This window comes from Amborella trichopoda, chromosome 1 (genome assembly GCF_054954075.1).
Source record: "Amborella trichopoda isolate Santa Cruz 75 chromosome 1, AtrichopodaSantaCruz75HAP2 v2.0, whole genome shotgun sequence".
Taxonomy (NCBI): Eukaryota; Viridiplantae; Streptophyta; class Magnoliopsida; order Amborellales; family Amborellaceae; genus Amborella; species Amborella trichopoda.
The window spans coordinates 17289779-17433957 of NC_142336.1; the positions used below are offsets into that span (position 1 = coordinate 17289779).

General features: G+C 39.1%; 1 protein-coding gene and 1 pseudogene across 1 annotated transcript; one reads left to right on the plus strand and one right to left on the minus strand.

Annotated features, from left to right (window-relative positions):
- Positions 1-62634: 62634 nt before the first annotated feature.
- Positions 62635-121251, minus strand: LOC18425747 (Pectin lyase-like superfamily protein). The gene is made up of 5 exons (XM_088861850.1): positions 120785-121251; positions 116064-116235; positions 90933-91139; positions 65135-65394; positions 62635-62951 (listed from the first exon to the last, which is right to left on the minus strand). Exons 1-5 carry the CDS (start codon positions 121171-121173, stop codon positions 62795-62797), a joined length of 1185 nt encoding a protein of 394 aa, XP_088717976.1. The 5' UTR covers positions 121174-121251; the 3' UTR covers positions 62635-62794.
- A 3793-nt stretch (positions 121252-125044) lies between these two features.
- Positions 125045-144179, plus strand: part of LOC148783593 (uncharacterized) — a 21838-nt pseudogene continuing 2703 nt past the window's right edge.

Genomic DNA, 144179 nt, shown 5'->3' on the forward strand with positions numbered 1-144179 from the left:
TAGGAAGAGAGGAAAAAGAGCAAAGAGAAAGAAAGATTTGAGCAGAGAGAGGAAAGAAGATAGAGAGAAGAGAAGAGGAGAGAAGATATGAAGAGAGAGAAAGAGAGGAAGTGAGGCAGTAGACTCGGATGCCGCTTAGGGAAAGAAGAGGGCAAATAAAAGAGAGAGAGAAAAGAGAGAAAAGTGGCTTAAAAGGAGATGGAGGGCAAGACGGTGGTTGAGGTTGCCACTCGGGGAGGAGAGAGAAGATGGAAGAGAAAAAGTTGATAAAAGAAAGAGAGGGGGAGATGACAGTTAAGGTCATGGCTTAGGGAGGCGAGAGAAGATAAAAGAGAGAAAGAGAGAATAGTGAGAGAGAAGAAGATGTTAGAGGAAAGAGAGAGGCCGAGATGACGACTGAGGTCGTCGTTCAGGACAGAGAGAGAAGAGGGAAGAAAGAAGGAGAGAGAAGAAGAAGAATTTAGAAGAGAGATAGAGAAGGAGGAAGAGAAGGAGAAAGGGCGAGACGACGGCTAAGGTCATCGCTTATGAAGGAAAGCGAAAATAGAAGGGAGAAAGAGAGAAGAGTGAGAGAGAAGAAAGGGTTTAGAGGAAAGAGAGAGGTTGAGACGGTAGCTAAGGCCATCGCTCAAGGAGGAGAGAGAAAAAGAGAAAAAAGGAGAGAGAAAGAGGGAGAAAGAAGAGAGCGGAAGGAAGAGGAATATGGAGAGGAGAGAGAAAGAAGAAGAAAGATATAAAAGAGAGAAGAAGAGAGAAAAGGACAGAGAGGGAGAATATAGAGGAAGGAAGAGAGATAAAGAGAGAAGGAAGAGAGAGAAGAGGAGAGAGGAGAGAGATAATAAGAGAGAAAAATGATTTAAAAGAGTGAGAGAGAGGAAGAGAGAAGAAGAGAGAAAGAAGAGAGAGGAAGGAAGAGAGATAAAGAGAGGAGGGAGAAGAAGACAGAGAAACAGAGGGAGAAAAAGAGAGTGGAAGGATGAGAGAAAGGGAGAAGAGGAGGAATAAGAGAGATAAGAGGAGAGAAGAAGAAGAATCCAGAAGAGTGAGAGAGGAAGAGCGAGAAAGAAGATAGATGAAGGAAGAGATATAGGGAGAGAAGGAGAGAGAAGAAGAGAGAGAAGGAGAGGGAGAAAGAAGAGAGAGTAGGGAAGAGAGATCGGGAGAAGAGGGAGGAGAGAGAGAAAGGAAGGGAGAAGAGAGAAAGAAGAGAGAGAGTGGACTGCTGGCCTTGCTTCACATGTGGGACGAGTGGAGGTTTACTTAAGGTTCTCTGCTCGACAGTTGGATCTAGAGGTAGTGATAAATTGTCAAAAATATTCTCTCCTCTCTCTCTGAGAAAGGGGCAAGCAAAATTTGAATCAACAGCAAGAACTAAACATAAGTAAAAAGGGCTATTACGTGGGTAGTCAAAGGATTCCAAAAAGGAATGAAAGATTAAAGGAAAAAGATCCATCTGCTATTACATACTGGGTATATATAGGCAACTAATAAAACATGGGTGGATGCTAAAAAAATAACTTAATTGCTGAAAAATATACTTTTTTTGAATTAAATAAAAGCGAAAAATTAGCGGTAAAGTGTAGATTTTACCCCACGCTCACAATTCTGCTAATTTCAAAACAGTCTATCAATGGCCATGAACGTTCTTGTGATTTCACGTGGCTGGTATGGGGGCTTTCCGACCATATTTCAACCAAAATAACATTGGAAACTTGATGAGCTCGATGAGGTGCTTATTTTGGTATAGATTTCGAGCCATGGATTAAGGTTTTGAGCCATGAACTTGAAGTGGCAAAGATGTGAGAAACTTGTTATTTTAGATTCGAGATTTCACTCGTTTCTTAATACTTTTTCCTCCATATATTTGCTGTAAAATGATGAGCAAGTCTTCATTGTTTGAAGATATTTTTCAGTATCTTGGGTCCTCGATGCTGAATAAAGGAGAAGCTGGTCAATAAAGTCTTGATATAGGGTGGAATTTTCAACAGTCTCATAATTGCCTCAGAATAGGTTAGGCACTTCTTAAGGACTCCAAAAGGCCACCTACCAAGTTTGTCACATTTTGACATGTCTAAGGCATTGCAGACAAATAAACAGTTTCAAAAAAAGTAGCCTTTATCACCCAGAAACTGACCCTATTGGTAGAATCCAATTTTTGGTGCATCAAATGGCTCGGAGAACACTGCCATTGGATTCGACACAATTGAAAACCCCTATGGGTCAAGTTTCGGTTAAAACAGACGCTTTAGGAAATGTTATGGGTAAAAGACCGAAAAAGGGGTAGGCCGTACACTATTCTCATGTGGCCTATTTGCACCAAATCACCATTAATGGTGACTGTTTCACAATTTCAGGTAGTGACTTCTGGGAGCCATATCTCCCTCGTTCTGAGTCAGATCGTGCTCAAAATTTATGAGCCTGTTCGTCTCATCAATACGCATTTCGATATGTGGCATGCCCCATGATGACGCCCGAGCAAGGTGAAAAACTAGAGAGAAGTTGGCGCTTCGTGGTAAAAGTTACAGAAATTCTGCAGCGACATGCCTCGCTCGAGTGGCCATATCACGACACTCACACATCGGATCAACAGGAAACTAGTTCCATCACATGCTACCATTGGTCTGAACTCCATGCGTGATGAACGGTCAGATTTCACACGTGAAGTCGATAAACTTGCTGTAAATTTTGGCCGTCGGATATCAAGATCTAGCAAAAAGCCCAAGATGACAAAATCTTTGTTAGGGCAAGAAATAGAGCTGTGTTTGTTGCAACGCAATAGTGACAAAATGCTCAGTGTAAATCAAAAAATAAATCACAAAGAAACATCAAGAAACGAGCGTACTATCGATAAGAAGTTTCTAAGATTTATGCAAATTTCAAGCTACGTGATCTTGGCTTAAAAACACGATCTGTGGCTCGAAGTTGGTATCAAATCGATCATCATGCCGAGCCCAATGAGAAAGTAATCATCTTTTAGCCGAACAGGTAATGGAGCAACCCCAAATCAGCTATGAAAAATCACACATGTTCTGGGAAGCAGCAGAGACTGTTTTGGAATTTTATGTATTGTTGGGCAGGGGTAAAAACATCATTTTGTACCCACTTTTAGATTTTTCTTTAATTCAAATAAATTTTAATTTTCATCAATTAGGGTAGATTTTGGGCATCCACTAATGTTTTAGACCCAATAATATAAATACGTGTTAAACCTAATTGTAAAGGGCTTCCCTCAGGCTTCAATTTCATGAATAAACATTGAGAATTTTGCATTAAGATTATGGACACGTCTTGGAGAGATAGAGAGGATAGAGAAGAAAGAAGTCACTAACCCTGGGTGAAGGTAACTTTCTCTCTCCTCCTCTTTCTCTCTCCTCCTCTTTCTCTCTCATCTTCTTTCTCTCTCCTCACATCTCTATTTCATCTATATTTCTCTCTCCTCTCATCTCTATCTCTCTCTTTCTCTCCCCTCTTCTCTTCTTTCTCTTTCTCTCTCCTCTTTCTTTATTTCTCTCTCTTCTTCTCTATTTCTCTATCCTCTTTGTTTCTCTCTCCTTTAGCTATCTTTCCTTTCTCTCTTTAATATTTCCCTTCTCTCTTCTCCTTAATCATGCACGTTGGTACCCATTAATGTGCATAACATTCTCTTTCCTTTCTTGTCTCCTGAAACATGAACAGTGAGCCAGGTCTCAACCGGAGTGGTGGGTCGGGCCTTTGTCCAAGTCCCTCATCCTCTAGTCATGGATGGAGGAACCTATCACCGTCCATGTTCTATCCACATCCCTCTCCCTCTTGTCATGGACGGCGAAACCTATCGTCGTCCATGCTCTTTCCAAGTTCCTCTCTCTTGACACGGACGGCAGAACCCTATCATTGTCCATTTTCTTCTTCTCTTATCTCTCCTCTTAACACATACAGCGGAACCCTATCGCCGTCCATATTCTCCTCTTTCCCTCTCTCATATCATGAATGGTAATGGCCATCACCGTTCATGACTTGTCTCTCATCTCTCTCTCTCGCATGTCATGGATGGCGGAAGCCCATTCTGTTCATATTCTTTCTCTTTTCTCTCTCCGTTGTCATGGACGGCGGAAGCCCGTCGCTGTCCATGTTCTTTCTCTTTTCTCTCTCCCTTGTCATGGATGGTAGAAGGCCATCGTTGTCCATGTTTCTCTCTCTTTTCTCTCACTTGTCATGGATGGCAGAAGCCTATTGCTGGCCATGTTTCTCTTTCTTTTTTCTCCCTTGTCCTGGACCGTGGAAGCCCATCACTGTCTATATTTCTCTCCCTTTTCTCTCCCTTACCATGGACGGTGGAAGCCCATCGCCATCCATGTTTCTTTCTCTTTTCTTTCCTCTCTGTCATGAACGGAGGAAGTTCATCACCGTCCACATTTTTCTCTCTTTTCACTCTCTTTTGACATGAACGACAGAAGCCCATCGCCGTCCATGTTTCCCTTCTCCTCTCTCTCTTCTCTTCTCTTTCCTTTCTATCTTATCTTCTCTCTCTTCTCCTCTCTCATCGGTTCGTTACCTGTCGTTGTTTTTTAACAAGGTTCTTGAGAGAGCGATCTCAAGTCCAGGGTGCTTCTTGAAACCTGATACACGTGCCACCAGATCATCTAGATCAGGAGGGCGAGATCGAGGCACTTAACCAGCTAGGCGACTCCACTGGGGACTTACTACCCCTTTGTCGGATCGTCCTTATTTGGCTAGTCTCTCCTTTGTTTTTTGTTTTTCTACATTCACATGGCTGCTGGGTTCCTTAACCCATTCATCCGAATCGGGGATTTTCTCATCCCCCCATTCACGAGCTTCCTCAGGGAGCAAGTTCCTCGAACTTCATTCTCAACTTTCCTTTTGAGCAAAACCTAGTGTATAGCTTTTAATTCTTGACCTGGATAAGTGTGAGGAGCAACTTATAGGTCCCTAACTCCCCATCTCCTAGCTCTGGTGCAATCTCTACCAAAGCAGTCTGCATCGGCAGCACGTCTGCTGCCACTCACAGCACGTACCCTATCACGAGCAAATCACTTGCCGGTCGTTTTACTCGCTGCCCCATCTTATGGACATGGCTCTCTCATGCTCTAAGAAGGCGGGCCAACCTCGACCCCAGACTTAGTTCTCAAAAGAGGTCTATCGTAGTCTCAAGCTCAAGCAAGACAAAGGACTGCACTTCCTAACCGCCATAACGGTCTGACTGTCGAGCAGTATTGCCATCGTGCTGGTCCTAAGCACCATGCCTGTCTTGCTGTCACACCAGATTAAGATAGTCATATCGACCTCGGTTTCGAGCACTAATGTCATCGTGCTGATCCTGAATACCATGCCCGTCTTGCTACCACTCCGAGTCAGTCACCGTCCGGCTATCATGTTAGTCGTGTCCCTTCATTAAGTTATTTTCTCTTTTTGACCTTTATTCGAACCTTCCACTTCATCACCCTAATTTCTCCCCTTCTCAGCCATATGAAGGTGCATTGCCCTAAGACAAGGGTGGGTCCTTCAACCCACTTGTCTTGTAAATTAACCATAGTAGTGTTGTACAGAAAGCAAGGAGATTGCAGGTCAAGGGAGGTAATTCCGAACCAACTGAAGCAACTGGAGGGATTCCCGTTGTGATATAAGAGAGTGCCCACGCGAGTCAGCCCAAGTAAATCATAGACCCAGGTGAGGTTGGTCCCCACCTCACATGTAAAATTCCTCTCTCACTAGTTGGACACCTTCCCTTGTTCTGTAAACGAGGTTCTCGAGAGAGCTATCTCAAGTCCCAGGTATTTCGAACCCGAGACACATGTCACCCGATCACCTAGATCCAAGGAGGTGAGATCGAGACACTTAACCAGTATCCCCGACAGCATCACGGTTTTTGAGAGAGCAGTCTCAAGACCAGGGCCACTACACGTCTGGATCCCTGTATCTGTGGTCTTCACATCGAGACCCGAGGCGAGATCGAGGCACTCGACCGGGCGACTGTAGTGCTGCTCATGCAATTGGCATCAAGGAACTCTCCCTTAATGCCGAAAGAGTGCCCATGCCTCGAGATTTCCTAGGCCGAACTAGGATAGCAGGACCAGCCAGGCCACTTAAGTATGTCACGAGGGAGGCAAGACAAGATGGTCTCCTCACCCTTAGAGACGTCGCATATATGGGGACGTAGAAAAACCCAATCCGGATAAAGGAGGGACAGTGGGATCCCATAGCAACTTTAGAGAGAGAAGAAAGAGAGGTTGGTACTTTAAAACAGCCCGAGTCAACGACAGCGTGATGTGTCCCTAGTGGAGTCGCCAGTTGGTCGGACATAGTTCTTGGCGATCGCGAGGGCATCCTCTCTCGAACAACCGCAAGGTTAGTCATGCACGGGCATGGAGACATGCACCGGTGTGGGGTGCATGGGCACGAGGGCCTTTGTGGGCAGATAAGCACCAACAACGAGAAATATTTTTGATGGTGGGGGTGCTTTGGGATGCTAGCCTCACCCTTGGGTTCGGGGGACACATCTGAGCAGTCAACCCTCTTAGAATAGTCATGAAACCCTCCAGCTATGTACCAACACAGTTTGGACAAGAACACTCTTCGGGCTCACAACCTCTCAACTCTCTCTCTATCGCTTAGGGCCGGTATGGGATCTAGCCATACCTCTTTGTGACTATCCTCTCGAGGGGGCTGGCTGGCTGATGCAGGGGTGTGAGAGAACCCAAGGGTTCGCTCATGTCCATGCATCCGTTGAAGATGCGGGTTGCTGCGCGGGGCAGACGATGTGTCGCGCAAGGGGGAGAGAGAGAGATAGAGGTTTGGGCGTGACCCTATTTCGAAGAGAAGAAGGAGGGGTCCGTACACTCAAAGGAGTTTATAGACCCACGTGCTTAGGGGTATTTTCTCTTCCTCAAAGTTTTCTCTCTCCTCTCGATGGAATTAAGGACTCAGAAGCAAACCACGAGAGGTACAAACATAATGCCGATGTTTTATAATGGGTAAATACCCTACCCAAACGTTTATTGGCCTAGGTTCGAAAGGGCGTCCAAAAGTCATTTTACAAGTAAGCTAAGCTTGCTTAAACAGAGGTGAACACTAAAAAACAAAGCTTAATTACAATTTAAGAAATTATAAATAAATCCCAAAATTAGGCGTAATGCCTGATATTTTTTTCGCTTATGACAACCATCCCTGCATGGAGGTCATTCTGCCATGGCCAGATATTGGAATCGTTTTTTGCAACTTGTTGCAATGGTTCAAATGATTTGTCAGAATTTCTTCATTGTCCTTGCGATTCTAAGCATTTTGACACCCTTTAATCGTGTTGGGGTGACCTTTTTCCAACAGGGTGGAAGTTCGGTCAGATTCGTGAACTATGCTCGCCAATGCAGCTCGTCTTGTGATGTTCTAGCACTTGGCTTTGCATGGAAATGAGAGAGGAGACAATCACAGTCTTTTTACACCAAGTTTGGCTGATTTGGTTCTGGTTTGTGTTTTTGCCTAATTTGGGAGGTCACCAAAAAGAGGGATTCTGGCAACCAAGCGGAATTACTTCATCTGTGACCTGGGGACTTGCAGTCATTGGACCTTGGATTAAATGCAAGAGTTATACCAGTTTGTAGCTCTTTGTGAGGTGGTTACATTGAACTCATCCCTACGGTGATTCGATACTTGGATGTTGAGTTGTGCTTCATTCGATTCGAGGCTTCTTCTTCTTAAACCCTATTTTTTTTCTGCCTTTTCAGGCACCTTCTTTCCAGGAGAAAATTGACTCTCGGTTGCACCACAGTGCATGCCTTACGTCAAAATGATGAGGCTGACGTGATGTAGAACATATATGGATCTTGGCTTTTCCTAGTTTCAGCGAAGGCGAAATGGGTCCTTGAAGCTTCTCACGAAACACGATGTCACAGTATTCATGTTTGGGGACTGGTTTGGTGAAGTCGCACTGTGCTAGTGTGAAACCCGCCTATTGCGAGGCTGCATTGGCATAGACCCCTTTCGGGTGGTCCGATTGAGCCTAAATTTAGTCCCCAAGGGTTTTTCAACATTCTAAATGTTATGGCAGTGGTCTAGTATATTTTTGAAGGCGCTAGCATAGGGCAACAGTTGTAAGGTCCTTCCTTGGTGTGATGGCACCGAACCCAAGTCGTATGGTTTAAGGCTTTATTTTACGGCACAACTTTGGCCTGCCCGTGTCTTGTTTACCCGCATGGCTAAGCTGTTGTCGGCTCTCTCCTTCTTCACGTGAGTGGTGTAAGTATGCCAAAAATGACGTACAACACTCACACCTCCATCCACCCTCATCTCTCACTCACTCCATGCGCCCTTATACCTATACCTTTGTCTTCCCTTAACACCCTAAACCCATGTCTGCACCTATCTTCTCACCTCTCTCAGGCCCTTCACCCATCCACCCTATCATGCCCTAGTTCCCATCTGCCCCTAGATCTTCATTAACCTTCATCCACCCCTAGCATGCACTAACCCCTACATGCCCCTAGCGCGTACTTATCCCTGCACTCTCTATCTCATCACCTTCCCTAATTGCCCTTATTTTATACCATCTTGAACCGCTCTTATCTCTTGCACTTACCTCTTTCATTCTCTTCTCTCTAAATCATCATCTTTAATTCCTTCTTTACTTTATTTTATTTTTATTTTATAATCCTTCTATCTCTCTCCCTTTGTTCGTTGCTTCCTTCATTTCCTGAGCACTAGACTCGGGGTCATCCTGAGATAGTGTATTAGGGTCATAACTCTAAGTTTGCTACTCTAACCACCTTCTCTTACAATAAAGTAGGGTCATAAGAGATATTAATTCTCTTACACTTGGTCACTTGGGTTAGGGGCATCCAAAGTCAGCTTTCTTTAGAATTCTAGTCCTTTTACTACTCTAACCACCAAGTCACATAGTGCTTGGGTTGTGAGAAGCTTCCTTTCCTTCCACTTTCATCTTTCATTTGACCACTTTCAGGGGGCTCTTTGGTTTAGTGACATAGTTATAGGCTCAGTCCTGTAACTCCACTATCCAAATCCTCTGGGTACCAAGGCTTTGAGCCTAGTGATTTTTTTTCTCTGGAAATACCACTTAAGAGAGCTTACGCTGGGACGCTGCTTAATTTTCTTTGGGTCGTTTCATCACTCCATTCATTTTCTTCTCCATCTTCCCACCACCAAACTCTCATTCTCATTCTTTTCTTCTTACCCTCTTTTACTTCTCACCTCTGTAAACCTTCTGCTAGCAAAACGAGAGCCACTCACCCATACATAAAAGGTACATCATAAAGGAGAATATTCTATTTGGACTTCATCAGCAGTGTTTAAGAGAGATTTGAGGTGAAGTGTTGAGTCTCAAGAGGGGACCATATCCAAACCGTGCTACTGGACAGCCAGAGGTCTTTTGTTTATTGATCTAGGAGGGCAATAGCTTGGGCTTGTCCAACAAACTCAAACAGTGGTGAGGTAGGTGCTCGAGTCCATCACCTCATCACATAAAAATCCTGTCATGGTTTGACCTACCTATCCGCACCCGACACACAAGCCGCAGTGGGCTAGTGTAGGTCAAACAGTTGTTCAAGAGGGGGTCTATCAGACCCGGGTCCTAGAGGGAGCCTGGGTGAGGCAGATCTATAAGGACCAAATTTTTCCCGGCCTTGGTAACACAAACGGCAGTAGGAGTCAGTTGAGAAGGGGTAACATCGTGTGTGAAGTGTTTCCAAAGGGGGGAAGGCCATCTGTTAATGAGTAGCATCGCCGACTTTGGAGAGAGAGAAAAGGCCAGCGCCACAAGGGTAACACTATGCATGGAAAATCAGCGTCGTGCTTGAATTTGAGAAAGAACATCATTGTGAGAGAGATGGAGTAACACCATGTGTCTAGCACAGGCTGTGCAATGTCGTGTGTGTCACGGTCTTGCATGGACAGTGGACGCCACCTGCTGAGTGCATGCTTCCATCCATGCCACTTGTCCAGTTTCATGGCACCAGATTCCACTTGGACTGCCACCCAGCCATAGGTACTTAAGTCCTCTCCTCTCACTCTCACGCCACTTGACTTCTTCTTCATCTCTCTCTCTAAGACAATTTGGATAATTTGGAAGAAGCTCCCTTTAGCTCACCATTAGAACTGCCATTGTAAGAGTTGAAGAAGGCTGTGGAAGAAAGTTTTGGAGGCACCGACACTTAAGGTAATTGGATTACAACCTTGTAGGTCCTTAAGTGTGAATTGATCACGAATTAACATGTCAATGGTATGAATAGTAGCATAAGTGATGGAAGTTATGCCCACTGCTATTTTCCAGCAATATAACTGGCATTTGCATGACTATAATGAGCATCAAATATGCCTTGTTCTTCATGAAAAGTCTGTAATTTGGTGTTCTTAAGTACATACTTGAAAGTGGAAGGTTTATGTTAAGAATTAGTACAATTAGAGGCCATTTGGGTATCATATTAAGTAGAAATGTGATTGTGCTGTAAATTTCTATGAAGGATTTATGTTCTTGCAATCCACGTTTGACCCATCAAACGAGGTCCAATTGACCTTAAACCACCACTATTGGAAAGATATCTGAGTCTATTACCATGGTTATGTTCAAATATTTCTCAAATTCTGTATGCATATAGAGTTATGCTTCAAACAACTACAATAGGTCACCGTGGACAGTTTTACTAAAACATAAAACTAATGTATTTGATGTCAAGGGTTTTGAATGACCAAATGAGGTCTATTTTCTTCCAAATTACCAACATTTGAAATATTTATGAGTAATCTTGAAATCACATGCTACCACATTTCGAAATTCCTTCTTAATTGGGAGATATGGAATTAATTTTAAAGACATGTCACTACTTTTACTGTATAACAGATTTTTGATGGAATGCTTCCATTTCTTGAACCTTTGAGGGGCTAAACGAGGCTCAATTGCTTTCAAACTACCCCCATTTGAATGATAATTGTGTCTACTATAAAATTGGTTTTGAAATCATCTTTAAATTCCAAAAGAATTGAAAGTTATTACCCTATTTACGATCTGACGTCACTGCTTAAAATTGCATGAAATGTGACATTGATACTGACGTTCTGCAATACTGATAATGTTATAAGGTGATACTGATACTGTTATTTTGGGATACTGATACTGACATTCTATGATGCTGATAATGTTATCAGGTGATATTGATACTATTATTTTGGGATGCTGATACTAACATTCTAAAATACTGATAATGTTATCAGGTGATATTGATACTGTTATTTTGGGATATTAATACTAACATTCTGTGATACTGAAAATGTTAAAAGGTGATACTGAGACTATTATTTTGGGATGCTAATATTGGTATTCTGTGATACTAATAATGTTATCATGTGTTACTGATACTGTAACCATGTGAATATGACACGAGGATTCAGTTATATAAATAATGATTACTATGATATGTGTAATGAATACTACATAAGGGATCTTCCATTGGTAGTGTACTGTCCGATTCGGTTATAAGAATACTTTCATATGTGCAATGAGCATTACGCAATGGGACCTCCATTGGTAGTGTACTGTTGGATTATGTTATTTGAATATTGTGATATGTATAATGAACGCTAGGCAATGGGTCCACCACTGGTAGTGAATATTCTGATTCTGTTTTATGAACACGGATATCTGTGATATGACCACTACACAATGAGTCGTCCATTGGTAGTTGGGTACACTATATCTCGACTTTTATGATGGGGGTGGAGTCTAGAGGTGACTGTAAGTAATAGGGCACTATGCATTGGGTCCTCTAGTGGTAGTGTAACACCCTCTCACCTAAGGGCGTAAGGAGAGGGTCGTGTCTTGCAAGGCCACAGCTTATCGAAGACCCAAAAGCACGCTGAGGATGTGTGCGTGAGTGAGGATATTATGAAGTGGGACCTCCACTTGTCATTATCCTCCCTCCTTAATGAGGGTAGAAGTCCCAAGTTGCAGGATTGGTTTAGCTTGATCGATGCGGATTCTACTTCGAGAGTAAAGAAACTTCTCTGTCTGTCTAAATTAATTATTCTGTATGAACATCTGACTGTATCTGTGATATGCATAAATGTAAATGCCATCTTGAGAACAAGTAATGCACTATTAATTAAATCTTTTACTCTCTTTATAGCATTTATATGTACTCTGATGCATGACCTTGCTCTGTGAGGCCAGTGTGACTCGTGAAGAACCATAGGCCATGTTATTATGCACATGCATGTAAATGGGAATGCAAGAGTAGTGCTTTACTTATTGGGCTTATAACTCATTCCATCGTTTTTTTTTTTGTAGAGTGATAGTGCCTAGCTACGTGTGGCGAGTAGCAGATCGGTGATAACAGGCTCTTGGAGTCCAGATCTATCCAAGTTTTCCTTCCCCCATAGTAAGTGTTTTGTGGCAAGGCCACAATGTTTTGATGTAATGAGATGAATGTCAGGCTTATTAGCCTTAAACTTTATTGTAAAGAGTTGGAGTTGAATGAAAGATTTAATGGTTTTAAATTATTCAGTCTTTTGTGCTTGTTGGCTGAGTTTTATTTCTTTCTCGTGGTTTGCTTTGATTTTGCATTTATATCACATGTTGATGCCACTCCCACCTGAGTGACGTACACGACCTCCGATCGCCATCCCGCACTCAGTCGCCCTTCGGTGTAGGACGGCTGGGGTCATGGGGAAGGGTCGTGATAGTTATGGTATCAGAGAAGCTAGGATAGGAAGTTTAGAAGTGCTTTTAGAAAAGGTTTGGTTAGATTAGTAACTAAGTGCTTGTGTATTAAGCTGAAGATTTTGAGGACACGGGCCAATAATGCAAGCTCCAATATCGAAAACACCAAGGCCCTTGGTGAGTTTATCAAGACCTTTAGGGGCCATGACACAGATGATGAAGGAAGCTCTACCAGCCCCATCTACCCCTGCCCCTGACTCGAGAGATAATAGCCTGATAGAGAAGTTTAGGAGGCTGGCTACTCAGAACTTCATGAGGCTTGAGGGAGTAGAGAAATCTGAGAGATGGAGAAGATAAGTGGAGAAGAATTTGAAGTTTTGAATTCTACAGATGAGCAGAGAATAAGGCTAGGCATTTTCATTCTTGAAGGAGACACTGAGCATTGGTGGCTCGGTGAAGCAGTCTTGGGAGGAGTCAGGAACGGAAACAAGGTGGGGAAATTTTCTAGAAGATTTAATGAGAAGTACTTCCCTGATTCTGTGAGGGAAAGAAATGAAGTAGAGTTCATTGAGCTGCAGTAGCGGAATCTATCAGTGGAGCAGTATGCAGCCAAGTTTGCTGATTGTCGAGGCATGTGCCACATATCATTACTACTGAGGCACGAAAAGTGAACAAGTTTGAGAGAGGTATTAGGCCAAACATAAGGGGGACGGTGATATCAGCAAATCTTAAAACACTTCTTCCCATTGATAAACTTGGTCATGAAAACTGAGAGGGACTTTGAAGAGTCTCGAGCTAAAGGAAACTGGCGGATGAGACCAGCCCTGTTTGGAAGCTTGGGAAGAAAAGCTAGACCACCCCCATGGAGGAACTTTAAAGGAAGAGAAAATCAGAGGGGCAAGAAGAATCAGAGGACATTGCCAAGCGATGTAAGGGAGAATAGGCACCCGATGTGCCCACATTGAGGGAAAGACAATCATTCGACGGTTGAGTGTCGAAGGAAGATGAGGCCATGCTTTAGATGTGGCAAGTCGAGCCACAAGATTAGAGATTGTCCAGTAAGGGGACCAGAGAACCGACCAAAGACTCAAGGTCAGGTGTTTGCCCTTATCATGTATGAAGCTAAGGCATCAACTTTAGTTATCCGAGTTACGCTCTCTGTTTGTGGCATTAAAGCAAAAATTCTAGTTGATCCTAAATCTACATACTCTTGTGTGGCACCTCATTTTGCATGCCACATAAATGTTAAACCTTCCTTGTGTGACTGGACATTGGTAGTATGCACACTTATGGGGCAGTCTATAAAAACTGATAATGTTTATAAAGATTGTGGGGTTTTGCTTGAAGGCTGTGAGCTGCATATAGATTTGATATTTTTAGATATCCAAGACTTTGATGTTATTTTGGGAATGGACTGGAGGTCCACACACCATGGACTTTAACCCTTAGACGCCCAAACCCGCATGAGTTAAACTTTACAGACGTCAAGGATGTTTCCCCTCTGCATTTTATTTCGACTATTCAGGCTTACCGTTTACTGGCTAAAAGATGTGTTAGGTATCTAGCTTACGTAGTGGAAAGTCGGGATGACCAGTCTATGTCGGAAGAAATACCGGTAGTTAGGGAATATTCAGAGGTCTTTCCCAAAGAGTTAACCTCTCTGCCCTCAGTCAGAGAAATAGAATTTACGATAGATGCGATCTCGGGCACAACCCCCATCTCTAAAGCCCCTTATAGGATGGCCCAGGCGGACCTTAAGGAGTTAAAATAACAATTACAAGAGTTGTTGGAGAAGGGATTCATCCGACCTAGTGTGTCGCCCTAGGGTGCACCTGTCTTGTTTGTTAAAATGAAAGATGGGTCTTTGAGACTATGTATAGACTACCAGCAGCTGAACCAAGTCACTGTAAAGAATAAGTACCCCGTGCCTAGAATTGATGATCTTTTTTATCAACTCCAAGGGGCCTAAGTATTTTTCATTATTGACCTTCGGTCAAGTTATCATCAGCTGCGAGTCAAGGGAGAAGATGTCCCTAAAACCTCATTCAGGACTTGTTGTGGTCATTACGAGTTTTTGGTAATGTTGTTTGGATTAAATAATGTCGCAATTATCTTTATGGATCTGATGAACAGGGTTTTTAGACCCCTCCTGGATGATTTTGTAGTAGTCTTTATAGAAGGCATCCTGGTGCACTCAAGGAATCGAGAAGAACATGAAAAACATTTAAGAGTGATCCTCCAGGCTCTAAAGACAGAGAAGTTATATGCTAAGATGGGGAAAAGCAAGTTTTAGCTTCCAAGCGTGGCCTTCCTTGGGCACGTTATTTCTAAAGACGGGGTCACAGTTGACCCTTGTAAGATTGAAGCTGTACTGAAATGGGGAAGACCAACAAATGTGACAAAAATCCATAGTTTTCTAGGTTTGGAGGGATACTATAGGGGTTTTGCAGAAGGCTTTTCAAAGATAGTGCTTCCCCAGACTCGCCTAACCTAGAAGGAAGTAATATTTATATGGTCAGATAATTGTTTTCAAGAATTAAATAAGAGATTGACTACGACCCCAATATTAACCTTGCCCGAAGGAAACAAAGGCTTTGTAGTTTACACTGATGCTTCCTAAAAGGGACTATGATGTGTATTGATGCAACAAGGAAAAGTTATAGCCTACGCCTCCAAACAATTAAAGCCGCATGAGAAAAATTACCCAAATCATGACTTAGAGCTCATGGTTGTGGTCTTTGCCTTGAAGGTTTGGAGACATTATCTCTATGGGGCCCAGTTTAAGATATTTACAGACCAAAAAAGTCTCCAGTATTTATTTTCTTAGAAGGAGTTGAATATGAGGCAAAGGAGGTGGATGAACCTGCTAAACGATTATGACTGCACCATCAATTACCAATCGGGCAAAACCAATGTAGTGGTCGACGCTTTGAGTCGAAAACCCTTAATATCAGTTGCACATCTGATGGCTCGAGAAATGAAATTAATAGAAGAGGCAGTAGAGTGGCACCCGACACTACCCTATAGTAATGAGGTAGGAATAACTGCAGGTATAAAGGTGGAACCCCAACCCTTTCAGCAGATTTCGGTAGCAGAAAAGACAGACCCCCAGCTAATGAAAATTCTTGAAGACTTAAAGCGGGAAAGAAAGGACAAGTTTTTTGTCGGTAGTGATGACTTATTAAGATTTAGAGAACAGGTATGTGTCCTAAGTGATGAGAATATAAAAAGGAAAATTTTAGAAGAGGCACACCACTCTCGTTATACTGTATGCCCAGGAAGCACAAAAAGTATCAATATTTAAAGAAGACTTTCTGGTGGAATAACATAAAGAGGAGCACAATTTATTTCTAAATGTATGACCTGTCAACAAGTGAAGGCTGAACACCAAAGACCTGTCGGGCTGTTACAACCCTTGCCTATGCCTGAATGGAAGTGGGAACACATCACTATGGACTTTGTGTCCATTTTGCCAAGATCAGCCACTAGACACAATAGTGTTTGGGTTATCGTGGATCTATTTGCTAAGGCTGCCCATTTCTTACCGATCGACACTATCTATACCAGAGATAAATTGGCTCAGTTGTATGTCAAAGAGATAGTAAGACTGCATGGAGTAACTATTAGTATTGTGTCCGACAGGAACTCTATATTTACTTCAAGGTTTTGGAGCGGTCTGCAATCTGCCTTGAGGACAAGACCCACTTTTAATACTACTTTTCATACCCAAACTGGTGGACTGTCAGAAAGTACCATTCAAACCTTAGAAGATTTGTTGAGGGCTTGTGTTACAGATTTCAAAGGAAACTGGGATGATCACTTACCTTTAATAGAGTTTCCAGGCCGATGAATGACACCTTTTGAAGCCTTATATGGGAGGAAGTGCAGATCGTAAGTTTGTTGACACGAGGTCAGCGAAAGGAGACTATTAGGGCCAGAAATTTTTCAAGTGACATTAGAGAAGATCACCCTAATTTGAGAAAGTCTCAAAACGGCTCAGAGTCAGCAGAAGAGTTATGCACATAATCGCTGAAGGGACCTTGAATTTGAAGTAGGTGACCGGGTCTTTTTGAAAGTGTCGCCAACAAAGGGGATTATGAGGTCCGGCAAGAAAGGAAACCTAAGTCCTCGATTCATCGGACCTTTGAAATATTAGAGAGAATCGGAGTCGAAGCATATCAACTGGCCTCCCGAGTTGGCTAATATTCATAATGTCTTCCATGTTTCATTGTTAAGAAAGTATCAGCCCGATCCATCTCACGTCTTAAAGTACGATCCGATCCCAATAATGGACGACTTTAACTTATGTTGAATAGCCAATTAAGATATGGGACAGAAGAGTTCAAGTATTGCACAACAAAGAGATTCCCTTGGTTCAATTTTTATGGAAGTATCATTCGAGAGAAGAATCAACTTGGGAGAGAGAAGATGAGATCTTGGATAAATACCCTGATTTATTTAATTAGCTAAATTAACGATTTTGAGGACAAATCTTTTCTAGCAGGGGGGATGATGTACGAACCAAAGTTTTCCTAGACCTGGTAACACATACAGCAGTGGGAGACTGCTGAGAAGGGGTAATGCCGTGTGTGAAGTGTTTTGCAAAGGGGAGAACGTCGTCTGTGAATGAGGAGCATCGCCAGCTATGGAGAAAGAAAGAAGGGCAGTGTCGCGAGTGTAACACCGCACATGAAAAGTCAGATCCATGCTTGAAGTTGAGAAAGAACATCGCCGCCTGTGAAGAGAGAGATGGAGTAACATCGTGTGTGTAGTGTCGGTTGTGCAATGCTATGCATGTCACAGACATGCATGGACAATGAATGTCACCTGCTGAGTGCATGTTGCCGCACGTGCCACTTGTCCAGTTGCACACCACCTAGTTCCAATTGGACTGCCACCTAGCAATAGGGTACTTAAGTCCTCTCCTCTCACTCTCACGCCACTTTACTTCCTTTTCATCTCTCTCTCTAAGACAATTTGGATAATTTTGAAGAAGCTCCCATTAGCTCACTGTTAGAACTGCCATTGTAGGAATTGAATAAGGCTTTGGAAGAAGGTTTTAAAGGCACTGTACACTAAAGGTAACTGGATTACTACCTTGTAGGTCCTTAAGTGTGAATTGATCATGATATAGCATGTCAATGGTATGAATAGTAGCATAAGTGATGGACATTTATGCCCACTGTTATTTTTCAGCAACATAATTGGCATTTGCATGATTACAATGAGCATCAAATCTATCTTGTTCTTCATGAAAAGTTTGTAACTTGGTGTTCTTAAGTATATATTTGAAAGTGAAACGTTTATGTTAAGAATTAGCACAGTTAGAGGCCATTTGGGTATCATATTAAATAGAAATGTGACTATGCTGTAAATTTCTAGGAAGGCTTCATGTTCTTGCAATCCACTTTTGACCTATCAAACCGGGTCCAATTGACTTCATAAAACTGCCATTGGAAAATGTTTTTAGTCTATTACAATGTTTATGTTCAAATCTTGCTCAATTTATTTATGCATACAGAGTTATGTTTTAAAACATTCCAATAGGTCACTATGGACAGTTTTAGTAAAATATAGAACTGATGTTTCTGATGTCAATGGTTTTGATTAACCAAATGAGGTCCGTTATCTTCCAAATTACCGCCATTTGAAAGATTTATGAGTAAGCTTGAAATCACATGTTAACAACATTTTGAAATTCCTTCTTGATTGGGAGATATATAATTAATTTTAAAGACATATCACTACTTCAATTGTATAACAGATTTCTGATGGAATGCCCCCATTTCTTGAACCTTTGAGGGGCTAAACGAAGTTCAATTGCTTTCAAACAACCCCCATTTGAAAGATAGGTATGTCTAGTGTAAAATGCATTTTGGAACTATCTTAAATTCCAAACGAATTGAAAGTTAAGACCCTTTTGACGTCACTGCCTGAAATTGCAAGAAATGTGATCTTGATACTAACATTCTGTAATACTGATAATGTTATCAAGTGATACTGATACTATTATTTTTGGATATTGATACTGACATTCTGTGATACTATAATGTTAACAAGAGATACTGATATTGTTATTTTGGGATATGTGTATTGACATTCTATATTACTGATAATGTTATCAAGTGATAGTGATACTGTTATTTTGGGATACTGATACGGACATTCTATGATATTGATAATGTTATCAGGTGATACTGATACTATTATTTTGGGATATTGATACTGACATTTTGTGATGCTAATAATGTTATTATGTGATACTAATATTGTCATTCTAGGAATATGACGCTAGGATTCTGTTATATGAATAATGAATATTGTGATATGTGCAATGAACACTACACAATGGGTCCTCCATTGGTAGTGTACTATCTAATTCAATTATAAGAATACTGCCATATGTGCAATGAACACTACGCAATGGGTCCTCCATTGGTAGGATTCAGTTATTTGAATATCTGTGATATGTATAATGAACGCTATGTAATGGGTCCACCATTGGTAATGAATATTCTGATTCTGTTTTAAGAACACGGATATCTGTGATATGACCGCTATGTAATGGGTCCTCCATTGGTAGTTGGGTACACTAGAACTCGACTCTTATGATAGGAGTGGAGTCGAGAGGTGACTGTAAGTAATAGGGAGGGTCGTGTCCCCCATGTTGTCATGGGCACTACGCATTGATTCCTCCAATGATAGTGTAATGCCCTCTCGCCTAAGGGCAAAAGGAGAGGGTTGTGTCTTGCAAGGCCACAGCCTATCAAAAATCCTAAAGCGGGCTAGGGATGTGTGGGTGAGTGAGGATATTACTAAGTGGGACCTCCACATATCATTATCCTGCCTCTTGAATGAGGGTAGAAGTTCCAAGTTACAGGATTGGCTTAGCCTGATCGATGTGGCTTCTACTTCGGAAGTAAATAATCTGCTTTGTTTGTTTAAATTAAGTATTTTGTATAAACATCTGACTGTATCTGTGATAGGCATAAATGTAAATGCCATCTTGGGAACAAGTACTGCACTGTTAACTGAATCTTACACTCTCTATACAACATTTTTATATGTACTCTGATGCGTGACCTTGCTTTATGAGGCCAGTGTGACTCATGATGAACCATAGGCCATGTTATTATGAAGTTGCACATAGACAGGTATGCAAGAGTAGTGATTTACTTGTTGGGCTTATAGCTCCTTCCAATGTTTTTCCTGTGTAGAGTGATAGTGCTTGGCTACATGTGGCGAGCAGCAGATCGGTGATAGCAGGCGTTTAGAGTCCAGATTTGTCTGGGTTTTCCTTCCCCTGTAGTAGGTGTTTTGTGGCAAGGCCACGATGTTTTGATGTAATGCGATGAATGTCATGCTTATAAGCCTTAAACTTTATTGTAAAGACTTTGGAGTTGAATGAAATATTAAATGGTTTTAAATTATTCAGTCTTTTGTGCTTGTTGGCTGAGTTTTATTTATTTCTCGTGGTTTTCTTTGATTATGCATTTATATCACGTGTTGATGCCACTCCCACCTGAGTGGCATACGCGACCTCTGTTCGCGATCCCGCAGTCTGTCACCCTTCGGTATGGGACAACAAGGGTCAAGGTTCGGGATCGTGATAGGATCTAGGCCTGACCACACGTGAAAAAGTGTATCAGTCAATCAAAATACTGCCCAAACTGGGTAGCTTTTGAGGTCCTTACTCGTATCGGACTCAAAGAGGCTTTTAATGTCTTTACTCTCATTAGACGTAGTAGAGGATCTTTTTACTTCATAACCCTTGTTGAAGAATGTCTTATACTCATTATTGGCATTTCTCAAAAGCACCCCTCAACGGTCCTTTCAGGATAAAAAAAAAACCCTCAATGGTCCTTCTGAGATTGATGACATGACGTCCCTGTTCTTGGGTCATTCATTTTCTGGACCACCGGATGGCGAATTTGTGAGTGATGAGAAAGCGATTGAGTTGGCCAATGCTGCTCGTTTAGAGGATACAAATATGGCTGCGGTGCGAACTTATTTAACATTAGACATCAAGTCTTGATCAAAGCCCTATCCGACCATTGACACTGATCTTGCCATCATGGTATCCGAGCTAGCTAAGAGTATGGTGGTCACCCCATTAGAAGAGGCTAGCTCTGACCCAGACCCTTTGACATCAGATACCCCACCGAATGAGAGATCTGATATGGTGCTTGATTTTTGAGGTATTTTTTTTGTAAAAACATAAATTGAGATACTTTTTTAGAACAAAAAAAGTACTTTTCATAAGATGAGGTATGTTTTGGTAAAAAAATAAATTGCATTTTTAGCACTAAAAATAAATTGAGGTATTCTTTAGTATAAAAATCAATTTCAGCACTTTTTTGTAAGTAAAATAAATTGAAGTAACTTTTTGTTAGAAAAATAAATCCAAGTGTTTCTAATAATTTTACGAGAATCGTTTACCTATAACCATTCAATATCATTATGAAATATCAATCACATCAGAGCGTTTCTAGGGGCAAATGCACTTTGAGTTCGATAAACACATTGCTTGTGAAGTATGTGCTCGTGTATGCCTGATAGATCTCCCCATTGTTGATTGGAGATTCGAAACAGATATTACAAGAAAATGATTGCTTAATTATAGTATTGATTTTGGATTCTGTGTATTTTGCTGTATATGCATCAAATATTGCCCCACAAATTGTTAATCAATGGTTATGTGCCTCGATCTCGCCCTCCTGATCTAGCTGATTGGGCAGCACATGTCTTGGGTTTTAGGAGAATCCAAGACTTTGAGATTGCTCTCTCAAGAAGCTCGCTCAAGAGCTAGGGCAGGTATACCAACCGATGAGAGAGGAATTTAAGGAGGGTTCGGGACTGACTCGGGCTGGCTCTCTTGGGCGCCCTCATAGATCACGAAGAAAGTCCCCTCAGTTGTAGAATTGGTTCGGAATCGCCTCCCTTGGCCTGTATTTTCCTGTTTCTGCAATCATACACACATGGTTAATTTTACAAGACAAGTGAGCCGAAAGAGACCCCACCTTGTCTTTGAGCAAATGTACACGAGTGTGCACATCCAAAAGAAGAAAGGGTATGAGGATAAGTGAAAAAGAAGAAAGAGGTAGATCAGAGGAATTTTGACTAGGTGGAGAGACTAACAAAACAACTTGATCAGCAAGTGATTGACCCGGTGTGGTAGCAAGATGGGAACGGTAACTAGATTGACTCAACATAAATACTAATAGATGTCTGAACGATCATCGGCCAGCCTGGCACAATGGCTAAATTATTGTGGCAGTAAGGCGGGCACGATAACTAAGACCGGCCCAAAAGTAATACTGCTAGACGACAAGACTATCATGGCATTGTTTGTCTCAGCCTCTCTTAGTAAAAATGAGAGAGAGAAGAAAGAAGAGAGAGAAAGAGAGAATTCACAGTACTACCGATATCTCGCATGTGAGAAGAAGATAAGATGAGCAATGAGAGAGAAAATAAAAAGAGGGGGAGGAAAGAGAGAAGGAAAAGAATGAAGAAGAAGGAGAGAGAAGTGAGCAAAGGAACATAGACGGCGATAAGAGAGAAGAAAGGAAAGAACATGGACGACGATGAAAGAGAAGATAAGAAAGAACATGGACGGCGATGAGCTTCCGCCGTCCATGACTGAGGATAGAGGATAGAGACAACACGGATGGTGATGAGCTCCTGACGTCCATTACTGAAGGGTAATAAGAGAGAGAAAACATGAGTGGCGATGACTCCCATCGTCCATGATAGAGGCATAAGAAGAGAGAGAAAATAGGGGCAGCGATGAGCTTCTACCATCCATGATAGAGGAATGAAAGAAGAGAGAGAAGACATGGATGGTGATAGGCTTCCGCCATCCATGATAGATAAGAAGAGGGAGAAGACATGGATGGCAATGAGCTTCCGCCGTCCACGATAAATGAATGTGAGAAGAGAGAAGACATGGACAATGATGAGCTTCTATCGTCCATGACACACAATCAAGAAGAAGAGAGAGAAAGTACGGATGATAATGTGCTTCCATCATTCATAACAAATGATTAAGAAGAGAGAGAAAAAATGGATGGCGATGTGCTTCCACTGTCCATGATAGAGAGGAATACAAGAAAGAGAGAACATGCACGACGATGAGTATCTGCCGCCGTCCATGACAGGGGATTGAGAGGGGAGAGGAAACGTCAGCGGCGATGAGCATCCACCGCGCATGACAAAGGATTAAGAAAAGAGAGAAAACATAGACGGCAAGATCATCCACTGCTCATGACAGAAGGGAAGACAAGGACACTTTGACAAGGACCGGGGCTGCCGCTCAGGTTAAGGCCCGGCTCACAGCTCGTGTCCCTGAAGCAAGAAGACATAATGCTATGTAATAGACTTCGCCATGCACAAACAGAGAGGAAGGAGAGAGAACAGAGAAAGTATGAAAGAAAAGAAAGAGAAAGGAAAGATAAAAAAAAGGAAGGAAAGTGGACAAAGAAGATTAGAGAAGAAATAGGAAAGAAAGATATAGACGAGAAGAGAGAGAAAGAGAAAGATGAGAGGATGAGAGAGAAAGAGAGATGAGAGGATGAGAGAGAAGGAGAGAGATGAAAGAAGAGAGAAAGAGAGCTCAGAGGAGGAGAGAGATCAAAGGAGGAGAAAGAAAGAGAGATGAGAGGAGAGAGAAAGTTACCTTCATCAAAGGGTACCGAACCTTTTCTTCTCTCTCCTCTTTCTCCCTCCAATACGTGCTCACAATTACAATGTAAAAACTCTCAAAATTTATTGATGAGTATTAAAAAATCAAGGGTTCCATGACAATTGTGTTTAACATGTACTTATAGAATTGGGCCCAAACAAGGGCGTATACCCAAAAAACTACATAAATTGATGATAATTACAATTTAATTGAATGAAAATAAATTCTAAAATTGAGTGCAAAATGGTTGTTTGGCCTCTGCCCAACAATATATAAAATTCTAAAATAGTCCTTGTTGCTGCTCTAGAACCTGCGTGAACTTTCGTGGATGATTCGGGGTTACTTGGTTGCCCATTTGACTGAAAGATGATTGTTTTCTTATAGGGCTCAGCATGGCTATCGATTTGATACTAATTTCAAGGTACGGATCGTGTTTTTAAGCCACGATCATCGGACTTGAAATTTGAATGAATCCTGAAAACTTCGGATCGATAGTGTGCTCATTCCTTGATGTTTATTCATGGTTTCTTCACTGGATCACACAAATCATGAGGTCACAATCTCGTGGCAGCAAACGCTGCTTGATTTTGTGCCCGAATGAAGATTTCACAACTTTAAAGTTTTGGCTGGAATTTAGAATTCTAGTATCGAAATTTTTCGTCACTTTATTGGTTTCGTCTAAAAAATATGACCATTCATCATGCATGGGGTTTGGACCAGAGAGAGCCCTAGACCTTACGCACGCGATGGAACTAGTCTCATGTCAGTCTGAAGAGTGAGCGCCGTGATTTGGCCACCGGATCAAGGCGTCTAGCTGCAGATATTTATGCAACTTTCTTCAGAATCGAAAACTTCTCTCTAATGTTTCTCCCTGCTTGGACATTGTTATAGGGCGTGCCACATATTGAAACGCTCGTCTTGACGAGACAAACGCGCACACAAAATTTGAGCAAGCTCTGACTTGGGAGGAGTGAGATATGGGCCTCTGAATTCACTATCCAAAACTGAGAAAAAGGTCACCATTATGGTGATTTGGTGCAGAGAGGCCACACGAGAATAGTGTGTGGCCTACCCTTTTTTGGTATTTTACCCATAACTTTGTCCTGGAGTGCCCGATTAAGCCAAAACTTGACCCATAGGGGTTTTCAACTGTATAAGATCCAATAGCAGTGGTCCCACAACAATTTGAAGCACCAAAAATTTAGTTCTAGTTACAGGGTCTGTTTCAGGATGCTAAAGATTGATTTTTTCAAAATTGTTTATTTGTCTGCACTGCCTTAGACAAATCGAATTGCAACGAAACTTGGTAGGTGGCCTTTTTTAGTGCTTAGGAATATTGTAACCCATTTGGGGCAATTTTTAGACTATCAACAATTCCACTATATATTAAGCATTGTTGATCGGCTTCCTCTTTATTCCGCATCAAGGGACCAAGGAGCTGAAAAATATCTTCAAAGAGATTGCCCGGCTGAATGTTGTGCTTTGAAGGAAGCGAGAAGGACAACATTCAAAAAATTTCCTTCACCTTTATTACTTTTTTCTTCCTAGCCACAGGACCACGTGAATGTCGAGGAGATCCACGTAATGTTGTAACTAGGATGCTCAAATGTTTGGATGTAATGTACAGGTCCATCCATGGAGACATTACGGGGAGAAGAGACTGTTTTAAGGGCTCATATCAAAGTCCTCACCCTCGCATGGATTATTTGTGATTTGGACAGCTGAGGATTTTGTACGGACGTCGTTGGTCAGAATTAGGTCCATCTGATTGTCAAGTGCCATGTCCAAGGAAATTTTTTCCATTTAGTCTGGGTTTTTGTGTCCTCTGGTGTTGGTCCATGTTTTGAGGATTTTATTTTGTTTATTCTAGATGGTCTGCTAAAGGGCCTTCTGTCGGCATCGTCTGCATTGTGCATCAGATATTCCTTGGCAGGTAAGATACCTCAGTTTATCGAGGTGACCAGATTTGGGTATAACCCCTACCTACTGCTTTGCAGTTTCAACAATCAAGATACCTCTCTTCTTCTTTCGAGGTGACCCCTAAGGATTCAATCCTAAATGCTACATCACAGGTCAAAAGTCATGGCTGACTTATCCTTCTTTAGGAACCTTTAGCATTTTGAAGTGCGTTGGTGACCTCCTGGGAACAATGCTCTTCTTCATGAGATTTGCCTTACCTTCTGGGTGAGTTTTTTGTTCTTCGAGTCCTTTTTGCAAATGGACTCAAGCTATCAGAATCTTTTCCTTAAAGCTCGTATTTTTGAGGTCCTGGTATTGTGACACCATGGATTTTTCTCTTTAAGTTTGGGCTAAAGCCGCCTATTGAGGTGAACGCTACATCAACTTGTTTATAAGTCCAAGCATCCTTTACAGATTTTCACTTGAACTTGGGAATCACTGTCGTAGAGACGATTTTTACCAACTTCCTTTTATTTGTGGCTCCTTTACCTGTGACCTTTTGGCCATGTCCATCCTTATTTTCCACTTTTTACTCATGATGCCTTTTGGTATTTTCATCATGCCCGGGTTTTTATTCACTGAACTCTCTTACTCAGGGTTTCATGACCATGTCCGTCCATCATTTTTACCCATGACATTCCCTTATCCAGGTATACACGAAGCCCGTTATTTTTTTTCTTTTTTTCTTTTTTTTGTGAAATTGTGCTTAAGGTCATTCCTCCGGGATGTGTGCGAAGCCTTTTAACGTCATGCAGCCAAGAAGTGCACTACAATTTAAGGTCATATAACTGGACCATAGTGAAGATGGATGGCAGTCTACGGAGGCCATGGAGTGAGTATGGTAGTGGTTTTAGCTCACTTTGGGGAGATGACATGAGGCTACCTATGAAGGATGGATGATATATGAATGGAAGGTGAAAAAGTGGTGACCCACTATCTTATGACAAGTATGGATGTCGGGATGGCTTGCCGTTTTGTGAGTATGAGAGAGACTCATTGGGGAATGATGAATGGTAATGAAGGATATGGATTTACTGGGGAATTATAAAGATGGTGCGCGCACATGGACGGGTTGGTTTGGGAAGACATGTGTGAAGATACACGTAAAGGGTGTGTGCGCATGTGTGGGGGCGAGTTTAAGGTCATGCCTCCTGGACCTGTGCAAAGCAGTTTAACGTCATGCGGCCAGGACGTGCACTATGGTTTAAGGTCATATAGCTTGGACTATGGTTATGCAGTTTAGAGTCATGCAACTAGAACTATGCAGTTTTGAGGTCGTGCAGCTAAACCTCCACTACAATTTTAAGGTCATATAGTTTGGACCATGGTGCTACGACTTTTATCATCCCGCGGTAAGGACGTGAATTATGGTTTAAGGTCATATAGCTTGGACTGGAGCTGTGCAGTTTAAAGCCATGTAACTAGGACCACACAGTTTAAGGTCATGCAACTAGACCTCCGCTATAGTTTAAGGTCATATAGTTTGGACCATGCAATTTACGTGCATCTAAATCAAGGTTATGCAATTTAAGGTCATGCAACTAGACCTTCACTATAGTTTAAGGTCATATAGTTTGCACCATGAAATTTAGGGTCGTGCGCCTAGACCAAGGCTATGTAGTTTAAGGTCATTCAACACAAACCATGGCTGTGCAGTTTAGGGTCATGCAGCACGGACCATGGTTGTGCAGTTTAGGGTCATGCAACATAGACCATTGTGTGGGTTGCCTCGTAGGTGAGGCTCCATGGAGAATGGGTCTGTGGATAGTAATTTGACTCCCTAGGGATAAATGATTAAGGCGAGCATGGGTTTTAGATGAAAAAAAGACTTCACTAGGAACTAGAGGACAAGTATGACTCCCTAATGTGAAAGATGATACTTCATGGGGAATAAGCTTATGAAAGGATGGCCAGTCGTGGCCTGGGTGCAACTCCAATTGGTAACATGAGTCACAGTCTGGGTACAACTCCACTAGGGATAATGATAGGACACACATAGCGGTGACCAGATTTTGGCACGTGCAGCGCTAGCACATACACGGCGCTAGCATGAGAAGAGTAACACACACGACAATAGGCTTCATAAGTACAAGTATTGACACGTATGATGTTTAGCATGAGGGGAGGCAACACACCCGACATTAGCGTGCGCAGTGGCAACCCACTATTTGAACGTATTTTTCAGCATTCTTGAGCCCTAGTAGGAAGCAGGTCAATAAAGCCTATAAAACAGTGGAAATTCTCAAATGTCTCAGAATGGCCCCAGAATTGGTCAAGTTCTTCGTCAGCACTTCAAAAGACTACCTGCCAAGTTTCATCACGATCAGACATGTCTAAGGCTGTGAACACAAAAACAATTTCAATAAAGACGGTCTTTAACACCCTGAAATGGACCCTACAACTGGAAATACATTTTTGATATCTCAAATCACTGTGGGATCATTACAATTAGATCCGATACAGTCGAAAACCCTTATAGGTCAATTTTTTGGCTTAATTGGACACTCTTGAACAAAGATATGAGCAAAACATTGAAACAAGAGGGGTCGCGCACTATTCCTGTGTGGCCTCACTGCACCAAAACACCATTAAAGGTGGTTGTTTTTACAATCACGGGCAGTCACTTTCGGGGCCCATAACTCACTCGTTCTAAGTCGGATCGCTCCCAAATTTGGTGAGCATCTTCGTTTCATCAAGACGAATAATTCGACATGTGGCACTCCCCGAGATGATGTTCAAGCAGGAAAAAAGCTAGAGAGAAGTTGTCAATCTCATGATCGTGGTTCGAAACATGATCCATGGCTCGAAATTGGTATCAACTCGATCGTCATGCTGAGCCCTATAAGAAAATATTCATCTTTCTATCAAACAGGTATCATAACACCCTTGGGTCACCCTTGGAAGATCACACAAGATCTCGAGCAGCAGCAGGGACTGTTCTATAATTCTACACATTATTAGGCAGGGGCAAAATAGTCCTTTTGCACCCAGATTTTTAAAATTTAATTTTTAGCAATTAGGTTTAATTTTGATTAATCCACCCATGTTTAGGCACAATTCTATATAAGCAGGCGTTGCCTCATTGTAAAAAAGGGGGGGACGAGAAAAACAAAATAGTCGATTCATTCTTTGAGGATTCCATAAAATTTTCATTCTAGCTTGAGCCTGTGAATACGTATTGGAGAGAGAGAGAGGACTGAGAAGGAATCAGTACCCTTCAAGCAGGCAACTTTCTCTCTCCTCCCCTCTTTCTTCTCTCTCCTCTCTCTTCTCCCTCTTCTCACTCTTCTCTCTTTCTCTCTTCTCTCTCTTCTCTCTCTTCCTCTCTTCTCCCTTTCTCTCTCTTCTCTCGTTCTCTTCTCTCTCTTTCACTCTCTCTCTTATCTCTCTTTTTTTCTCTTGTCTCTTTCTCTCTCTTATCTCTCTCTCTTCTTTCTCTCCCTTTTCTCTCTCTTCTCAATCTTCTCTTTATCTCTTCTCTCTTTCTTTCTCTTCTCTCTCTTTTTCTCTTCTCTCTCTTTCTCTCTCTTCCCTCTCTCTTCTCTCTCTTTCTCTCTCATTGTCTTTATCTCTCTCTCTCATCAGTCGGAGAGGCCTGGTGTCGATTGGTCTTCTCCCTCTTCTTCTATCAATCGGTGAGACCTAGCCCTAGTTGGTCTTCTCTCTCTTCTTTTATCAGTCGACAAAAGCTGGTGCTAATTGGTCTTCTCTCTCTTATTCTATCAGTCGACGAGACTTAGTGCCGACTAGTTTTTCCTCTCCTCTTCTGTTAGTTGGTGACACATAGTGTCAGATGGTTCTCTTCCTCTCTTCTCATCTGACACAGTCAGCGAAGCGTAACGCCGACTGCTTCCTCTCGCCCATCTCTTGAAACAATCGGCAATGTCTAGCGCCCACTGCATTTCCTCTTCTTTCTTCTCCCTCCTCTCCTCCTTCTTCTCACTCCTTCGTATATTCCCTACTTCTCTTTAACCATTCCTCTACTACTCTTTCATTTGACCAAGAGGGGTTGAGGTTAGCATCTCATGACAGTTCTGTCATCTAGCCGTAATGTTGTTGCATTAGGTTCGATTGGCCCGCTTTACTGCCATGACAAACCAACCATCATGCTTAGCTAGTCGATATTGACAATAACATCTAATAGTGATCCCGTGAGTCGGCCTCAGTTACCGAGCCCGTTTCGCTACCATGTTACATCAATTATCCACCAGCCTAGGCACTACTTTGATCTTCTCACTTGGTCAAATTCTTCTCTCCCCCCGTCTTTCTTTCTTCCTTTTGAATACGCATGCTTGCGGATGTTCATCAAAGAGGAAAAGGGTGAGGCCTGACCCACCTGTCCCATAACCTTTGGCATATATGTGTGTGATTGCAGGAAAGCAAAAAATTAGAAGAATACTAGCCAAGTGAGGCGATTCCGAACTAGTTTCATTACTGGGGGGCTTTCTTCATGATCTAAGAGGGCGCCCACGTAGGTAAGCACGAGTTAGTCTCAAACCGACCTTTAAATTCCTCTCTCACAGTTGGTAACACCTGCCCCAATTTATGAACAATGCTTCCGAGAGAGCATTCTCAAAAACGTCCTAAGTCTTCCCTCGAAACCCGAGATGCGTGCCTCCCAATCCTCTAGATCCGGAGGGCGAGATCAAGGAACCTAACCAGCTTGATGACTCCACTGGGGACTTACTACCCCTTAATCTAATCGTTCTTGTTTGGCTAGTTTCTTCTATATCTGCTTTCATTCTCTTTTCACATTCACTTATGCCTGCTTGCTTTTGTAACCCATTTATCCGGGTTGGGGATTTTCTTATCCCCTTATTCGAGAGTGTCCCTAGGGAACAAGGTCCTTCGACTTCATTTCTGACCATCCTCTTGAGCAAAGACCCCTTGTCTAGCTCCAAGGTCTTAACTTGGACAGGTGTGTGGAGGGACTTGAAGGTCCATCACTCCCCATCTCTTCACTCTGGTGGAAACTCCACCAAGGTGCCTTGCAAGGGCGGCACTTATGTTGTCCCACACAGCATGCACCCAGCCATCGGTAAGTCACTTATCGGTCGTGTTCTTAAGGTATGCCGGAAGGTCGCTTGGTCCCTTTCTGTGAAAGGCAAGCAAGCTGCCATTTCTTCTACGGGTCGCCATAAGGCTACTGCTTGTATTCCTAAACCGATGGTCTCTATCCTGAGAGGGTCAACAGATTGAGGTGAAAACCCCACGGTCTTCACCCCTCACACATACCACAAGGCTCGTGGGTCACCTACTCGAGTCACACCTCGAGGCAACCCTTTTGTTTCCTCGAGACCATGTTCAAGATTGAACCTTCCAAGGCCAAATCGTGCGCACACCACTCATGTGCATCTCACTGCTCAAGGCAACACCATTATTGTGCCAACCCGAGTACACATGAGATGACCTTCTCGTCCTCCTCCTATGCACACACAAGCGCACCCTGTAAGGGGCAAGCCTGCACCTGTTCTCTTACAGACACTTGCTCGTAGTCCTCAGCCTCTTAAGGCAAGGTCCCCCGTGATTCTTTTTCAAGGAAAGCACACTCGTCGCCATCTCAGACCTCCCCTCATCCTTGACTCAGGCCTCCTCATGAGTCGACCCTGCTCCTCCTTCATCGAGGAAGTACCTTCAGCCTTGGTACTCAAAGGTATTCCCCAAGAGTACCATCCTAAACCAGCTCCAACACTTTAGTCAAGTCTCTGAAGCTCATAAGAGCGCTCGGGGCATAGACCTCACAGAAGATCGAGTCCTTCATCCTCCCTGGCCTAAGATGCCTCCAGTTCCTGGCCCTCATCCATTGCTGCACCTGATGGAAACAGCTCTCTCCAATGCAGGAAGAGTTGACCAGCAGCAACCTAGATCACAGTTTTGGTGCGAGGTCCATCAAAACCTCATGGCCAAACATGATAGAGTTCTGCGAATTTTGACTAGGGAGGTGACTAAGGAAGTCAAGATAGCTAATTTTAATGACCCGCTTCACCTGAATCCCTTCTACCCCCTTCAGACAATGAAGCCTGAAGAAGAGCTCAATGAGCCTTGTTTTGTGATTACTGTCGCAGAAGAAGACCCAGCCACTCAATAGCCATGCTCCCAACACCGTCGTGAACCGGCTCCTTAGCCATGGTTCCAAGACCATCGAGAACCGGTCCAAATGTGATCTGCATACAAAAGTCCAGTTTAGTCAAGGCATGCCCTTACTCACTGACCTACCATGTACGACCCATCAATCTCACAAACCCTCTATTGCCTCTAACGTCGACCCCCATAATGAAATGGTCAGTGTAATGGTGGTAAGCAAGCCCAACGATGCGCAGGAGGATCGCATGAAAAATTTTGAGGATATGGTGCATGCAATGATGGAAAAGATCGATCGTATTGACACTGCACGCCACTCGGCTAAGCATGAGGCCAATTACCATCACTCTGATGGCGTAACTCCACGGCAGCCTTCTCCATCTACCTCACAGGACAATTCTGTCCTCATCTGGTTTCTCAGTCAGATATTGTTGTTATGGTCACCCATAGACTAAAGAACAGACAAATTCTGAGCATATAGGGTGTGATGCCTTATCAAAGACCATATCCTTCCTATATTGATCAGGTCTCATTCCCCTCAAACTATAAGAAAGGGAAGTTTCCTCTATCAGTGAAACCATCTCTCCAAAACAGAATATTGCCCACTTCCAGGCAGCATGTCGGGAAACAGCAGTTGACAGGGGACTTCTTATCTACGAGTTCATTGAGACCCTTGATGGCCCAGCATTTCAATGGTATGTGCAACTTCGTTCAAACTCGGTGCATCCATGGGAGGAGATGGAGAAACTATTCTATCAACGCTTCTATGAGGTCGTGAGAGAAGTTCAAACCATCAAGCTTCTCATCTTGACTCAAGACCCTGATGAGCTCGTAGATCAGTTCATGTCAAGATGGAGAAACTTGGCTTCCCTCCATCCTAATCCCATGCCCGAGAAGGAAGCAGTCCATACTTGCGTGCGGAACATGCAACCTGAAATCACTCTACATGTAGAGGCCTCTAATCCAACCTCCATGTCAAAGTTGATCTCTAAATCAGTTTGCATAGAGAGTTTATCACGCCATCATCATGGTGGGACATGACAACCATTTGCAAGTTCAGCAAACAACCGGGCCAGTGGTAGCTCTAAGAATTACACACGGAGTAGCCAACAAAAAGGGGTAGTCAGTGCAGCCGTCATGGTCACTAATTCAAAGAAGGCTCCCTCCCAAACTTTGGACCTCTCTAAAGAGGTAAGCACAGCAAAGGTAACACCTCAGGCTGGCAAGCAACAACAGTCGTACAATCGGGTACCTCCACCAGCCAACTTTTATCGGAGTGATTATTTCACCAGGCATAGGAATAAGATCTATCCCTTCGTGAAGAAATGGGTCCCTGTGCTGTTTCAGTTATTATTGGAGTAGAATATGATCCAGCTTCCAAGAGCCAGGTTCCCTGTGAAATCTAGCCTTGACACTCTAGCAAATTATTGTGCCTACCATTAGAGGATCAATCATCCCATAGATGACTGCTACACACAGAAGGATATCATTGAGGCCCTAATTATAAAAGGTCAAATAAAGCTTAAAGATTTAAAGAAGGCCTTCAGGGTAGCTGAGGCCTCCCATGCCGTAACCATTCAAGAGGAGGATGAAATGCTAGGTATCCTCTATGCCCTTGTCCTTATAATGCTTCAAGAAGGCATGATCACACTAAAGCAGGCAAGGCAACCCCTTCATCTTGTTAAGGGGACTGAAGATAGTTGGTGTCCAGACCATCAGATAAGAGGTCATTACTTGTCAAAATGCATAGCTTTCCTTAATGCATTCGCAAAGAAGATACGAGAGTGTCAAGAATGCTACAACATCCCCATAATTTATCTCCAAATCACTTCCTCATCGGGGCAAGAAGATCTCACAAGGCAGGACCTTCTAATCAATGACTCAGACTTTGTAGAATCCTCAACTTCCTAGCCATGGATGATCTACCATGGCCTAAGCAGACTCAAGTCCTTCAGATGAGAAGCGGTTCACCAAGCTAGAGCAATTGGCCACCCCAGCGAGACGAATCAAACATCACTTCAGAAAACTAGAAAGAGATGGGCACCAAGGGTTGGTCGTCGAAGAAAAAGGACTGCTCAACCACAGTAGAGCAGGAATTTCTCAGGCCTTCCTCCGTTGCCAACTTTGTTGGACTTCATCCTCGGCACGATCCTTTTTCCTTCTTCATCCAATCAAGAAGACGTCCACGAGCCATCTTCTACTCAGCATTCATCCTGCTTCTCATTCTTCCTAATCTATGTCTCTTGCAGGTACGACCTTGATGTGCCCAGACTTCGAGGCTCTCGACCGGGAATTCAAAGGAATCAATATAAGCAGGACGAAGCAGAAGCGATTGAAAAAGACCCTAGCACAGGCAGCGGGATTCCCAACAATTGATGATTCCCTGGCAGCTAAAGCTAAGGCAAAGCCGCCTACCACAAAGAAGCGCAAGAAGACGAAGCCAAGGAAGCCCCAATGGCCCCCTGAGCCTGACTTCAAGTAGAGATTAAGAGAGGAGAGGGGGCAAAGCTTTTATTCTTAGGGAGCTTGCCATGTGGTGCAAATTTCAGGAGCAATACCCACTGCGGGGCTGATAAATCTCAGATCTGGGAGGACGCTGTAGCCTCCACCACAGAAACCGGGCACCTTGAACTTCCCCAGTCTGCCACTGCCCCTTAATCCAAAGACTAATCTGCCTACCCTACATCTCCCTAGATTCTTCCTAAGCCCAATACCTTAAGAAATTCCCCTACCCTCCAATTTCCTGGGACCCCTTTTATCTCATACACTCAGTCTTTTCTATAACCCCAAACTTCCATCACTCAAACCAAGCTCGCTATGCAATCAAGTTAGCCAACCAGCCAAAATAAACCCTCCTTATCCAAACCTGCTCCTCAACCCAATATACCAGCCAAATCAGTGGCAGGACCAGGAGCATAAGCCCTTGATCAAGAGAAGTTGAGATATGATGTGATAGGGCATCTACGGAAGCTTCCTTCCTTTCCCAGTGTCTACGATGCCCTCATATTTTCAAAGGATTACCGGATGGCTTTGGTTCAAGCTCTCTCTGACCCAAAAGTGTACGAGACCGAAGTCGAACCTATGAAGGTAGATCTGGCAATTCTACAAGGATGTATGCCCATCACCTTTTCAGAGGATGATCTGCAATAAGGGGAAAAGTTTCATGATCACCCTATCTTTGTTGCTGGCAATTTACATGCATGCCCCATCAACCGAATCATGTTAAATGGAGGGTAATCAACCTCATTCCAAAAAGGATCCTTACTCGATTAGGGTTGGGGTCCAAAGATCTTACCGCGACCCACATCATAGTTCAGGGGTTTAACCAATCAGGAGAGAAGTCGGCTGGCACAATACACCTTCGTTTTAAGATCGTTGAGCTGAACGATTACGCCCAATTTCATGTAATTGACACCAACACTTCTTACAATATTCTCCTCAGTCAGCCATGGCTCCATGATCAGGGGGTGGTTCCATCAACATTGCACCAATGTTTCAAGTATAGCCGAGACAGGAGCCATCATACGGTGTATGCTAACAAAAGACCATTCCCTGTAACCGAAACTCACTATGCATATGAAAAATATTATTTCACAGATCTGACGTCGCCTTAGAAGCTGAGTGATGAAGGTCACGAGGCTACAAGCAAGACTGTAGCTTTTTCTCATGAATATGTTGAGGATGTTGGGAGGACATTAGTCAATATGTTCAAGTAGGAAGAAAGGCGGGGCAAAATTTTACCCCTAACTACTCTTCATTCCAACATCCTAACAATCATCCCTCAAGAAACTCCTTCTTCATTTGAAAAAGAGTCCTCACCCTCTGGCCCCAGTTCTAAGCCACCTTAGCTGTAAAATGAATCAGAAGTCATTTCTGAGATCAAGCAAGCCATGGGGGGAGAATTCCCGGATCCAAGGATCACCTATACGCCAGACCATCAAAAAGCCTTGCATATCCCCATAGCGCTCTGAAAAGCTGAAGCAGCACGACAACCATCGCGAAAGGTTTTTCAAAATCTGGTTGCTATAAATATAAAGGATGCTCTCAGACTGGTGACCAGCTGAAAGTTTTACTTTTCCCCTACCTCTCAAGAGGAAAGAACAACTTTTTCCCCTCAGGGGCAGGATCCCCTAGCAAACCTAAGGACGGAAGTTCGCAATCACTAGAGTCAGCTGGAGGTCATGTGTATCACATCAAAACATCTCAAGGAGTTTGCGCCAAAGACTAAAAGCTATGATGAGCTTGAAGTAAACTCCCCACTAATGGAGGTCGAAGCCCCTCTTGACTGTACTATCTATAGTAACCAGGATCACCAAATCATGAGGAAAATGAACTATGAGCCCTTGCTCAATCAGACATTGAAAGGAGAAAAAGCAATGAATCCCTATTTTGAAGCTATCCAGGCTGCGGCAGCCCACCATGGGGCTAAACAAGGGTATTAGTCTCTTGAGACAATGAAAGTATCGAGAGGCATTCAAAAGAATCATAGGAAGAACAACAAAAGTAAAGAGAAAATGAAATCTTGCAGTAGAGTCAATCAAAAAGAGAAGCGCTTTATCCATCAGTCAAAACTTTTACAAGTACTGAAAAAAGGGGGAATGACATGCTCAGAAACAATCAATCATCTTATTGATCTCTGTGCTGCGTGCTTCAGGAGAAGTCTTGGTGCCTTGAACATGTGCCTTCATCTCTGTGACTGTTTGAGTCACCTATGTCATCACCACAGTTTCTGACTCAATTGTGCCATTGAGTTCGGAAAAATCTACAACCAAAGAGGTCTTCATGGCCTTCCTTTGAGCCATCTCCATCTCGAGGCCCGTGAATTCTTTTTTCAGTATTCACATTGCCTCTCTAACTTCGATCATTCTCTTCAAGCTCCCGTGTGCCTCTCTTTTTAGGTCCTACTGGTGCTCAGTTATCAAGAGTTTCTTCTCAATACAAGCACCTATCTTCTCGCGACTACATAAGATCGACTCTTCCAAGTAGGCTACCCTTCTAGTTTCTTCCTCATGATGCAGCACTCCCAATTGCCAGTGTTTAGAATTTCATCGAAATGGGATAGCACTTTTGGCACCATCCCGACCACATAAGTCGCAACAAACTCCCTCAGCCTGGCCAAACCTTCTCCCAGTTCATTGAAAGGCAGCTCCCTCAAGCCCTAAAGGCCTGCTCTAAACATGCCTTCAATTATGCTAGAAACATCACCAAAAACAGGTCTAAACGGTGCTACTGAGGACAGCACTGCTGAAGACACCTCAACCTCAGAGACAAGGCTTGTTGAAGAGATAGCCATCTGAGCCACTGGTTCCTCTGGAACAAGAGCAAAGCCTAGAGCTTCTTGCCCTTTAGGCTCATGGGCAGCCCCAGCCTCAATCGGCATGGGCTTTTCGATGTCAGCCCTGCTGTCTTGACCTTCTCTTATGGGGGACCTCTACTTCTATCCCAATAGGCTACAGAGGATCATGTTTTCCTTACTCCTCACACTTCTGGGTTGTCACCTCAGCATCATCAAGTTTAGGAATTACCCCTTCTCTTTGGCCTTCACCAACCGACTCAACCCTGATAGTGGCTTCCGCCACTTGGCCCTCTCCTTCAATAGCCAGAACCTTGATCACAAAGAACTCAATCCCCTCATCTTTATGACTCGGGGCCACGGGAGCAGCAACCTCTTGGTGCTCATGCACGTCATCAACTTTAGGCTCTTCTCCTCGAGCCATAGCCCCTGCCTCGAGGCCCTAAACTCCTTGTGCATGGAGGCCACATCGACATCTGAGTCCCTATCTAGAGTAGTTTCTTTAGGGCTTTCATCCACCTCAGTCTCCATCGAAGCCGCCTCAGACCCAGGAGTCTCGCTAAGATCTGGAGTCCCCTCTCAATTAGAAGCAATGCCAATAGGCTCAGAGCTGTTAGAGACGTCTTCCTCAGTTTCTGAAGAAAAGAAACATTTTAGCAGAAGCAGAAGATGGTTTAGAAAGCACAAAGTGTGATATTAGAAGAATTCTTAAAAGATCAGATGAGGAAAGGCTACTTCCTGATTCTGACACCACAGGAAGCTTGTCACTCTTCCGCCTTCGAATACGCCCACTATATGAAGACGTTGCATGAGTGTCCGCAGTAGTCGAGTGTTTTCTTTTCTTTCCCCCTGTTGGATTAAGAGCTACCGCCTCAGATCCACCTCCTTGAGAAGACCTTCTAGCCAATTTGTTGTTGGGACCGCTCCCGATTAGGGCATTCAGGTCATGTGGTGGATGCTTCTCATAACTAGGGACTTGTCGCCCCCCTCGAAGATCGAGCTAAGGTTGTCGAAGACACTCCCGGTCATCGTCTTCTATGTAAGGAACTCTGACGACGCCTCATCAGCTGCTATCTCGCATGGAAGCCCTAAGGCTCGCCAGTTGGAGGGATAATCCAAGGCGAACACTTGGTTGCGAGCAGGAACATCCACCAGCCTCCTTTTCCAGGGGTGATCCTTCTCCCAATAGCCCTTATTGGTGATTCTCCACCAGTTCACATATGCCTTGGTGGTTCGAACTCTCCTACCGAAGTGAGGTAGCACATACTTGATGATCTCTGTCATTTCAAGACGCATAGACTAATGGGTCCGTATATGCTCTGGCAGCCAACACTCTCAGAAAGTTTCAATCTCTTTCGACCTCCCCTTATACACCTTACTCCGACGCTTTTCGAAGAATACCAAGAAGGGGCACCTTTAGTCAAGCCCATTCTGACGGACGAAGCAGTGGGGGAAATACCATTCTAGCCGGGCATTGTGTGGAGTTTGATAAGGTAAGAGTCCCGCTCTGATGCTCAGCATGAACATGTGTTCCTTAATCGTTGTTGGGGCACCATCCAGTTCCTTCCCCAACTCATCAATAAAAGCATGGTCGGTGAATCTTCCGACCAAAAAGGGGACCCAATCTCATATTCAACGAATCATTTCCAAACAGACCCCAAGCTTCCCTTGGGGTACGGAAGATATCCCTCTGGTTTGCAATCCTCATCAAGAAGGGCCACAATTTATTTTCTGAGCACTGATGCTTGACATAGGTGTTAGGAAAATAAGTCCCTAGCCACCGGTACACGTAATGCACAGGGAACAGAGTTTTAAAGTCTCCAGGAAAAGCTTCTCCTCTTATGATGTCATTCCCTCCCTCTTTTCCCTTGTAGGCCTTTCCAAAGGAGATGGCCCCAAGCCATGGTATATATTGCATAGGACTGGCTCAGCGAGGACATACTCACGCCCTCTGGCCATGTCACAGGCCACGTATAATACCCTTGAACGAATGTCGTCCCCCAGCCAGGAGGCACAAACTTACAGAAGAACATGGCCAAGTAGGCAGCCAAGAAAACACAGTCATCACCAGTCTCGAGTTGATAAATGGGAGGCGTCCCTTTTGCAAGTGCCTTCCCTTTGCCCTTCGGAGTACCCTGACCAACCTCGGGATAATCCCCATTAAAGAATTTGACCCATTCTGTAAAGGTGACCTTGCGATTAGTAGAGCGGCCGATAATAGACTGGTAGGCCTCAAAAATCTTTGGAAGACTGGCCGGCTGCTCTTCACCCCCCAAGTTAACACTATCGAAGATGACTGAGTTTGAGGGCACAAACTCGTCATACATAGCCCCGAGCATCCGGAGACCTCCAATGAAGTGAAGATCAAGTAAAGAGATTCCCGCTTCACCATGACAAAGAAGCCAAGTATTGCTCACATGGCTCCATGTCTCCAGCAACACCTATATTGTATTAGAACAATGGTTGTAGTAGCTGCCCGAACACTGGATCGCTACTAATAGCGAAGCACGCTCAAGAACGCTTCCATACGAAGCCAATACCTTGACAGTCCGGGAAGTGTATCCCTTCAGGTATTGGTGCTCTCCCTAAATCCATAGTCCTTTTGCGGATCACCTTAGTAAACCCTTCGCCTGGACCATTCGCTTCCCCAAGGTGGGAAAGTTCTCCCTGGAAGCTATGTTCCGATGCATACAGTGAAGAAGTTCCATCCCTTCTATAATACAGACATTGCCATCATTACCCTCCCGCACTTCAAAGCATATGGGGTCAGTAATGAAAGTGACGCTAAGAGGCCACTCTGGCTCATACACTGACAGGGTTACCCAAATGGGTTCGCCCTTGATAAAACTTCACCCGTAAAATCACGGGCACCAATTTCCCCTTCCCTTTGGAGCCTCTTCACATCGGGGATTTGGTAAGAAGAACCAGTCATTACAAAAGGACTTAATGATTCGCTCCTAAAAAGTTGCTAAGGCACTGGAACAATTGTACACTTTCCAAGGACGACGGTTCACCTCCAGCAACCGTTTCCTCCACGACAGCTCACCTCCTGCAGTCGTATGGCCCACCTCTTACAACCGTTCGTCTTCAACTAGAATTGCTCCCACACGACAAGAAACTCACAGGAAAACTTTCTCGCCTATGTCTTTTGGCCTGGACCTCGTAGAGAAACCTCTGCGACACCACTAATAATGTCAAAAAGTGGAGATAACCCCGGTGAACCTCTTGAAAGTGCCCGAAAACTTCTGCAACACCATTAGTGGTGTCGAAAAACTACCACAACCGACGGAACACCCCTTAAAAATTCCCTACCATAAAGTAAAACTGCAGCCAAAATTCCTTCCCTTTTACAGAAAACTTCCCGGAGGACTTTCCTTTCCCTGCTACTCTTTCTGCAACTTCGCCAAATTCTGGGCAAAGTTTGCACGCCGAAGGTCGTCTCTACAAAACCCTTGCCAGAATCTTGTTGCCAGCCGAAGAACCTTCCCTGCAGAGACTGTTGTTGAAGTCCCACTGCTCGCTAGAAACTTCAATCGAGCGCTCTCTCCTCACTTTTAAAGAAAACTTGCATTTAAGTTTTTTTTGCCCTTGGTGAAAAATAAGGGAAAACAGGGTTTTAACCTCTTATATAGACTACACTGCCCTCAAAAGCCCAAGTAACTCTCATCGATCCATCCCCAGCGCCGATTGATGTAGCGCCCGGTGAATTTTCAAACAACCCTAGTGCTGGTCGACTTAACACCGGGTGTATTTCTAAATAAAACCTTAATGTTGATTGACTTAGCACCGGGTATGTCTCCAAAATGACCCCAGTGCTGATTAACTCAGCCCTGGCTGTCTTCAGATAATACCACAAGTCATTCACAACGCCAGTTGAACAGCGCCGGTTGTGTTGTGAGCACTCAGTGCCTATTGAAAATTCGCAATAAACCATCAATGCTACACATGGCGCCGACCGTATTTCAAGCAGTGCATGCCCTACCACTATCCCTGCTGGAGTTGTACCCAAGCTAGGATGTGTCATCCCTAGTGGACTTGCACCTAGGCTGTTGAACCTAACCTGTGACTTCCAGAGTGGAGTCAGGAGCTGTCCCTCATCCCCCATTAGGAGTCACACACATACTACAGCCCATCATCCCTAGTGAAGTCAGGTTCATTCTTACTTCCCCAATCCTCAGTGGGTCAGCTTCACACTAAGCTACCTTAACCCCGGGGAGTTGGATTAACTATTATAGAGTCTCATCTTTCACCCAGAGAGTACCCTTACCTCCTTTAAAACCACAACGAGCTCCACTTTTGTTGATCATCCTTCATCAGGCCACCATTTTCATTTGAGCCCTCAGTTTTTGAATGGTCTTAGCCATTTTATCCCTAGGGAGTTCAATTACCATCCACAGACATGTTCCCTATGAAGCTCCACCTACATGGCAACCTACACAATGGTCTAGATACACAACCCTAAACTGCATAGCAGTGGTCTAGATGCATGTCCCTAAACTGAATAGCCATGGTCTAGTACGACCCTAAACTGCTCAGCGTTGGTTTCAATGCATGACCCTAAATTGCTCAGCCCCGGTCCATACTGTGTGACCCTAAACTGCTCAGCCGACCCTAAAATATTCAGCCTCGGTCCATACTGCATGACCCTAAATTGCTTCGTCTCAGTCCATACTGTGTGATCCTAAACTGCTTAGCCTCGGTCCATACTGCATGAACCCAAACTTCTCAGCCTCAGTCCATACTGCATGACCCTAAACTGCTTGGCCTCGATCCATACTGCATAACCCTAAACTGCTCAATCCATACTGCATGACCCTAAACTGCTCAGCCTCAGTCCATACTGCATGACCCTAAACTGCTCAGCCTCAGTCCATACCGCATGACCCGAAACTGCTCTGCACCTTGGTCCGAACTATATGACCTTAAACTGTAGCGGAGGTCTAGTTGCATGACTTTAAATTGCATGGTCCTAGTTGTATGACTTTAAACTGCATAACCATGGTCCAGCTGTATGACATTAAACCATAATACACGTCCTAGCAGCATCATAATAAAAGGCTCAGCACCATGGTCCGAACTATGTGACCTTAAACTGTAGCGGAGGTCTAGTTGCACGACCTTAAACTGCATGGTCCTAATTGTATGACTTTAAACTGCATAACCATGGTCTAGATGTATGACCTTAAACCATAGTGCATGTCCTGGCCGCACTGCTTCGCCCAGGTCACGAAGGCATGACTGTAAACTTGGCCCCACATACGCACACACGCCTTTATGTGCACTTTCACGTGTGTCTTCCATAACATACTAGTTAGTGTGCGCGCTCCTCCTTCATTACCTCCCAAGTAAGTTCATTCATTTCATCACCATACATCATTCCTCAGTGAGTCTCACCCATGCTCACAAAACGGCGAACCATTCTGCCATCCATACTCATTGTAAGTTAGTGGGTCACCCTCATTTACTCACATTTCATACATCGTCCATCTCTCATAGGTAAACTCGAGCCATCTCCCCAAGTGAGCCAAACCACCACCATACTCACTCCATGGCCTTCATAGACCGTCATCCATCACCATTATAGTCCAGCTGTATGACCTTAACCATAGTGCACGTCTAGGCCACATGACGTTAAATTGTTTTGCACCGGTCCCAGAGGCATGACCTTAAACATGCCCTCACAAAAATAAAAATAACGGGCATGGTGTATACCTGAACAAGGGAACGCTATGAGTAAAAATGATGTATGGGCATGGTCACAAAACCATGAGTAAAAGAGTTCCGTGAATAAAAACTGGGCGTGGTAAAAACCCGAAAGGGTGAGTAAAAATGGACGAAAAGGGTGGACATGACCAAAAGGTCATGGGCAAAAGAGCCCCAAATAAAACGAAGTTGTTGAAAACCATCTCCACGGCACCGCTTCCTAAGTTCAAGTGAAAATCTGCAAAGGATGCTTGGATCAATAAACATGTTTACGCAGCACTCGTCTCAATATACAGCTTCAACCCTCACTCGAAGGAAGAAAATCCTTGGTAGCATAAAACAAGGAATCCAAAAATACGAGCTTCAAGGAAAAGATTCTAACAGTCTGAGTCCAATTGCAAAAGGGACTTGAAAGACAAAAGACTCGCCAAGACGGAAAGACAAGTCTCATGAGGAGGAACATTATTCTCACAAGGTCACAAAACACACTCTACAAACAAACACTACATAGGCAAGAAACTGACAAAGTAAGGAGAGAAGCTATTAGAGACTTCAGCTCACCTAGCCGACAGGCCCAGACCTTTGGGACCGGCTAATAAAACTTCCCTCAATTGGACCCGGTAAACAAGACCCAAAGTGGTACTCTGAACTTCAAAAGAAAACCTGGTGTAGGGGAAACGAGCACCTACCAAAGCAAACCAATGAACCCAAACCAAATGGGAACAATGCCCTTAACAATGACACTCAATTGCCTGTTGGGCCCGATTTTGATTGACGAGGTCCATACAAAATTCTGAGATTCAGAAGCACAAATAGTCTGCACGAGGTTAAGGACTTCAACAAGATCCCTCCAAAAGTATCTTCTCCCCCTAAAGTCTCCATGGACGGACCCACGAACAATGCATCCCTATGTCTGAGCACTCTAGTTACACCATTACGTGAATCTCCCCAACATTCATGTGGTCTTGTGGCTAGGAAGGAAAAAAGTAAAATCCAAAGGAAACTTTTCGAATGATTGTCCTTGTCACTTCTCTTGAAGCACAACATTTGGCGAGGCAAGCTTTTTAAATGTATTTTTCATCAACTTGGTCCCTGGTAGGAAGCAGGACTATAAAGCCTATAAAATAGTGGAAATTCCCAAAAGTCTCATAATGGCCCCAGAATTGGTCAAGATCTTCGTCACATGCCAAGTTTCATTGAAATCAGACATGTCGCAATGAACACAAAGAAACAATTTCAGCAAAATCGGTCCCTAACACCCTGAAACGGACCCTACAAATGAAACTACAATTTCAGTGTCTCAAATCACTATGGGACCACCATTATTGGATTCAGTACTGTCAAAAACCCCTATGGGTCAATTTTTGGCTTAATTGGATACTTCAGAACAAATATATGAGCAAAAAATTGAAATAGGAAGGGTCGCACACTATTCCAGTGTGGCCTCACAGCACCAAAACACCATTAAAGGTAGCCATTTTTACCATCACGGACAGTCACTTTCGAGACCCATAAGTCACTCGTTCTAAGTCGGATCGCTCCCAAGTTTGGTGAGCGTATTCGTCTCATCAAGATGAAGATATATGGCATGCCTCGAGACGATGTTCGAGCAGGGAGAAAATCTAAAGAGAAGTTTCCAATCCGTGAAGAAGTTACAGAAAATTCAGTAGCAACATGCCTCGCTCGATGGACCAAACCACAATGCTCGCGAATCAGATCAACGTGCAACTAATTCCATTGTGTGCGTAAGGTCTAGGATTATCATTGGTCTGAAACCCGTACAAGATGGACGGTCAGATTTCATGCTCGACATTGACAAAGCAACTAAAATTTTGGCCACCGAATTCTTGATTTCGGCAAAAACTCAAAAGTTGTGAAATCTTCGTTCGGGTTTCAAATCGCATCATGTTTGTTGCCATGCAATCGTGACGGCAAGCTTAGTGCACTACGATAAAAAAAATTACAAAAAAATCAAGGAATGAGTGTATCATCAATCCAAAGTTTTCAAGATTCAAGAAAATTTCAAGTTTGTGGTCATGGTTCGAAACACGATGCATGGCTAGAAATTGGAAAAAAATCGATCGTCATGCTGAACCCCACAAGAAAATATTCATCTTTCGATAAAATAGGTATCAGAACACACTCAGGTCAGCCATGGAAGATGGCACAAGATCTCGGGCAATAGCAGGGACTGTTCTGAAATTTCACATATTGTTAGGCAGGGGCAAAACAGTCCTTTTGCATCATTTTTTATGATTTCTTTAATTCAATTCAAACTTAATTTTTAGTAATTAGGTTTAATTTTGATCAATCCACCCATGTTTGGGCTCAACTCTATATAAACTGGCACTGCCTCATTGTCAAAAGGGGGGGAGAGAAAAACACAATAGTCAATTCATTCTTCGAGGATTCAATAAAATTTCCATTCTTGCTTGAGCCTGTGAGTACGTCTTGGAGAGAGAGACGAAAGAGAACGAAAAGGCCGATACCCTTAAGGAAGGTAACTTTCTCACTCCTCTCTCTTCGCTCTCTTCTCTCTCTTCTCTCTTCTGTCTCTTCTCTCTCTCTTCTCTCTCTTCTCTCTCTCTTCTCTCTCTTTCTCTCTCTTCTATCTATTCTCTCTCTTCTTTCTCTCTCTTCTCTCTCTTTATTCTCTCTCTCTTCTTTCTCTCTCTCTTCTCTCACTCTTCTCTCTCTTTTCTCACTCTTCTCTCTCTTCTCTCTCTTTCTCTCTCTTCTCTCTCTTTCTCTCTCTTCATCTTTATCTCTTTATTTCTCCTCTTCCCATCTCTATCTCTTTCACTCTCATCTTCTCTTCTCGTCTTTATCTCCATTTGTCTCCTTCTAACGCAATTGGCAAGACCTAGCACCAATTGGTCTTCTCTATCTTCTTCTGTCAACTGGTGAGACCTATCGTCGGTTAGTCTTCTCTATCTTCTCTTGTCAACTGATGAGACCTAGGGCAGGTTGGTCTTCTTTATCTGCTTTTGTCAACTGGCAAGACCTGGCACCAACTGGCATTCCTGATTTGTTGGGGGCATTTCAGAGAAGCTTTGCCTATATAAGGGGTAAACCCCATTTTCATTGTTTTTCAACGAAGGTAAAAATGGTAAGTTTCACAGTGATAGAGAAAGAAGAAACTTCAAAGCGAATTTTTGGCAAGCACGCAGGGTCTTTAGTGAAGTTTGCAGAAATTTGTAGGGAAGAAGAAGAGGACTCTTAGTAAAAAAGAGAATATTGACAGAGGTACACGGGGAGCACAGGGATTTTCGTGCCAGGGTTTGAAGTAGGAAGCAATTTCTCGCTAGCCAGTTCAAGAGTTACTGAAAGAGGACAAGAGTCCAAGTCACTGTTGCCGATGAACTTCCGTTGGTTTTACAGTAGTTTTCAGTAGTGGGAAGGAGAAAAAGAGGTGTCACAATGGGTTTCTAACAGTGGTAGTGGAAGTTTTCGGTGGGAAACCTAGAGGTCACAGGGTAGTGACCAATCACTTGAAGGTGAACCATTGCTAAGAGACGAAGGTTTGTCAAACAACTCGTGTGAGGACATGCACCTGTCCATGTCACAGTCATCAGTTGTCAGGCGGTGCACTGGAGCTCAAGGTGACACATGCACCATCTGTGGCATGTGTGGAAGATTTGAACATGAGCGGTGATAGTCCTTCGAAAACATAGCTGACGCTACTCGTTGGTGAACATAGTCAGTCTTAGGCATTGGCGGAAACAGCCGATGCTAGGCATTTAAAACACAGCCGACACTAGGCATTAGCGAACACAACCAGCGCTAGGCATTGGTAAACATAGCCGGTGCTAGGCATTAGCGAAGACAACCGGTGCTAGGCATTGGCAAACATAGTCGGTGCTAGGCATTGGAGAACACAGCTAGTGCTAAGCATCTGAGAACGCAGCCAGCGGTGGGTTTTGGCAAACACAGCTGGCACTAGCCTGTGCATTAGTAATTTCCACACAAGAGTGAGTCCTTGAGCATTATAAGATGGCCAAGCCTTCTCACAGGATCCCTAATGTGAAGAACCTTCCGAGGGGAGGAGAGGTCAACACCGGTGAATTTACTGATGAGAGTCTAGTGAGGGGCGAGCCCATTTGGCTCATTGATGCATTGTGCAAGCCAGAGTGGCCTCTCAGCTTCACCTTTGTTACTGACCCCATTCGTTTTGAAGTCCGGGAGGATGATGATGGAAATGTTCGTATCGAAGAAGGAATGGCCCTTCTTCATTGCATGCATATGAATGTGGCCTCCAATGCCAATTTACCCACTTTGAGGAAGAGAATGGTGAAGACCAAAGGGATGATGTGGTCTTCTTCTGGTCTCCATGTGTAGGGGGAGCATCAATATTTACCTTCCTAGACCATTTAGGTGCTAGGGTCACATAGAAGCATTCTTGAGCGTGCTTCTTTCCTATCAGCAGTTCAATGCTCAGCTAGCTATTATGATCGGTGTTCCAGTACTATTAAAGTATTGTTGGATACATGGAGTCATGTTAGCAACACATGGCTCCTTGAGCATGGGGAGGCAGGAATCTCCTTGTTGAGTCTTCATTTCATTGGTGGCCTTTCGCTCATTGGGGCAATGTATGGCGAGTTTGTGTCTCAGAACTCAATCATTTTTTGTAGCGCTCGGCTAGGGGTAGAGGAATCGCCTGCCAATCTTCATAGAATTTTTTTGATATACTAGTTGCTTTATTCCAAGTCTAGCAACAGTCGAGTACCCTTCACCGAATGGGTGAAATTCTTTTGCAGGGATTACCCTAAAGATGGTCGAGCTAATTCAAGAAAGAAGGGGAAGGCAGTTGTAAAGGGGATGCTTCCCATCTATGAATATGAGACCAGTGATGATTCCGTCTTCTTGGCCACTTAGTTGGCCTGATTCTTATGGAAATACATTTTTTGGAGGGGCAGATGACATCTGACCAGCACTTTCTATGTAGCTTGCGATATGGCGAGCGGACGTCAGTACGCTATAACTCAATCAGTCATATGCAACATCTACTATGGACTACAAGCCATCTCCAGGGGGAAAGCCTACAAAGGGAAAGAGGGGGGCAATGGCATTGTCGGGGGAGAAGCCTTTCCATGAGATTTTAACACTCCCTTCCCCATCCATTATGTGTATGGGGGTGGCTAGGGGCCTATTTCCCTTCCACCTATATCAGGAGTCAAGGCTCAAGAGAGAACATGTGCCCCTTCTTGATGAGAATTGTTGGTCAAAAGGTTATCTTTCATAGCCCAAGGGAGGCTCAGAGCTTGTTTGGGAATGACTCCTCAAATATGCGGCGGGTCTCATTTCCAGTAGGGACCTTTACCGACCACGCTTTTGTTGATGAACTGGGGAAGGAGTTGGATGACGCTTTGATGACTATCAGGGAGCCCATGTTCATGTTGAGCGTTAGAGGGGGTTTGCCATATCGGACCTAAAACTGTGCCAAATTGGAAGGGCACTTCCCTCATCGCTTCACCCGTCAACATGGGCTTGATCAGAGCTGCCTTTTCTTTGTGTTTTTCGAAAAGTGTCGTGGCAGAGTAAACACCGGGAAAAAGGAAGAGCTTGGGACTCTTCAAGAATGCTAGTTACCAAAGCATGTACAGACCATGGTCCATATGTTTGGAGGCAACAGAGATTAGCAAGTATGTGCTACCCCACTTTGATTAAAGGGTCCGGGTAACCGAGGCCTATGCACGCTGGTGGAGGCTTACCAGCTTGGGGTACTGGGAAGCTGATCACCCCTAGAAAGGGGAAAACAACAATTAGTGTCAAGAGGTTAAACAGAGGAGGATCGTCAATGCTCCCACTCTTGGCGAGGTTTTCGACTTGGGGTATCCATGGAATTAGCACACTCTTGGGATCCCTCGAGGGATAGCGCCTGATGACACTTCATCACAATTTCTTGCCATGAAGAAAATGACTGGGAGCATCTTTAATAAACTCAACTCTATCTTTGAATGGAAGGAGGGCCGAATGATCCCAGGTCATGAGGGGAGTCCAGTCCAGGACTTGAACGCATTGATCGAGAATGGTCCTCATAGTGGACTTACTGCGGGCCCTTCTCAAGGAAGGAGTTCTGAAGCGACTACTTCTCCTCCAGCAGGAGGACAGCAAAGGAAACGCTCTACCCCTACTGGTACACGTGCACCGGCTCAGGCTGGTAGACCTGCTCGAAGATGTAGGGATGCCAAACTTCCTGTGATTTTGAAATTAGAAGGTAGCTCTTCCTCCTCTAATTCATTAGCTGCTCCCTCAATGTCACCTTCTGAACTTTCTCGATCATCTGCTGCTTCTCCTGAACTATTTTCTACTTCTTCAGAGAATGAAGTGGATGAATCTGGCCCCTGCGAGCTGATTATTATCACTTTTTATCGAGAGGTGACTCCAGAACTTGGGGTGGTGTCTCCAGGTCCAAGGAATGTTCCTGAATCAGATCCGATTCCAATGGAGGTCAATGAGGCTAAAGGCTCTGCAATCATTGCCCAAGGGGAGGAACCTAACACTAACATGGCCTCTGACCCTCAGGAAGTTACTGCCCCCATTGAGATAGGGGCTGCAGTAATGGATGATGAGGGGCTTACACTTTTTGTTGTAGAAGTTTTGACTGTAGAGGATGCAGGCCAGGTGGAAGAGGCCATGGCTGAGCCTGTAGCGGCAGTCTTAGAAGATAAAGGCTAAAGGGGAGAGGCAGCTCCTGAACTTGCCAATATTGATGTGACATTTCAGGAGGGTGAGAAACAAGGGGGGAATACTAGCCTTGAACTTGTTGAGGCCATGGCCGAGGGTGAGAGACAATGGGAAGAGGTTTCTTTGGAGCATGATGAGACATAAGTGGTGGCCCTAATGAGCGAGGGTCAAGGTGGCGAGGCTAGTATTGAGGAATCCAGGCAGCTTGAGGTAGGGGATGCCTTTGGATTTGAGATGCACAAAGCGCTGGACTTCACAATTGCTTCAGAAGAGCCAGTGACTCAGATAGCTATCACCTCTACAAGCCTGGTTCTTGAAACCGAAGCCTCTTCAGCAATGGTAAACCCAATAGTATCATCTAACCCCATTTTCAGTGGGGTTTCTGGTATAATTTCAGGCATGATTCGTGCAAGCCTTCTGGGTTTAAGGGAGCTTCCTCTCAATGAGCTAGGCAAGGCCTTGGCCAAACTTAGGGAATTTGCTGTTGCGACCATTGTTTTTTGGAGTGCGCCAGAAGTCCTTTCTCATTTTGATGCTACTTTAAATGAATTGGAGAGCTGGTGGTCGAGAAGACTGCATCCTGAGGTAGAAACCATTAGGGTGGCTTCCTTGGAGGCATCAATCTCATGTCATCGTGAGGGAATAGATTCCTGTGCTGAGAAGAAGGCCACTATGGTTGCTCGTCAGCTCGACCTCAAGATGGAGGGGAGAACTTGCTTCAACAGGATGATTGGAATAAGGGAGGAGATGCAAAAATTATGAAAGGAATTCCATGATCTTCAAAAGGAGATTATTCAGAGAAGGGCTTTGGATATTTTATTGGCTGAGGATCTATCAGAACTCACGTGCACAATCGAATCAGAAACCGCCTCCATGGAGCAGGAAAACCAAATGGTGGGCAAGCTGAAGGAGCATATCCAACATGTCGAGGCTTCTTTAGCCACATCTAGAGCAGAGATCAATAAGATCATTGATCATTTTTAAGAGTGTCCTTTCTTTGTCAGCACTTGTAAAAATTTTGAATTTATGAATGAAATGCTTCTTTTTCTTTTCTGGTTGATTTTACTGCATGATTTCATGCTTCTTTTACTTTGTTGCACCTCATATGCTCTTTTTGAGCTTGAACGCCTCGTGAAATTTTTATTATCTCAAGGGGCTAATACCCTAAGCCTTGTTTAGTCTTTTGACGAGTTGTTGTGGCTTCAATGACTTCGAATGATGGAGCAATTGCTTCTTCTCCCCTTAACGTTTGAATGGCCAAGGGATCATAATTAATTTTCCTCATCATTTGATGAGCCTGCTCACTATAAATAGTCCAATCAGGAGGGGCTTTGGCGTCCATTTGAGGTGCATTCACTTCAAGCCCGTTATAGCTCTTGGTCTTAAGCACGAACTCCTTCAGATGTTTTAGAGCAATACGCATATTTTCCAATTGGCTCTGGAGACTGCGAACTTCACTTCTTAACTCTATTAGGGGATCCTGTCCCTGAGGGCAAGAAGGTTGTCTTTTCTCAAATTGCTCTCCTCCCACCAAACTAGGGAAGTGCAAGACCTGTGGTTGACTACTGACCTGAATTGGCTCTACGGTGGGACGAGGAGCATCCTCTATGCTTATAGCAACCAGGTTTTGAAAAATCTTCCACAGTGGATGGCGCGTCACTTTTGCTTTCAAGAGTGCAATAGGGACATGCAGAACTTTTTGATGGTCCGCCGTATAGGTGACCTTTGGAGCCCGGGAATTCTATCCTCATGACTTGCTCAATCTCAGGAGTGATCTCTGGTTCATCTTCTGGCAAAGGTGGCCTTAAACTGGATGCAGAGGGGGAAGCTTCATCCTTAGGCGAAGATGGAGCTTCTTCATGGGTAGTAAATAGCATGCTAGGATGAAGGGGAGTTAGAGGGAGAATTTTGCCTTGTCTTTTCTCTTCTTTGAACATGTCAACCAGTGTTCGCCCAATGTCCTCAACATCTGCAAGTGACGAAGGTTCCGTCTTTCTTACAGACTTGTAGTCACCATCATTTGGCTTTTGGGATGACACCAAATCTGTGAAGTAATATTTAACATCAGCATAGTGAGCTTCATCTACAGGAAATGGTCTTTTGTCAGCATAGACTGTATGTTGTTTCCCATCTCGACTATACTTGAAGCACTGGTGCAATGTGAAAGGAACCACCCCCTTATCATGGAGCCATGAGCAGCCGAGAAGGATGTTGTAGGAGGTATCTGTGTCGCTTATATGAAACTGAGCGTATTCATTTAATTCACCAATCTTGTGGCGAAGGCGGACAGTGTCAGCCGGCATCTCTCTTGACTAGTTGAATCCCTGAACTGTGCTATGCGTAGGAGTGAGATCTTCAGAACCTAATCCCAATCGAGTGAGAATTGTCCTGGGGATAAGGTTGATCGGTGACCCTCCATCCAACATAATTCGGTTGATGGGGTATGCATGTAATTCACCAGTGACAAAGAGAGGGAGATTGTGAAATTTTTCTCCCAATTGCACATCATCATCTGAGAAGGTGATCTCCATACATCTACTCAAGATCGATGGGTCCACCTCAATGGGTTCCACTTCAGTCTCATACACCTCTGGATCGGAAAGAGCTTGGATCAAAACCATACGACAATCCCTTGAGAGCATGAGAGCATCGTAGATGCTAAGAAGGGCTGGAAGCTTCCTTAAGTGCCCCATCACATCATATTTCACCTTTTCCTCGTCAGCCTTTTGTATTCATGGCCCTGCCATTGGTTTGGGTTGAGGAGCATGTTTAGGCGGAGGAGGTGACTGGGTATATGGGACCAACGGCATCTTAAGGAATTGGAGGATAAGTGAATTCTCTTGGGTACTTGGGCGAGGAAGGAGCTAGGGAGCCAGAGGATGGGTGTATTATTTGAAGCATTGCAGTAAGGGAGAATTGGCGGACCAAGAAAGTTCAAAATTTCTGGCTTCTGAGTTGGAGGTTGGAGCATTTTCCCTGATCTCAAGCTCATTTGCCTCGTGTTGGGTGATGCTTCAGATATCTGCACCATGTGACAAATGTTTTGAGAATAGAAGCTCTACCCTCTTGATTATCTTTGCCTCTACTCAAAGTCAAGCTCAAGGGGCCACTGAGGTTTTTTTAGTTTTGACTTCTTGTGCTTCTCAATGGAAAAAGATGGTTTTGCCTTAGCTCGAGCCGCTAGGGCATCAGCAACTATTAAGAATCCAGCTACCTGGGCCATCGTCTTTTTCAACTGCCTCCATTGTGTCCTGCTTATATTGGTTCCTTCAAGTTCTCTGTCAAGAGCGTCGAAGTATGAACATTTCAAGGTTGTACTTGCAAGAGACATAGAAGAGGAAGGATGAGAAGCAGAAGAAGAAGAAAGAGAAGGGTCAGTAAGTGAGGACTTTTAAGGTCTTTCCCCTCATCAGACCGATCTGGGTAGCTTTTTACGTCATCACTAGAGATAGATGTGTGCAGTGAATCTTTTAGGTATTTCCCCTGCTTAGACCATTGGGGAGTGCTTTTAATGTTGTCACCCTCGTTGGATGTGCTATGAGGAGAAGATGGCTTGGGGACATCCTCTTGATGTGATGAGAAAGGAAGGATGATCGCGTTAGGGATGAAATCCAGTACAGATGGCAATGGGGGAAGAGGCATGAGAAATTCTTGCTCGACTGGCGATTGAGCAGTCATGTTTCTCCAGCGAGCAGCCCTTGGTGCCCGTCTTTTCCTGGTTTTCATTGGAAGTGCTTGATTCGTGTCGCTAGGCATGTGAACAGCCCTAGCTTGGAAAATTTCTTCTTGCCTTAAAGACTTAAGTGTTCTTCACCGATGATAGACTCTCCATGATTGGGAAGTTGAGGGTTCAGCAAGATCTAAATCATCATTACCCGGGTTTAATGTTTGGAGGCCCTCTCACACCAGTGGGGCAATGACTTATGGATCACTTTCTGACACATTACAAGTCTTTTGGCATCCTTGTATTTTCTTTGCGATTATGTCATGGAAACTGGAGCATTTGTACTGATCGTGGCCTCATTTCTGGTGGTACGGGCACCAATGGTCCTCAGTCCCCCAAGATATGCGTCAGGGCTCCTTGTCAGTTTTGGTGTGATAAGGCCTTCTTGAAGCATCATAACGAACAAGGTGCGAAGAAGATTAGGCGCTTTGTCTTCCTCTTGGACTGTCACTGTGTGGGACGTTTCTACAATACCGAATGCCTTCTTTAGCACTTCAAGCATTATCTGACCCTTCCGGATCAGGGCTTCAATAATTTCTTTTAGTGTGTAGCAGCCCTCTGTGGGGTGGTTGATCCTTCGATGTTAAGCACAGTAATTTTCCTGGGTATAGAGTCTAGCTTGATTAGGGAACTTGGTCTCTGAGAGCTCGATCATATTCTGTTCCAGTAATAATCAGAGTAGTGCAGGGACCCATTCCTTCTCGAAGGGGTAGACTTTATTCTTATGCCTAGTCCAATAATCATCCTGATTAAGGTTCGCAGGTGGGGGTACTCAGTTATACGACTGTGTTTTACCCTTTAGAGAGGTCTAAAGCTTGGGTGGCAGCCTTCTTTGGATCGTTTATGGTAACGGTCGCACTGATCACTCCTTTTTGTTGGCTGCCTCGGGTATTAGTCCAAGAGCTACCATTGCACCTGTTATTTCCTAAGCTTGCATACTGTTGTGGTGACCCACCGTGGTGGCATGACAAGCTTTCTATGTGGACTGATTAGAGATCAGCTTTGACATGGAAGTAGGATTGGAGGCCTCAACATGTAGAGCAATCTTAGGTCGCATGTTCTGCACACAGGTTTGAAACGCTTCTTTCTCAAGCATAAGATTAGGATGGCAAGCAGCCAAATCTCTTCATCTTGCTATCAATTGATCAACGGGCTCATCGAGATCTTGGGTCAAGGTGAGAAGCTGGATGGTTTGAACCTCTCTCTCGACCTCATAGAAACGTTGGTGGAACAATTTCTCCATTTCCTCCCAAGTATGTACTGGGTTTGGGGGAAGTCGAGCATACCACTAAAAAGTCGGGCAATCAAGGGTTTCAACAAACTGATGGACATATTCTTGAAAGTGGGCGATATGCTAGTTCTAGGATGTGGTTCCATTGAACAGGGGAAACTTCCCTTTCTTGTAATCTGAGGGAAACGGTACTTGGTCAATGTATGAAGGGTACAGCTTTTGATAAGGCGTTGCACCCTGTATTCTCAGGATTTGTCTATTCTTCAAGCTATGGGTTACCATAGATTCGATGTTTGCCTGTGAGACGGGGTGAGGGATAGAATTGTCTTGTGAGGCAGAGGGAAGGGGCTGCCTTGGAGGTGCATCATCTGAGTGATGGGAATTGACGTCATGGTTAGCCGATTGTCAAGTGGCATCTATGCGATTAATCTTCTCCATCATTACACACACCATGCCTTCGAAATTATTCATGCGCTCTTCGTGAGAGTCGTCAGCCTCGTTTACAACCATTACACTGACTATTTCTCTAGGGAAATTAGCCTTAGCTGTAGTTGAGGGATTTCGAGCTTGACGGGTAGTACGCGGCAGATCGGTCAACAAGGGATCAGCATGCTCGACTGGACTCGAGTATTGTATGCCGATCGTATGAGGACCGGTTCTCGACGGTCTTGGGACCTGCTAAGTGGCTGGGTCATCTTCTACAACACTAACCACAGTGCAGGGTTCATAGACTTCTTCTTCAGGCTTTGTCATCTAAAGAGCGTAAAAGGGGAAGAGCGTCATCAGATTTGGATTCCCCGACCATCTTGGTTGCTTTGGTAGTAAGAATTTATAGACACTTATCGCATTTGGCTTTGAGGTTTTGATGGACCTCATGTCAGAACTTTGATCGGGACTGCGGCTGGTCAGCCTTTCTTGAGCAAGAAAGAGTTGTTTCTATTAAGTGAAGCAATGGGTGTGGGCCAGGAACTAGGGTCATCTTGGGCTGGGGAGGATGAAGGACATGATCTCCCATCAATTCTATGCCTCGAGCTCTCTTATGAGCTCTAGAGACATGACTGAGATGACGGGGCTAGCTCCAGATGATACTCTTAGGGAAGGTCTTCGAGTACCAAGGCTGGAGGTGCTTACCTAAAAGAGGAGGGGCAAGCAGGAGAAGGGTTGACTCATAAGGGTGCCTGAGTCAAGAGCGAGGGGTTGTTTGTGACGGCGACGCGTGTACGCCCCTTGAAGAAGGATAATGGGTAACTTGGGGGTCAGCCCGGGCTCGAGCAAGGGTTCTGGCCTTAGGAGGTTGAGAACTGTGAGCAGGTGTCTGTAAAAGAACAGGTGGAAGCTTGCCCCTTAGAGGGTGCGCTAGTGTGTGCTGAGTAGAAGGACAAGGAGGTCATCTTCCGTGTACTCGGATTGGTGCAACAATAGTGTTACCCCGAGTGGTGGGATGCATATGCACAACGTGTGCAGTACCTGGCCTTAGGAGGCCTGATCGTGGACTTTGACTCGAGGTAACATAAGGGTTTCCCTGAGGTGTTGCTCTAGTGGATGACCCACGAGCCTTATGGTGTGTGTGAGAGGTGGAGGCCCCAGGGTCTCTGCCTCGATGAGTCGAGCCTCAAAGCATAGAGACTCATGGTAGTCCAAGAATGTGGGGGTTAGCCTTGCGGTGACCCGCTGAAGCAACAACAACTTGCTTGCCTTTTGTAGAAAGGGACTGGGCAGCCTTTCGGCGTACCTCTGCAATACGATCGACAAGTGACTTGTCGGTGACAGGGTGCACGTTGTGAGTGATGGCATATGTGCCACCAATGCAGGGTGTCATGGCAGAAGTTCTACCAGAGCTTGGAGATGGGGAGTTAGGGACCTTTAAGTCCCTCCTCACACCAATCCAGGTTAAGACCTGAGAGTTAGACACTAGGTCTTTGCTCAAAAGGAAGGTTGGAAAAGAAGTTCGAGGAACTTGTTCCTAGGGAACGCTCGCGAATGCGGGGATCAGAAATCCCTGATTCGGATAAACGGGTTAAGAAACCCAACAGCCATGTGGTGTGTGAGAAAAACAAAGGAAAAACTAGCCAAATAAGAACGACTCGATGAAGGGGTAGTAAGTCCCCAATAGATTCGCCAAGATAGTTAGGTGCCTCCATCTCGCCCTCCAAATCTGGATGATCAAACGGCATGCGTCTAGGGCTTAAGGGAACTCAGGACTTTGAGATCGCTCTCTCGAGAACCTCGCTCAGGAGCAAAGGCAGGAATACCAACCGATGAGAGAGGAATTTAAAGTGAGTTCGGGACTTACTTGGGCTGGCTCGTGTGGGCTCCCTCTTAGATCACGAAGAAAGCCGCCTAGTCAGAACAAGTTCGAAATCACCTCCTTGGCCTGTATTTTCTTGTTTTTACAATACACACACATGGTTAATTTTACAAGACAAGTGGGCCGAAAGAGACCCCATCTTGTCTTTGAGCGAATTTACACAGGTATGCACATCCAAAAAAAGAAAGGGTATGAGAATAAGTGTAAGAAGAATAAAGAGGTAGATCAGAGGAATTTTGACTAGGTGGCGAGACTAACACAGCAGCCAGATAAGCAAGTGATTGACCCTACGTGGTAGCAAGACGGGCATGGTAACTAGACCGGCACAACAGAAATACTACTAGATGTCAGAATGATCATCGGCCAGCCTGACACAATGGCTAACCTATCGTGGCAGTAAGGCGGGCACGGTAACTAAGACCGACCCAACAGTAATACTGCTAGACGACGAGACTACCATGGCAATGTTTGTCTCAGCCTCTCTTGGTCAAATAGGAGAGAGAGAAGAAAAACGAGAAAGAAATAGAGACATGCACAGTACTACCGATGTCATGCATGTGAGAAGAAGACAATATGAGGAATGAGAAAGAAAAGAAAAAGAGGGGGAGAAAAGAGAGAAGGAAAAGAATGAGGAAGAAAGAGAGAGAAGTGAGCAAGGGAACATGGACGGTGATGAGAGAGAAGATAGGAAAGAACATGGATGGTGATGAACTTCCACCGTCCATGACAGAGGAGAGAGAGGACAGAGAAAACATGGATGGTGATGATCTCCCATCGTTCATGATAGAAGGGTATGAAGAGAGAGAAAACATGGGCGACGATGAGCTCCAACCGTCCATGACAGAGGCATAAGAAGGGAGATAAAACATAGACAATGATGAGCTTCTGCAGTCTATAACAAAAGAATGAAAGAAGAGAGAGAAGACATGGACGACGATAAGCTTCCGCCGTTCATGACAGAGGAATAAGAAGAGGGAGAAGAGATGGACGATGATGAGCTTTTACTGTCCATGATTGAAGAATCAGAGAAGAGAGAGAAGACATGGACGGTGATAAGCTTCTACCGTCCATGACACACAATCAAGAAGAAGAGAGAGAAAATATGGATGGCAATGTGCTTCCGTCGTCCATGACAGATGATTAAGAAGAGAAGAAAAAACATGGACGGTGATGTGCTTCTACCGTCCATGATAGAGAGGAAGACAAGAGAGAGAGAACATGGACAACGATGAGCATCTGCCATCCATAACAGGGGAGTGAGAGGAGAGAGGAAACATGGGTGGTGATGAGCCTCCACCGCCCATGACAGAGGATTAAGAAAAGAGAGAAAACATAGACAGTGATAAGCATCAGCCGCCCATGACAAAAGGGAAGACAAGGAAACTATGACAGGGACTTGGCCCGCCACTCAAGTTAAGGCCCGGCTCACTGTTCGTGTCTATGAAGCAAGAAGACATCATGCCAGGCGATAGACTCCGCCATGCATGAACAAAGAGGAAGGAGAGAGAATAAGAAAGAAAACAAAGAGAAAAGAAAGATAAAGAAAAAAAAGGAAAGTGGATAAAAAAGATCTGAGAAGAAATAAGAAAGAAAGATATAGACGAGAGGAGAGAGAAAGAGAAAGATGAGAAGAGGAGAGAAAAAGAGACAGATGAGAGGAGGAGAGAGAACGAGAGAGGAAGGGAGAGAGAAATAAAAAGATGAGAGGAGGAGAAAGAAAGAGAGAGATGAGGGACGAGAGAGAAAGTTACCTTCACCAAAGGGTACCAGACCTTTTTTTCTCTCCCCTCTCTCTCTCCAAGACGTGCCCACAATTTGAACGTGAAAACTCTCAAACTTTATTGATGAGTATTGAAAAATCAAGGGTTCCATGACAATTATGTTTAACATGTACTTATAGAATTGAGCCCAAACATGGGTAAATGTCCAAAAACTACCTAAATTGATGATAATTATAATTTAATTAAATTAAAGAAATTCTAAAATTGGGTGCAAAATGATTGTTTTACCTCTGCCCAACAATATATGGAACTCCAAAACAGTCCCTGCTGCTACCCTAGAACTTGCATGATCTTTCGTAGATGATCCGGAGGTACTTTGATGCATGTTCGACTGAAAGATAATTGTTTTCTTGTAGGGCTCATCATGGCGATCGGTTTGATACCAATTTCGAGTCACGGATCGTGTTTTTAAGCCATGATCATGCGACGTGAAATTTGGATGAATCTTGAAAACTACAGGTCGATAGTGTGCTCGTTTCTTCACTGAATCACACTAAGCATGCCGTCACGATCGCGTGGCAACAAACACAGCTTGATTTCACTCCCTGACGAAGATTTTGCAACTTTAGAGTTTTAACCGAAATCTGAAATTTCAATGCTAGAATTTTTAGTTACTTTATTAGCTTCGTGTGCAAAATCCGATTGTTCATCATATATGGGGTTTAGATCAGAGATAGCCCTAAACCTTATGCACATAATGGAACTGGTCTCATGTTAATCCGATCTACGAGCACCATGATTTTGCCACTCGAGCGAGGCATGTTGCTGTTGATTTTTCTGCAAAATTTTTCACGGATTGACAACTTCTCTCTAGCTTTTCTCCTTGCTCGGACATCGTCACGGGCCGTGCCACATATCAAAATGCCCGTCTTGACCAGACGAACATGCTTATAAAATTTGAGCATGCTCTGGCTTAGGACGAATGAGATATGGGCCTCCAAATTCACTGTCTGAAACTGTGAAAACAGTCACCATTAATGGTGATTTGGTACAGGGAGGCCACACGGGAATAGTATGCGGCTTTTTCCTTTTTGGTATTTTACCCATATGGGTTTTCAGCTGTACCAGATCCAATGGCAGTGGTCCCACAACAATTTGAAGCACCAAAAATATAGTTCTAGTTACGGGGTCCGTTTCAGGATGCTAGAGACTAATTTTTTGAAAATTATTTCTTGGTCTGCATTGCCATAGACATGTCAGATTGCTACGAAACTTGGCAGGTGGCGTTTTCAAGTGCTTAGGAATATTATAACCTATTCTGAGGCAATTCTGAGACTGTCAAGAATTCCACTATATATTAAGCTTTATTGACTGGCTTCCTCTTTATTCCGCATCTGGGACCAAAGTACTGAAAAATATCTTCAAACAGTCAATGACTAAAGAATATGAGCTGTCCACCTACGATAGTCATGAATTGAATTATAATCAAATTGCTTTGGGCCGGTTACCAATATCTGTAGTTGTAGATTACACAATTCAAACAATTATAAATTCGAATCAATCAAATGTACCTATGAATAAACCCCTTGATACAAGAACGATTACAAATTATAATTTTAGGTTTAAGACTGACGGGAATAATATTCTACGACTAACAATTCATTGATTTTCAAACTGATCCATTTACTATATATTATTTGATTTACTAATCCTTTATACTGCAATGATTAAAGAGTCAAATGTTTTGGAAACTCTTCATTGGGCGATGAACTCAGATGATTTTGACTCAGATCTTTGGATCTTTCTTTCTCTGTCGTAGTAACAAAATCTCCGAATTTGCAGTAATAACTTGGTATAACTACTGGACTACCATTAACAAAAATATGTTTATGGTTAACTAATTTGTGGTCTAATCTGACAACATGTTACTTCCAACATAAGGATTGCTAAAAGTAAAATTCAGGAATAAGAACCAATTGTATGGGAAATACTTCAAAAAGTTATGGAAAGACATCTTGTATTGTTGAATAAAGCACCTACTTTGCATAGATTAGCCATATAGGAATTCTAATTAACTCTAGTGGAGGGATGTGCTATTTGTTTACATCCATTAGTTTGTAAGGGATTCAATGCAGACTTCGATGGGGATCATAACTATTCATATATTGTTGTCTTTCGAAGCTCAAGCAGAAGCCCGTTTACTTATGTATACTCATATGAATCTCTTATCTCTGACTATTGGAGATCCTATTTCTATACCAACTCAAGATATGCTTATTGGCCTCTATGTATTAACGATTGGGAATTGCTGATGTCTTTGTACAAATAGGTATAATCTATGTAACTACAGAAACTATCAAAATGAAATAGTTGACGATAATAACTATAAGTATACAGAACAGAAAGAACCTTAATTTTGTAGTTTATGAAGTGAGGTAATTTTGGCTAATTAAAATAAAATGAGATACTTTTGTGGTAATAAAAAAGAAATGATATAATCTGCAGCTGACTCGCCTACCTAAAAAGAAGGAAACCAAAGCTTTGATCTAAGCCCCTTTACTAGTAAGGCCCAACTAGACTTGCTTAGTAATAAAAGAGCATTTAAAACTCTTAAATAGCTGCTTCAAATGAGGAAAAAGCTTGAACAACTGCCTTATAATAGAAGTCAGCCTTAAAGAGCGATATAACTTAGAACAACGCAACAAAGCACTTTTTGCTTTCAACTGGCCTGGAGTCTCGGTATCACGCTTTCCAGACAGGAACTCTTTCTCTTCGGCACTCGAACTATTACCGCGTTCTGTGTTCCAAATCATTTCGACTTCCTGCGCCTTCAGCTTCTGTGCCTGTAGCAAATTCAAAGCTCGTTGACTGGGTGGAAGCATCATAAGAAGTTGACCTCATTGATTGAGTTCAAGTCCCCCTACCCCAGCATAGCGCTTCTCTTCTTGTTCATTTTTGGTAATTAAAAAAAATGGGGTATTTTTTGTATGAAAAATAAATTGAGGTACTTTATAGTATAATGCATGCATCAGTTGCTAGCTTAGGGGTGGGAACAGAATTTAATTGTGCTGATCACTACTGTGGTTTATATTGATGGGCTTTACTTCTCCTCAAGCTTTCTCGAGATGCTGGGAGCTTGTCTACTTGAGAAACACATTATTTTTGGATGATAGATTGGTGAAGCATTTTGAAAGCACAATCCATGGTAGAGGGCATCAGTACCATGCTAGAGGCAGTTACCATCCGCTGATGAGAATCATGGAATTTGAGATAAGGCCAAAAACTTACAAGTCGCATATGGAGAGACATGGTATAGTGCCCCTTGATGATCTTGGTGTTGGAGTAGTGGATAGATGGAATTCAGTGTAAGTTGCATCAAGAGACTCCACATTTCATAATGCAGTGCTAAATCAGGTGCAGCAAGTATCTGCAACATGATGAAGTCCTCAGCCGTGCTGGCCAGATTGAGTAGTGGCATGGATTTCTAGCATATAGCAAAAGTGTGGGACAATAATAAGAAGATTTCTTGGAACCACTTTAAGGTGTCGTAAAGTAAAGCTCTATTAATTAGTTGTTCTAGGAGAAATCCTAGATGTGCTACAGATAAGAGAAATACATAGACATGGAGTGGCAAAGGAAGGGATGAATGGAATGTTTTGCATGAGAATGAAGTATGATGGAGAGATGAGATACCCTCTGATATAGGAGAGGCTGAGCTATCCTTTGATGTTTGTACTCCTTGCTTTTTTGAGTGCATTTAAAAATGAGACCTGCCATGCTTGCATTTTAGCTGTATCATGCGTTTCTGGGGTTTTCTCCATTAGTATTGATGGGAATCTGAAAACTTCCAGGGTTTGATCTTTAATCTTTTGAAAAGAAATTTGGATGAAAAATCTCAGTTTATTGATATTTATATTATCATAATTGAAGTGCAAGTAGTTGTATTTCATGGGTGGCTTGAGATCAATGTCGCCTTGACATTGATATGAGTTCAATGGTTGACATGTGTCCAAGATATGAAACATAGCCTAAAAGTTGAGGTTCTGCAACCTATGAAATAAAAGGAAATAAGAAAAGTTTAGAAAATAGATATTAGATAAATGTAAAATAGTTGAATTTATAATATTAAATTTTGTTATGTTTAATAGATTTGATTCCTGACCTTTGAAATATATTTGGGGTACCACAATGTCTCTTTCTTTTTTGATTCTTGGATCCTTCTGTAGGGTACATTCTTTCTAGTTGACAATTTATAGAGGAATGTTTTTCCTTTTACGTTTGTCCCCTAACATTTATTTATGTTGTCTTGATTTCCTTTCATTAATCAGTCTTGTACTAGGAATTAAGTTTTTTATCCATTTAATTTTTCAGTAAGTGGCATAATTTTGGTGCAGATTTGTCTACATGGTTAAACCGATATATCCTTTCGAATATATTTCTCTCTACGCTTTTGAAATATTCAGGCACATCTCTTTTACTTGTTTGTAACTTTGGGTGTGCTATTGCCATCCACTTTTCTATCTTTTGAACCTAATCTTAGATGCACACACCGGAAATATATTTATGGCAGCCACCTTTTAATGTTCCTCTATGTCTGAAAAAATATATCTTAACCAAGAGATGTCACACATACACACACAGAGATAGATAGAGAGAGAGAAAGAGAGAGATATTGAAATAATACAACCAGAAGAAATATGTGAAAGAACATGAGGGGCAGGGTAGGGTAGTCTAGACAACAAGTGTCACATTTAATTTGTGAAGGGCTGCAACCATTGCTGACCATCAATGTAAGAAATGTTGAGGAAAGGAGCAGCTTGGCTATCATTGAGGATATGCACGTACGAAACCCTCGATGTTGTATTGGCTCCACTTCCACTGCATTGGTACTCTCCATAAAATATGGTCCTAGTTTTCCACCAAGTAATAACAAATAAGTTGCAACCAAGAAGAGAGAGTTAGAGATATAATGAATCATAGTTATCAAGATTGGACCGAACTGGCGATTTGGTCGGTTTGGTTCAAAGCAAAAATAGAGTTTGGCTAAAAAAACTAATCAAAACCAATGTGATATAGCTTATATTTTTGAACGATTATATTTATTTGTATTTTGTTTTGTTTCCTAAAATCTAGTACTACTGGTGGTTGGACTGATTTTCACTAGACCAAACCCCTCACTGGTTTGGTGGCCAGTCTGATCTTGATAACATTGATGCAAATGTCTATAAGATTCACTCATACTTTTGATCCAAATGTCTAAGATGCCCAATAACACATGTCACAATCTTCAAAATTATCGCTTTTTCTTTGTCTCTCTCTCTCACACACACACATACACACGCGTGCACATGCACATACACACATAGAGTACAGTGCTACCCATATGAATATTTGTAGAGCTATAACTTTTTAAAATTCTCTCTCTCACACACACACACCCAACACATATGCATACATACACACGCACAGTAGAGTGCTGCACGTATGAATATTTGTGGGGCTATAACTTTTTAAATTAGTTCTTATAGTGATCTAGAATGTACTCATGTGAATAACTTAAAATATTTCTTCTACATCTACTACCACAAATGAGGAATTATGTGACCATTGTGCTCATGGGATCCTTGAGTTTTGTCAGTCAATCAACACGATTCTTTCAGAATCTTTGCATATTATATCCTAGTATGTTGATCAATATTTTTCTCATTAGAATGGGCTCCTTGTGGTTTATTCTCTTACATAAAGAGCAATAATTTGGATAGTTCTTGCATTATCATTCTTCTTGTGGCACTCGTTCCTCATGTCTACCCGAACTTAGTGTGGAGTTCTGCAAATTCTAAGAGGAAAACATGAAAAGGAAATTCTCACTGAAAAATGTACCCTGAAGAAAGGAGTCCTCACCAAATTCGCATTACAGTAAATACTAGGTAGTGTGAAAAACGTTTACCAGTCCACCTAATTTACTTCATTGAACCATTAAATGGACCATGACCCTTTAATTCATATGTTGAAGGTATCTGTTTACTTCATCACTGCACTGCCGAAGGGACTGTGACATGTTAACTTATGTGTTCAATGACTTGAATCTAAGTTTTTTGGCAAGGGGTTGTAAAATCGTGTGCATCTAGAACCATCGGCACTGAGTAGTAGCTACAAGTAAACGTCATATGTGGTCCTATCTACGCATGAAACTTCATATAATTTATGCGTCATGTATTTTTGGCTCCATCTCAAACTCCTAATCATAATGCAGGTTTGTATGATATGGCCAAATATTCCATACTCATATCTTAAGCTCCTTTGTTTTGTTACTCTCTGTGCATGTGATAATCATTTGGTTACAATAACAAGTTTCACATAGGCTTCTTGTGAAAGTTTACCTCAGTCACAATGCTTGCTCTTAAAGTGTTACAATTGGAGGATTACATCTTTCATAACCTTATCAAATATTGTCTCAAAGATTGCTATAGTCACTGGTGCTAGGATTTGGTGGACACCCTTTTTGTCATACGTTTGTTCTAGGATTCTTCTCCTGTATCATTTTATTCCTAAAATAAAATAATGGTATTTGTTGGTGGACCTTTCAAATTAATTTCGAGCAGTAGAGTTGTCTCTGTCATTCCTCGTATGTTCACCATGAGGCTATAAGTATGTAAACCTCTCTCTGTCAAATTGCTTTGCGGTCTAGAATGGAAACCTCCCTAACATCCAGTGGATCTGCCAGATGCTATAGGTAACAAGAGCTCTTAGAAAACGTAGCTATTCATGGTGTTTCTTTAATATTTGATTATTAGAAGATCTGGCTACAGTTCGATTAGTTATGTCTTAGCTTTTTTGTCATGGTAATTTATTTCTGTGGTCAATTATTTCAACAGTTGGCGAGGAACATTTGGATTTTAGCTTCATTTGAATGCATGTTTCACTGTTCAAAAACTTATACTGGAGCATTCAATGATTGTTGTAAGAGATATTCATCTTCATGAATTCGTATAACAATTAACAAGCATATGAAATGTTAGATGGAAATAGGAAAATATAGAAAATTAGCGCCAGTTCTAGTATTGATTTCAGATGGAAGAATGGCAACTTACTGGTCTCGGGATGGATCATTCCAATCATTCCAACCATCTGGAGATATGATTTCAGACATGAAGGTATAAGCAAATATGACAGTGGAGAAAGGGCGCCACGCACGCCCCAACCATGTGCGTCCTCTCCCACCAATGCTACAGTTCACGAAGGAGAAGCCCGTGTTCTCATCCCTTGTTGATCGAGCTTGTGCCGAGATAGCCCCTGTTATGAGTTTTGCTCCACTTGGCACTGGGTTTGCCACTGAATTCAGTTGGCAGTTCTGAAATCACAATAAAGTATTTGAATCAAAGAAACCATAAAATAGCATTTTAAAATTCTCTCTGTAGCACTTTCAGCCTCTATGATTAGTAGATGGGAATGAGGAAACATGGGACAAGCCACTATGTGCTTTGGCCACATCGTATTCCCTCTCTTTCTCCCCTATAAGAAGAAGTTTAAAATCTGGACGTGTTAGCTCACTGCTTCATATTGAGTTTTATCTATTCCTGAACCATTTTGGAACAAAGTAGGAGTAAGGATTCTTATGGTTCATATTTACATCTATCCAATCAAACAAGACCATAACAAAGTAAAGAAAATCTCTGGACCGATCTAATCTTTGTTCAAGTAACCTTTTGCATGTCCAATTCAGCATGGTGGTTGATTAGATGTTCCTGACTAATATGATTAACATGAATTGTGCATCTAATTGAAATTGGATGTATTGGGAAGTACCCCATCATCACCAAATTACCCTCACCCCTTTTGATTTTCATACCAAGATCCATTTACCTGATTCTACTGTCACTAGCACATTTGTAGTACAATTAAGGGCCATAACCCATGCTGGTCCCGCCTAAGCAAGGTCAACAAATAAAGCAGTTTTCTGCTAAATGAGTGGGACTTTAGTATATGACACTACATTCCATTCATCGACCTAAGCGGATTAACCATAAGAAGTGAATCAGTCACTGTATAAAGCGCCAAGGATATTTGCACTACTAGCTCAGCGATAATAATGCAATTTAGCTGTTGTCCATTTGAAGTTTTGTACTTAGTGCCACTTCATGTTTTATGTTAATCTGAAGAAATATCACAAGCATTGCATACCTTGTTTATATGTTCCAAGTCTCATACATGATTATACAGAACCATGTATGTGTGCCTGATTGTGAGCTACTACGATTCAAATAGAATTTATTTACATATAGTCCTTCATAATCCATGGAAATGAGAGATTGAGGAAGATGTTTCGTATAGAATTATTGTTGGGTGGATGAAGTAGATATATAGTTATGGAGTGTTATTTAATGAAAAAGATGGTTAAGAGATATTTATCTAATTTCAAAAGCATATCCACCAAGGTGAGATAATTGGACTCCGGGGAGAGTTCTAGAGAGGGAATTTAAGGGAAGACTCCTTTCGTGAAAAAGGAGTCATGCTAGTTCTAGAGAGGGAATTCAAGGGAAGATTCCATTCGTGAAAAGGGAGTCATGTGCTACCCAAAGACCTCTCTAGACTTGTCGCTCTAAGGCTTCAAAAAATTATCACATCTTCCTCTCTCTTCTTTTTCTTTACCTCTCTAGACTTGTCGCTCTAAGGCTTCAAAAAATTATCACATCTTCCTCTCTCTTCTTTTTCTTTTTTGGGTGAGTCAGTGGGGAAAGGGCCCCTACCCTTGGTAAGAATTGAGACTAAAATGAAGTGTTGTAAATTGTGAAGGGCTAACCAATTAAGCCTAGGCTCTTTTTCCTAAACCTCTATTTGCTTTTTGTTTCCCTTTCTAAAAAAACCTAGAGTGGGACATGTAGCACTGAAACTCAGCACGGTGAATTGGCAAAAACTCTTAGGCCATCTCCATCAAAGGCTAAAGCATCTACATTGTGGAATAGTAGCTTTAGTTCTAGTAATCATGAGGCTTGCCTAAGGTTACAAGCATTGAACTCTTGAAATAAAGGTAGCACACGCATGGAATGCAGAGGAAATCGAGACCAATTGGAATACTGTAATTGGACTTGAAAGATATATAGAACTCCTACCAGGTCCATGTTATTTTGTACATGTTTTTTTCTGTGTTTCGCTGTGTACTAATTCGCCATCAGAAATGCAAGATTCATGACAAGGATAGTAGGACTGCTAAATAGGCCATTCAAAGTTTGGGCTACCCAATAAGGCCCCTTGGGCTGTGCTTAGGCCTGGGCCAAGCATTAGAAGTTCGAACCACACCGATCCTTGCTTGGCTACCTTACATGTCAGTAGAGCTGCCAATCGGGCCGTCCTGGGTTGAGCCTAGGCCCAGATGAACCCCTGCTCAGACCTTATACCATTAAAATAAATGGGTGGTAATTCAGTTTTGGACACGGCTTTTATGTGTCCATGTAGAAATGAGTCGCCACTTAAAATTCTATTTTGAGATGGAGTTTTGGAACTTATTTTTAAGGACATGTAATATCTAACATAGAGATCATGAATATGAAAAAATAAATAAATTTTGAAAGTTAAAATTAATAATTTTATTACAAAAATCACAAATTAATAAATTACAAAAATTAATAAAGTTACAAAAATTAATAATTTTATTACAAATTTTATTACAAAAATTAATAATTTTATTACAAATTTTATTACAAAAATTAATAATTTTATTACAAATTTTATTACAAAAATTAATAATTTTATTACAAAAGTTACAAATTAATAAAATTACAAAATTTATAAATTAATAAACTTAATAATTTTATTACAAAAATTAAGAATTGTATTACAAAAATCAGTTTCAATTGTTTTTAGATGGACCACCTATTTGCATCCGTCTTTACGATGGATGCTTTATACCTCGAGACTGCAAATGTACAAACATGAAACAATTTTCCTTCAGGCTTTGTCTAATAATATGGAACAAAAAAAATGGATCAGGAAACATTGAGAACGGGAAAAGTGTTGGTTTAAAGAGCATGATTATTACATTCATGATTCAAAAACATGAGTTCATAAATAAAAGGGTACCTATGTATTTGTGGCTGGAATGGGTGGGTATAACTTTCACTTAAAAGAGATGAAAAATATCACTCTGTATTTAAGTAATTAAATGTTGAATCAATATCAGTACTTCGTTGGTGCTACGGGAGGATGGCACCAAAGAGAATCTCCACGAAGAGAAAAATTTAAGGTAGTTTATAGATTTTCATTTTTTTTCTTCCAAAAGCTTATTTTGAGGACAATAAAATATGGGCGTGGTTTTATAACGTCAGAACTTTAAACAATCCAATTACAGCGCAATTCCAAATTTTATCATAATGTGTAATTTTGGTGTAAAATATTCTTAAGATTATCTAAAAATCTATTTTTATAAAAGTTTAAACTTCAAAAATGGTTAAAATCAAGTAGATTTATAAACATATAAATATCTTGAAAATAGACTATCTAGATACTGTGTTGACTATTTATGGGACTCAATATCTGTTTTTAAATCATACTCATATATCTTGATGATGAGATGATCAATTAGATGGTTTTTCAACATTACAACAATGTTTTTCAATGGATTTTTAAAGGGTACCTTTAATTCTAACTTTTAAAGTTACAACTTTATATAAATTTTTTCCATAATATATCGTAGTTTTAATATATTTTATTTTTCTCACAAAATGACTGTTTTTAGGCTACTTTCATAATTAAGAGTATAAAATGCTTTTAACTTTAGGGGTTTTTCTAAAGGGAAAGGTTTCTAGCTTCCCCTATAGCATAGAAGTTCTATCCTCCCCCTACCATCCAACCATTCAATTTTAATCAAGAGAGCCACTCACCATTTTATCTTTGATCCGACATCTAAAAGTATTTTATTTTTAGTTTTTTTTTATACAAATTGTATAAATATAAAATTTGGTATGTGACATCTTCTCATTGTGGCCCGCCTATAAAAAACTATTAAAAATAATTTTTCGATAAAATATAATGACCAAAATACCCTTTGAAACTTTCAAGGGTATTTTGATCATTTTATTTTAATGAAAATATTTGTTTTTATATTTTTCGCTAGTGCAAGTTTAATAGAAGAATGGACGTCCAAAATTTAGTGTCAAAACAGTTTATAGACAAAAATTTAAAAATAAAATAGTGTAGAGATGTGACATTGTGATTGGAGCAATATTAACTTTCCATTCAAAATGGACGGTTGGATCAGGGGGAGGATATAACTTCTATTTTGTAAAAGAAGCATATAAAGCTTGCTTTTTTCTAAATAATGGGTTTCAAATTAAGTTATGCTAAAACCATGGTGCCCATCCGTTGGCGATCTGGGAGATCCATCAACAAAACCGTTGCTATTCAGCAACCTCCCCTAGGGGGCGCACTGTGGAAATTTCCCCACGGATTATGCTATGTCGAAGTAGTATTTTTAAAAAATAGATTGATGGGGTTGACCCATTGATATCGATCTGAATTTGGAATAAAAAAGAAAAAAGAAAAAAAAACAAGAAGAAAAGAAATAATGATATTTATGCTTTAAATTGCTTAAATAAGATGCCTGCGGTGGCTAGAGGGTTAGATTGCCGTCTACACAATGGATATTAGAATCCTCCCATCACAATTCTTTTTTGTTAATGCAAGTTTAAAAAATAAAAATAAAAATTGCCTATATGGATATATTACGTACTATAAACAATTTAGTTGAGGAATGGGCACAACCAGCAATTCTTAATCCAAATCAGTGATCTTTTAGTTTCTATATCTTCCTTGAAAATCGGTTGTTCCATTCATGTTTTAGTGTTTATAACAGTATGCAATAGAGGGATCAGCCTAAGGCTTAAGTGGTTAGCCGTTGACGTCTAGCAACGCTACATTTAAATTTCCATTCCTACCACTACAATATGCAATGGTAATAGGTGTCATCAAGGAAAAATGGAGTTCAAGAAAAGAATAAAAAACATGAAGGAAAAAAAGGCTCTTCAAGAAAAGAATGAAAACTTTTGAACAACGAAAAATAAATAAAGGTGAAAAAAGAAAGAAAAAATTGCATATAAATTCGTTATAGTTTCCGTTATTACGGCTCTTTTTTTTCATGTCAAAACGAAAATTATGAAGGAAAAAAGGAGTTCAAGAAAAGAATGAAAAATTTTGAACAAAGAAAAATAAATAAAGGTGAAAAAAGAAAGAGAAAATTGCATACATATCCGTTATAGTTTATGTTATTACGGCTCTACCTAATAGTTTCGGTTATTATCACCGTGTCAATTTTTTTATGCCAAAACAGAAATATAAAAAAAAAAAAAAAAAAGACTTTACTCTTTTCGGTTGTTGAACAGCCGAATTCAAAGTGTTTTTGGTTGAAAATTGCATATATATTCATTGTAGTTTTCGTTATTACGACTCTTTTTTTTCATGTCAAAACGGAAATTATGAAGGAAAAAAGGAGTTCAAAAAAACATTGAAAATTTTTTAACAACAAAACATAAATAAAGGTGAAAAAAGAAAGGAAAAATTGCATACATATTCGTTATAGTTTCTGTTATTACGGCTCAACCGAATAGTTTCGATTATTATCACCGTGTCCATTTTTTTCATGTCAAAATGGAATTTAAAAAAGAAAAAGACTTTACCCTTTTTTAGTTGTTGAACAACCAAATTCAAAGTATTTTTTAGTTGTTCAACAACCTAAAACGGGGCCAATTTTAGTTTTTGAATAACATAAAATTTAAAATTTTCAGTTCTTCAATAACCAAAATATTTTTCTCTCTTATGGGTTTGTGTATCCTCTCTCTACCTCTCTCTCTACATTACATGGGTAAAAATGGTTTTTTTTTTAAACTCTCTCTCTTCCCTTCACGCAACATCTTTTTTTTTTTTTTTGGGTAAGTTCATAATCCGTGAGATTTTTCCTAAATTTAGAGGCTCAAACTAGTTGTTCCCTCGTGATTTTATCGGATAACCATGCCTTCAAAGACGTAGAGAGAGAATATGCCGCAAGATTTCTCCTAATCTTTTAATCTCATAATCCCTAAGATTTCTCCTAAATTTAGGGGATCGAACTAGTTGTTCCCCTCTGATTTGATGGGATAATTATGACTTCAGAGAGGTAGAAAAAATACATCACACGAGAGAGACAACATTTTTCGGGTTCCTAAAGAACCCAAAATTTTAAATTTTCGGCTCTTCAACAACCGAAAATTTTAAATTTTTGGTTCTTCAATAACCGAAATTGGTGTATTTTTTGTTCTTGAACAACCGAAAATACTTTGAATTCAGTTGTTGAACAACCTAAAAAGGGTAAAGTCATTTTTTAAAAAAAAAAATTCCATTTTGACATGAAAAAAACAGACACGGTAGAAATAACAGAAACTATTCGGTAGATCCGTAATAACGGAAACTATAACAGATATGTATGTAATTTTTCCAAAAAGGAATGTCATTGTTTTTAATAATAGAAATGGCCACTTCAGTTATACGAAAAGCTCTCACTTCTCTAACTTTTTTTATAGTGTATTATTAAGCCCTATTTAATAGGGGTGAGAATTGGCTTGACTAGGACCGGAAACTCGGATTTTTTACCCTATTTGGATTTGGGTATATATCCGAAATTCAAACCCGGATCCAACAGTGAGATCTGACTTAAAATTCAGATTGAATTCGAGTATTGATGGATCCGATTTGGATCCAACCTGATTGTTTTAAAATAGTATTTTTTTATTTTTTATTTTTTATATATACTTTTTTAATAATATATATAATCCAAATTCGAATCCAGATCCGATGTATCTTATTCGGATTTGGATCCAAATCTGGATTTGATGTATACTATTCGAATCCAAATCCAAATCTAATTATCTAGGATCTGGTTTGAAGCCAGATCCAACCCAAATTCGATGTATACCATTCGGATCTATATCTGGATCTGGTCGGATCCGAATCCAGATCTCATCAGATTGATCTCACCCTAATATTTAAGAGGTGGACACATTCGAAAAGATACAAGAAATCCTATATGTAGATGGGTTGTAGCATGCAACTTTTAAGGAGGAAAGGTCCAGGGCATGTGTAAAAGCATGAACAAATGTTTAAGGCACCACGTAAGGACTTATAGAGGTGGTGCACCAACACCCTTCCATTTGATTCTATGCTGTCCACCAGCTTGATCAAGAACGAATATAGAGAATGGGTAATGATTTCATGCAACGGTTTTATAATAATAATATAATGCAACAACGTACAAAAATCATGTTACAAACTTATTTGTTTAATCTCAATTTTTAAATATACATTGTTCTAAATCTAATGAACAATCACCAAAAGAAAAATTTGAAAACACACTCCAAAAGATGTGTTTTGAGCCCAACTAATATAGGACGTCCATTTTAATATGATACTTAGATCTAGATTTTAGAAGGATTTGTTTTCTTTCAAAAAATTTTAGATATCTTTAGTATCATTAGATTAACAGTCATAAAAAAAAGAAAAAATTATTTTTAATTTGTAAAGGTCTAGATCTTGAAATTCACCAAATAGATGGTCGATATTCATTGTTGGAGGGCACTCATTTTTTACTATATCTAAAGTGCAAATTGAATTTTTTTTTTCTAATATTGATTATTGGGATGAAAGGAGCATGTGTGCAAAATTTGGAGTCATATAAATATGGTTTTCTAAAATTGTGGTTACATTATATTACTATACAACCATTGCATGAAATCACTGCCCAAAGAGAATAAGCAATGATATCATGCAACGATTTTATAATAATATAATGCACCAGCTTAGAAAAGCCATGTTAAAAACCCATTTGTTTAGCCCCAAGTTTAAAATATACATTGTTCTTAAGCTAATGAACAATCATCAAAAAGAAAAATTTAAAAAACATACCCCAAAAGATGTTTTTTGAGCCCAACTAATAGATGCCATCAATTTTAATGAGATACTTAGTTCTAGACCTTAGAATACAAACATAGAGATGAATTATTTTCCTAGATTAAAAAAAGACGACTGTATGAAAGATGAAATTTTAAAAGCACCTCCCAAGAAAAGAAAAGAAAAATACTCTACATAATGCTAACCTACAACGCTACAAATTTATGCATAACTACAACGCTTCAAATTCATGTGTTGTTTATTTAAACACTGGATGCCTTGTTCATGTAAACCCTGCTGAATACAAAAATAGATATGATATCATCTCTCTAGCTCTCTTCTTCAATATGGCCAATATATATATTATAAAGAGCGAGCATTTAGCATTCTGTGCACAACTCACACGGACAAAATAGCTGAGGATTATTTATCTGAAATTTGGGTATCCAAGTGTAACAAGATGATTATTTTGAGTTCTTGAACTCCTCAATCTTGCCCTCTAAAAATTAGACGGTTCCTGTTCAATTTTGAGATATTATTTTTTATTTAATTACTAAAAGGTGAAAGTTTTGTTCATTTGAGGTTGATTGTTAAAGTTTAGCCCAAAATTTGGAGTCCAAATAGTTTCTAAGATTGAGTTTTACCCAGGGAGAAAATGCACAATATGCTCCTGTTGGACAGACTTGTCGTTTCGCTATTTGAATGTTTGCCTTATTGTTTGGTGGGTTTCTACTTGCTCAAAATCTTACTTTGTTTTGTGGGCTTTTAATTATCAATAATTTAGAGAACCTTGGCTTGCAACCTATCAATAATTTAGAGAACCTTGGCTTGCAACCTTTTGCCTCGTAAAGCATGCTTATTTTCTCTGTGGTTGTCGCTCACAACCGGTTTTAATTTTCGGATTGGTGGGGTAGATCACTCATTACTAGATTTGTGTCCAATGGTTGGATCGAGGATCTGGAGTTTGAATTAATGGTGAAGATATTTTTTAAAATAAATAAAATAAAACAAAAGTTAAAATAGAGGTTTATGGGGTACAAATTCCAAGAGACGTAGAAAACATTAAATATGTTTAAAAAAGATAAATAAATAAATTATCTATTCTTCACAAATAAATTTATATGCTTTAAAAATAGTTTATGACTAATATTATATGTGGGTAATGTTTGAAATGTGGCATATCAATCCTTTTTATCTCAAGAATTTATTTTTCAATAATAGTAAAAAAAACCATATTGTATAGTATATGTGAAATCCCATGAGGTTGACATGAGGCAATGCCATATACTAAGATCCATTTTTGGAGCTCTCATGGCATGTTGTACTGGTGTTGTGCTTGGATTTTTTGTAAGAATTTTTTTTCTATATTATAGATGTACAAAATTATTTAATTTCTAAATATCTTTTATCAAATTTTAGGAATCCTAGGATGACATTCTGTCATGTGAGTCATTAGTGCACTAATGACAGGTTCTCATTACACAAGATTAGCAGTTTTGTGACAACTTGTTAATCCTAATTGACTGCACTTAAGGGAATTAAGGTAGGAGTTATACATGGATCTCAATTCCTATAGACGATGAATGTGTGATTTACAAAGTATGGTTATCTATAAAAAGCAATTAACCTCTCAAGTAAAGAGAAACAAAAGGATCGAAAATGGGTACATGAGATTCACCAAAGGGGACTCTCAAGGTAGCCTGTCACCTAATTACTTTGTCTATAGGTTTGGCATGGAACCTTAAGTCTTTCATATGATTTAAGGATAGATCCGAGTAGCAAATTTATTTTATTTATTTATTATTATTATTTTTATTGGGGCTAACAATAGTATCAGAGAAAGATTGACTCTCAAATACAACTTGTTTAATCTTTACTATTAGTATTTCATTGACCTCATATCAAACAGATCTATATGCACATAGCGTTCTTTTTGTGTATGACGATAATTTTTTTAAAAAAAAGAGTCGAAATAAAATAAATAATAATAATAATCAGGAACATTTTTTAGGTATTTTTACGACCTTTAATAAATGATTTCCTTATACTGGCCATAATGAGTAATTCTCGCCCATTTTTTTTTGTTCAAATTCATATTTTTTTTGTGAAGGGAATTTACATCTTTATAAAATAATGGGTTCCTCTTTTAACTTATCTCAAAATCTCTTCCATAAGGACACTGCAAAGACACTGCTATAATAACTCTTTGTGATCACCTACAAAGACGCACCTCCATGATAACTCGTTAGATAGAGAGAGAATAGTAAGAAGGAAGATGAGGAGCGAGTAAGGTGAGTTTTTTTTTTGGGAATTTTTTTATTCGTTTTTTTTTTATTATAGTAATATGTAATGGATGAGAATTCTATAAGGCCTAAGCTTTATGAAAACAGAATAGAGCCTCACCTCAAATCTTTGTCCGGAAAGTACCTTTGGCAAAAGAAATCTCTATGGCTCTAAAATAAATTTCTAACACCGATAATTAAATTCGAAACTCAAAAAATGGTACGGATCTTGCGGATCTATGAACACTTACATTTTGGGCAAAATGAACGGTCTAGATAATTTGTTATAATATATATTATTTTTTGAACTTGAAATCCACTTTTTTTAAAAAAAAAAATGTGGCTATTGAGGTGGTTATATGGGTGTAATGTGGAACACGTTACACCCCAATAGCCACTCTATCTTACACCCTCTCTTCCCAATAGCCACCTTTTATATATATATATATATATATATATATATATATATATATATATATATATATATATATAAAGGACTTATTCTATTTTTGGATGATAAAAAAAAATAGAAACCCTCAAAAAGACATTGAGAGATAGTGGCACAAGAAGAAGCAAAAAAAAAAAAAAAAAAAAAACAATCTAATTTTTAGTTTGTTTAACAGGAAAGAGAATGAAAAAGAATTAGATTAGAGAGGCATAGACGAATCAAAGAGAGAGAGACAGAGCCTTGCTTCTCTTCTTTTTCGTTTTTTCCTTTTTTTTTTTAAAGGGGGAGAAGAAAAAGGAAGGAGGTGAGAAGACAGAACTACCTTATCTAACCCCTCCTATGCGGGTGACTCCTACAAAGAAATAGGTGAGAAACACTCAATATATCCTATTTTGCGACTCCTACATGGGTGACTACTTTCCTTCTCTTGGAGAGGCTATAGGGGTGTAAGATAGGGTGGCTATTGGGAAAATAGGAGTCATACTTATATCCACCTTTTGTAATTGGAGTGTAATTTGTTTTTTGATTTAATGGAAAACATTGCACCCCAATAGCCACATTACACCCCTAATGGTTACATCTGAAAGGATGTAATAGCTATTAGGGTAAATAACCATCTTTTGATTTAAGGAATACAAATTAAGGAATACACATTAAATCTACCCCAATAGCCACCCCAATATCTTATGTTCTAACTTATTACAAAATAAAATAAAAGACTCACTATTTTTTTTTTAACAACTAGAATATTCAAGCCAAGATATTGTAAAGGTTTTTTAATGCTTGAATTACAATTATCAATGAGTTTTGGGGTGAGGCTTTACTTATTAGGCTGCAACTCTATCAAACTATTTTTCATATATAATAAACAACATCAAAGTTTTAATCTCTTAACCTGTGCAAAATAATAAAAATGCTAAAATGATCCAACAATAACTTTGTTTTATTATAAAATTAAAAGTACATAAAATGATCTCCAAATTAATTATTGACCAATTTATGGTTTAGTATGATAAGCTATACATGATTACTAAAGAGGGCTTCTTAAAGTTTTACTTTATAAAAATTTATAATATCTATTAATTAATCATAAATAACGAATAAGGCATATTAATTTTTGTATTTCAAATATTTTGTTATTCATCTACCACTAATAAATAACTAATAAGGCATAAAAATTTATAATATCTATTAATTAATCATAAATAACTAAAGTAGAAAGGAATATATGCAAGCTGTTAAAGTGTCTCAGATCAAATAATGGGAGGAATACACCTCAAATGCTTTCAAAAGCTATTGTGCTAAGCGTGGCATTAAGCACAAAAAGACAATACCATATCCCCCCAGCATAATGGTGTAGCAGAGAGAATGAATCGCACCATTATGGAAAGAGTTAGGAGCATGCTATCTACCACCAAGTTATCAGCGTCGTATTGGGGTGACGCAGTCCTCATAGCATGCTACCTAATAAATAGATCTCCACCATTCCTTTAGATGGTGAAATCCCAAGGAGAGTTTGGACTAGAAAAGATATCTCATATTCACACTTGAAGGTGTTCGGATGCAACGCATTGGTGTATGTGCCCAAGGAACAAAGATCCAAGTTAGATGAGAGAACACTTATATGCATCTTCTTAGAGTACTCAGATGAAGAGTTTAGTTATAGGCTATGGGATCCTGAGAATAAGAAGGTGATCAAGAGTAGGGATGTGGTCTTACAAGAAGACCGTACCATTGAAGACATGAACAAGTAAAAAAAGCCACGAATCTTCAACGGTTCAAAACCGGTTATAGCTCTTCCTATTGTGGTACATAAAGATGAGGGAGAAGTGGAACAAGAGGATGGGTCTCAAGAGTTTGACATGCAAGTTCCCAGTGATGTGTGGTTAGGTACCTTGATCTCGTCCTACTAATTTAGGTTATATGGTAGCACGTTTCTCGGGTCTCTAATGGACCCAGGATTTGAGATCTCTCTCTTGGAACCTTGCTCGATGGCAAGGGCAGGTATACCAACCAATGAGAGAGGAATTTATGGGTTCAGGACTTACTCTAGCTGGATCGCGTAGGTGCCCTCTTAGATCACGAAGAAAGCCCCCCAACTGCTTGAGCTGGCTCAGAATCGCATCCCTTGATAATACTTCTATGGTTAATTTGTAAGACAAGTGGGTCGAAAAGGACCCATCTTTGTCTTAGGGTAATGCACATTCATGGGAGATGGCGACGAAGTGCAAGGTTAGATGAAAGATAGAAAGGAGAAGAGAACTTGATGGAGAGGTGAGGCTAGCATGACAACCGAAAGCCACCGACTCGGAGTGGTAGCAAAACAAGCATGGTTCACAAGACCAACACAGCAACAGTACTACTAGAAACCAAGGTGGACGTGTCGGCACTAGGCTAGGTCTGCCCTCCATCAAGTGAGAAGAGAAAGAGGTGGAGAGGAAAGAACGAGGCGGTGAAGAGAAGGGGAAAATTCTGACGTCGATAGACATCACGGTGGGCAATGCATGGAGGCGGCGTATCCCTTGTGGATGGCGCTAGCTCCTGACAAGGCTCACAACGATGGTTTCTCCTAGGTCGCACTGCGATAGACATGGGATGCAGGGAAAACAGTGATAGGCACCGGACGCATGGAGGAAGCTTGCGGACCGTGATGGGTGTTGCCAGGGCCTTTAGCGGGCGGCGATAGGTATCACCTTCTACGTTAGATGCGCAGCAGAGGAAGACTCCTGTAGGTGGCAACACACTTCGCCGTCTGGGTTCTTCACCTAGACGTCAAAGCTACATCTGTGGGCGGCGATGGGTAGCGCCATCTACAGACTTCACTTAGAGAAAGAGACATACGAGAAGGAGGGAAAGAAGACTTGTGCATGGCCCTGCCATCACCATGTGCGACCTGTGAGACCAAGGGAGAGGCATGCATGACACTACCACTGTCGTGCACGACCTCCACTAGGGACTCAGAAGAAGAAGAGGGAGAAGAGAAGGGAGAAGGCAGAGAGAAGAAGAAAAGAAAAAGAAGAGCGAGAAGATTTACCTCATCCCTAAGGGTACCGATCGAAAGGTTCTCTCACCTCACCCTCTCTCTTAAGCGTAACACTACAATAGTAAGAAAGAGAAACTTGTATTAAGTGAAACTCTCTCTTGTGTATGTATGTATCTACATTTTCTCTTTCGTTTTTTACGTACAATGATGGTACTTATATATAGATATGTGCCCCAAACAAGGGTGGATGATCAAAAGTAACCCTAATTATTAGAAATTAAGATTAAATTGAATTAAAAGAAATTAGAAAATAGGGTGAAAAACAACAGATTACCCCTTCTTAACAAGTTGTGGAATTCCAGAAAAGTCCAAGTGTTGCCTTAGGACTTGTGTGTTCTTGCATGACTGATCCTGGTTCGTTTTGATGCCCGATTGATCGTAAGATGATTGTTTTCTTGTAGGGCTCGATTTGGTTGCTCTAGCGATGCACGATGCTAATGAATTTCTTGCACTTTCTTCACGGATCAGCAACTTCTCTCTAGCTTTTCTTTTCGCTCAGGTATCGTCACGGGACGTGCCACATATGAATCACTCGTCTTGACTAGACGAACATGCTCCCCAATTTTGAGCATGATCCGATATGGGACGACTGAGATATGAATATTGAAAATCACCGGTCGTGACTGTCCCTTTAATGGTGTAGTGTTGCAGGGTTGCCACACGGGAATAGCGTGCGACTCCTCCTGTTTCATTCTTTCGCCTATAACTTCTTCTTGGAGTGTCTGTTTGGGATGAAAATTGACCCCTGGGGGTTTTCAATCATGTTGGATCAAATGGTGGTGGTCCCACAGTAGTTTGGGATGCTGAAAATGTAGTTCTACTTATAGAGGTCCATTTTAGGGTGCCGAAGCCGATTCTGCCAAAACTATTTCTCACTCTGCACTGCCTTAGACATGTCAGAATGCGATGAAACGTAACAAAAAACTTTTGAAAGACCTCATGAAGATCTTGGGCAGTTCTGGGGCTGTTCTGAGACTGTCGAAATTTCTACTACTTGGTAGACCTTTATTGAGTGGGGGCCTCATGTTGATGAAAATTAGCTTCCAACAATGCGTAATAAGGGAAACAATATGTTCAAGAAGTGCCACCTACATTTGAATTGAGAAGGTCCTCTAGAGAACATAAACCCTCTACCAGATACCATGCATCATAGTATATCTTATACACTGAAGAGGGTGAACTAAAAAGCTACCAGGAAGCTAACACCGAGGAATAACAAGAGGAGTGAGTTAAAGCTATATAAGAAGAGATAGAATCCTTGCATGAGAACCACACCTATCACCTGGTAAAGTTTCCTAAAGGCAAGAAGGCAACATAAGTGGATCATCAAGATAAATACTGAAAAGAAAAGCCCACATTCAAGGTACAAGGCAAGGTTGGTCGTGGGCAAAAAAAAGGTATCAATTTTGATGAAATATTTTCTCCCATGGGGAAAGGGTCATCAGTCCATATGATGTTAGGTCTGGCTACAAGTTTGAATGCAGAGATAGAGCAGCTAGATGTCAAGATTGTCTCTATGATGATTTAGAAGAAGAGATATATACGGAGTAGCCAGAAGGATTCAAGTTAAAAGGAACATAACACATAGTTTGCAAGCTAGAAAAGATCCTATATGGGCTGAAACAGCCTCCAAGGCATACAAGAAGTTTGATTCTTTAATGAGGAGCGATGGGTATAAAAGGACAGTCTCATACCATTGTGCATTCGTCAAGAAGTTCTCCGATGATAACTTCATAAATGTTTTACTATATGTTGATGACATGCTAATTGTTGATGAGAAGATTAGCACAATTGTCAAGTTGAAAGAAGAGTTGAGCAATGAATTTTCCATGGACTTAGGACATGCTCAACAGATCATGGGCACGAAGATCTCTCATTACAGGAAGGTTGGAAAGTTATGGTTGTCATAAGAAATGTACATTCATAAAATGCTCGAAAGGTTCAGCATGAGCAAGGCAAAACATGTCGGCTTCCCACTTGGAAGTCATTTTAAATGCCAAGCAGTGCCCTTCAAATGAGAATGAGAAGGAAGAAATATAAAAATTTCCCTATGCGTCGGTGGTAGAAGTTTAATGTACACCATGGTGTGCACGAGGCCAAATATCGCACATCCAATTGGTGTAATGGGCAAATTTATCTCTAATCCTGATAAGGTACAGTAAGTAGCAGTCAAGTGGATATTCAGATGCCTCAAAGGAATTTCCAAAGTATATTTGTGCTTTGGAAGAGGTAAACGTGTATTACAAGGGTACATAGATGCAGACATTGCTAGAGATGTAAACCCCAGGAAGTAAATCTCAGGATACCTGTTAACTTTTGCAAGGAGATATGTTTCAGGACGGTTCAAACTGCAAAAGTGTGTGGCTCTATCGACCATGGAGGCCAAGTACATTGTAGTTATAGAAGCCTGCAAGAAGATGACATGGATGAAAAGATTTCCTCGGGGAGCTAGGCTTGAAACACGACAAGTATATTGCCTTTTGTGACAGTCAAAAGTGTTATCAGTTGAGCAAGAACGTGAGCTTCCATTCCAGGACAAAGCAAATTGATGTGCATTACCATTAGATTCGGGATGTTCTAAAGAAGAAGTTAGTTCATCTAGATAAGATCCATACCAACACAAATACATCAGATAAGATGATCAAGGCCTTAGCTAGAGATAAGAACGAGCTATGCAGAAGCATAACTGACATGAGTGCAATTTGAGCACCTTGTTGATTTGCAAAGTAAAACCTCCCCCATGGAACAGAAGGGGGAGATTGTTGGGTGCTCCATCCCATTTTGGGACTGGTGTCAATAGAATTGTCTTTGCTAGAGGGGCATTTTTGAAAAGAGAAAAAGATGACTTGTTGACCAAGTCATTATCTCATAAAATTAGGAAGTCTCACGTGATTGTTACGGGTAGATATTTTCTCTTATCTCTTAGTTAAAAAGAGATAGAGATGAGCCACCTTATATATTGTTATGGGATACTCTCTCTGGTCACCCATAAAAGTAAAAATGTGGGGTTTCATGTCTTCTCTTTTAAGTTTGTGTGGTCCTCTTCTTGGTGTATTAGAAAAATACAGGGAGCCTTTTATGGGAGAGAACAAGAAGAAGAGAGAGAGAGAGAGAGAGAGAGAGAGAGAGAGAGAATTACCTTGCATTTAGAGAAAAGAAGAAGAGAGAGATATACTGTTTGAGAGAGAAAGAGTGAACCTTTTGTTTTAGAGAGAGAGAGCCTTTAAAAAATAAATTAAAACCTCTGACAGAGAGAACCTAGAGAAAGAAAGCCTCTAAAAGAAATTAGAGATCCCAAGAAAGCTTGTTTCTTGGAAGAACATTGTAACTATTATTTTAATAGTGGATCCGTATCTTTCTCCCTTGAGCGTAGCCTGAAAAGGTGAATTTCATAAATCTCAGTGTTAGTAAGTTTTATTTCTCATTTGCTTTATTTCATATTTTCCTACTCATACACACACACATCAGTTTTGGAATTTTTTTTATTAGAAATATTATGTAATCATCTACCATTATTTGCATATCATGTGCAATACATATAAATCATACTCAAATCAATTCAAGAGTAGATAATGACACCCATTTTTTCACTGTCTGAAAAGTGTGCAGCCAAATTTGCTCATTACTTAAAACAATGATATTTCTTCATAAATGATTTTACTATATTGATTTATATTAATAGCTAGTATAAAGACCATCAAGCTATTATATAATAAAGTAATAATAGTTACCGAGGGGCCAGACTAAGCTAGTAGTCCGTTCAGTTGAATTGCCGACTAGTATCTTGGTCAGTCTGGTCCAAAATAAATACTATTTTTGTCTGAAAACATGTCAAAACTATTGTTTCACTGGTTTTGGCCAGTCAGACCAGTTAGTTTTACCTATCTCGACCACCCTAATGAAGTTGGCAAAAATTTTAATACACGTTATGTTTTTGAACTATCATATCTATTTTACTTTTTTTTCTCTAAAATCTGATTCAACCAGTTTGCTTAGTGGTTGCACCGATTTTAACTGGACCAAACCCCTCACTAGTTTGATGGTTGGTTCGATTCTGGTAACACTACGTGTGATACTAATTTTATATAGGAACTAAGATAATGCATGTTGTCTATGTGTATTATATGTGAAAAAGCCTATATTGCAGATATGCTATATAATTAATTCTTATAAATAAAATATTATATTTCTTGTTATAATTACATGTGGTTTTTGTTTCCAATGGAATTGAGATGTAAATATGGAGCCGGCGTCATACGTGGTGGTGGTGAGATGAAATGAAAACCATACAAGTTGAAGTACTATTGTGAACCTTTTGGTGAATATTTTGTTTATCTTTAATATAATTAAGTATCAAATTTTATCACGTAATTAACATGTTACACATGACACGAAGCTCCGAGGGAGTGTCGATGTAATACTGGTTATAATAGAAGCGAGAGATGCTAGGATATAGGCCCATTTTCACACCTCTACACATTAGAGTAATGGGTGAAGTGCGTCAAAGGGGTAAATTTGTACTACACACCCCATACAGCACCAACTCTCAGTTCTCACACAACCAAGGTTAGGCCCACCTTTCACATGCCCACATGAGAGAGTGAGAGAGAGCACAATCATGCATAAGGAATGCTAGCAAAAGTCAAGGGTTGTAGCTCACTTGTATTCCACTATACACTTGCAAAGTATATATCCATGGACTCCCCAACCACGAGATGAGCAAGGGGTTCTTATAGACCTAGGTTACAAATTCAAATTTCAACCACACGATACACACCATGCCTTCGATGGAGGCCACCTGACCACCGCACGTTCTAAGTTGGTTACACATAATCGCATATGATACCCACAATCCTGTGGGAGCTAAGCATGAGCATAATAGCCCACCACTCATGGTGGTTGTTATAACCACCTCCCCGATGACTCTTTGATGGGAGGGGTTACACCTAGACAGTTCACTATCTAGGGTCGTGACTAGTAATGTACTAGCATGCTTTAGCTACAAAGGTTCCTTGGGTCGACTCGCCCACTCACGCATGCACTGCCATTCTCACATGGCTCATGGCTGTCACATAAGCCCATGTTGGGTCAGTTACATATTTTGAACCCTTAGTAACTGTTACAGCCCACACTTGCCTAGCTAGGGGTATGGCTCACCTCTTGTACATGGTTCGCCCATATCCCTTTAGGTCGATCTATTCCGTCATGCCATAACCATCATCCCACATCTTCCCGCACAAGGTCTTGCACCTAGGGTCTTTAATTGTCAACTCACATGTGTGTACACCATGCACCTAATACCGCACACCTTGACCTGTTGCACAATCAAAGAAGAGAGGTACTCACCACTCTCTACATAAAGAACTGAAACTTCATGAGATAGTGAATCCTGCCACAATAGCATATATGCTAGATGATGCATTACGGGGGTTCCTCGATCCATGCACATGACCCACCCACGCACCATATACATCACTCGGTTTGCACACATAAGGCTTAAGGGGAAACAGTGTCTGCTAAGCCCCCCACACCTAATCTTCGATGACCTCATCGGAAGTAAACCATGACCTCAACTAACATCCATGGTTTTCCAGACCAAGACTACTGTTTAGCTTATTTCACACTTTGGTCAATTTCACTGCTGCTACGATGTCCTTTGCTCATCCACACATGGTTAGGTCCTTCGCCCTTCCATACATGATTTGATCCTTGCGCTGCTACTATGTGTCTGGGTGCGTGCCTAGGTCTATTGCTGCTACTACGCTCACTTGTAGCCTCAAGAGGATAGTCTTCTACCAACCTAACCAGCGGTCGACCAGTTCCTATGATACTTGTATAAGTTGCCAAATCTCCTCTTCTTTTTCTTGTAAGGACTAGGTTGATGGTTTGCCCTATCACACCTCCCACTAGCCATATTGAGTCAATGGACCCTTCCCACTGACCCACATTAACCACATATGGTTTCCTCATGACGATCCTACCTAATTTAGCACTTTGACTCCTCAGAGTCAGTAGTCTCTACTCCCTGACTAGACTCCTCCCAAGCCTATGCCCCAATCTCTACCAATTGTGCCACATTCAACAAGCGTATTGAGCAGTCCTGTACTGAAGCTTCCTCATCCACTCCCACTAGCAAGACAATATGGAGGGCATGTTTTTTGGAGCCCATTGTTGCTTTATGGTCACCTCCATATATTAAACAGCCTGAGAAGGACTTCTAAGGTGGCTCTCTCTTTAGTTGTTCCCTTCTCAGATCTGGTGCCGGTGCGATACACCCACCATCATCTCACCATCACCACCCTCGATGGTCCATCCACATGGTTTGGCTCAACAACCCCATGAAGATCAAAATGTGTTGGCTGCAGCTACTGCCGTAGCATTCCTCTTGAGCTTGTCCTGGGGCAAATCTTGCAGCCCAGACACGAAGTGAATAATCGGTCCCTTTCTATCATGGTTAGTATATCCAACGTCAGAGATGCAAACTTCTTCATATAGTCTCCCATCGAGCTTGTCTAGCAATACTTTCTTAAAAAGCTTCTCAAACCACCCTGGCTACATTGTGTAGTGAATAGATCCCTTAGTTCTTGTTTCAAGGCCTCCCATGTGCTCACCTTGAGCCTTGAGGTGTCATTGGCAGGCATCTTCCACCAAAGATTCGCATCTCCAGCTAGATACATAGAGAAAATTTTAATATGACCCTCCTGGTAGGTATAAGCATTCTCAAAGTACTCCTCCACATCTCATAAGAAGTTCTCAAACATTTTGGAGTCTCTTTGGCCCTTGAACTCCTGTGGCTTTCAAACCCTCCCAATTCGAGTTTCTAGCATGTTATTAGTGTTACACAAGGCCCTCTTTACAAGAGTAATGTTCTCCTACAGGTTCATATGGTTAGCCTCAAAGGACTCCATGAAGGTCTTTAGGTCATCCATTTTCCCTCCCATATGAGCATCACAGATGCCAGAACGGTTGTTCACTTTAATCGCTAAAGCTTGGATCTATGCCTCTAAGACAATAAATTTCCACCCCAACCAACTGTCCTAGACCACAAGGGTGGGTAAATACTTCTCGAGTTGATTCACATAATTTTGCACATCAGCTATACGACCAGCTATGGTCACAGTCGCTAACCAACCGTTTGGCTCTGATACCAACTGTCAAAGGGGTGAATTCTCACTACACACCTCGTGCAGTGCCAATCTTCAGCTCTCGCATAACCAAGGCTAGGCCAACCTTCCACAGGCCCCCACCAGAGAAAGAAATAGAGCACAACCATGCATACATATAAGCAATAGTCAAGGGCTGTAGTCCATTGGTATTCTACATACACTTGCAATGTGTGTAGCCACAGACTCCCCTAACCAGAAGCTGAGCAGGGGCTTCTTATAACTCTAGGCTACAAATTTGAATTTCAATAGTTGTGCACACGTAGGTCATACCGCCACCATGACCTGTATGGAGGCCATCTGGTCACCATACACTCTAAGTTAGTTACATACAACCGCTCATGATCCCTACAACCTCGTACTTTCTAGGAACGTGCATAACAGTCCGCCACTAATGGTGTTTGGTACAACCACCTCCTCACTCCCTCAATTCTCTCACCATGGCTTCCTGATGGGAGGGTTGGTTACACCTAGTTAGCCCACTATTTAGGGTCATGTCTAACCGTGCACCATCATAGTTCAATTATAACGTGTCATTGAGTTCACTCACCCACTCATACATGCACTACCACTATCATATGGCTCATGAGCATTACATATGCCCATGTCAAGGCAGGTATATATTTGAACCCACAGTAGAAATCACAATCCCCACCTAGCGAGGTGTATGGCTCACCTCTTACACATAGTTTGTGCCCATGTCCCATCAAATTGAGCCATCTAGTCACGCCATAGATGTCATCCCACATCATCTTGTCTAAGGTCTTACACCAAGGGTCTTTAATTGTCAGCCAACCTATGAGCACACCATTTACCCGATGCCTCATAGCTTAGCCTATTTCACCATCAAGGAAGAGTGGTACTCACCCATCTCATATATAATTGTCACATAAACAGCTGTATCTTTATGAGTGTAGCTAATCACACCAAAAGTAATATCTATGTTGGATGATTCTTTTGGGAAACCCCCAGAGCACACTGTTGACCCACCCACGTATCACATGCACCACTCGGCTTGCATAAATGAGGCTTAGGGTAAAAGGGGTCTAATAGTGTGCTTACAAGTTATTCTCACATGACTATTTCTGAATGCTCATATATTTCTATGTATTTCTATGCACAATTATTATTGCTAAGCAAATTTTAGATGTTACTCTCTTTCCAGACGTCTAATCTAAATGAATAACTGCTATTACTCTAGCCAAATATTATAAGTTAACCATTAAGCATATGATATTAATCAAATGGCATGGAGTATTTTATTTTCATATTTTATATTACAATCATCTTGATATAAACTTTAGAGTGTGTGCACTTCTCATGGCGTCAAGCATCATATAAAAATAAACAAATGATATTTTAGATGAAAATTTGACCAAAATGTCACTACATCATGCAGTGATATTTTGATCATATTATTCTATCAAAACATTGTTTTTCTTCATGCAAGATATGGACGATGGGAACTTTCCCATAATTCATGTCAAGATGATAATAAGGTAATCCTATACATATTATTATAACTAAAGCTGCCCATTCAGATCTAATGGTTGGGAATACTAATCACATATGCTTTATATATGGGTGAAACCACATATAAAGGTCTATATATTTTCAATAGACCATCAATATCACATCGTCACGTTATTTTTATTGATGATTTGGATATTTTATTTTGGAGACATATATAGTGAGTTAGTTGACTCATGCACTTGCCCAAGTTTTCAAGAGATTTAGGACATAGAGATGCCATATATATTATATTTCTAACCCTCTAGATCATCTCTACCAAAAAATAAAAAAAAAGTTCAAAAGACATCCTTTTATCTGTTTCTCTCTAAACTTCCTTCTTTCTTTTCATATGTTTCACCCCAAATCTCTTTTTTTTTAATATTAAAAATATATCTTTTGAAAAATCTCATTTTCTTAATATTAAAACAAAGCAGAGAGAGATTTGGGGATAAGCATGGAAAGAGAGAGAGATAGATAGAGAAAAGGGGTTTAGAAATAGAAAAATGATGCCATTTGGACTTTTTTTTTAGCTAGGGTACAGTTGGTCTTGGGGGTTAAAAGATATAATTCATAAGATCTCTATGCTGCAAAATATGCTTTGAAATCTTGGGTCTGTTGAGAAATGACACTTAAAAAGAGGGTGTACAGAGATATTTTCTCATGATATAATGTAACTGTTTTATAATTTATAATAAAACACACCTTAGAAAATCATGATGAGCACTATTTGATCTTAATTTTTAATCACATACTTAATTCACGATGATCAACAATCTAAAAAAACTTAAATTTGAAAACATGACAATAAAATTGTCTTTTTTTTAAAGTTAATGCACATAGGCCATCTATTTGACAGGGAAAAATTGTTTCATGCACACTGAACCGCATTTCTACATATTGCCCAGAGGTATAAAGCATCCATCTTAAAGATGGATGTAAATACGTGGTCCATCTAAAAACAATTTTAACTAACGGTCCAAATGTTTTCTTAATATAACTATTATTTCTAGTTATCAAAATTTATTTATTTTTTCATATTTATGTTCTCCATGTTAAATATTATATATTCTCTAAAAATTAGGATCAAATTATATTTAAAAGTAAATTTATCGCCAAGCCCGCATTTCTACATATGCGGGCTTGGCCACAAATAAACCGTGTCCTTTGACCGAAGGGTTATATCTAGACCTTAGATGGATTCTTTTTTTTTAAATTCCAAATTTTTAGGTAGCCTCATAGGCAATGGATGAAAAATTCTTCTAAAAAATAAAATAATTTTTAGTTCTTAGAGGCCTAGATCTCAAGGTCCACGAAATGGATGGTCTGGATTCATTGTTGGTGTACGACTCATTTTCACCTTTTGGAGGGACAAGTTTCAATTTTTTTTTTCTTTTTTGGTTTTCATTGCTGGGATAAAAAAATAAAAGCGTAAAATTTGGGATCATACAAATGCCTTGATGATGATGATTTTCTAAAGGATTGATTTCATTATTAGTTGGATTCATGGTTGGTGAGCTACTCATTTTCACCTTTTGTAGGGGTAAGTTCTCATTTTTTTTCTTTTCTTCTTTTTTTTTTTGAAATTCATTGCTGGGATAAAAAAAATACAAGTGCAAAATTCGGGATCATAGAAATGCCTCTAGGATGATTTTCCAAAAGAATGATTTCATTACTATAATACAATAGTGACACGAACACACATGTGTATCATACTAATGGTGAACATAAACTTTCATACTCTAAATTTTTTATAACAACTGCCCTTATTATAATTACAACAATGACTTGCTAGAAAAATTTGTGAAGGAATATTTGTAATAAAAAAGTTAAAGAAATTTTTTTAAATTTGAAAATGAGATTTGGAAAGGAATATAAAAAAAGATCAAAATGCCCTTTCTAAAATAAATGACATATTTGTGGTCAGCAGTCGTTTTCGAATACATATACATACACACATTTATTATTCTTGAATGTAATATGCTAGAGGTGAATTTAGAATTTAGTATTTCAAGAATTTCTAACAAAAAATGCCCTTACATGTTCAAAAATGATTTTTAATCAAACATTTATTTTGGAAAGCATATTTGGACATTTTAGAATATTTCAAAACTCAATTTTCAAATTAAAAAAGACTTCTTTGACTTTTTGAATGATGATTGAACTTTAAAAACAATTAAAAATTATGAATATGTTATTTTTAAAATTTTCAAGTCATTACTCTTGTAACTTTTATATTTCAAAGAGTGTACTCCATAGCTACAAATTGAGTAATGACATTTTTGTCATTAAAAAGGGTATTGTTTATCTTTTCACTAAAAAGTTATAAAGTGTTCTTTAAATTTTGACAAAAAGACAAAGGTAGTTCTATTAATAAAATATCTAGATTTTTACTCCATAGTTACTCATCTTTTAAAGAAAATATTGACATTATCCTTTTCAGTTAGGAAAATATCTTTATTCACTTTATACCCATGAAATAAATATAGGGATTGCTAATGTAGTTTTGATGGATCATACCCCTTTCTAAATGTAACCTATAAGATTTAATAGGATGTAACCCATAGAGATACCCAAGTATATAGTTCTTCAACAGTTAATACCCAATGAAATCCTATAAGTTTTAATGAGCAAGGAAAATAAAAAATAAATAAAGGCGCAGTTTGTATACAGCCATGACTCTAAACAATCAAAGTAAAGCGCACCTTCAAATACTGTCGATAAATGTGGTTTCAATATTGAAAATCTTAGTGATATCCTTAAAACATATTTTCATCTTTAATTTTAAAATTTAAAGCTTAAAAAATAGTGTAGATCGAGTAGATCTATAAAAACTTAAAAATGGATGGTCCAAAAATGTGTTACAAGATGCCCTATTTCTAATACTTGAAATCCATTTTTTTATCATGTCCATGCATTTTGATGTAAAGATGATCAATTTGATGTATTTGGCATCAAAACATCCTTTGTTAGTGAAATTTTTGAGGTGGGCTTTAGTTTGATTGTTTAGACCTCAGCTCTATATAATTTTTTTCTTAAAAATAAGATTTTTTTTACTAAAAATAAATAAAAGACATATTTGTCATCTCGAGAGGGGTATTTTTTAAACCTTCATTAAAAGTACGTAGGTATATTAATAAGTACTTATGTTTTTTTGGTGAAAAGATAAACAACATTTTTTTCAATGACAAAAATGTCATTACCCAAGTTTATAATTATAATAAGTAATTGGAAAAATAAATCTGACAATTCACCCCAGTTTCTAAATTTAACTTGTAAGATTTCCTAGGATAATCATTAAAAAGGTTTTATATATATATATATATATATATATATATATATATATATATATATATATATATATATATATATATATATATATATATATATATATATATATATATATATATATAGATAACGCACCAATCACTTTAGTGATCGAATTAGCTAAGTCGGCGACGAGGGTTTGATATGAAAACAATAATGCAATGTAAGCAATATAATAATAACAAATAAGTCATGAAGCTTTCTTACCTCATAGAGAGATCTTCCATTGCCAAAGATAAAATCTATGGAACCTTGGATGAAGCAATCTTTGAAATAATGCCTACCGCGGTCGTCGTGAAGGGTGTCTTGACCACTGAAGAAACCACAACCCCAAAAAGCAGCTTGGTCACCGGCTATTCTGAAAGCCACAGCTTGCCCACCAACATCCCCAGGGTTTGCGATAGGAGCCACATTCTAGTTTATGACGAAAAAGAAAAAAATATTGATTTTTATTACACAATAAGCAAACAAGATGTAGTATAAATTATGTGATATTTTTGTTTCTGGGTAAGTCAGTAGGGGACAAAGCCCCTTACCAATTTTTCATTAATGAAAAATTAAAGACGTAACAGTTCATTATTTTATAGCCTTATAATAAGGCAGTTGTGCTAGATCAATAAGAAAAAACAGAAAAATAAACTTTAGTGGTCGATAATGCTAAATAGTAGCTCAAGAACTAAAGATATTGGGTTTGTTTTTTTTATAAGCTTACAATATAATCAACCCATCAGAAGTTCAAAACGATGAAATCATGTACATAGCATGAAACAACTTGAGTAGTGAGTCAAAAGGCATATATATCGGATAATCCGATATGTATGTACGCTAGTATAATCCGATATGTATATATGACAATTCGATAATCCATGTGATCTAGATTTCATTACTCTACTAGTAGACTTGGAGCTGTATTCTCTTAAATATTTGTATAACTTAAACCGACTTAATTAGTGTTACAAACCAACTTAATTAGTTTTCATTCACCCAAAAAATAAAAGACTTAAATAGTTTTGGGGAGTTTGAGTATAGGCAGCGAAGATTTGTGCATTTAGTTTGTTTTATTAGGCTAAATCAGAGTTACTAATCTCTTTATCGGTTGAGGTTTGGATCTTTTTAAAGTGCTTAAATTCCCAAATTTCGCACCAAAACTCATTGTCAGTGATTAAAATGTCTGTTTTTTTTACTATAATTAAACAAAGGAGCCCATGTTTTAGTTGGATTGTGCTTAACCACTATAATTCTATTTCAAAAGCTTTTAATATGTATTAGTACTTCCACCACTCCCAGGTGCTCACTGTTTAATAAGTAATCAACAATGAGATTGAGTTATATCAGTACTCAATTTTCAAATTAGGTGAGCCATATGGATTTTGAATATCAAAAGCAACTTTGCAATGATGAATTTTTTATCGCAGTTATTTGAAGAACAATTATTTATCACTAATTAATCATTTTCCTTGGAACTTATTTGTTTGTAATGAAAATCAAGTCCCAACATAGTGAAAATTAGTTTGGCCCAGTATTCCTTAGAAGTTTTTACAGAATGAAACTCTTATAAATATTTAATAATTATTTCACTCGGTTCAATCATATCTTCGATCTATACTCCTTCGTACTAGATTACATCACAGAGCTACTCTATAACGGCGTATTAAATACCTCAAAGAGCCTCGTCATTCAATTAATATACAATCAAATTTCTATTTTTTTTTAACTTGTACGCAAAAGACCTTGTTCGGTGGTGACGACTCCGTACAACACCTGTGAAGAGGTGGGAGTTTCAAATAGAAGGATTAAAAAGGACAAGGGGAAAGCCTAAAAAGATGTGGTTGGAAGCTGTTCGAAATAATATGAGGACTTATGACTTCATTGAGGATATAACCCTTAATAGAAAAATATGGTAGGTTAGGATTCGTGTAGCTAACCTAATTAATTGGATAAAGGCTATGATGATGATGACTCGAAAGATCTTGTTCACTAGTTTGTACACATAAAAGATCGACTTGCTTATCTGATATTCACCATTCAAGAAAACCCTTATGACCAAAGTTGGCACCTTATGGTTTTTTCTCGATCGGTTACTTCCTCCGCTTGTTAGTACAACGTTTTAGAAGGTGAGCTCTAACCATGGTTAAGACAAGAATATGCATTTGTGTAGTGAAAGAAGTCATTCAAAGCTTCAAAATATCAAAGAACATTGTACCAAAGGATGAACATCAAAATCAATAATAAATTTGAATTATAGACGAATTTGTTCACTTTGGCTTGTATTATCTTAAACACCTTATTTGTGGTTGCTATTAAGCTAACTAACACACTATTTGACATGGATTGTTTCTCTATTCAAGGCAAGATAAGTTTTTGAGTTTTATTTTCTTTTTCCTTTGTTTTTTCTTTTCGTGTTTGCATGAACTATGCTATGATTATGAAATGGGTGGAGATTTTTTACCAGTTACTATGTATCCTCAATGTTTTACTTCAATTGAGATTGTGTCAGGCATATTAACAGTATAATCATATAATTAAATCCTTAAAGGAACCTAAAGTCGACACGTTCAAGGTATTAAACTAGAAAAGGGAAATTTATCTAAATAACCATGAGAGATGAACTATTGCATTCTAACCAGATCTCTTATTCGATCTCAAGATATTCATAAAAGCTGGAGTATGCTGTAATGGGAGAACTAGGAATGGAGAGCTATCCCTCTTTTCTGCCCGATTATTTGGTCTTAAGAATGCGAGTTTTAAGAATGAGTTATTGCCTTCTTTGACCCCTAGTGCTCAACTAAATAGCGGATATCTAATGCGTTCCATTTATCAAACATGGTATATGGTTGGCCACACACACACATGTTCATAAGTTAGAATAGTTGAAAATTCGTAAAATGTTGAATAGTTCACACATGTTGGTATTTTGATAAATTTCCCACTAGAAAATAGGATTCCTTCTTTGTACTAAATTTATAAATCAATATCTCGTCCGATAGGAGAAGTCTGATGATGTGAATTTCAAGGGATGGTAGTGGAAATCATATCTTTAATGATAATGCTTAGGATTGTATACATGCTTACACAACAATGTCTAGGTTTTGCTACCTCTATTGCTAAGCTGATGGTAATAGATGCTTTAATTGATGCACTAATAGATCCTAAAACTGATCCCTTGACATCTCAAGCTCAGGCTCAACACAACCTTGGCCTTGTTCATCTTCAAATGATTTTTTTTTTTGGTATTTTTTTTTTATTTTTACGTAGATCAGTATAGAGGAGTCCTCTACCTATGGTAGGAATCGAACTCAATAAATTATAATGTGGCAGCCACTATCCATAGCACCTATGTCTTGAATTTATCCTTTTATGATGAAGAAGCTTGTATCCAATAGATAGAGGATGACTAGTCAAATAAGGGATCACTCATGGTATTGAGAAATATTTGTAAAGGAAATATTCCTTGATGGTTGCTTATTTAACTATTAGTCCAGACCAGAGAGCGAAGGAGTTATGGGAAGCCCTAGATAGTTAGTACAGTCAAAGGACACCAAGAGGAAGTCGTTCTTGATAAATCAATACAAGGATTTCATGTTAGGGATAATAACCCAATTCATGTAAAAGTGCCTGAATTGCATTGCAAATGGAATTATCTTGTAGGGCATGAAACTGGAAGAGGCCTTTCAAGTGGCAATAAACATCATGATACAACTCCCATATTGAAAGAACTCAAAAAATATCCTAAAGCAAAAGGACATAACATTGGAATAGCTCATGACTGACCCTTGGATCAATGAGGAAACTCAACTCTGAGGCACAAAGGAGGAGAGGTTGAAGCTAGTAGTGAGGGGTCATTTTCTTAAAGGACGCAGGAAAAAAATAGAAGTTCAAGGTAGAACGAATTAGGATCAGTTAGAGGAAGATTGAGAAGATTAACAAGGATGCCCTAGGCAGGCAACTAGAAAAATGGTTTTTGCACTTATATGGTAGATGATACATTTTATGAACAAGTGCATGCTTTGCCAGAAGCAACTTACACATGCAAATATATTGGAAGAGAGATATGTCGCTGCTGTCCCTAGAGCTGTTTGGGATAAGTAAGTAGAATATAGGGCTACCAAAAATGTTTTGAATGATAGGAGAATGTTTAAGATCGACGAGACAGTCTGGCCGGACCTATATTACATGGAGAATCCTCACTCATGGAAGTAGTAGGGAAGCAGCCCGCTAAACTTAAGTACACCTCTGATATGGTTGTCACTCTCTCAGAAGTCTATCATGCCCCCAAGGTAAGAAAAAAAAACTCATTTTAAGCTACCTCATCAATAAACATGTTAAGCATGTTTTCGAGTCCAACATGTTAGCTTGTTAAATAAGGGTGTGTTAGTTGGTAGGGAATGTGCATATAAGGGGATGTGCAAATTCTTAATAAATAAAAGTCATACCTCCTCTTAGACTTACTTAAATGACTAGATTAGTTTTGTCAATTTTCATGCATTAAGAAAATAGGTGCCTCAGATTTACTTCCTAAACGAGAAACCATTTTCCTCATTAATGATGTGTAAACACATGGTTGCAATAAGTACTTTATTAGTTCCATGGATTATTTTTCAATATACACTTATGTTTCTTTAATGAGAACAAATGATGGAGCTTTTGGGAAATTTTATGTGTATAAATTTGAAGTTGACAATCAGTTGAATTTAAAAATTAAAACATCAACATGACTAGGTGGTGAATATTATTACCCTTGACAATTTCACAACGTTCTATGAAGAGATTGATAGTATCACTCAATGTGATGCTCATAGGTTCCAATCTTCCTCCAAATATTTGGGTAGAGGCTTTATTGCCAGCAGGAACTGTCTGAGAAAGAGTGCCATATTCAAATTCTAATGAGAATGTTACCTAGTGTTTCTCAAGGTTTAGGGATACCTTGGTAGAATTCTTGACCTGCAAAAGCACAAGCTTGAACCTAAGACTTCAAAATGTATTTAGGTAGAGTATCATATAAAATGCAAGGCATATAGATCTATGGACGTAGTACCGAATGTAATTATAGTATCTACGAATGCTAAAATTTAGGAAATTAGTTTCCATGTAAGCTTGTGAAGTTCTTGTATGGATTCTTACATATGCATCTAGAGTTTTGATTTTGCATCTTGAGATGTGAAGACAATATTCATGAATAGATTGACATGGGGCAACAAAAAGGATTTGTCACAAGAGCATGAACACAAATTGTGTAAGCTTGTGAAGTTCTTGTATGGACTAAAAGAAGCACCAAAATTGTAGTGAGAAGTTTTACAAAGCTACATTGTCTCGTGATGTTCTTATATGGACCAAAAGAAGAACTAAAACCATAACATGAGAACTTTGACAATGTTACTTCGTCTCATGGATCCTCTATTTTTGAATTTGATAACTATAATTTATGCCAAATTTTTTAATGTTGTTATTGTGATTATATGTAGATGATATGGTTGTAATTGGCGGTAACTTTGTATACATAAGATAAACTAATAATGTACTACCTTCTGAATTTAATATGAAAGACATATGGATACTTTATGCACTTTAAAATCAAGAAAGAGAGAAAATTAGATGCATATATCTTAATCCAATCTCACTACATCAAGAGAATCATCATAAAAACTGACCTCTTTGAATGTGATCTAGGTCCAACCACATATCATCCTCGTAGTTAATTAAAAAAGAGCATAGGTAGTTCTTTGTCTTGGCTAGAGTATTGAAAATATCTCTAACTAAGTAGTTGAGATATTGGTAAATAGTTGAGTACAATACATAGCATAGGTAACTAAGTAGATTTACTACTAATATTGGTCAAGAGTATTGAAATATCTCAAAGGAATTGCTTGCTATAGGTACGCTACGTTGGCGAGCCCGTTTTCCTAAAGGTGTACAAAAAGGTTAACTAGAATTTGGACCTAGTTGAAGCCAAGTCTATCAATGGATCTTTGGCAGGAGTGTTGTTGCGTGGGACTCCAAGAAATAGACCCGCACGCGATATTGGCTACGAGAATTAGAGTTAAATTCTTTGGAAGCTCCTAGCAAAGAACTTAGACAGTGGACACACTACGCATTCTAAAATTAATACTTGTAGTAGATCTTAATTTACTAGTAAAGCTACTATGCACCAAGCAATTAGTAAGGTACTTAATGGAAAGTTGATGTACATATGCTTAAGGTGCAGTCAGCCATTTGCTTAAAGATTGAGTAAATATTATTAAGGAAAAAGTTTATATAAGGTTGCAGTCTTAAAATGTAGAATTACGGATGCACCTCAAAAATCCATCGGAGAAGGTTGTTTTAATATTGAAAAACCCTCTAGTTGATCATTTCAACATAGAGATGTATGAATATGACAAAAATAAAAATATTTTGAGTCCTGAAAATAGTATATTTTGCAATACATTATCTAGACCGTCCATTTTCAAGATTTTCATATGTTTATAGATCTACTTGATTTTAACCTTTTTTGGAGTTTAAAATTTTATAAATTGATAGGAAAATAGATTTTCAGATAATCCTAATAATTTCTTACACCAAAATTACATGTTATGATAAACATTGGAGGTGCAGTTGCAACCTTATGGAAACCACACCGATATTATAAACTATATTAAGTCTAACTAGAAGTAGGTGTTTATCCTCGGCTTCTGCCCCCCATTGTCTTGGGCTGCAGGAATCATAAAAGAGAGAGTTACCTCTTTTTATGAAGAAAGAAGGAAGCGAGATCAACAATTATATCAATAAAAGGACTTAGAGAGTAAAGAGAAAGCTCTCACCAAATATATGTCAGTGTAATTCCACCCTTTGCCCAACACCTAGGCGATGAATCTTCAGTTTTTTAAATTTTATAGAGTACCTTAACAATTTCAAAAGGCACTCATGTAGATAATAAGATAAAGGAAGAAGATAGTAGAAACGAATAAAAACAATAAAATAAGGAAAAGAGATAAAAAAATAAAATGAAAATAAATGTAGGGTATAGACAGATGAATAAATTTTAGAATGTTTATTGTAGATATTGTGGTAGGAATATCCTTAATATCAGAGCAACTAAAGAATGTCTGGATTGATATATTGGGAAAGGAATAAGGTAGATTTGTGGATATGAGGACTAAAGGTAAATCCATGTTTTGAGGGAGCATTGGGATGTTCTAAGGCAGATTGAGATTTCTTGGGGTTAGGCTTAAAGTTCCTAAGGTTAAATATGCGGTTCTTTTAGGTTAGATCAAAATTCCTAAGATTCAAGGTTATCTAGGAGTTGGGGTTGGGCCTAGACTAGGTTGTTTTGGTGTTTCGAATCCTAAGGCTAGGGTCTTTCTCAAAGAAGGTATGGGGATACTCTCAGTCCTGGGTTTTAGGGCTAGAAGGCAAGGTTTCCTGGATTTAGGGTTAATATCTTTAATTCTAGTTTGTACTCTAGGGTTGAGGGATGTTATATGTGGGTATTAAGATTTCTATGCTAGGTTTATGACTGAAGGGGGTATTTATAATCTGAAGGCTCAGACCTTGGCACTCACAAATGTACATTTAAAATTGAGATATTATAGATAAGATGGCCAAAAATCATGTCCTCGAACCATTCCCGTGTTGGGGCCATATGTAGCTAAAATTGCTATGTTACATGCAGCCTGGACTTAGTCTAGACTAGGCTACATGAGGCTTAGAGTCAACGGCATGGGGCCAATTACTGGCTGCATCAGGCATCCTTGAGGCCTCATGTGCAGGCCCTAAGTCTCAGTTCTCAACTAGTGTAAAGGGTATTTTGTCCTTTATAGAGTTCAAAATCTTATGGATGACCCTGCACAATTTTCAAAAACTTTTGGTGACAGCATACTACATTGGTTTAGCCATAACTTTCCAAGATCTAATTGAGGTGAGACTTTGGTTGTTGGAAAGCCCTTTCAATTGTCCACAATATGGGATAAGTATGATATGAAGACCGTTTAGTTTTCCTGTAGTGAATTCTGTGGAAATCCTAAGGTACCAATGTGTTCGATCAGATGTTTAACTATTGTGATGTCTATTGGAAGATTCTCATGGGTGATTGGGAATTCTGCCTATGATCGTGAGATAATTTAACCAAGTCAAGAATACTCGACCAAATCTCAGGTGTCTACGGTTGGTATATGCATTAACTGAGGGCCTTTCAAAGTATGAAATTTGGAATACAAGAGGAATGAAATTGATTCCAACTTAGGATCCGGAACAAGGTGATGAAACCCCACCTGGTAAGTAAGGAGATCTCGAGTCTTTGATTTAAGGGGTACTAACAAGTTAATTGTGTGACAATTGGGAGAATCATTTCTATTAAATTGCTTGTTGTGTGGTGTAGAGATGTGCAACTTGGGGGATTAATGTGCAGCTTGGGGGATTAAGTAAGCTCTTAATGAATCAATCCACCTTAATGAGGTAAACCTGGGTTAGGATATTGAGCTGTAGAAACATTCCCTATGGATTCATTCATATTTGTATGGAAGTTTATACATTTCCTATGAGAATGAGCCTTCTCTAAAGCACACCTAAAAATGGTGTGCAATGCACAAGGAGGAGACAAATTCAAGGGCTTGTAATGGGGCGCAGAGCTACAAGGTGTTATGTAGGGGGTTCTCTTAGTAAATGATTAATTCATTATTTCTATATTGCCTATATTGGCATTTAGCATAGCACTACAAGATACAAGTTTTTATGATATTTTTGTTGATGCGTTTGCTCTCATGATTACCGACTCATAGTTAAGTTGCTTTCAAGTAACGTACGGACTATTAGATTTAAACTAGCTCAAATAGTGTTTCAAGCCAACTTAATCAATTTTAGAGAATTTAAGTATGAACTATGAGGATCTATGGATTTTGTGTGCCTAATTTCTATACAAGCTTCACTGAGCGTATGAGTTTGGGCCTTTCTTAGCGTTCTTAAATTCAAACTGTCAATACTAACCCTAATGGTTTTTTATCAAAATTAATCAAGGAACCCACATTTCGGTCAATATTCTCAACCACTTCCATCCACTATTACTTTAATTTCACAATATTTTGACATGTGCCAGTAGTCCAACCCACTCCCAACTGCTTTAGTTTTCAATAGTAGATGAATTTGGGATTTACAAATGCCCCATTTTCAGATGGGAAATCAAGAGAGGTTATGAAGATCAAAGAGGGGAAAATCTTCATTGTGAGTTTTAACATTGGCTATCAGAAAAACAGTGATTTCTCACTATTTACTCAATTGTTTTCACTAAAAATTATTTATGTTTCTAAATTGAGTCTAGGCCTATTACAGTCCAAAGGGAATTCCAATTTGGCCTTGATATTCTCTAGACTATTTCTTGGAGAGTGCAACTCTAGGAAATATTTAACAAGTGTTTACTTAGCTCATTTTTTTCCTTGAGGTATTCTCATTTGGACTCGATTGCATTACTATGTCGAGAGAGTTTGATACCTTGAAGACAATGGGATTGTTTCGTACTTCGGGGCCCCCATTGAGACATCGTCATTTGAATAGTCTTGTACTCGAAAACTTTGTTATCACTATTTGCGCAGAGCAAAGTTTTGCTACTCTGGCATTCACTATTCTAGAAAGCCCTTTTTAAGCAAAGTTGGCATTATGTGAGCAAGGAAAAACATCCAGAATAAATAAATAAAAATAAAGATTTGAGAGATTATACCCTTTCTCAGTGTCTTTTAGGGAATCTACCTTAGATATTTTAGCAAGACCCAACTTATTTACTCAACTCACTATCGTTCTTTCAAATAAGGAGGAACTTATTCCCTTTAAATAAAACTTAAAAATAAAAATAAAAGTAAAAACTCAATAAATCTCAATCTCTCTCTCTCTCTCTCTCTCTCTCTCTCTCTCTCTCTCTCTCTCTCTCTCTCTCTCTCTCTCTCTCTCTCTCTCTCTCTCTCTCTCTCTCTTGAAATCTTTCTCCCTCTCATGTAAATCCCCCTCTCTCAATTTCACATTATCAGCCCCCTAAGAAGCCTCTCTCTACATATACAAAATTCCATAAATATGAGAGATGCTTTTTAGCTCCCCATATCTCTAGTGTAACCAGCCATATCTATCTTCCTATCTTCAAACAAAGTCAACATTTCAATTCTATCTTTATAATATCTACGACTATAAAAGTAGGAAACAACCTTAAAGCAATCTAAAAACCCAAATAACTCTAAATTTAAAAATCTAAAAATATTAAAATTGAATAATAAAATTTTAAAAAAAATAAAAATTAAAAATAAAAGATTAAAACATAAAAATTTAAAACTAAAAATTAAAACACCCATTACATCATTCTCTCAACATTCTCTCAAGGTTGGAAGAATATTGACTCGCGCTTATTGAACTCAAATCTTTAGAAGCATTCTCAAAAGTTGGTGATGCAATCCCAACATTCTTTTAAGTATTTTTTCTTCTTCAAATAAACAATTGACCCAACAAAATTTATAGTGGAATTGTGAAATACCGAACTCTTGAATACTAAACTAAATCTTGATTTTTCTTTCAAGTTCACAGGGTTGGATTTCACATACTGCATCACATATGTCTTCTTTTTTATAATTGATTTTTAAAATTCCTTACGAATTTTGGGCTATTGACATCGTCTTTTGCATTGAGATTTACCTCTTCATGCTCTTGCTCCTCTAGTTATAGTCTACTATGTCGATCTTGCAAATATTGTTGTATTGCTCTGCGAAGTTCTTCCATGTGTCTCTCGAATTGTTGATCCAATCACTCAAATATTTGATCAAATCAATCCAAACGCTCCATATGGTTTATGGATATTTAATCTCAAGTCTCTGATACCAATTGATGGAGGAAAAAAAATAAGAAAAAATAAATTAAAATAATGGTTTGAGAGATTATAGGGTGTCTCAAGGTTTGCACGGGAGTCTACCACGTAGATCTTTATATAAGACCCAAATTCTTCATTCAATTCACCATCCTTCTTTTAAATAAGGGACATCTTTCCCTAAAATATAAATTTAAAATGAAATAAATAGAAATAAAAAATTCTATAAAACTCTATCTATCTCTCTCTATTTCTCTCTCTCTCTTGTAAATCCCCTCTCTCTCAATGTCATGTGACGCCCTAAAAAGTCTATCTCTATATCAACTAAATCCGGTAAATACAGGAGGTTTCTTTTAACTCCTCACATCTCTCTTGTAACCACTCATATCTATCTTCCTATCTTAAAATAAAGTAAAATTTTCAATTCTACCTTTCAAAACCTAAGTAACCCTAAATTAAAAAGCTTAAAATAATAAAATTCTAAAAATAAAAAATTAAAAAACCTACTTCATTCCTATGTGATTTTTTTAACAAATGCATTGCACATATTATTATTCTTAGCTATTTTGTTTGGGTGTTGAATATATTGTTATGAGGTGCTCATAGCATCAAGTAGGGATTTGGGTTATCCAAATTTGTCAACAAGTAATATCAAAGCTCAACGAAGTGTAGTACTTATGGAAAAATGACAACTTGTAAGTTTAAGGTGGAGAAGTTTAATGAGAAAAATCATTTTGAAATTTGAAAATTCAAAATTCAAAAGTTATTAATACATCAAGGGAAACACAAGATATTACTTGGAAAATATAAGAAACCGATAAATATGAACGATTATGATTGGGAGGAACTTGATATGAAGGCACGAGCCACTAATTCGCTTGTGGTTGGTGAATGAAGTGTTGATTAATATTGTTGGGAAAAAGACGGCAAAAGATTTTAGTGGAAAATTGGAAATTTTGAAGCAATCAAAATATCTCATAGACTTAATTTTCTTAAAAAGAAAATTGTAGTCCTTGAGAATGAAAGATGGTGCAAAAGTGTCGATATAATGATCAAGTTCAAAGTATTAGGATGAGAATAGAGGATGAAGATAAGGCAGTTAACTTAGTTTGTACATTGCTGGAATCCTATGATAACCTTGTTATTACATTGAGTTGTACTAAAGATGATTTTCTTGATTTGGACTCCGTGTGTAGTGCTCCCCTTTTCGATGAACTTTAAAAGAAGGCATATTTGGGAAGTTTAATAGAATAATAAACTGAAGCTCTTGTGGCAAGAGGTCGATCGAATGGATGGTTTGATTAATCAAGGAATCATTCAAGAAGCAATTCAAAATCTCGATAAAGATCAAGAGGGCCTAATAACAAAAACATGTGCTCATATTATGGAAAGATTGATCATATAAGGAATAATTATTTTAAAAGAAAGGTGGTGAATTCTTCCATTTGATCATGCTTTATGAGAATATACCATTTGATCATGGTAAAGAACATGAAGAATTAGAAATCAATATGAAGAACCATTGGCCATCATGATGAAGTTGTGCCTTTGGCACATCAGTGCTTTACTAGAGAAATTGTGTACCCAAATAGCACAAAGATTATGTAGATTCAAATACTTTACATGCTATGATAGTCAAAAATGAAAAGCCAACATCATTTCGTGAATCCTTTGAAAGTAATGGTATCGAGAATTGGAATATAGAAGAAGAAATATTGGTCCTTCAAAGAAACAAGACTTGGGATTCGGTAAAGCTACCAACAGTTAAAAAGGTTATTAGTTGAAAAATGAGCATTTAAGATAAAGAAGGGGCCCGATGGCATGTTTAAAAATTGTAGGGAAAGATCGGTGACAAACAGGTTTTCCACAAAAGCAAGGAATTGACTTCAATAAATTTTTACACTGGTATTCAAGTTGGTCTCAATTCGTTTGGTGCTTACGTTAGTTTCTATACATGATTAAGAGCTTAAGGAAATAGATGTGAAGACGACATTTTTGCATGGGGAACTCGAAAAGGAAGTGCATATGCAACAACTGGAAGGTTTCATAGAACAAAGCAATGAAAGACTTGTGTGCAAATTGAAGAAGTCTTTGTATGGGCTCAATCAAGAATCAATACAATTATGTTTAGAACATTTTATATGCTCATGATGAGCCTTGGGTACACTAGAAGTATGTATAACCATTGCATCTATTTAAAATTCTTTGATGATGGTACATACTTGATTTTAGTCTTATATGTGGATGACATGCTTTTGGTTTGTAAGGATAAGGCTAGAATTGATGAGCTCAAGACTTAGTTGAGCAAAAGATTTAAGATGAAATATCTCGAGCCAGTAAGGCAAATCCTTGGGATTCAAATTGAATAGCATAGACAAAATAGAATTTTATCACTATCTCAAACGGGTTTCATCGAAAGGGTGCTTGAAAAATTTGTCATGAAAAATGCAAAGCCAATGAAGACACCCCGATCACCTCACTTTAAATTGTCTTCAAGGCAAAGTCCGAAGACAAAAGAAGAAAGAAAAAGCATGGCTAATGTGCCTTTTACAAATGAGATTGGAAGTTTAATGTTTGTCATGGTATGTACTAGACCAGATATTGTGCGTGTTGGGTGCTTTGGTACTTAAGAGGTACTAGTAGTTATTCAATTACATTCGTTAAGGGCTCAATTTCAATACAATGTTTTGTGGATGCAAAATGTTTTTGTGATCTTAATAGAGTTAACTACCACGTTTGTTTTTTGGTTTGCAAAATGGCTTGTTAAGTTGAATGTCAAGGCTCTAAGACACAATAGCGTTATCAACTATTGAATTTGAATATTTGGTGGCAATAGAGGCATCAAAAGAAGTCATGTGGCTTCAAGGAATGATGGGTGAGATGGGTATTGTGTATAAGCCCATTAAATTCTTTTGTGACAATATGGGTGCTATTCACTTGGCTAAGAACTCAGTTCGCTGCAAGAAGTCAAGGTACATATAAGTTCAATATCACTATATCCGGTAAGTTATTGAAGATAAGAGAATTAGATTGGTCAAGATTAAGATCGAAGACAACATTGAGGATATGCTTACGAAACCCATTCAAATAGAAGAGCCTAACTTCTATAGGTTTAAAGAAAGAAAAGAAGTGAGGGTTTGGTAAGGCACGGGTGTGACTTTGCAGCAAGGTAAAGATTGTTGGGATAGTGATGCAAATCACCCCCATTTGAAATTTCCTCTTTTCTCAATGGGTAATTTTATCACTGAAAAAAAAAGCATTTTATGAAGCCTATAAAGTGTATTTTTTGATAGAGAAAAGATTAGAAAGAAGTAGAGAAATTTGAGAGATTGAAATTGGGGTTTTTGCATAAACCCTAACACCATTGGGACCTCGTATTGGGCTGATTTTTTATCAGCATTTCTTCGCGGCGACGGCCTTGGTGATAGTGACGAAGAGATGAGTCCATTGATGGTGATATTGTGGTAGGAAATATCTATTTGAGCTCTTTCTTGTCATTGTATAAGTTTATCTCTACAAAACCCTAAACTTGTAATTTTCTTCCATTGATAGTAAATACACCTGTGCCCCTTGCCCTGTGAATGTAGCCCATTTTGGGTGAACCATATAAATGTGTGTGTGGTTTTACTTTTACTTGCATTGTGTGTGCTTTTTACTTGTACTTGTGTTGTGGTTTGGTGATATCCCATTTTACTTATTGCATACGTTATTATTTTTAAGCATTTTGTTTAGGTATTGAATTCATTGTTGTGGGGTGCTCACGACATTAAATAAGGATTTGGGTTATTTCGATTTGCCAACAACCTGAAACACCTTATTTCATACGACAATTAGACCAATTCACAAATGGTTTGGCAACAGTTTGACAAGGTTTTCATTCTTCGTCAGTGTGAATACAATTTTCGAAGAGTTGCCTTGAGTTTAGGTTGGATAAGAATTGCATTAAAAATTCATCTTGTACCCAGAATTTTTGACATCTGTCTGTAAAGATTGTATAGGGTATAGTACCTCACCATGGACAGCCTTGTAAGGAATCAAGTTTGAACATAGTTTAATCAATACCCGGTTAATATGAGACCCCCAACTCGCACTATTTTGCGAGCTCCCTCTAACACCGATTTTTGATATAGATCTTGAATCTAAATTTGTAGAGATAAATGATCTATGAATATAAAAAAAAAGGTAAAATAAAATAAAACTTTATATATATATATATATATATATATTTAATATTTTAAAATATTGTCAGTAGGCTTGTGAGTCTGCTAACTCACAAAACACTTTTCCTTTAGCAATACGAGTAACAACAATACATTTGCAAATATAAAGGTCAGTCATAATTTATATTTCATCCAAAATTATGGAGCAAAACAAAAAAGAAAAAGTCATTAAAAATGGAGCCCCTGGGTTGAGTTGTAAAGAATATTATTTCAAATCTAACTCAAAAGGAACGAATTAATGACTTGAGCATATATGTATGTGTTGCTAAAAGGGCTGGTAAAAAATTAACTTTTAGATAATATAAATAAAATTATCATTTTGTAATGTATGAAATCAATAAGCTAACTAATCTTTGTACTTCTTCGGTGCTCAAAGGGAAGATATTTATGAGTTGGGAGGAAAAAATTTAAATCAAAATTTGGGAGCTTTTTTTTTTTTCAAAACTTTGCTTTTAAAAATGAAATACGAGAATATTTCATTTTCATCAAAGCAAAATAAGTTTTTTTCTAAGTTGTTTTTGAAATTACTCCTTTTAAAATGTGTTTGAAAATTTTGGATCTTTTTTTAAATCAAATAGAGTATTATAACTAAGGTTAACACTCAAAAATGAAAAAGAAAAAAAGAAAATACATATGTGGAAAGAGCCGTTGATAAAGTGTTTGATCGATGTGGTGAAAATTGTAGCATTATGTGCTAAGTTCGATTCCATCTACTTAAAATTGCAACCTTACTTGTAAAAATAAGGTTGTACTAATATATATCATCTATTTAAATTGGATAATTTGACACTATCTTAAAAGTTATGCAATTTTTGGACAATGTCTTAAAATATATATCAAATTATACTATCCAACTAAAATGAACGGTATAAAGCAAACATGCGATCGTACATCTATATGTAAGATTGCAATTTTATATAAGCCACACCTTTTATAAAAAAATACATTCGTTTAATAAAATTTAAAGGGATAAATGTTCGGCAAATATGGACAACTGCAGCTCAAAACTCTATCGTGGATATATATTGAAAGCCTAAAACACAAATCTACAAGTCCATTTCATCCCTAATCTTAAATTTTGAGCTCGAGGGGTGATTCATATCTACGTAAGAAAGTGTGCAAGATAGACTATTTTTTGGGCTTCAAGTGCGGGAGCTATCGAGATCATGGAGTGAACGAGAATGGACTCGCAAAATCTCAAGTCCTTAATCCATCTATGAAACATAGACACATATCTCTAGGGGTTTGGTCACGTGCCGACAGTTAGTAGTTGTTGACACATATGTCGACGCTTTGGACACGGGATTGACATTTCTAGAAAAGTGCAAGACACGCTGATAGATTGTCCAATAGTGTGCCCCGATTGTGGACATGTTTCAATTTTGGAAGTTGGTGTTTCTTTATTTAGAACATGCATTCTTTAATGAATAATGTTTTATTTTGGAAAAGAATATTTTAAAATTTAAAAATAGTTTAGAATAAAACAAAATTATTTTTATTACCTTACCTAGAATTTAGATAAGTCACTTTTTTTTTAAACAAAAGTATGCTTTTATTCATTTACTAGTAAACATTCTAGAGTTTTTCTTTCTCCGAGTCCAGATTTCTACCTCTCCAAGCCATGGACTTTTGGATCTTCATCTCACCTCTTCTCCAAAGTTTCCGGTTTCTCTTATCATATTGTAGCATAAGATATTTTCAGTTGATTAAATTGTTTTGGCCGTTGATAAGATCTACCTTAGTTTTTTAATGGGGTACTTTAAATCATTATACTTGCAAGTTTTAAAAGTTTTGGATGCCCAAACTTTTTTTAAAGTTTGTAGTACTTTTGACTACAAAGTGCGGTGCTTGCCATTGTCTTAATTTTTGAACAGTATACTATAGGAAATGCTTTATGCATAAAATTTTCGTTCATGAAGTAATATATTTTGGACTATTAATGAAATGTATATTTTTTATGCTTTACTACTTGTTATGATATGTGAATTGTTATATATGTAATTACATATGTAAACAACAGATAAATTTCAATACATGTATTTATAGATGTTAGTAAAAATTGGTGGAGCGTGGATGAGACCAAACTCGAGATCAGAGAGGAAGGATACCGTAAGGCTGGTGATCGCAGAGCCCGGATTTTCGATCCCTTCACTTTTAGAGAGAAAGAGAGGAGAACTGTGCACATTTTCTTATTGTCTTCTTCTCTCTGGCTTCTTGTTTTGTTAGGGAGAAAAAGGGCTAATGGTTATATTTCTCCAATGGGTCTCTGAGAAAAGGTCGTCCCTGATCTCAAGGATATTCATCCAACGCATCCATATGGACGTTGGGCCATATGAACATTGGAGCTAATTTTGGATAATGAGATTCCTCCAAACCCACAATTATAGGCTAAATAACGTGAGGCCTCATGACCATACATATCAACATCTCCCACTTGGCTATGACGGTCGAGCATAATAATAAATCACATCAATGATTTAAAAATCGGCGAGTCGAACCGGACTCGCCCCGTTCGACTTGGGAATTGGCACAGCCCGTGCTGGTTCCAGCACAAAACCGGCAACCGCATCGTTCTAGAGCATAACTGCCGGTTCCCACCCGGTTCTGTCTGGTTCCTCCCGGTTTTAGCGGTTCCCTCTCAGTTCTAGCCTCAAAAGCACCTCACACTTGTGTGCACGTCACGCATGAGACACATACCACTCCCACACGTGTGTACGTGTGACACGAGCGGTACACACTCCTACACAAACCACACACATTCCCACACATGCCATACGTGCGACACGCACATGCACGCGACCACACACACTCCCACACGTGCCACACACACTCTTACACATGCCATACGTGCGACACGCACATGCATGTGTGCATGTGTACACCGGTTCTAGCCGATTCAAGCCTTAAAAATACTTTAACAAATGACACACACCACTCCCACATATGCCACACGTGCGACACACACATGCACGCGTGCATGTGCACGAATGCCCTTGTGTTTTCACACTTGTGTTTATCTTTCAATTATATATAGCATATTTGAATACTCATTCTTCGCTGTGGGATAATTTCCAAACATCATTAAATGAAAACAGAATGTAAATATATGGTACTAATAGGCAATTTTAAACACATATGCTAAGGAGGCATGATGGTTATTACTAATGTTATTTGCTTTCATTTTATTAATTTTTACATTGATAATCAAATCTTTTATTTTATTTATTAATTTTTACATTATAAATCATGTAATGTATTATTTTTCTTACAGTTGTCATTAATACATTTTAAATTAGATAACATTATAAATTTTTTTTAATTTGTTATTATTTATCTAATAAAATAATTATAACATGTAAACTAATGATTATAATTTTAGTATATAATATTATAATTAGTTAGGTTGTAATAATTTTGGATTATAGTTTGTTAGGCTGTAATAATTTGGTTTTTTTTAGCGGATTAGCCCAAACGAGATTTTAATGGCCATTCTTTCATTGATTTAGTCTACTCTTTATTATAGTCCATGTATAATTATATATTTTATCCATGATAATTCTATGATTTTTCTTTTATGTGATGTAAATTTAATGCTTAAGTTTATGCAGGGAAAGAGCATCTCAATATTCACAAATTGATGAAAAAAATTAAAGTTAATAATGTAGTACCCTCATTTCTTATTGGATTTCTAAAAAACAACATTTATAATGAATTTTAATAATTTTTTCGAATTTTTTTGAAGCTTTAATCCGACCGATTTAGCCACTTCCCGATCCTGATCGTCGATCCGGATTGGTTTTTGAGGTGCACGATCTGGGTCACCGATCCGCTTTTTAAACCATTGAGTCACATGTATACACCCACTTTTGAGTATGATCTTTAAAAGAATATCTCATCGTGAGGTTTTTCTCATACTTTCGCGGATATGCCTCTCATGGTAAATATCCATAATGAGGATTTTCACGTTAATGCAAATCTCTTACTTATGAAAACTGACTGACTTAAACATATTTAAGTCTCATTAAGCTAGTGTATTTAGATAATAGTTCAACACTTAGACCCTTTGTTAATGGATCAACGATCATATTTGATGAGGGCAAGTAACTAACAGTTACTTCACCATTCTCAACTACATCCTAAATGTAGTGGTATTGAACATCTGTATGTCTTCATTTGGAGCTATTTATTACACTTTGAATTAATTTATTTGCAGCTTGATTATCACAAAACATTTGAATCATTTCATCGATTATTTGTAGCATCAAGTTATCTATGAGGTGCTTTATCCAGACAGCAAAAGTACAAGCAGTGCTACATGCAATGTATTATGTTTCTTGTGTGTATCTAGCTACACACCCTTGTTTCTTACTAGGCCAAGAAACAGCTACCCCTCCAAAGAAGAAAACATGTCATGAAGTGGACTTACTATCGTCCTTATCCCCAACAAATTATCCTATAACTTCAAGCTTATCTGCTTGAAAACACAATTTTAGGTATTTTGTTCCCTTAATATACCTTAAAATTCTGTTTACTGCTTTTCAATGAGTTATGCCTAGATTACTTTGATATCTACTAACAAGTGCTACAACATAACTCAAATCTGGTATTGTACATCTTACTGCATATACCAAGCTACCATGAGCTTATGCATAGGGAACGTTAGGCTTTTCTTGTCCTTCTACTGGACAATCCTTCTTAGATAACTTTACTCCCTTTTCAACCAGTGTAGACAATGGTTTACAATTTTTTATTTGAAATATTTTGATAACAGAGTCAAGATATATCTCTTGGTTCAAGCACAACATTATTTATTTTTTATCCTTAATTATTTTTATGCCTAGGACATAAGATGCTTCTCCCATATCTTTCATCACAAACCGAGAAGAAAGCCATAACTTAGTCTTATCAATTATTTTTAAGTCATTTCCAACTATTAGGATAGCATCTACATATAATGAGAGTATTGTGAATTTACTCTCACTATTCAAGACATACACACAATAGTCCCATCTACTTACTTCATATCCCATATGTAGGATGGCATCATGAAATGTTAAGTACAATTGTATTGAAGATTGTTTTAAACTATATAAAGACTTATTTAATTTGTATACTTTATGTTCTTGGTCTTTAATTATGAAGCCCTCAGGTTGTTTCATGTAGATGGTTTCCTTTAGTTCACCATTCAAGAATGCAGTCTTTACATCTATTTAGTGAAGTTCTAGGTCATAATATACAACGATTGCCAAAATTATTCTAATGGAAATAAACGTTGCAACTAGAGAATAAGTGTTGACATAAGCGATTCCCTTTCGTTGTGTAAAACCCTTTTCTATTAACCTAGCTTTAAATTTCTAATTGATCTATCAGATTTTAACTTTTTTTTAAGTAACCATTTAGAAGCTATAAGTTTCTTATATGATAACAAATCACATAGATACCAACCTTTATTTTTCTCTATATAATTTAATTCTTCCCTTGTGGTATTAGTTTATTCTTGAGATTATTGTGACTTCATAGCATCATTGAAGTTAAAAGTGTTATGGATTTCATTTAGATCAATAAAGTTGTTTATCTCTTAACTCATATAGACATAGAAATCATCAAGGTATGATGGAGGAGCTCTTAACCTCTTTGACTGTGGGTACTTCAACATCATCATGTTGATCAGGGTTATTCATATCCATTGTAGGTAGTGGTTCTAAGTCATTTAGGATATTAAGTGGATTATTATTATCCACTACAGGTATATTTCTTCAATAAAATTTTCTAGAAACTTAGCATCTTTGCTTTTAATGAGTCCCTTAACTTTAGATAAAATCGAAATCCCTTTGATCCTTCGAGGTATCCTATAAAATTACAAATTAGAGTTTTTTTTTCTAAAATATTTCTGTGCTGATATGGAATTAAAACAATCACAATTGACCCCCACTTCTTTAAGTTGGATAGATAAGGTTTTCTACCTGTCCACAATTCATAAGGGTTAGAATCTATTCCCTTATTGGAACCCTATTAAGAATATACATGGATGTGCTTATTGCTTATCCCCAAAAGGTCTTAGATAGATTAGCATGGGCAATCATGGACCTAGTCATTTTTAAGAGGGTTCTATTACACCTTTCAGATATTCCATTTTGCTAGGCATAGTGGTATGTCTTTGACTACCATATTCTTGACAATTAGTATTGAAAGCTTCAGATGTGTGTTCACCTCCCCTATCAGTTCTAAGAACTTTGATGTTCCTATCCAATTGGCTTTCTACTTCCTTTTTATATATTTTAAATTTTTCTAGAGCTTCTAATTTATGGTGTATGAGATAAACATATACAAATCTAGAAAAATCATCAATAAAAGTGATGTAGTATAACATCCCTCTATTAGTTTTAACTTTAAGGGGCTCATAAATGTTTGAGTGAACCACATTTAATAACTCATTAGCTCTCTCCCCTTTATTGAATGTTTTTCTAGTCATTTTTCCTGACAACCAATGTTGACAGGTTGAAAATTCCACATTATTTAGATTTGGAATAAGACCTTTCCTTATTAACTTATTTATTTTGTCTTTTCCTATGTGGCCAAGCCTAAGGTGCCAAGTATATATGTCAACAAGAATTACACTATCAACGTAACCAGAATAAGTTAAAATTTTATTATCATCTTTCTCATTTACATGAAGAATGAACAAGTTGTGTTCTTCAACGAAGTGTCCCCAAGCATAAATTTGTCCACGCTTTTTGATTGATACTTTGAATGATCGAAATCAGACTTTAAAGCCCTTTCTAATGAGCAAGAGGATAGATACAATGTTTCGTCTCATACAATGAACAAAATATACATCTCTACATGTAACCTACAAGTTCCTACACCTAATACATCAGAATAGGTGTTGTTTCTCATGTAGATGCGTTTCTCCCCAACTTTTATTTCTTTGAAGTCATCGAAGATGCCTTTTGAGCTTGTAATATGCCGATTAATGCCTGAGTCTACCCATTATCCTTTGATGTCATGGTTTGCCATAAGACACTCAGAAACCACATAGACAACTTTACGCCTCTTGCTTCCAGTATCGCTATTATTTGGATTTTGCGGGTTTCTATTATGTGGGCAGTGGTTCTTGAAGTAACCTGGCTGATTACATAAGAAGCATTTTGGCGGTCCTTGTTTAGTTTCGTGGTTGTAGGGCTTAGTTCCTTTGTTTTTAAACCTATTGTTCCTCTTAATAAACTTTTTTTGAAATTTCTGGTTGTTAGGCTTGTATTGGATAAATTTAGGAGGTCCTTGAGTAAGCATGAACTCACTCCTTTTATATATATTCATGTGCTCTTGCTCTAAGGCTAGTCGCATAGGTAGGTCCTCTAATGTAAGAGATTTGACATTCAATCTAAGTGTAATTGTTACCATCTTTCATTAAAGTGGAAGGCTATTTAAGATTGTGGAAACTTGCATGCGCTCAAGGACTTCATTATCAGCAATGGCTAAGTTCTTAGCCATATCAAGCATTTTGTTTACATTTTCCACTACATTATTAACCTATTTCATTTTAAATGAGTTATATTGCTCTAATAGCAATTGGAGGTGTGTTTCGGAGGTTGAGTCATATTTTGTTTTTGTTCCCTCTAGCATTTTTCTAGATGTTTCATAGTACTTGAAAACCTTAATAAGGTCATCTTGTATAAAAGTTAACATAAAAGTTTTTGCTATGAGGTCATCTTCTAAAACTTTTCTAACTTTTTTTTTTCTTCTTCAGTTGGTTTATCACCAACCACTGGTGGATCTTCTCTAAGTACACATATGATTCTATCTTGGATGAGGAGATATTCCATCTTCCTTTTCCACATGCCAAAATTGGTTCCATTTAATTTTTCAGCTCTTGAAAGTTCAGCCATTACAATTCTACTGGCCATTTGCTAAATTTTGTGTGAGCAACCTAATACTTTGTAAGTTCTTAAGAAGCTAAACAAGACACCAAAAATTTAATACGTGGTCAATGCTTGTACAGAGAGAGCTACAATTATTTCATAAACAATATCAGTTATTAAGTGATGCTTAAAAAAAATTGAAATAGGCAATCTCTCAATCGATAAATAATATTGCAATTATCAAAGATAATAAAAAATTTCTTCTTTATATTATTTATTTTGGGTACAAGAGAAATATCAAGGGTGTGTGAGCTCTTATAATAAAACAACAAAAATCAAGTATGTGATTTACTTTGGAAGACAAATAAATTACTATATTACACGAAAGCAATAAGTGCATTAATTGTATTAAAAAAAAATCAACAATACCAAAATGAGCAAAATAATTCTGTCATAATTTTTTTTTAATAGAAATTTCAGCATTATAAGGTAACAAAATAGCAAAATATGTATTCAACACCCTTCCGTTTATTTATTTATTTTTTTATTTTATTTTTTTTCTGAAAAGGGTGCAAGGGTTTGTGGGTTTGAGAGCGCATTTTGGGTAAACTCTGGAAGTGATCCTTACGTTTTGGTGAAGGAATGAATGTAGGAACTTAGTTGCTAGAAATTGGGTAATTTTCGGCTTCTTAAGGACAAAATCATGCACGTGGGACACTTTCTACTTCTCAGTGGAGCCGGAAGGTGTATTACGAGGTGTGGGGGAACTGACATGTGGCGGTTGCCCACTTGGGTTGTTGGTTGGCAATCAATTTCCACCGACCAAGACCCATATCAAGAGGCCAAATCATCGGCTAGTGCCGATAACGAGATGGCTTGCTGGTTAGCCATATTTCAGGAGAACGTCAAGTTCAAGAACTAATTTTCCGGCTAAAGGACCGTGGGAGGGAGAGTTTCGTGGATTTGTGAAGGACTTAGATCAAAAGGGAGAGAGAGATGGAACTGTAACATTTCTGGTATTACTCTTTCATTTCTCTCTCTACCTTATGGCTCCATGGATGGAGAAACTGATTACTATTGAAATCGAAGAAAAACTTTTATAGAACTATCATTCAGAATAAGCCCATTGCGTAGCCTATCCAAGAGGAGAGAGAAACCGTCTGGCAGAGGGAGATGGGGAGTAGATCCAGAAGCAAAGCAGTGGCAAGTCGAGATTATAGAGAGAGAGGGGGAGAGACAGAGAGTTCAATAAGCACTAAACCACTATTTTTGTGAATGTTGCAAGTAAATAAAAGTGATCAACTAAAACTAGGTAGTCAATCCCATATCACTCTATCATATATCCATATCACAATTTATCAAATAAAGTAAACGACTAAACCGTAACCCGAGTTAAATCACCCTCACAATTCAAACACTAAACCAAACCTAAAAACCAAAATGGGATAGAGGTGATTTGAAATTGATTAATACAAAGGGAGGGCACGATACTTATCCTTTAATTGACACTGTGAACCAAAAAAAAGATTATACACAAAATTGGGCATAAATTGTAACAATCAAATCATATAAGCTCTACCGTTAAAAAAAAATTCAAATAAAACAAAAAAGGAAGATGGAAAACAAAAAAGGATTTTACACAAAATTAGGCATAAATCGTAACAATCAAATCATATAAGCTCTATCGTTAAAAAAAAATTCAAAGTTAAACAAAAAAGGAAGATAGAACCTGGATTGCTCTGATACCAGTGTTAGTAAAAATTAGTGGAGCATGGATGAGACTAGACCCGAAAACAGAGCGGGATGTCATGAGGCTGGTGATCACAAAGCCTGGATTTTAGATCCTTTCACTTTCATAAAAAGAGGAGAACTGTACACCTTTTTCTTGTTGTGTCTTCCTCTGTCTGGCTTCCTATTTTTATTGGGAGAAGAAGAGCTAACGGTTATGTTTCTCGAACGGGTATCTGACAAAAGGTCTTCCTGATCTCAAGGTTATTCATCCAACGTATCCATATGAATATTAAACGATACGAACATTGGAGATAATTATGAATAATGAGATTCCTCCAAGCCTGCTAAATCGTCCTTGATCTCACGGATATTCATTCAATGCATCCATATGAACGTTGGGCCATATGAATATTGGAGAGAATTATAGATAATGAGATTCCTCCAAACCGACAATTGTAGGCTAAATCATGTAAGGCCTCATAGTCATGTCAACAATAGATGCATGCATATATGTAGACATATATTTTATGGACCTTTCATAACATTTTTTATACCGTGTCACAAATAGATATTAACATCTAATTCAAAGTAACATAGTAATGCATTGTCCCGAAACTATGTATTGGAGTTAAGGCGGAATGCAACCATAGTCAAACCAAAACCTTAGGTTAAAATGCGAGTGTGGTGCATAGTAATATTTATGAGGAAGCTGGCTCACCATGAAGCTAATATTTGTGGCAATGAAATTAGATGCGAATACGGAAACGGAAGCAGAGTAAAATGTTCCGTGGGAGGAGTTGGCTGTATCATTCCAAACAATCGCTGTCCTTTCCATTCCTTGCCCCAATAATGTAATATTGGGTTTGATCCTTGGGACTGTGATCTTCTCGCTGTGCAAATCATATGATGAATAATATTACTATGAAAGTTAATTAACTACTACGATAAGTTAGCATTGGTACTTGCAAATAATGAAACTTGCATAAACAGAGCGTACTTATCTCGATAACACAATATCTAATAATATTTCCTAACGAGTTTTTGTTTTTGCCCCTATGAAATTTTGACACATTCAATGATTTTGCTGACAATAATTTTGTTTTTTTTTTGTTTTTGTTTTTGTTTTTTTGTTTTTGTTTTTGTTTTTGTTTTTTTGTTTCTTTTGTTTATACAATATTCATGAACTATAATAAAAGGATCAAATTACAGCAGTGAAGTTACATCATCAGAAATCACAGTAGAAGAAAGAGCGGCACTCCTCTTAGCTTATCAGCTAATTTATTTGTTTATCTACATACATGATGAAATGAAACCCTTTAGGAAGCCACCAAATCACGAGTATGGATCCAAGGAGAAATAGCTATTTTGGGGAGTGTAACAAGGTGATCAAATTAAGACTTGAAATTATCTTTTTTTTTTTTGGTCATCTCATGTATCCATACTTTTTGAGGTCTAGATGATCAACTGTAGGAGTTTTCAACGTTCGGACAACTGTTTCAAATCGATTTTTGAGATGCACCGTACACCTACAATATGACGTTGATACCTTGAAGTTTTTCCCTACACTTTTGTTATGGAAAATATACAATAAGATTATATACATTTGTTACAATGAGGATGCAATCAACCAATGCCCACGTAGCGTTGCAGTGTCCTATTGATCAAACTCAAAATCCAAAAGAAAAATTTTCGGTTTCTTCTACATATCCCACAAGTTATCATATATCATATTTGACACCTATGAGTAGTTGTGACCTCCTGTAACAAAGATAAATGACCTTACCGTTTCACTATTTCACCTAAAATGCGGATGGGGAGCATAAAATCGGGTGCTAAGATGAATTTGAATCCCCAAAAGAAGAAGAAGAAATAAATTTTAGGACGGCATAAAAAGTATGGGCCCATAGGACAACATGGAAGACGACAAATAGTATTGACAAAAATGATAAATATGGCAACCCTACTTCTGAAAGATGATACACATGGGATCACCTTGATTTTGAAGTTCAGTTCCTTCTGCTGGATGACAAAAAAATAATTATTTATAAATAATATTATTAACTTATGGGATTATATACAATGAAAATATTTACTTTTGGTATAACGAGGTCACAATCGCTTCTAACCCTCCGATGTGAAATCTGATGGCTTTGGAGTGTCACAAAATTCAGGAAAATTTCTATTGAACTTTGATCTTTGTCAATATAATAAATGCAGCCATCCAATATCACATCCAATGCTCAAGATTAATTTTGACCATCTTGTATTAAAAGTAAATGGTCTCATTGTATACTTTCCCTTAACTTATTTGGTGAGAGATGGTGATAGATAAAGAAAATTGTTTGGTGAGGCCAAGCCTACACCTGTTACTATGCGGGCCAGAGATGTATACTGTCCACCAAAACAAAGTCCCCTAAGTAGTAGTCCTCCAAAAAGAAAAAAAGTAAAATCAACAATTTAAATATTTTCTCCAAAAAAAAGTCATTTCTAATTTTTAAAAATTATTTATTTTTACAGATTAATAATCTCTACGTTTAAGATTACATATTCTCTAAAAAATAGGATCAAATTTTATTTCATAAATAAATTATTAAAGGGCCCACATTTCTACAAGTGAGTCCATGGCCCACATGCTAACCGCGTCCGATGGATAATAAATATGGATATTTACATAAGGAAAAAGTTTATATAGAGCCGAGGCTCTAAACAATCTAAAAAATTTCACTAGATAAGGTTATTTTGATGCCCAAATATCTTCAAATTGATCATCTCGACATCAAGATGGATTGACACGAGAAAAAAATAAATTTGAAGTTTTGAAAATAGTGCATCTTGTAGCACATTTTTGGACTGTCAATTTTCAAAATTTTCAATTTTTCATAGATCTGCTTGATCTACACTATTTTTGAAGCTTTAAATTTTATAATTAAAGCTGAGAATATATTTTAAGATTATCACAAATATTTCCAGTATTGAAACCACATTTGTCAATACTATTTGAAGGTGGGCTTTAGTTTGATTGTTTAGAGCCTTGGCTCTATAAAAACCACAACCCACACATAAATATATTTTATATTTTATGAAATTTAAAAATTATTGCCAGTATTGTCATTATGAAGTGGATGGTGGGGATTTGAAGCAAGTTTTAGGCAGAGGAACAAAAGCCCTTTCTCTCTCGTGCACTCTCTGAGTCTTCTCTTCGCTTTCCGCAATCTATCTTCTTAAAATTTCTCTTTCCCTCACTATCTCCTATTCCCTTGCCTTCCTTCTTTCTCTTTGAACTCCATCTCTCTTTACCATCTCAAATCTCAAGTTCCTGTTTACTTGATTTTCTCTGCGTCTCTCTCTCCTCGAGTTTCACCATTGTCTCTTTCTGTCATCTCAATTCTCAAGCTCAAGTATGCTGGAAGTATCTCTCTCTCTATTTGTCTCACGCCTCAAGCTCAGGTAGGCTCTCAGTGTCTCTTTCTCAAGGCTCTCTCCTCATTCTATCTGCTCTATCTCTCTAGGTCTTTCTTTCCCCATATCGTTGTTATGCTCTGTGTCTCTAGGTCAATCGAATTCTATCTTTCTCTCTAGGTCCCACTCCTCTCTCTTTGCTTCTCTCTCTCCCTTTAATGAAAATCTGTTGATCTCTCGCTAGATTTGTATTTCTCTGCTCTCTTCCTCTTGATCTCTCTCTTTCAATCTCTTTCTCTAGGGCTCTCTCTACCTCCTTCACAGAGCATATAAAGGAGAAAGAAAGAACAGAGCGAGAGAAATAGAGACAAAGTGGAAAAGAGAGAAGTGAGAGCCAATGGAAGAGAGATGGAGAAGGGAAGGAGAGAGAGTGGGAGAGTGAGAGAAGAGAGATAGCTTAGGAGAGAGTGGGGGAGTGAGATGAGAGAACCAGAGTAGAGAGTATGGGAGAGTGGTGGAGAAAGATTGGAAAAATAAAAGGAGAGAGCAAAGGAGAGGAGAGACAGTGAGAGAGTGAAAGGAGAGAGACAGAGTAGCGTATGTGAAAAAGGAGAGAGAACAAAGTAGATAGTAGGAGAGAGAGGTTAAGGGAACAAGAGGGAGAGAGAGTAAAGGATTGAGAGTGATGGTGAGGGAACAAGAGGGAGAGAGAGTAAAGGAGAGAGAGTGGGAGAGGGTGAGGAGAGAACCTTGGGAGGGAGAAAGTGTGGGAGAAATTCAAGACATCATATTATAGTAAGAATAAAATTCAAGACGTCATATTGTGGTATTCTACTATCCTGACCACGTAGACTAATACAATAAAAAGCATTAGATGACAAGGTCTGGGTGATGGCCATGATGATGTTGAGAATCACTTTTTAATAAGGTGGTCATAAATTAGGAATAGTAGGTAGCATTGGGAGTGCGTTTAGTTCTCTATGTTTTTCCATTAGAGACTATGCATGGATGTCATACACAGGATAATCTGTTCTCTCCGTTATCTTACATGGAGAGAATGGATTACCATGAAGAAGCTTTGTTCATTTATTTTCAAGTGGTTGCCCTTATTGCTTTCAAAATATTGTCGCACATAAAATAGAATTCATTAAGTCGTATGAATTGGTTTTCCGGAAATTGGTTTTCAAACGATATTTGGGCATTGGATTAATTGGTTATAGTGTTGATATTTGCATATGTGGAACGATATTTGGGCATTGGATTAATTGATTATAGTGTTGACATTTGCATATGTGGTTTAGTTCTCATACTAAATAAACAATTGGTTTTTAAAGAAAAGATCCAATCTTATATCAGTTAGCCTAACTTCCTGGAGAACCCAAACTATAACATATGCACCAACATCCTTTGACTAACACTGCGTCTTGACGATCGGTACCGGTATCAGTTAAACTTTGGGGGCTTGTTTGAAAACTATCCAAAATTAATATTTTGGCCGATTTTGATTGGTAAGACCAACTGGATTTAACAGGTTCTACAACTAAATGAAGTTTGGAAAAAAATTTTATACAATGAATTATATCAATCTGTCTTCATTTTTTCTAAAATTTGCTGCAATTGGTTCGATTAGTAGTATGACCAGTTTTGACCAGAACAAACCCTTCTCGGTTAGATAGTTAGTCCAATCTAGATACATTGGCCCAAACTCATAATGCATTAGTGTTACGACGGCCTACTACTAGAGGGTCTCTTTTCTAGTTTTTATCGATCTTTGTTATCTAAAATCAACCCTCATAGAGCTTAGCAGTCAGGTTCAAGGGATCCTTGAAAGGCTTGCTTGCATGGGATATGATATGGCTTACAAAACCAGCAAGGATGGTGAAACCAGCATGGAGTCCAGATCAACTCTTTATAAAGGTTCCTCTAAAATGATAAATTATAACAGCAATGCTAATGCTTCTTATCATATGGAATATCACTAAGACAAAACACAATTTAGAATGATATAACAGTAACCTGTCATCAAAGAGCCTGACTTACAAGTATATGCCCTTATTGATCCATATTATTGTTCTTTTCTGCTGAAGAGTCCCAACAGCATCAATAGCAGATCGCACTGTTGTGAAATTGCAGCATCCATTTCGGTCGACACAAATGATGGTAGAGCCATTCTCACCACCAGACGGTGAAAAGTCTGGGGGCAAGAAGTCATCACATACTGATTGTACTTGTGGTTTCTGGTGGTGGTGGTGGTGATAAGTGTCTATGTCGAATATGCCTAAAAGGAAATTGGTTGAAATTTGAGTAATGGGATCGTGGTAAGAATTACCCAGAAAGGCTATGTGGGAGTATTTAATTAGTGTTATGGATAAGAAAGCAATGAAAAGGGCAGAAAGTAAGATGAAATAAGCTCCCTTCATATTATACATTCTTCCTCGGCCAACAAGGAACTGTATTGGATTGGATATGAGAGAAGGGGTGAATGCAAGGTTACTATTCCTACTTTATTTGATCTCAAGAGAGAAGAAAAAGAAGACGCGGCAAAAGCAACCAATGAGTTTCAAAACGTAGAAGGGAGGAGTTGGTAGGTTGTTTGGATGAATTTGGGAACAACCCAGTATATTGCAATTCATACTTCCACACCAACTCCATTTTCTCCCTCTCTCTCTCTATACTCTTCTCATCAAGTCTTTGAGATAATACCCTAAGCCACACTGATGCTTGTCCTATATGCATCGTTTGTGTACAAGGATTCTATAAACTTGTAAGAGTGATTTACATGCGGACCCTAAAATTTTTTTAATACATGAAATGCTTTATTTACATGTGAAAATTACAAATGTCTTAACCGGTTTGTTTTTTTTTCCCAAAATTGTCTCTCGTTTCAAAATTACCTAAAACAGAATTTTATTTCTTTTTTCTTTTTTAGTTTTCGTTAGTAGTGCACTGACATAAAGCTTGAAGCATTGGCATACTAACAAAAAAAAATTTAAATTAATAAATTAATTAAAATTTGGATCGAGGATTCTATCCAGAGACCAAGGTGTAACTCTGACATAAAAAAAAAAAAAGAAAAAAAAGTGGGTTAACCGATCTTGTAAGTCACTCAACTTTAAAAAAAACCTTTTCCTAGAAAAATGGTTAGAGAGTCTTGTAAGTAATAATTAACGTCAGTATCTTTAAATTACTAAAGATAAAAATAAATACATAAATAAATCGAACGTCACTATCTCGAAACTTTGATACTTTCAATACTTTCTAATAAGAACAAGTACGGCAGTCTATTGGGTGATGGTCCAAAACGTTATTTACCTTTAGAGGCAAGGATGGTAGTTTCTGGTTCCGGGCAAAAGACAATAGTGTTCGTTGCAAGATCTAACACACCCATTATCCCATGCTGAGAATGGTAAACCCTTTATCCCATGCTTAGATGAGAATGGTAAAGATCTTTGCCCAACGACCACACTACCTTGCTTTAGAAATATGTCTATTATTATTAAAGGATGTGGTTAGCATGCGGCTAGTCTGCATATTATAGAAATGTAGGTTTGGCAATAAATATATTTTTTAAATATAATTTGATTTTAATTTTTAGGGAATTTATAACCTTTAACACGGAGATCATGAATATGAAAAAATAAATAAATTTAGAAAACTAAAAATAGTAATTGTATTAAAAAAACATTTAGACTGTTAGTTAAAATTGTTATTAGATGGACCGCCTATTTGCATCCATCTTTAAGATGTATGCTTTATACTTCTGGACCCATAGTGTAGAAATGTGGTCCAACCTGCATGAAACAATTATGCATTATTAAATAGTCAAAGAAAAATTTCAGCTTTTTTCTATGAATATTTGCCTTAAGGAAGCAAATGTCTCCTATAAGCTCATTGAATTAGTCCCTGACCCCTTGTTGATGGGAGACCAACCCATCACAGTTCCAGGTCCAAACCAATCGTTAGATCCGGTAGGTCCCCAAGTTCAAATTTAAAAATTTGACTTAGTGGGTCAGGTTTAGGTCTAGGTCTTGGTCCTATACAACCTTATGAGGGGCAAGCCTTGTCCAGTTAAAGGCTGTTGACCCGATCTAATTTGTGTGCCTGTGCATGTGTAGATTTGTTTTCTATATGAGTGCACAGCAATATGCATGCATGGGTGCAAATTAGGTACCAACTTGGAGAAAGAAATTTGGCCTTCCCTATCACCTAGTTGACCTCGAATTTTTTTTTTTTTTTGCCTCAAGTCAATTATAATAAAGGCCATCGCATCCTGCTAGACGTGTTCTGCTCTAAATACAAACATGTTTCTCTCCCTAAACAAAAACACAAAGTACTTCTTGTCTTTCACTAAGCACAAATACGTAAAGCTAGTCCAATGATGTCAAAATATCGAAAGTTTTATATAAATTCATTAATAAAAATTTGGAGATCGAGTTTATGAAAATAAATATTATTTCAGGCGGGCTGGACTGCATAACTATTAATGCAGTCCAAAAAATGTAAAGCATCCATCTTAAAGATGGATACAAGTAGGTGTTCTATCTAAAAACAATGGAAACTAACGGTTCGAATGTTTTCTTACTAGAATTATTATTTTTAGTTTTTAAAATTTACTTATTTTTTCATATTCATGATCTCTATGTTAGTGATTACATGTCCTTAAAACTTAAGTCCAAAATCCATCTAAATAATAGATCTATTAATAGGACTGAATTTCTACATGTGCAGGCATGGCTGCATAGAAACCGGGTCCTTATGAAAATGAATGAAAAAGTGGGGAAAGGCAACCTCGAAACTGGTGCCGGCAATCCAGATAATACATAAATCGAGTGAGAGATAGAGAGAGCATATTGAATTAGGACAAGCAGCATCGCTCAGCTCTTTCCACGCGTCAATTTGTAGAGAAAGAAAGTGCATAAAAGTTTTAAGAGTGAAAAATACATTAAAGTTTTTAGAAAGAGAAACTGTATCAAATTTTTAAGAGAGAGAAACTATCTCAAATTTAATGTTTTAGAGAGAGCATCTTAAAATTTTTTAGAGAGGAACTTTCTTAAACATTAAGTTTTAGAGAGAGAAAGTATCTTAAAATTTTAGAAAGAGAATCTATACTAAATTTTTGAAAGAGGAACTACTTAAAATTTTTTAAAGAGAAATATCTCAAAACTTTTCAAGAGAGAAATTATCTCAAATTTTAAGTTTTATAGAGAGTATATTAAAATTTTAGAGATAGAAACTATCTGAATCACCTGGCTTAGGCCTCTTTGCTAGTGTTGACACCTAACGGGACCCCAGCCATCTAGCTGATCCAGTCTACCCTTAGTCCGATGCAACCCATATCAACTGCATCTCCTGCACTACAAATTATGCCATTAGTTCTGGAACACCAACATACCTCTGAGGTTAAAACCCCTATGTCAGTTGAGTTTACCCAATTGAAAGACGAATTATCCATATTTAAAGAGACCAGGGCTAATATCAGAGTTGCAAATATACTCCCTCCATAATCTTACATCAAGAATATTCTTGAGGATGTTGAAACCCTTTTTTGGGTTTCAATTTCCCTCAGATCGAAAACAAGTTCAATGGAAAGGTGATAATGAAAATGACATCATCGCTTATTTTTTCATTGTTCTTGCACTTGAAGAGAAACCGCACAGTCTCAAGGCCATGTTTCAGTATATTCTCTCTTGTCAAACTTTAATGTGGTTCCGAGAGGTGATTACTAAATACCCAAATCAAACTCCCGATGAATTGTTTCAACATTTTGTTAAGCACTTTGGTGGGACCAAAAAGAGACTAATGATTCTTGGGGAATTGGTCTCCACCAGACACAATCCTAAGAAATTGTTTATGAACTTTGTCCAAAGATTTAGAGATACTACATCCAAAGTCATTGATTGCACTCTTTCTGAAGACTTCAAGATCAGTATCGCCACAGAGAACACGTCCCTTGAGTATAAACTTTACTTTAGTAAAAGCATTCGACCTTTCTCTTTCGACTCAGTACTTGAAATGGTTTCACATTATGAGAGAGCAAAAGGAAAGGGCCCGAGATCGGTCACCTTTCACAATGGGGCAAGAGCTAAATGAAACCATACTGGGGTAAGATCCAAATGAAGTCATGATGGAACAAGAGCCTGTTGGGTGTACTTTTATCTTAAATGAGGCTAGATACATTTAGATCAATACTTAACAAAGATCAAGTTGCTAATGGCCCATACTTTTCCCTTGAAAGGTATAATTGTTTAGTCCCAGTGCATGACTAAGAATGATCACTTGAAGAAATGCAGCAAACATACGATGGATGATCATAGAGGATCAAGAATGAGTATGGTTCTTAATAACATTGTTCAAAGTGTACCCTATTTTACTATATTTCAAGCAAAGTTTAGTCCGTGGATTTTGAAATTCGAAGAAGATTCTCGAAGAGACAGTATCAACCTACCCAAAGATGGCTTAACCCATTTCAATCTCAATGGAAGTGTCAAGCTGCCCAAAGATGGCTTAGCCTATATCAGTCTCAACAACAGTCATAAATTTGCCAGAGATAGCTTAAGCTATCTTAGTCTCAATGGCAGTCTCAAGCTACCCAGAGATGGTATAACCTATCCCAGGCTCAACAGTAGTCTCTGCTTGAACATATTTTTTAACACCTTGGTCCCTGATAGGAAGCAGGTCAATAAAGCCTACAAAACAGTGGACAATCCTGTCAATCTCATAAGGCCCCCAGAATTGGTCAACATCTTCATCCAAACTTCAAAAGACCACCTACCAAGTCTCATTGCGATCAGACATGTCTAAGGCTGTGAACACAAAGAAACAATTTCAGCGAAATTGGTCTCTAGAAGCCTGAGATGGACCCTGTAACTAGAGTCCTACTTTTGGTGCGTCAAACAACTATGGGACCACTACCACGATCGAAAATCCCTATGGGCCAAGTTTCGGCTTAATCAGGCACACCAAGACAAAGTTATGGGTAAAATATCGAAAATGGATAGGCCGTACACTATTCCCGTGTGGCCTCACTGCATCAAAACACCATTAAAGGTGCCTGTTTTTGCAGTCACGGGCAGTCACTTTTAGGGTCTATATCTCACTCGTAAATAGTCAAATCGCTCCCAAATTTGGTGAGCGTGTTCGTCTCATCAAGGCGAGCAATTCGATATGTGGTATGCCCCGTGATGACGCCCGAGCAGAGAGACAAACTAAATGAAAATAGTTGATCCGTGAAGGAAGTCGTAGAAAATTCAGCAGCAGCACACCTCGTTATGTGTGTGAGGTTAGTGGCTATCTCTGGATCGAACCTCGAATATGATGAATGGTTGGATTTCATACACGAAGGCGTCAAAGCTTCTATAAATTCAGGCCATCGGATGTCAAGATTCCATCCAAAAACTCCAGATGACAAAATCTTCATTCGGACACGAAATCACACTATGTTTGTTGTAACATGATCGTGACAGCATGGTCAGTGTGATTCAATGAAGAAATCATGAAGAAACATCAAGGAACAAGCACACAATCGTTATGAAGTTTTCAAGATTCATCCAAAATTCAAGCGTCATGATCATCGCTAAAAAACATGATTCATGACTTGAAGTTGGTGTTAAAATGATCACCATGCAGAGCCCTACAAGAAAATAATAATCTTTCGATCAAATGGGCATCAAAACGACCTCGAGTCGTCTACGGAAGATCACGCAAGTTCTTGGGCAATAGAAGGGACTGTTCTGGAATTCCACACATTGTTAAGCAGGAGAAAAACAATCCTTTTGCACCCATTTTTAGAATTTCTTTAAATTCAATTAAATTGTAATTATCTTCAATTCCAGATAGGTTTTGAGCGTACACCCATGTTTTAGCCCAATTCTATATAAACAGACACTACCTCATTGTATAAAGGACGGATTCATTCTTCTTGGATAAATCATTAAAATTCTGATTTTTTCTTGAGCTTGTGGGTACGTCTTGGAGAGAGAGGAGAGAAGAAATGGGATGGTACCCTTCAGGTAGGTAACCTTCTCTCTCCTCCCTTTTTCTTGTCTCTATCTCTTTCTCTTTGCTCCCTTCTTTCTCGTCTCTCTCTATCTCTTTCTCTCCCCTCTTTCTCATCTCTATCTCTCTCTCTCTTCTTCTCATCTCTATCTCCATCCGTTCTCCTCTCTTCTATCACAATTGGATAAGCCTAACGTCGACTGGATTACTCTCTCCTCTCTTCTATCACAGTTGGTGAAGCCTTGCGCATGCTGGATTTCTCTCTCCTCTCTTCTGTCATGGTCGATGAAGCCTAGCACCGGCTATATTTCTTTGTCTTCTTTTCGATCACAGTCGACGAAGCCTAACGTCGGTTATATTTCTCTCTCCTCTCTTCTATCACAGTCGACGAATCCTAGCGCTGACTGGATTTGTCTCTCCTCTCTTCCGTCACAGTCGATGAAGCCTAGCACCGACTGGATTTCTCTCTCTTCTCTTCTATCACAGTCAGTGAAGCCTAACGTTGGCTGAATTTCTCTCTCCTCTCTTCTGTCACAACAGGTGAAGCTTAGTATTGGCTGGATTTCTCTCTCTTCTCTTTTATCACAGTCGGTGAAGCCTAGTGCCGGCTGGATTTCTCACTCTTCTCTTCTTTCACAGTCGGTGAAGCCTAGCATCAGTTGAATTTCTCTCTCCTCTTTTGTTCCAATTGACAAAGCCTAGCGTCGGCTCTCTCTCTCTCTCTCTCTCTCTATTGCTTCTCTCCCATCACAACCGATGCAAGCCTAGTGCCGACTGGTTCTCTCCTTCTCTTCTCTTTTGTCACAGTCGATGAAGCCTTACGCCAGCTGGATTCTCCATTTTTTTTTTACACTATTGGCGAAGCCTAACGTTGATTGCATTTTATCTCTCTCCTCCTCTATATAACACAGTTGGTGCAGTCTAGCACCGACTGCATTTTCTCTCTCGTCCTTCTAGTACAGTCAGCAATGCTTAGCGCCAACTGCATCTTCCTTCCCTCTCTCTCTTTATCCTCTTATCTTTCACACTCTTCTCTTCCTTTCTTCTGCCTCCTTCTTTCTATTCCCTTCTTCTCTTATTTCATCATAACCATCATTCTGCTACTCTTTCGTTCGACTAAGAGGGATTGAGATTAGCGTTTTATGGTAGTCCTGTCGTCTAGCAATAATGTTGTTGTGTCAGAATTACTTGGCTCGCTTTATTACCACGACAAACTGACCATCATGCCTAGCTAGTCAGTCTTGGTAATGACGTTTAGTAGTAATCGTGTGAGCCGGTCTTAGTTACCGAGCCCGTTTTGCTACCACGTCAGGCTAATTACTCACCAGCTTAGTCACTGCTCTATCCTCTCATTCAGTCGATTCTTCTCTCCCCTGTCTTTCTTCTCTTCTTGTTTTTGAATGTGCATGCTTGTATACATTCATCAAAGAGAAAAAGGGTGAGGTCTGACCTACCTGTATTATAACATTTGCCATATATGTGTGTGACCACATAGCATGCACCCAGCCACCGACAAGTCACTTGCCGGTTGTGTTCTTAAGGTATGCCGGAAGGCTGCCCAATCCCTTTCTGCAAAAGGCAAACAAGCTGCCAATGTTTCTATGGGTCACCATAGGGCTACCCCCCACATTTCTGCACCATTGGTCTCTATCCCTAGAGGCTGAATACATCGAGGCGAAAACCACGGTCTCCACCCCTCACACACACCACAAGGCTCGTGGGTTACCCACTCGAGTCTCACCTCGAGGCAACCCTTCTGTTACCTTGAGTCCATGTCCAAGATCGAACCTTCTAAGGTCAGGTCATGCGCACGTTGATCAAATGCATCTCACTACTTGGGGTAACATCGTCATTACGCCAACCCGGGTACACAGGAGACGACCTCCTCATCCTTCTAATCTGCACAAACAAGCACACCCTGTAAGGGGCAGGCCTACATTTGTTCTCTTATAGAAACCTACTCGTAGTTCTCGGTCTCTTAAGGCCAGATCACTTGCATGAGCCCAGGATGACCCCCAGGTCTCCCATAATCCTTCTTCAAAGGGCACACACCGGTCGCCGTCACAGACACCCTCTTACCCTAGACTCGAGCCCTTTCGTGACTCAATCCTGCTTCTGCTTGCTCCTCCTTCATCCTGAACCAGCCTTGTCACTTTGGTCATGTCACTGGAGCTCACAAGAGAGCTCGGGGCAATGACCTGATGGAAGATCGAGTCCTTCATCCTCCCTGGCCCATGATGATTCTAATTCCTAGCCCTCATCCATTGCCACATCTGATGGAGACAGCTCTCTCCTGTGTAAGAAGAGCTGACCAGCTATGACCTAGATCGTAGTTTTGGCAAGAGGTCCATCAAAACCTCAAGGCTAAACGTGATACAGGTGTACAAATTTTGGCTAGGGAGGTGACCAAGGCAGTGAAAACAACCAATTTTTATGACCCTCTTCACCTAAATCCCTTCTACTCCCTTCAGACGATGAAGCTTGAAGAAGAGTTCCATGAGCCCTGTACTGTTGTTATTGTCACAGAAGAAGACCCAGCCACTCAGTAACCACGGTCCCAAGATCGTCGAACACCAGTCCAAACGCAATCAACATACAAGAGTTGACTTCAGTCAGGGCATGCTGGCCCCCTGTTGACTGACCTACCTTGTGCGACCCATCAAGTTCGCAAGCCCTCAGTTGCCACTAACATTGAACTCCACAGAGAAAAGGTCTGCGTAATGGTTGTAAGCGAGCTTGATGATGCACAAGAAGAGCGCATGAACAAGTTTGAGGATATGGTGTGTGCGATGATGGAAAAGATCGATCGTGTCCATGCCACACACCAGTCGGCTAAACATGAGGTCAATTCCCATCACTCTGATGATGCACCTCCACGGCAGTCCCCTCCTTGTACCTCACAGGAAAATTCTATCCCTCATTCAGTCTCTTAGACGGATATTGGCGCTATGGTCACCCATAGTTTAAGAAACAGACAAATCCTGGGGATACAAGGTGCGACACCTTATCAAAGGCCATAACCCTCGTATATTGATCAAGTCTCGTTTCCCTTAGATTATAAGAAAGGGAAGTTTCCTTTATTCAACGAAACCACGTTCTCGAACCAACATATTGCCCACTTCCAAGCAACATGTTGAGAAACAGTGGCAGATGGGAGACTTCTTCTCCGATAGTTAGTTGAGACCCTCGATGGCCTAGCATTTCAATGGTATGCCAGACTTGCTCCAAACTCAATGCATACATGGGAGGAGATGGAAAAACTGTTCTATCAACTCTTCTATGAGGTCGAGAGAGAGGTTCAGACCATCAAAATACTCACCCTAACTCAAGACCCCGATGAGCCGTGGATCAGTTCATATCAAGATGGAGAAACTTGACTTCTTGCCATCCTAGTCCTTTGCTTGAGAAGGAAGCACTCCAAACTTGCATGCAGAACATGCAACCCGAGATCGCTCTACATGTCGAGGCCTCTAATCTGACCTCCATGTCAGAGTTGATCTCTAAATCAGTTCACACATAAATTTTTTCACTCCACCATGGTGCAACACGACAACCATCTACAAGTTCAGCAAACAACCAGGGCAATGGTAACTCTCGGAATAACATACGGGGCAGCCAACAAAAAGGGGTAATCAGCGCGGCTGTCATGGTCACTGATTCAAAGAAGGCTCCCTCCCAAACTCTGGACCTCTCTAAAGGGGTAAGCACGACAAAGGTAAGATACTATCCAGGCCCTGATTCAGAAGGGTCAGATAAAGCTTGAAACCTTGAAGAAGGCCTTTGGGGCATCCGAGGCCTCCCATACTATAACTATCAAAGAGGAAGATGAAATGCCTGATATCCTTTACGCCTTCTTCATTATAATGCTTCAGGAAGGCATAATCACACTAAAGCAAGCAAGGAAACCCCATCCTCTTGTTAAGGGGACTGAAGATTGTTGGTGCCTGTACCATCAGATAAAAGGCCATTACTTGTCAGAATGTACAAGTTTCCTTGATATATTTGCAAAGAAATTACGGGAGTGTCAAGATTTTTACAATTTTCCCGTAAATGATCCTTAAATCACTTCTCTATCGGGGTAAGAAGATCTCACAAAGCAAGATCTTCCTATCAGTGACTCTAACTCAGCGGAATCCTCGACTCCACAGCCATGGATAGTCTATATGGTCGAAGCAGACTTAAGTCCGTAAGGTGAGAAGCAGTTCGCCAAGCTAAAACTGTTCGCCATCCCTGCATGACGAATCACATATCACCTCAAAAAACTAGAAAGAGACGGGCACTAAGGGCTACTCGCCGAAGAAACAAGAAACCCACAGTCGAGCAGGAATTTCTCAAGCCCCTTCCTCCACTGTCAGCTTTACTGGACATCATCCCCGGCACCATCCTTTTTCCTTCTTAATCCTGTCAAGAAGATGTTCTCGTGCCATCTCCCACTTAGCACATGTATAATGAGGGTGACGATGTTAAAAAGCACTCCCCAATAGTCTAAGCAAGGGAAAAACCTAAAAAAACCCCTGCACATGTCCAATGAGGTGATGACGATAAAAGCACTCCCCAACTGTCTAAGCATGGGAAAGGTTTAAAAAAACCCCTGCACACGTCTAGTGAGGGTGACTAGTTAAAAGCACTCCCCAACGGTCTAAGCAAGGGAAAGACTTAATAGACCCCTTGCACATCTCCAAAGAGGGTGATGACGTTAAAATCAGTCCCCAACGGTCTACACAAGGGAAAGACCTAAAAGACCCCCTGCACCCATCCAACCCTGGTGATAATGTAAGAAGCTGCCCAGATCGGTCTGATGAAGGGAATGACCTTAAAAGTCCCCCACCTTCAAACCCTTCTCCTTCTCCTTTTCTTTCTTCGCATTCTCCCTCTTCTACATCCCCTACAAGTACAACCTTGATATGCCCGGATTTCCAAGGAATCAATATAAGCTGGACACAGTGGAAATGATTGAGAAAGACCCTGGCACAGGAAGCAAGATTCCTAATAGTTGCTGATGCCCTGGCAGCTAAAGCCAAGGCAAAGCTACTATCTATAAAGAAGCACAAGAAGTCGAAGTTAAAGAAACCCTAGTGGCCCCTTGAGCCTGACTTTCAGCAGAGACTGAGATAATCAAATGGGCAAAGCTCCTATTCTCAAGGAGCTTGCCACATGCTGTAAATTTCAGGAGCAATACCCACCACGGGGCAGATAAATCTCAGATCAGGGAGGACATTGCATCCTCCATCGCAGAAGTCGGAAACCTTGAAGTTCACTAGTCTGCCACTGCTCATTAATCCAAAGACTAGTCTGCTTATCTTAGTGTCCCTAGGCTCCTTTCTAATCCCAATACTTCAAAAAATCCACATATTCTTCAAAAGACCCCTTTGATCCCATACACTCGGTCTCTTCTAAAATTTCAAACTTTCGTCATGCAAATCAAGCTCAAGTCAGACTGCCTGCCAAAATAAACCTTCTCTACCCAAACCTTCTCCTCAACCAAACATACCACCCAAATCAATGTCAAGACTAGCATCACAAGCCCCTGATCTAGAAAAGGTGAAATATAATGTGATAGAGCATCTACGGAAGCTTCCAACTCTCCTCAATATCTTCGACACCTCGTGCTCTTAAAGGATTACCAGATAGCTTTGGTTCAATCTCTCTTTAACTCAGAACTGTATGAGACCGAAGTAGAACCTATTGAAGTGGACTCGACAATTTTAGAAGGATGTATGCCAATCACCTTTTCAGAGGACAATCTACAGCTGGGAGAAAAGTTTCATAATGGCCCCCTCTTTGTTACTAGTGAATTACATGCATGCCTCATCAACTGAATTATGTTAGATGGAGGGTCGGCAGTCAACCTTATTCCAAGGAGGATCCTCACTTGATTAGGGTTGGGGTCCAAAGATCTTACCCTGACCCATGTCATTGTACAAGGGTTCAACCAATCAAGAGAGAGGCCAGCCAGCACGGTACGTCTTCTTTTTAAGATCGATGAGTTCAATGATTACACCCAGTTTCATGTAATCGACAACGATACTTCCTACAATGTTCTCCTCGATCGACCATGGCTCCATGACCAGGGGGAGGTTCCATCAACTTTACATCAATGTTTCAAGTATAGTCGAGACGGGAGACATCATATGGTCTATGCTGACAAAAGACCATTCCCTATGGCTGAAACTCACTATGCCGATGCTAAATATTACTTCACGGATCTGATGTCGCCTCAAAACCCTAATGATGAAGGTCACAAGTCTACAATCAAGACAACGTCTTTATCTCATGCAGATGTTGAGGATGTTGGGAGAACATTGGTCAACATGTTCAAAGAGGAAGAGGCAGGGCAGAATTTTACCCCTAATCACTCTTCATTCTAACATCTCAACCATCATTCCTCAAGAATCCTTCTTCATTTGAAAAGGAGTCTTCGCTCTCTACCCCTAGCTCTGAGCCACCTTGGTCGGAAGATAAACCAGAGGTCATTCCTGAGATTGAGTAATCCATGGGGATAGAATTCCCAGCTCCAAGAATCACCTATACGCCGGACTAGCAAAACTTCTTACATATCCCCATCGCGTTCTTGAAAGCCGAAGTAGGGCGACAACCACCTCGAAATATTTTTCAAAGCCCGGTTGCTATGAGTATAGAGGATGCTCCTCCGACCGGTGCCCAACTGAAAGTTGTACTTTTCCTTGACCTCTCACGAGGAGAGCAGTTCGATGAAGAGCAACTTTCTTCCCCTCAAGGGCAGGATCCCCTAGCAAACTTAAGAACCAAAGTTCGCAGACTCCAAAGTCAATTGGAGGTCATGCGTATCGCTTCAAAACATCTCAAGGAGTTCGTGCCAGAGACTAAAAGCTATGATGAGCTCGAGGTAAATGCGTCACTAATGGAGGTCGAAGCCCCTTCTGATTGAACTATCTATAGCTATTAGGCTCACCAAATCCTGAGGAAAATGAACTATAAGCCCTTGGCGAATCATACATTAAGAGGAGAAAAAGCAACGACTCCCCATTTCGAAGCTATCCAAGACACGGTAGCCCAGCATGGGGCTAAACAAGGCTTGGGGTATTAGCCTCTCAGGGCAATAAAAGTGTTGAGTGGCATTCAAAAAAAAAAAAAAAAGAAATCACGTGAGGTGCAGCAAAAGGAGGAAGAGAATGAAGTCATGCAGCAAAGTCAATCACAAGAGAGAAGCACTTTATTCATCAGTTAAAAACATTTACAAGTATTGGCAAGAGGAAATGACATGTTCAGGAACTATCGATCATCTTATTGATCTCTACGCTGCACGCTGCAGGAGAAGTCTCGATGCCCAGAACACGCCCCTTTAGTTTTGCCATAGTTAGAGTCTCCTTTGTCATTGCCACAATTTTCGACTGAATTGTGCCATTGAGTTCAGACAAATCTTCAACCAAAGAGGCCTCCATGGCCCTCCTCTGAACCATCTCCATCTCAAGGTCGGCGAATTCCTGTCTCAATATTCGCATCTCCTCTCAGATTTCAATCATTCTCTTAAAGCTTCTTTCCGCCTCCCTCTTGAGATTCTGCTGACGGCCAGTTATCATGGCCTTCTTCTCTATGCAAGCATATATCTTCTCGTGGCGATGCAAGATCGACTCCTCTAAGGAGGCTAGTCTGCTAGTTTCTTCCTCATGATGTAGCACTCCCAACTACCATCTCTCCAACTCATTTGGGGTTGCATCAAAATGGAAAGCACTTCTAGTGCACTTCTGACCACAATAGTCGTAGCGAACTCCCTCAGCTTTGCCAAAGCTTCGCTCAGCTCATTGAGAGGTAGCTCCCTCAAGCCCTGAAGGCCTGCTCTAAGCATGCCTGTAAACATGCTAGAAACACCATAAAAAACAGGCTTAGATGGTGTTGCTGAGACCACTACTATTGAAGAAACCTTGACCGTAAGGACCGGGCTTGTTAAAGTGATAGCCATCTGAGCCACTGGCTCCTCTGAAATAAGGGCAAAGCTTGGAGCTTCTTGCCCCTCGGACTCACAGGAAACCTCATCCTCAACCTACCTAGGTTCTTCAATTCCAGCCCTCTCTTGTGGGGACCTCTACTTGCTCGTCATAAATTAACATCCCATAAATTGTGATAATTCTGTATTGAATGTAACAATCCTAAAATTTCAAAAAAAAAAAAAAAAAAAAAAGGAGAAAATATGCTTATAAATAGGTGATGTTCTGTTTGAGTATGATGGTCCTTGGGGACCATCACTATTTTCAAAAACTTTTACTTCGTTTAACTTTTGCTTGCCTGTTTTGCTTACCGGCTTTTGCCTCCTGCTGCTTGCAGCTGGCAACGTCCTTTAGCGGACGTGGTTTTCGTACGATAAAAGTCTGCTTTTAACGCGACACCTCAGGTATGAGGTAGAGCGTAAGAAAATAATATAATAATACGTTATAAGAATTTAAATAGGGGATGTGAGCACTCCCACCCTAAAACAAAATTTTGAGATCTCTCTCTGGTCGAAACACAGTGAACTTCTCTCTCGAACCGAAAATTTTTATCGGAAGCTCCCTCTCAAATAATTGTGGGTAAGTGACATCGTCTTTCTGAAAAATAGTCTATTTTTAATAAATAAGTGATATTTCCGTTTAGGATCTTTATTTTATCAGTTTTGTGTGTAAGTGACCTCATTGTCTCGAAAAATAATCCATTCTTTTTAAAAATAAAATGAAATAATTATTTCTGCTTATTATCATGAATTTTCGGCGCGATAAATTTTATGCGCACGTGACCCCATTATCATGAAAAATAATCTTTTTAATAAAAATTGTGATATTTTATCTATGTTAGAAATTTTGAATGCTGTAAATTAGAAAAATAAATTTATTTATTTTTCTTGTCTATTGTTAGAAATAAATGTGATATTTCTGCTTTTAGTAAACTTGTGATATTTCTTTCTACTGTTTTGAATATTTAGACATTGTAAAATTCATGTGCAAATGACTGTCTTATTATTTAAAAATTGACATTTTTGCAATTGATTATAGTATTGTTGTGAAATGTTTATTTGTGAATTGATATTCCATAAATTGTGATAATTCCGTATTCTTGAATTTTTATAAGAGTTTTTCTATACATATTAAATTGGCAATTGTGCTAGAATGCCTTTACAAACTGCTACCTTCCTAAATTTGAGCCCAAAATATTTGATTGGTTATTTTTGAAATATTATAGAGAGTGACTGTTATTAATGGTTTAAGTGAAATTCATATTAATGGTTTCAGTGATATGTTGAGTACATGATATTGCTGCTTTCGAATGTTTAAAGAGATTTAGAAATAATTTAAGTATGCAAGTGGACTCATCCGGTTCGCCGGTGAGGTATAAGTGGACCTATCTGGGACGCCGGTAGGGATTAAGTGGACTCATCCGGTACACCGGTGAGGTATAAGTGGACCTGCATGGATTAAGTGGACCTATCTGGGACGCCGATAGGGATTAAGTGGACCCATGAGGACGCTGATAGGGTATATAGGTGACCTACTTGGGACGCCAGTAGGGTATTTTGTGAAATCCTTTGAATTATGTACTGCAGTTAAAAGTGTTATAAGCATTTCAATTACTCGAATTCGACTTAATTATGCATTTATTGAAAGTGAAACTGTTGATGCATTTCTGTTAATAGATCTCATTTTGGAAAATATTGATATCTTTCAATCATGATTATTTTTAGGATTATAATGATCACTTACTGAGTAGCCAAACTCATCAAACTATGGTAAACATTTTTTCAGGATAACTGCGGATTCATTTTGAGTGATAGTCAAGATCAACCTTGGAAGATACTGTTGTTGTACTAGCTTTTTTTATTTACTTTGTAAGACCTCGCCACTGTAAATTTGTCCTATCAATAGATGTATATACGTTTTGTCCGTCACATCTCAGGAATAATAGTATTGTAAATTCATGGGGTGTGACAATTAAAGATCGAAACTTGGCTCTGATACCATAATTGTCACACCCCAAGAATTTACAGTACTGTTATTTCTGAGATGTGACAGACAAAACATATATACATCTATTGATAAGACAAATTTACAGTGGCGAGGTCTTACTTAGTAAGTAAAGAAAGCTAGCACAACAACAGTATCTTCCAAGGTTGATCTTGACTAGCACTCAAAATGAATCCGTAGTTATCCTGAAAAAATGTTTACCATAGTTTGATGAGTTTGGCTACTCAGTAAGTGATCATCATAATCCTAAAAATAATCATGCTTGAAAGATATCAATATTTTCCAAAATGAGATCTATTAATAGAAATGCATCAACAATTTCACTTTCAATAATTGCATAATTAAGTATAATCCGAGTAATTGAAATGCTTATAACACTTTTAACAACAGTACATAATTCAAAGGATTTCACAAAATACCCTACTGGCGTCCCAAGTAGGTCACCTATATACCCCATCAGCGTCCTGATGGGTCCACTTAATCCCTATCGGCGTCCCAGATAGGTCCACTTAATCTCTGCAGGTCCACTTATACCTCACCGGCATACCGGATGAGTCCACTTAATCCCTACCGGCGTCCCAGATAGGTCCACTTATACCTCACCGGCGAACCGGATGAGTCCACTTGCATACTTAAATTATTTCTAAATCACTTTAAACATTCGAAAGTAGCAATATCATGTACTCAACATATCACTAAAATCATTAATATGAATTTCACTTAAACCATTAATAACAATCACTCTATATAACATTTTAAAAATAACCAATCAAATATCTTGGGCTCAAATTTAGAAAGGTAGCAGTTTGTAAAGGCATTCTAGCATAATTGCCAATTTAATATGTATAGAAAAACTCTTATAAAAATTCAAGAATACAGAATTATCACAATTTATGGGATGTTAATTTGCAAATAAACATTTCACAACAATACTATAATCAATTGCAAAAATGTCAATTTTAAATAATACGGCAGTTATTTGCACACGAATTTAACAATGTCTAAATATTCAAAACAGTAGAAAGAAATATCACAATTTTACTAAAAGCAGAAATATCACATTTATTTCTAACAATAAACAAGAAAAATAAATAAATTTATTTTTCTAATTTACAGCATTCAAAATTTCTAACACAGATAAAATATCACAATTTTTATTAAAAAGATTATTTTTCATGATAATGAGGTCACGTGCGCATAAAATTTATCGCGCCTAAAATTCATGATAATAAGCAGAAATAATTATTTCATTTCATTTTTAAAAAGAATGGATTATTTTTCGAGACAATGAGATCACTTACACATAAAACTGATAAAATAAAGATCCTAGACGGAAATATCACTATTTATTAAAAATAGACTATTTTTCAAAAAAACGATGTCACTTACCTACAATTATTTGAGAGGGAGCTTCCGATAAAAAATTCGGTTCGAGAGAGAAGTTCACTGTGTTTCGACCAGAGAGAGAGATCTCAAAATTTTGTTTTAGGGTGGGAGTGCTCACATCCCCTATTTAAATTCTTATAACGTATTATTATATTGTTTTATTACGCTCTACCTCATACCTGAGATGTCGCGTTAAAAGCAGACTTTTATCGTACGAAAAGCACGTCCGCTAATGGACGCTGCCTCCTGCAAGCAGCAGGAGGCAAAAGCAAGCAAAGGAAAAAAAAGTAAAGGCAAAGCAAAAGTTAATCCAAAGCAAAAGTTTTGAAAATAGTGATGGTCCCCAAGGACCATCATACTCAATCAGACTATCACTAATTAAAAGCATCATTTCCCCCCTTTTTTTTTTTTTTTGAAATTTTAGGATTGTTACATTCTTCCCTCCTTAAAGAAATTTAGTCTTCTAAATTTGTGTATCTGATTACTGAAAAAGATAGGGGTATTTTGCTCTGATTTCGTCTTCTCGTTCCCAAGTCGACTCTTCTCTTGAATGGTACTGCCATAATACACGGACTAATGGAATCTCCTTGTTATGCAACACTTGCACCCTTCTATCCAGTATCAAAATTGGCTGCTCAATGAAGGATAAGTCCTTTCTGATCGGTAAAGGTTCATATTTTAAGATATGGGATGGGTCGGGCTGATATTTTCGTAGTTTAGATACATGAAAGACATTATGGACATTTGCCAATTCGGGTGGTAAGGCAAGTCTATAAGCGACACCTCCGATTCTTTCTAGGATTTCAAATGGTCCGATGTAACGTAGGCTCAACTTTCCTTTCTTGTCGAATCTCATAATGCCCTTTATTGGTGAGATTTTTAGGAAAACTCGATCACCTTCCTCAAATTTTAGAATTTTAGAAATAATTGTCGGCAAAAGAGTTATGCCGATAACCGAAGGAGAGATCTTGAATTTTAGGAAGGTGATCGAGTTTTCCTAACAATCCTAAAATTTCAAAAAAAAAAAAAAAGGGGAGAAAATGATGCTTTTAATAGGTGATGGTCTGATTGAGTATGATGGTCCTTGGGGACCATCACTTTTTTCAAAACTTTTGCTTTGGATTAACTTTTGCTTTGCCTTTACTTTTTTTTTCTTTGCCTGCTTTTGCCTCCTGCTGCTTGCAGCTGGCAGCGTCCTTTAGCGGACGTGGTTTTCGTACGATAAAATTCTGCTTTTAACGCGACACCTCAGGTATGAGGTAGAGCGTAATAAAACAATATTATAATACGTTAAAGAATTTAAATAGGGGATGTGAGCACTCCCACCCTAAAACAAAATTTTGAGATCTCTCTCTCTGGTCGAAACACAGTGAACTTCTCTCTCGAACCGAATTTTTATCGGAAGCTCCCTCTCAAATAATTGTGGGCAAGTGACATCGTCTTCCTGAAAAATAGTCTGTTTTTAATAAATAGTGATATTTCCGTCCAGGATCTTTGTTTTATAAGTTTTGTGTGTAAGTGACATCGTCTTCCTAAAAAATAGTCTGTTTTTAATAAATAGTGATATTTCCGTCCAGGATCTTTATTTTATAAGTTTTGTGTGTAAGTGACATCGTCTTCCTGAAAAATAGTCTATTTTTAATAAATAGTGATATTTCCGTCTAGAATCTTTATTTTATCAGTTTTATGTGTAAGTGACCTCATTGTCTCGAAAAGTAATCCATTCTTTTTAAAAATAAAATGAAATAATTATTTCTGCTTATTAGCATGAATTTTAGGCGCGATAAATTTTATGCGCACGTGACCTCATTATCTTGAAAAATAATATTTTTAATAAAAATTGTGATATTTTATCTATGTTAGAAATTTTGAATGCTGTAAATTAGAAAAATAAATTTATTTATTTTTCTTGTCTATTGTTAGAAATAAATGTGATATTTCTGCTTTTAGTAAAATTGTGATATTTCTTTTTACTGTTTTGAGTATTTAGACAGTGTAAAATTCATGTGCAAATGACTGCCTTATTATTTAAAAATTGACATTTTTGCAATTGATTATAGTATTGTTGTGAAATGTTTATTTTTGAATTGATATTCCATAAATTGTGATAATTTCGTATTCTTGAATTTTTATAAGAGTTTTTCTATACATATTAAATTGGCAATTATGCTATAATTCCTTTACAAACTGCTACCTTTCTAAATTTGAGCCCAAAATATTTGATTGGTTATTTTTGAAATGTTATAGAGAGTGACTGTTATTAATGGTTTAAGTGAAATTCATATTAATGATTTCAGTGATATGTTGAGTACATGATATTGCTGCTTTCGAATGTTTAAAGAGATATTTAAGTACGCAAGTGGACTCATCCGGTTCGCCGGTGAGGTATAAGTGGACCTATCTGGGACGCCGGTAGGGATTAAGTTGACTCATTCGGTACGCCGGTGAGGTATAAGTGGACCTGCAGGGATTAAGTGGACCTATCTGGGACGCCGATAGGGATTAAGTGGACCCATCAGGATGCTGATGGGGTATATAGGTGACCTACTTGGGACGCCAGTAGGGTATTTTGTGAAATCCTTTGAATTATGCACTGTCGTTAAAAGTGTTATAAGCATTTCAATTACTCGGATTATACTTAATTATGCATTTATTGAAAGTGAAACTGTTGATGCATTTCTGCTAATAGACCTCATTTTGGAAAATATTGATATCTTTCAATCATGATTATTTTTAGGATTATGATCATCACTTACTTAGTAGCCAAACTCATCAAACTATGGTAAACATGTTTTTCAGGATAACTACGGATTCATTTTGAGTGCTAGTCAAGATCAACTTTGGAAGATATTGTTGTTGTGCTAGCTTTCTTTATTTACTATGTAAGACCTCACCACTGTAAATTTGTCCTATCAATAGATGTATATATGTTTTGTCTGTCACATCTGAGGAATATCAGTATTGTAAATTCTTGGGGTGTGACAATTATTTCTAAATTTGTGCTTATAGGTGAGCTACTTGGGACGCCAGTAGGGTATTTTGTGAAATCCTTTGAATTATGTACTGTTGTTAAAAGTGTTATAAGCATTTCAATTACTCGGATTATACTTAATTATGCAATTATTGAAATTGAAATTGTTGATGCATTTCTATTAGTAGATCTCATTTTGGAAATATTTATATCTTTCAGTCATGATTATTTTTAGGATTATGATGATCACTTACTGAGTAGCCAAACTCATCAAACTATGGTAAACATTTTTTCAAGATAACTACGGATTCATTTTGAGTGCTAGTCAAGATCAACCTTGGAAGATACTGTTGTTGTGCTAGCTTTCTTTACTTACTATGTAAGACCTCGCCACTGTAAATTTGTCCTATCAATAGATGTATATATGTTTTGTCTGTCACATCTCAGGAATAACAGTACTGTAAATTCTTGGGGTGTGACAATTATGGTATCAAAGCCAGGTTGAAGATCCTTAGGAAATTTAAAAAGAATATACTTAAAAATCACATTTATTGTGTGTACAGCCCGGGATAAAGTCAAGATCCAAAATAGCTAAAGCCAATATGGAAGGAATTCACAAAGCCTTGGAAAATATGGTTGCTTTAATGCAACATCAGATGGAAAACAACAATCCACCCAAGCAGTCAGTTACAAGAAATGGTGGGAGCAATATCGAACAATTTAAGAAATTAAACCCACCTTCTTTTAAGGGTGCTGTAAACCCACTGGAAGCCGAGGGATGGATTATGCAATTGGAAAAAATATTCGAGGTTATGGAATGTCCTGATGATAGGAAGGTGGCCTTGGCAGTTTTTATGTTAGAAGGTGAGGCACAACACTGGTGACGAATGGCAAAAGGAGTATTGGTCAAAGAAAATAAAACCTTGACTTGGGAAGTATTTCTAGAGGCATTCAATGAAAAATATTTTCCAGATTTTATTTGAGACCAAAAAGAAATGGAATTTCTAGAATTAATCCAAAGAAATAAGACAGTAGCACAGTACGAGGCCAAGTTTACTGAATTGGCCAGGTTTGCACCCCATATGATTAATAATGAGGCAAGAAAGGTGAAGAAATTTGAAAGGGGTCTCAGGCCAGCTATTAGAAGCAGAATATCAGTCTTGAAATTAAGAACTTATGCTGAAATAGTGGATCGTGCCCAATTTGTCGAAAAAGATTTTGAAGATTACCAAAAGACAAAAAATCAGAACAGTCATGTTAGACCTACATCATCTAATCGACAACAGTTTGAAAGGCCAAACAAGAAGCCAAGGCCCTCGCCATTTCAAAACCCAATAGAACCATGTAGAAAATGTGGGAAAAATCATGGATCAAGCCCTTGTTATTGGAATATCGGAGCCTTTTTTAAGTGTGGAAAATTGGGACACCGGATTAGACAATGTCCTAGCTTACAGACACAACAGCTTCCAAAGCAGGGAGAGATAGCTCCAAAGCCTCAGATGAAGGGAAGAGTATTTGCGATTACCGAGCAAGACGCTCAGGCCTCAAAATCAGTGATCCAAGGTACTCTTACTATCTTCCAAAAAGTAGCTCATGTTTTGATTGATCCTGGATCTACTCATTCTTTTGTGTCACAACACTTTGCATGCCACTTAAAGGTAGAACCAGAACAATTAGAATACATTCTAGAGGTAGCCACACCGATGGGAGATTCAATTAACACCAATATAGTGTACAAATCATGTGTAATAAAGATAGAAGAAAAGGAACTGTTGGTTGATTTAATACTCCTGGAAATTCAAGATTTTGATGTAATATTAGACATGGATTGGCTTTCTGCATACCATGCAAGTATTGATTGTTATAAGAAAATTGTTACCTTTAGTATTCCGAATCAACCAGTATTTTACTTCAATGGTGTCAAAGAAGACTCCCCATCATATTTAATCTCTTGTATTCGAGCTAATCGCCTCCTTCGAAAAGGGTGTCAAGGCTTTCTTGCCTATATCAAAGAAGATAAGAAGGAAGAAATAAATTTGGATACCACTCCGGTTATCCGAGAATTTCCCGACGTTTTCCTTAAGAATTGCCAGGATTACCGCCTGACAGGGAAATTGAATTCTCCATTGAATTAGTGCCAGGGGGTAGCACCAATTTCTAAGGCACCTTATAGAATGGCTCCTGCAGAACTTAAAGAACTGAAACAACAATTGGAAGAATTATTAGAGAAAGGTTTTATCAGGCCCAGTGTGTCACATTGGGGTGCTCTAGCACTGTTTGTCAAAAAGAAAGATGGTACTATAAGATTGTGTATTCTTTATAGACAGTTGAACCAAGTGACAGTGAAAAATAAGTATCCATTACCTAGAATTAATGATTTATTTGATCAATTACAAGGATCACAAGTGTTTTAAAAAATTGATCTTAGATCTGGATACCATCAGCTTAAGATTAAAGGTGAAGTCATACTCAAGACAGCTTTCAGAACAAGGTATGGCCATTATGAATTTTTATTTTTAGTTATGCCTTTTGGATTAACTAATGTACCAGCTGCATTTATGGATTTGATGAATCGAATCTTTAGGCCCTTTTTGGATAAATTTATTGTGGTATTCATCGATGATATTTTAATTTATTCCAAGAATCAGAAGGAACATGAGCAGCATGTAAGAATGGTATTGCAAATATTAAGAGAAAATAAATTGTATGCCAAACTTAGTAAATGTGAATTTTGGCTTAAACAAGTGACCTTTTTAGGACATGTCATATCAAAGGAAGGTCTATCAGTTGATCCTTCAAAGGTTGAAGCCGTTGTTAATTGGAAACAACCAAGTAATGTGACTGAAGTTCGAAGTTTTTTGGGATTGGCAGAATATTATAGAAAATTTGTAGAAGGATTTTCTCGAATCGCAATCCCATTGACTCGATTGACACAGAAAAATGTCATATTTGAGTGGACAAGTGAATGTGAGGAGAGTTTTCAAGAACTAAAAGTTCGATTAACTTCAGCACCTATTTTAACTATTCCTGAGGGGAGTGGGGGATTTGTGATTTATAGTAATGCTTCACATAAAGGTTTGGGCTGTGTATTAATGCAATATGGGAAAGTAGTGGC

Excerpts from the sequence above, each read along its gene's own strand:
- LOC18425747 (XM_088861850.1), bottom strand. The coding sequence starts at position 121,173 with ATGTATAATATGAAGGGAGCTTATTTCATCTTACTTTCTGCCCTTTTC. Across the intron at positions 116,236-120,784 it reads ATCAATAAGGGCATATACTT|CGAGAAGATCACAGTCCCAA; the intron begins GTAAGTCAGGCT and ends TGATTTGCACAG. Across the intron at positions 62,952-65,134 it reads AATGATCCATCCCGAGACCA|GACCATATTTTATGGAGAGT; the intron begins GTAAGTTGCCAT and ends GTGGAAAACTAG.